Source organism: Diabrotica undecimpunctata, chromosome 8 (genome assembly GCF_040954645.1).
Source record: "Diabrotica undecimpunctata isolate CICGRU chromosome 8, icDiaUnde3, whole genome shotgun sequence".
Taxonomy (NCBI): Eukaryota; Metazoa; Arthropoda; class Insecta; order Coleoptera; family Chrysomelidae; genus Diabrotica; species Diabrotica undecimpunctata.
The window spans coordinates 134,083,460-134,227,638 of record NC_092810.1 but is presented as its reverse complement, the minus strand read 5'-3'; the positions used below and the strand labels follow the sequence as shown (position 1 = coordinate 134,227,638).

The 144,179-nt window shown below is 34.0% G+C and overlaps 2 protein-coding genes across 2 annotated transcripts; both read left to right on the top strand.

The window, feature by feature from the left end:
- Nucleotides 1-35,614: 35,614 nt before the first annotated feature.
- LOC140449130 (venom carboxylesterase-6-like) lies at nucleotides 35,615-61,514 on the top strand. The gene is made up of 10 exons (XM_072542275.1): nucleotides 35,615-35,623; nucleotides 35,809-35,931; nucleotides 45,816-45,944; nucleotides 46,120-46,450; nucleotides 48,794-48,990; nucleotides 50,475-50,658; nucleotides 50,807-50,973; nucleotides 52,281-52,413; nucleotides 56,268-56,388; nucleotides 61,206-61,514. Exons 1-10 carry the CDS (start codon nucleotides 35,615-35,617, stop codon nucleotides 61,390-61,392), a joined length of 1,581 nt encoding a protein of 526 aa, XP_072398376.1. The 3' UTR covers nucleotides 61,393-61,514.
- A 6,468-nt stretch (nucleotides 61,515-67,982) lies between these two features.
- LOC140449129 (venom carboxylesterase-6-like) lies at nucleotides 67,983-129,969 on the top strand. The gene is made up of 10 exons (XM_072542274.1): nucleotides 67,983-68,507; nucleotides 75,495-75,617; nucleotides 79,245-79,373; nucleotides 87,240-87,570; nucleotides 95,028-95,224; nucleotides 107,149-107,332; nucleotides 107,460-107,626; nucleotides 110,384-110,516; nucleotides 119,546-119,666; nucleotides 129,616-129,969. Exons 1-10 carry the CDS (start codon nucleotides 67,983-67,985, stop codon nucleotides 129,800-129,802), a joined length of 2,097 nt encoding a protein of 698 aa, XP_072398375.1. The 3' UTR covers nucleotides 129,803-129,969.
- The last annotated feature ends 14,210 nt before the right edge of the window (nucleotides 129,970-144,179 follow it).

The following is a 144,179-nucleotide window of genomic DNA, read 5'->3' as shown; positions in this document are numbered from 1 at the left end:
CGCAGCTGCCGGGAGTGCCGGTAATTGGCGACGCCAGCGGAGGAGTAGGAACAATGTTCTCGAGGGTGGGAGTATTGAAAGAGGATGGGCAAGAGGTGTGCACGGAAAAGTGCATATACAAGCTCATTGTTGGAAAGGGAGAGGAGCCTATGGCAGTGAAGTTCCTGTCGGTATGTAAGTTGCTGGGGGAGAAAATGGAAAAGTGTGGTAGAACGAGTGTTGGACTTGCCGCTCCGGCAGCTCTGGGAACTGAGGTGTCCAGAAAGCTTGCGGAGTGGGCGTTCAAAGACAGGAATTTCAAGGTCGTAGTGTTTGGAAAGAGTGGTAAAGAGGCGAGAGTGATTAAGCCCAAGGTGAAAAATGGAGTGGTAATTGTAGAGAAGACGAAGGACAGAACGTATGCCGAACTTCTACAGGGGCTCAGGACGGGCCTGTGTGACAGGAGTGATATTGTTATCAAGAGAGTGCGTAAAACAAAAGAGCAAGGGGTAGTCCTTGAGCTGGAGGGTGGTAGTGAGGCGGTAGAAAGAGTCAGAGAGGTCGTCGGCTCGATGCCCTCCTGCGTTGCGAAAGTAACGACTAGGGGTGGTACAGCGAGGAGAAAACTTCTCTTGATAGGTATGGATGCGGTAACGACAGCCAAGGACGTCGCTGACGCAATCCAGAGTGGTGCTGGTAGCAATGCGTCATGCGAAGTTCTAGGGATTAGGCCTTCACGAAATGGCTTAAACGCCACTGTGGAGGTCGATGAAAATGTTGCCAATGTGTTGTTGAAAAAGGATCGATTGAAGGTTGGCTTTGTAGCATGCCTTGTAAGGGAGAAAGTGCCTATCCTGCGATGCTATAGGTGTCAAGCCTATGGGCATACCAGGAACGAATGTAAGGAAGAAGAGCGCAAGGGATGCTGGGGATGTGGCCAAGAAGGGCACATTCTCAGGGAATGCACGGCTAAGATAAAGTGTTGCATGAACTGCAATGTAAAGGGTCACTTGAGTGGGTCGAGAGACTGCCCTAAGTTCAGATATCTGGTCGACGAAGCCAGACGTTGCTCCGGGAGTGGGGCCTAAAGAGGCGCGTATCCTCCTCTCGACATGGCAACTAACTGCAGTGCTGAGCTGAGGATTCTCCAGACTAATGTGGGCAGGGCGAGACTATCACACGATCTCGCCCTGGCTTCCGCCGCTGAGGGGAGATATGATCTGCTCGTGGCGGCGGAACCGAACCCCACGTTGGTCAGGAATCGGGGCTGGTTTGTGGATGATGCTGGTGTCGTCGGTGTGCATATCTGTAATCGCAAATTAAGGGTGTATGGGATTGACGCTCATATGGGCTATATATCAGTGAGAATGGAGAGATTGAATCTGGTCTGCTGCTATATTTCACCGAATATAGTGGTAGGTGAGTATGAAAATAGGTTAAATGCAATTATGGAAGAGGTGAGGCGACTGGGTAACGAGTGCGTGGTGCTCGGCGACTTCAACGCAAAATCTGCTGAATGGGGCTCGCCGATCACTGACACTCGGGGTCAAATGTTAATGGAATGGATCGGGGCACTAGATCTAGTGGTTTTAAACACAGGTTTGGAGCCAACTTTTGTAAGAGGCGATTCCAGATCGTACATCGACGTCACCCTCGCTACGCAGGGAACCGCCCGATGTGTCAAGGACTGGGCAGTACTGACGGAGTATACCGGCACGGATCACCAATTCATCGGCTTTTCGATTGGCAAGACGGGGGACGTTGGGGGTAGACCCAAACCTTGCCTGCCGAGATGCCGGAGATATCAGGTGGACTGGGGTGTATATGATGAGAGTATTAGATGGGAGGTACATGGGGCTCGACGTCTTACACCTTCGGTGGAAGGCCTCGAGCAGGTTATGAAAGCCGCGATGCATATGAGTGAAATTAGGACTGAGCGTACGGGTAGAATGCCTTACTGGTGGAGTGTCGAGATAGAGCAACTGAGAAAAGAGTGCGTGGCCCTTCGCCGGCACTTGACAAGGGCGAGAATACGTCGGAGCGCGGAAGAGGTGGAACGTGTGGATACGTCATACCGTGCGAGGAAGAAGGAGTTGAATAGGAGGATCCGAGCCGAGAAGAAAAGGCACTGGAGGGTACTGTGTGACAAGCTGGACGAGGACATCTGGGGTGAAGGGTATAAGATCGCAATGAAGCATCTCGACGCCTGTGCTCCGTATGACATGCCATTGGACCGGAAGCTGGAAATAGTCACCGAACTGTTTCCACAAGGACGGTGGCATGGTGTGCGGAGAGACGTCGAGGCTGAGTGTGGGATTCCCTTTACTTTGGATGAACTAGCTGTGGCGGTGAGTTCCCTTAAGTCTGGTAGGGCTCCCGGTCTAGATAGTGTCCCACCTGAGGCGGTTATACGTCTGGGGCGTTTGGAGCCCACGTGGCTTCTGGAGCACATGAATGCTCTTCTTGCCGCGCAGTCTTTTCCGGATCCCTGGAAAATCTCGAGGCTCGTGCTCCTGCCTAAATTCAAGGCAGGAAAATATCGTCCTATTTGCCTTCTTCCTTGTATCGGAAAGCTGTATGAGAGAATGCTACGTTCGCGTATCGAAGAGGTGATTGTGATGTCTGGAGGCCTGTCTCCGAGACAATATGGTTTCTGCCAGGGTAAAAGTACAGTGGATGCGGTGACCGATGTGCTCCGGGCGGCACGGGGAGTTGGGGCTGATCATCGATGGGTCGTCCTGATTCTCTTTGACGTCCGAAATGCTTTTAATACATTGCAGTGGGGTCACGTAATGGGCTCTTTGGAAGCAAGGAACTGTCCTGGGTATCTGAGGAATGTGGTCGCTGATTACCTTTCCGAGAGAAAGATTGTGGTGGAAAATGGTGTGATGGTGGATGTAACGGCTGGGGTCCCGCAGGGCTCCGTCCTGGGTCCGACGTTGTGGAACCTAGCATACGACGGGGTCTTAAACTGCGAATATGGGGAGGGTGTGACCCCCTTCGCATTCGCGGACGACCTTGCTATGCTGGTAGCGGCACGGGACAGGGAGGAACTCTTGCTTCGGATTACGCGTGCGTGTGTACTAGTTGAGGATTGGATGAGTGAGCATGGTCTTTCTCTCGCGGAGGATAAGACGGAGGCTGTAGTACTCAGAGGCTATAGAAAGAGAGATAGGGTGGAATTCGAGTGCGCAGGAGCGAGAGTGGCGCCCAAAAAGTACGTTAAGTATTTGGGAGTTACTCTCCACCAGTGTGGGAGTTGGGGGGAACATCTGAGGGGGGTGACCCGCAGAGCTATTCAGAGAATGGCTGCGCTGGGGAGGATAATGCCTAATATCGGTGGTCCCAAATCCGAAAGGAGAAGGGCGCTCCACGGTGTTGTACAGTCTGTCGTCCTCTACGCGGCCCCAGTCTGGAGTGAGGCGGTAGAAATACCAACTTACAGGAGGCTCATGGTACGCGTGGACAGAACTAGTCTGCTTCGGGTAGCATGTGCCTACAGAACTGTGTCAGCTGCCGCTCTGTGGGTTATCACCGGCTGTGTTCCTCTACATGTACTAGTAGGTGAAAGGGCAAGGATTCACAGCCGTAGGGGGCGGAACATTGGAGAGCGAGAAATGAATGAGATAAGACTGGCCGAGAGATTAGTCTCAATTGGTCAGTGGCAACAGGAGTGGGAGGCAACACGTGATGTGGCGGAGTGGACGAAGTCACTAATCCCGAACCTTCGAAGCTGGGTGGACTGTGGGCATAGGCATCTGGATTATTATCTAACGCAAATGCTCACAGGCCATGGCTGCTTCCGCAGCTACCTTTTCAGGTTTAGGAGGGCTCAGTCCGATCAGTGCCTTTACTGTGGTTTTTCGGATACTGTGACACACACGATGTTGGAATGTGAGCGTTGGGCGGATGAAAGAGATAAGTTTGTAAGAGAGTGTAACTGTAGAATGTTTGATTCCGTGAGAGAAATGGTAGAGAAAATGATGACGGATGAGTGGTGGTGGACACGGATCCACAAATTTATCAGGGAGCTGCTCTCTTCAAAAGAACGAGAGGAGAGGGAACTCGCAACAGACTTCTGAAACAAGCGAGAAGCACCTTGGTGGGGTTCGGACTGTCGCAGGCCGAAATAGGAGCAAATGGGACACAGACGACGCGAGAGAGATGGCAGCCTCGCTAAGGCAGGGGTTGAAAGTCCTTGGTGGTTCGTGTGAATGTAGTTTCCTAAATGAATGTGTCGGAGAAAGAATGGGAATCGGGTGATAGCAGGGCATCAGGAGAGATGTATGCCTTAACCGGCCCTTCCATCCTGATGTCTGGCGTGACAGAGGAGAGGTTTTTAGTTGGACGCCGACCGTCTCGGGGTGGTGACGGGGCGAGATGTCAAAGGTCTAAATTCCTGGGGCATCTCGCCCTGACACGGCTTCGCTAGGGTATTAGGAACCCAACACTACCTGTGTGAGGCACAGGTGTCTGTATGCAGATTTTTCCTTCTTCTCTTTAAAGATGTAAAAAAAAAAAAAAAAAGATATGCATAAGCTACGTACGCTCTAGGCGGCAATGCGTACTATCCTGTCATATATTTAGATTCTCTATTCACTTTTAAATCTTAATAGTAGTTGATGGTGGAATTCTTCGCTCTCTCTCCCCATTTAAAGAGTTTTAAGAACTAAGGGCCATTTTAAGTTAAGAAAAGAAAGTTAAGAAATCCAGAGAAATTACAAAGAATAATCTACAGTATTGCAGAAACAAAGAAGGCTTACTTCTAGGTAAGACAACAGGAAAATTAACCAGATGGGCGGAAGATTTCGAAGATTTATTAAATACAGACCAACAAAAGGAACTTGAGGGAAATGAGAATTAGCAAGAAGATGAAGAAGGTACGTGGTAGGAACTAACTTTAAATAAAGTCAAACAAATAATCTAAATATCTAAATAATCTATCTATCTATCAAATAATCTAAGTATTCTTATCTAATAATAAGAGATCTAAAAAATACCAAAAATGCAGGAGAAAGTGGTATCCCAGGTGAGATTATTAAGGAAGGTGGCGAAAGATTCAAGGAAAGGATATTTCACTTGACACTAATAATTTGGCAAAAGGAAGAAATGCCGAAACAATAGAATAGCGCTCTTATTTGTCCTATGTACAAAAAGGAGACAAAACGGAGTGCGAAAACTATAGAGGTTTAGCACTATTAGAAGTAGTCTATAAAATAATTGCAAAAATTATTAGAAAAAAATCATGAATGTGTTGCTTGTGTGAGTCCATTTCAAATAGGTAAAAGAAATAAATTAGACTTACTCACAATCAATTTAATTTTACTACCCAAAACGACCGGTTTCGCTTTCTAAAATTTGCAAAGCATCTTCAGGTCAAACGGTAAAAAGTAAATTAAATGCTGAAATTATAAAAAGCCCATATTAGGGTGCTGACTTATAAAGATATAGATCAAAAAAGTTATAGTAATTATGCCAATATTACATGTCTGTGTTTATTAATATGCATAAAATTGATTTAGCAGACAAAGTAACAACCCACAAATTGATAAGAAATAATCTATTGAATTGTAATAAATTAGAAATAAACAAAAATACTACTTACATGCCGGTACAAGAATTTTTATATAAAGATTGGTGATACATAGTTCAAACTATCCTATATTGCTGATAATGGGTGATCTCCCGTCAATGTTGTAACTATCTGACAATTAACGAGGAAGTTTCTTGAGGGAAGAGATGTTAACAGATGATATAGGAGTAAAAGAAAATGTCGGTGAAATGCAATTCGGATTCCGCAATTTTATGGGTACACGTGAAGCACTTTTCACCTTACAAGTCCTACTTCAGAGATGCTGCGATGTCAGTTGTGATGTCTATATTTGTTTTATTGACTACGCCAAGGCATTTGACCGTTGTCAGCACCAGAAGATGGTCACCGCACTACAAAGAGTAGGATTGGATGAGAAGGACATTCGAATCATCATGAATTTATACTGGAACCAGCGTGCTCAAGTCAAGGTCGAAGACCAACTGACCGACCAAGTGAAGATCATGCGAGGAGTAAGGCAAGGATGTGTGCTATCGCCGACTCTTTTCAATATATACTCTGAGGAGATTTTTAATGAAGCCCTCACAAACCTAGACATGGGAATCCGAGTGAACGGTGAATACATCAATAATATCTGCTACGCCGATGACACTGTGTTACTAGCAACCAGCCTAAACGATCTGCAGGCCTTACTAGACCGAGTGCGAACTGTGAGCGTATCATACGGACTGAACCTTAATATTAAGAAAACTAAATTCATGGTTGTCAGCCGTACAAATTTAGATCCCGGGGCACTAATGGCAGGTAGCGAAGATATCCAGAGAGTCGACAGATTCACTTACCTCGGAACTACCCTCAACGTACAATGGGACTACGCTCAAGAGATTAGATCCAGAATTGAAATGGCACGGTCTACATTTATTAAGTTGAGATCCTTGCTGTGCTGCAGTGATCTCAGTTTGGGAACCAAGATGCGGATAGTGAGGTGCTACGTTCTTCCAGTGTTACTATATGGAGTTCAAGCCTGGACACTGACGCAAGCCACTGAAAAACGAATCGAAGCCTTCGAGATGTGGATATACAGAAGGATACTAAAAATATCTTATGTGGACCATGTCACCAACGTTGAGGTCCTACAGCGCATGACAAAAGAAAAAGAAGTGCTTAATTTAATTAAACAACGTAAGCTTGAGTACCTCGGCCACGTGATGCGGAACGAAGAAAAATATCGAATTCTTCAACTTGTTATGCAGGGTAAAGTATTTGGCAGAAGAGGACCGGGACGCCGTCGTATCTCGTGGTTGAAAAATCTCCGACAATGGTTTGGGATGACCTCAGCGGAGCTGTTTCGCAGAGCAGTCAACAAAACCATGATAGCCTTGATGATCGCCAACATCCGGACCGGATAAGGCACTGAAGAAGAAAGAATAGGAGTAAGGTATATGTGATTGTTTGTTAAATGAAAGAGTGATGTTTTATATTATTTAAATTATTAAAGTTATTTATATTTATTCAAGAGATATATTTTTTAAGTGTGTGTTAAATTATTGAAATTCTTACAGAAAGAGGACAGTTATATTACAATGAATGAAAGTAGTTGTGCTATTTTGTAGGTGTGCAATTTCTTTTGACTCTATGACTGATAAAAGCATTTAATTTCTGTTAGGCAAAGAATTGTGATGTCAAATGTTAAAATTATAAAACTAAAACACAATTAAAAGGACAAAACAGACATAAAACTTTAAAAAAGGGGCTTATTGGCACTACATTACTTAGTAGGAGAGAAACTGCTAAAAATTGAGTTTTTTTGTTGTCTACTAGTATTTTAAGAGGTAAATTTGACAAGCTAATGTAGGTTAAAGTGTGACAGTTCTTCTTCTATTTTTAAAGTTAACTAATTTTTGAAGCCAACAGACCTTAGTAGTTAAACAATTAAATGAAAATGAAATTGTAAGCTAATATGTATAATATTAGCATACTTTTAACAATCACTAGATGAATTAAATTTAACGCGCGCCCGCATTCGCTGCAAGCTGACCGTCCGCCTCAGATCGCATTATTAAAAGTCCCATATCTTGTTCTATAACTTTCATTAGCCAGATTTTTAAAGTTTATAGCTTACTTTTGTTTAAATCTCTTATAAACAAATTATTTCGCAACTTTTTAGTGAATGAAATTTTTAAAGTTTAATAGTTATAACTTTTTTATTAACAAAGATAAAGTAATTTTGCAAAATTAATTAATTTTTTTTTTAAATCTGAAACAATTACTTTTAAGATGAGGGGATTTAAAAGTTCCTAGAACATAATTATGAAAGCTGAGTTATACTTTTGGAAAGGCCCTATCGAATGTCCATTTTGCAATTGTTTTTCACGGAATTTGTTAAAAAGCCCCCTGACCCCTAGAGTAAAAATAATTAAGAATTCAAAGAAATTTTATTTATTTTTAGAGTGCGATCAGTAATTTGTTATCCGGCATACAATTTGGAGTCGTGGAAGAAATACCCCATGCAGCTGCATTTTACACTGGAAGAGCAGATAAATTGTTTGCTAGTGGAAACTTCCAACAAGTTCCTATTTTAGCAGGCTTTACTTCAAACGAACTTGCAGGCGCTGCTGATCCTAACAATGCTGGTAAGTACAACGTGTTGCATCGATCTGATTAATTATATAATTATATCTATTTTTAAGACTTTATGAAGGCACGCTGTTTCTATACACGAACAGGTGTTCTAGATATCTTCAGCGAAGTCTAGAACGCCGAGTCAGCGCTTTCAACATGAAATTCCAGTAAAATATCGCGAATAAACCATTGATAGAACGCGAGGTAGAATTTTCAAGATATTACAGGATCGTAATTAGTCCTGTAATAAACCGAAAACTATATCAAGAATTAATATTAAACTCAATAGTCTTCCGGGTTAAACCTCGTCCATTATCGTTGCGCCGAGCTTTCGACATCCTATTTGATGTCTTTTTCAGGGCTTCCGAGGTCTCAGTATATTAATTCTTGTAATAGTATTAACCTTAACTCTAGGTTTAATTGTACTAACCGCGAAAATATTTTGGAACACACACACACACACACACACACACATATATATATAATATATATATATATATATATATATATATATATATATATATATATATATATATATATATATATATATACACAGGTGCAAAAAAATCGATCCATGGGTATTATTTGCTGAAAAAAGAAAACTTTTGAAGATATTAGTTTTAAATCAGGTATATATGTAAAAGTATATGTTAGATTAAAATAATTTTTACAGATTATCCCAAAAAATCATTTATTTATAGAGACATACGCCAAAACTCAAAAATACAAGAATATTCAAAACTTTCTGAAATTAAGAAAAACATTGATAATAAATCAATATCCAGTGTTTCTCCCTCGGCCCTTATAACAGCCTGTACACGTCTAGGCATTGAGGTAATTAACCTCTGGATATCAAATTGATCCAATTGGTCCCATATTTCTTGAAGAGCCGCTGTAAGTTCAGCCAAGTTGTTTGGACGGGGTACTCGTGCTCGAAGACGTCTTCCCATCATATCCCATAGATGTTCTATGGGATTGAGATCGGGATTGCAAGCTGGATAGTTCATACGAACAATTCCCACCTCCTCTATATATTGGTTGACGATTCTAGCACGGTGAGGACGCGCGTTTTCGTCCATAAAAATAAAATTAGGTCCAATGAAAGGAGCAAAATGTACCACATGCTGATCTAAAATACTTGTTATGTATCTTGCAGCAGTCATAGAACCTCTATCTACAATAACTAAATCAGTATGGGTTTCTGAACTGATACCAGCCCAAACCATAACGGAACCTCTCCGATAACTTATTCTTTCCGCAATATTACATTGAAAATATCGCTCTCTGTGTCTTCTCCAAACCCTTTCTCGGCCGTCTGGTGACCTTAGACAAAATCTAGACTCATCTGAGAACAATACATTGCTCCAATCTGCATCACTCCAGTTTTCATGTTCTCTTGCAAAAGCAAGGCGAGCTCTGCGATGTTCTATGGATAGTATTGGAGATAGGGCTGGTCTTCTGGATAATAAATTACCTTCTACAAGTCGTCGACGAACTGTCCATCTACTTACATCCACATTTCCCACTTCGCTCAGACGACTTACCAGTTCAACTGAAGTTAGATGCCGATTTCTCAAACATGATGAGACCAGAAATCGATCATGTCTTTCGGATGTTACCCTTCTACGACCTGATCCTGGTCTTCTTGTGAAGTTACCGGTGTCGCTAAAACGCCGAACTGCTCTTTGAACCGAAGATCGACTAACACCCAACATTTCAACTGCATAATATTGGCTACGACCATCTTCAACTAAAGTCACCGCCCTTGCAGTATCTTTCGGAGTTAGAGAAATTTAGGAAGGATAATTAAATAAAAATATAACACGTTTTGAAAATAAAATCACTACACTAGTATGGTTGTTGAATTAAAAACAACATTTAATAAATATCTACTTGCTTCAGACCCTTTTTGACAAAATCCTGAAATACCAATTTGTTGTATATATATATATATATATATATATATATATATATATATATATATATATATATATATATATATATATGTATATATATATAATACTTGAAGAAGTTTACATAATTTGACTTTGTTGTAGCATTCTTTACTGCTGTGGCTACCAATCTAGATCTGAAACCTTTGGATATAGTTCCTGCAAGTTTAAATTTGAGTCCGATAGACAAATTATCTGCAGCAGTAAGCATTCGACTCGAGTTTTATAAAAACCTCATACCATTGGTACTTCAAGTTAAACCTTCAATAGAGGTAATGATATTTAATATTACAATATTTTTTTTCTATTTGCATACATACGTATAAATACGTTATAATCTAAGTCATATTGTATTTGGAGCTGCCCTCCAACTGGAAATCTTTTATTTACCGTGTGTAATTAAGTATACACCATATGGAAAGCTGTTTGGAATCATAGATTTCTTATCGCGGGCTATGGACGGAGCGGTATATCGTGTACAGGTAACGATCGTACGACCATACACTACATGTAGTACATACTTAGGCTCACTCTTGACCAAAGATAACAACGTCAGCGAAGAAATTAAAAGAAAAATAGTGCTTGGCAATAAGTGTTGCTGTAACTTGACCGCCTATAAAACACTAATAAGAGCAATGTTAACTTATGGAGCACACACTTTTTCAATTACACAGAAGGACCAAGGACTGCTTATAGAAAAGAATATATGGTGGAATAGAAAAGCAAGTTTTGCGGTGCAGGCGTTGCAAATTTGAGTTTTATAGAAGTTTCCGGGAACCTGACGTTGTAAAATTCATTAATATATAGATAGGACATGTAACCAGGCGAGAGGAAAGTACAACAGTCAGAAAAGTTTTTAACCAAAGAAGGCTGATAAGACAACGAGCCAGAGAAAGATCAAGACTTAGGTATCAAGACAACCTAGGAGACGATTTAAAATCTATTGGAGTTAGAGCATGGAGAAGAGTTGCTAGAGACAGGGATGAATGGAGGATTGTTCTGAAGAAGATTTTGGTTTATAACGAGCTGTGATGCCACTGATGATGATGACAGAATTTAAGAGAAGTCGAAACTAGAAACTGGCGAACGAAAGTTAGCAATAGCAGTGAATGGAGAAAATTAATAAAATAGGCCAACGTCCAATCTGGGCTGTGCAGTCAATGATTATAATGATGATGATTTATTTTACTATTTATTAATTATTACTATATACTGAATTGTAATAATTTTATTAATTAATTTTATTAACTTTATTATATGATTTACTACATTATAAAAGAATGCAGCTCAAGTGTTAAAACCTAAATGACGTGACGACGGCACTGTCGTTTTCTAAATTACCACTGTCTTTATTCTCCTCCAAGAATCCAACATAAGGACCAACCAGAATATCTTGGACGAACTGGTCAACAGGTATGAAATGGATGTCGTAGCAATACAGGAAACGAAACTCACGAACAACAACATAAAGTTTCCTGGCTACGACATATATAGAAAAAACAATAGAGGAAGATCAGGAGGCGCAGTAATCCTAGTAAAGAAAAGAACCAGTCACATCAGAATCCTAACTTCACTTCTAGAATACAAATGGGGCAAAAAGAATTCAGGCTTACCTCCGCCTACGTAAGACAGCAGGATCCACTGATCGATGACGACCTGAACGCGTTCCTAAACATAGACGAACCCTCAATTTTAATAAGAGACCTAAATGCAATATCTCCAAATTGACACGTCAAAGCTACGAACAGAAACAGAAGATTATTAAAACATTATTTAGAGAACAATGACGAAACCATGGCAATGGCCACATCGACCCAACAAACTACACAGGAAATGGACTTATCACACACACATAGATATGGTACTTGCTAGGAACTTAGGACTCCAACCAGAAATCCAAACACTACATGAAGAAACAGCGGACCACAATCCCATATTACTAGAACTAAAAACATGGGAAGAAGAAGGTACCTTAAAAAGGATTAAAACGAAAACAAAATGGACCAACTTTAAGAGACTAGTGAGCCTTGGAATAAACAAGGTTCCAGAAAACCACAAGATATAGAGGATAGAGTCCTAGAGTTTGAGAACATTTTACAACAAGCACTCAGAAACAGCACTACAGAAGATGAGGTTGTTATACACAGGGAAAGGCTTAAAAACATACCCCAAGAGATAAAAGACATGATAAGGGAAAAGAACAGAGCTAGAACAGATAGCGAGAAGGACAAGGAACCAAGTAGACAAAAACAGGACAAACTGACTAAATAGAGAGGTCAAAACAGCACTACGACAACATTGTAGTCAAAACTAGGAAAACCACTTCCAAGATATAGAAGAACAAGACCCAAATATCCAAATTATTTGAAAGCTCCAAAGAATTCTAAGAAGGGATAGAAAACCAATTCCCCAATACATGGAGAAAATGGAATTGTCTACTCCACTGAGGAAAAAGTCGAGATTATGAGGACTACTCTAGAGAGAGAGTCTACACTAAATTATCACCCAGACGAAGACATCGACTTCATCGAAAAAGTTGAAGAACAAAGAGAAGTGTATCGAAACGAAATTATCCCTCCAACATCACCGGAGGAGATAAACGAACTAATTAAAAACAGTTCGCCGAAGAAAGCACCAGATCAATCACCTGCACCAGATCAAATAACAAACAGCGCTCTGAAATAATTACCGGCGAGAGCTTTAGTATTTTTGACGAACATGATAAAAGCGATGCTAAGATATAAGCAATTCCCTAATCGATGGAACGATGACCATCTCATCATAATCCCAAAAGCAGGAAAAGGCTATGGTATAATTGTGTACACTTACTTTTATTTTAACGTTAATTATATTTTATTTTTCAAATATTAATGTTCGAAATAGGCCACAATATATTTATTTACAAGTTTTTACTGACGTTTCAATCTCTATATCCAAAGACCGCTTTCAAAGATATACATGATAGTTATATTTATTTTATTTGTTTATTATTATATATTTTTATAATCTTATATTGTTTATTTTCTTTTTTTTTTTCTATCTTTAAAAACGGAATAGAGATCGAAACGTCAATGTATTAAACATGTAAATAGATATATTGTGGCTTATGTCCAACCTTCTCCCTAAAAATACAGAATGCCACAAACAAGCAGCTATAGAAAAATAAATATATCTGTCATTTGTATGTTTGAAAACGGTCTCTTTATAGAGATCGAAACGTCCGTAAATTAAACATTTGAATAAATATATTGTGGCTTATTCCCAACATTATTTCTAAAAATACAGAACGACAAGCGAAAAGCCATAGAAAATAAATAGTACTATCATTTGTATAATTGAAAACGGTCTCTGGATATAGAGATCGAAACGTCAATAAATAAACATTATGAATAAATATTTTGTGGCTCATTCCCTACATTCCCCTAAAAATACAGAATGCCACAAACAAAAAGCTATAAAAAAGAAGTAATTTTGCAGAGAGTTTACTGATACCAACCGGCTGTCGCGGAAGTTACGCTAAAACGTCTTTTGACGTGACCTGTCCTTAAAGAGTTACATAATGAAATTTTTTTAAAACAAATTTTAAGACAGTTTCCACACCACCCCAGAGGTATGTCTTGTGGCGCGATACTTTTTTTAAATGGGTGTTCGCCAAGAGCCATATTGTCTTATTAAATAAAATGAACAAAACACTTAAACAGTATAAAACAAAACAAAATAAAATCCTATAAAACAAAATAAAATTCTATAAAAACAAAATAAAAATAATGTTTGATGTGTTTAAACACAAACACTATACACACTTACTATGTTCTTTTCGTTTTTTTTTTGTTTTTGGTTTTTTTTATGCTGATGTTCTTATTAAACTATTAGAAAATATTATTCGCTGTCTAAACCTGAAGATGCAGTGCTGCTATCGCTGTCATTATCTTCACCACCTGGTGTAATTATAATTGGCTCTAGTAAAACTTTGATATGAGTGTCAAGTTCCCACATACGATGTATGTTCTTCTTTAATTATGTGGCCTATACATTTAGCCCATTTCTCTGGAGTTACATGGAGGATTGCTTGAATCAAAAGTTTCTTAATTTCGTTTAATTTGAACGTTTTGTTATTGCATGCTACTTCTCCTTTCACTTGCTCCCAGATAAGTTCAATGGGATTAAGTTCGCAATGATAAGGTGGTAGACGCAGAACTTTGACACCATAATCTTTTGCAGTTTCATCTACAGCATATTTAAGATATTCAATTTTCCTTAACCGTGCAATGTCAAGTAGCTAAATTTTGAGCATTGATTTTTCGTATGCAATCCCCTTTTCTATAAGCCATTCTTGAATCCTCCCTTTCAATTTCTTTAATAATCACCTGTTTTTTTCGACTCAAATTGAAGAAAACCATTATCAAGAAACCCTGTATCACTTCCTATATGGGTGGCGATTAAACGCCGTCCCTTTCCTGATGGAGCTTTTAATCCTGTATATCAGCCTTCTATAAATGCTTTGCGTTTACTTTTGACATTTAAATCTTGCCAAACTTTTTCAACTGTATGACCTTTTCCAACCTTGGTTAATCCAGGTTTCATCCAAATAACATATTTTGCGTCCAGTGCTGCGAATTTTGCGTATTTCTTCTAAATATTTTCTTCTCCGCACAATAATTTTATTTTTTTCTAATAGCATACTTTTTTTGTTGAGTTTTACATATCGAAAATTCATTTCACGCTGGTCCTGGTTAAGACTCTACGAGATAGCTTGGGTAAGGAGTCATCGTTTTCGAGCTCTTGAGAAATATTTTTTAGTGTTGGAATTTCATTCCGAAAATAAAATGAATGAATTTTTCGAGGTATAATATTCCTTGTCTCGTCATCCAAAAACAATGCTTTTCCTACCTCTAGTTTTACCTTTTTCTTGCTTTTTATTTTCCGATGTATTTTTAAGTACACGATAAATACAGCTAACGGATACTTTTGTTAAACTGCTACAAATGTCGACCGCTTAGCTAACATTTAATTCCATTTTTCTGCCGACAATTCCTTCATAAACGTTTCGTATTATTACCTTCTCTTCGAACGTTAACATTTTCCGTCTCTTTTGCGGCATTTCATTTTTGGAATCAACATCAGAATTTTGCAGTCTTCTCTTGGAACAACTCGGTTTTTCGTCCAACTGCAATAAAAGTCAAACCAAATAATCACAGAATATAACTAAAAATTTACTATAAAACGACAAACTATAACACTCGTATTATCAATAACACGTTTTATCAATAACACAAACTTATCGCATAAAATACCCTACCCTCAGAAACGCCAATGTAAATAAACTATTGTTGATGGGCACTCGCTCGATAAAAACTAGTTTTACGGCTTTCTGTGGATCTGAATTGAAACGGAGTTCCGTCGCTAATTCCAAAGTTGCCAAACGACTGAAAAATATTGTTTTAAAATATCGATTTTTATTTTATAAATTTAAATATGTAACGAAACGGAACATATAAATAAAATTTATTTCATTACAATTTTGTGCTTAATTTTTACTATTCAAAAAATCAGGTTTTTTTGTATTTTTATGACGGTAATAATCGCTGCGTGGAAGAATACAGGTTTTGTATGACCATAATTACTACTTGTGAACAAGAATTGGCTACACTGTACGACAACTTCTGGTCAAGTCTACTATAGAGAAGCACAAATAAATATACTACTTTATATATTCTGTAATTTCTTATGAGGAAACGCAAATTGCAATCGAGAAAACAGGCAGTTTTCGAGGGCCGCTGTGTACATTTAAATTTGAGGATATTCGGCGTTTAAACTATGATATCACTCTTCTAAATTGAGGGTTTCTACTATACATTCCTGCAAAATTACAGGCCAATAAGCTTACTCCCAGCAATCATTAAGATGGTGGAGAGAGTTTTTAACAAAATAGTTTGGACAGTTATCAAAAAAAAACTAAAATAAGAATAACAAGTATAAGTAATAAGTATAATAATTACCGGAGACAATTTTGGTAAATATCTTACCCACTTACTTCACTAGAAATATTTCATTTACAGCCAGACTGGACCGGTCTTTTATGTTTATTTTTTTAATGTATGATGTCTTGACAGGCTTGTGCACTTCCAGTTATCTATTGTGGAATTTACTACAACTAAATACCGGATATTTGGACAAAAAAATATGTAAATAAAATGTTTAACTTGTTCTCACCTAATAAAACTTGTGTACTTGGTTTTTTAAAGGACTGGTTTTATTTATGATATGAAATTAGGTAAAGCTGGTTTAGATTTTGATGACTGACGTGCAAAAAATAAGACAGGTACCTATAAAAACATTAAAAGAATGTTTTGTAGGAATTTATAACAGTATAGAGCTGGGATATTGGAAGGTTAAACTTAAGATATAATGAAGGGTATAGTAAACCGATAAGTATGAGGAATATTTTTCTTTGTTAATTAAAATTTTTAAAACATTTTGGGACATATTTTTTAATTCACGACTTTTTTAAGTAGGTACAACTTTGGGCTTCGTCCTGGGTCCGACGCTGTGGAACCTGGCATATGACGGTTTTTAATCTGCGAATATGGAGAGAGTGTTGCCCCTTCGTATTCACGGAGGATATTGCTTTGCCGGTGGCGGCACGAGACATGAGGAACTCTTGCTTCGGATTACGTGTAAATTGTACATGTGTCCTGCTGAGGATGGGATGAGCGAGCATGATCTTTCTCTCGCGGAGGATAAGACGGAGGCTGTAGTACTCAGAGGCTACACAAAGAGAGACAGTGTTGTATTTGAGTGCGCGGGAGCGAGAGTGACGCCCAAAAAGTACGTAAAGTATCTGGGAGTTACTCTCCACCAAGGCGGGAGATATTATTTGAGGGCGGTGACCTGCAGAGCTATTCAGAGAATGGCTGCGCTGGGGAGGATAATGCCCAATATCGGTAAAACCAAATCCGAAAGGAGAAGGTAAAATCTCAACTTATGACTTTTTGGACTTTTAGAAGTTTTAGAATAACGCTCTTCAATAATATAAGTGTAGGTGTAAATATTTTAAAAACAGGATTTTTTTTTAGTTTGTCAATGTAGATCAATTTGTTAGACCGATCAATCGATTTGTAGCGGTAGCTGGACAATATCAGAATCTGTATTACTATATGTTTAATTACACTGGCAATTTAGGAATTGTTGGAAATCGAGGTTCTCCTGGTAAGTCTCGATACTTCTATAAGATATTTGTGTATTATTTTTTTATAATAAAAAGTATCTCTCTAGTGTAGGTTGTAAGATAATACTAATTACTAACTCGAAGTAAAACAACAAAATTGTAAAAAATCTTTATTATTTAAAACATTGGACGCGTTTTGAGATCTCTGTTAGCTATAAATTTAGGAAAGGTAGCTAAATGGAATATAATTAAAAGAAATAGGCTAGGTTATCAGAGCCATAGGAGATAATTGTTAAAAAGAACTAAAATGGTTAAAATGGTACCCAAAAGAGAGCAATTGGACTTTTGGAGTCCTTTTTAACCATTATCTCCTATAGCGCTAATAACCTAGCATATTTCTCCCTAATTATACCTTTATTTATCTACTTTCTCCTTAATATGTAGCTAAGGATGACAGAGATGTCGAAACGCGTCTAATGTTTTGAATAATACAGATTTTTTACACTTTTGTGGTTTTACTTCGGGCTAGTAATTGTATTATTATTTTTCTTTTATTTTTAATATAGCTATCTTTGGATACACCAGTAAAATAAACATGTAACACCACATCTATAAAGCATTGAGCTGACTTATACCACAATGTACATGATTCTACTCTGTAAAGCAGAACTATGAACATTTAGCATTTCAGCAGACCGTTTTTTATAGATAAAAATAGGTCTCATCCTAAATATTGCCGTATTTACTTTCATCATTTATTATTTTAAATACCTAAATTATACGAAATTTTTTTTCTCTATTTTGTTAATTTGTTTTTATTTATTTGTAGTACCTCACGTTATTTTCAGCTTGCAAATGAAGCTATTTTCATAACGTTTAGTGTGTCACTAGGTTTATTTTTTTATACCATCTCACACTTTCTGCTGACTTTCTCAATCGGATCTCTTAATTTTTTTCTTACTCCTTTTATTTATTTTATTGTTGTATCTTACTTATTATTGGTTTATTTTACATTACTTTTATGTATCTACGTTGTTTATTTTGTTTTATTTGGAGGCACAAAAATTTGCCAAAAACGAAGGTATGTTCTTATTTAAGTTATTTTATCTATTTTTAGGAGCACAACACGGAGAAGATGTTGGATATTTGTTTCGAACATATAACAGGAATACATCAAACGAAGATAAAATAATAAGAAAACGAATGCTTTTAATGTGGTCAAACTTTTGCAAATTTGGGTAAGATGCTTAATAATTGATTCTACAAAAGAAATCTTTAAAATTTGAGTAAATATTGAGTTTTAAGAAAAGAATGATCTATGTATAATGAATATATATATATATATATATATATATATATATATATATATATATATTTATTTACGGTAACAATTGACTTCCCACATGTAAAGTTGTAGGTTCAATTGGCTTCCGCTGGTCAATTGGCATCCGGTATTCGGATGCCAATTGACCTCTTCAAAATAATATCAGAAACGCATAGTGGATGATATTATAAGGCTCTTTACGCGATATGAACCCGGAATCCAATTGGACCGTTTTTTGATTCGTAAATAAATCGTAGTTCGAGGCAAAAAATAAGCAGCGCCACCATCGATTTGTGTATATTGAGTTGAAGCGATATTCATGTCGTTCGTTACAGCTTAGCGGTTCAATTGGCATCTACAGGATGTGATACGATTTTGGAAGCCAGTTAGTCACTTAGATTGTCTTAGATTCCAGGTTTATAAAGGTTCGAGTAACATCTGGTCGATTCGCGTTTGAGTTTAATTCTTAGAATGGATATTTTTTGTTTAGTTTTTGGATTTACAATATATTATTGGTTTTATCTTACTTTCTTGTTATCTGCAGTCTTTTATTCTTTTTGAAAGGTTTTATAACCTTATTTCTCAGCGCCATGTGTATAATTTTTTGAAGCACATTGCTAAAACGTTGTGTATTAAAAAGCATTTAATGTTAGGGGTTTTAAATGCATTAAAAATGTTGTGAATTTTGAAAATGTGGTTTGGCGCTGTGTTAATAAGATTCTTTCGTTAAGATGCTTAGTTTTTATCTATCTCTGGTTATGCTTTGTCTTTTTTTCTGTGAAAATATTAACTAATATTATAAATGTGAGTGTAAGGTATTTGTCGGCTTGTTTTTTTTTCGCATTCCCTGTTTAACTTTTTAACCGATCATATTGATTATTTTTGCAATTTTGACAGGGACACAAATAAGCACAGATGATACATTTTATTAAAAAAAGTTGTATTTTCAAGGGATACTTCTCGGCAGAAGACGCCATCACAATCGAATCGAGGATAAAAGCTAGTATTTTATATGTAAATGAGAATGCAATCCACTCTTAACTGATCAACATTTAATATGTCATCACAGGTGTTCCATGTGCAATGCTGCCAGGTCACCCATGTACAGCTTGGAACAACAAGAGCCATTTGCTGATCGGTTTAGGTCACCGAAACCCAACCAATTATGATTGGATCAACAGAAACAACTACTCCGTGGGCTAATACTCCTACCGGCATTGAATTATACTATTGATCCAATGGTCGCAGAACAACACAACCCATCAAGTGTGAAACGCCAAACAGCTGTTTCGGTCCGCCAGACCTTATCAGTGACGCTTGGCTTCTCCATTGGAAAGTTGTCCGTTCTGCTTAAGGGGACAAGGTCCTCTGAATCTCAAATGTAAATGAGAATGCAATCCACTCTTAACTGATCAACATTTAATATGTCATCACAGGTGTTCCGTGTGCAATGCTGCCAGGTCACCCATGTACAGCTTGGAACAACAAGAGCCATTTGCTGATCGGTTTAGGCCGCCGAAACCCAATTAATTATGTTTAGATCCACAGAAACAACTACTCCGAGGGCTAATACCCCTACCGGCATTGAATTATACTATTGATCCAATGGTCGCAGCACAACACAACCCATCAAGTGTGAAACGCCAAACAGCTGTTTCGGTCCGCCAGACCTTATCAGTGACGCTTGGCTTCTCCATTGGAAAGTTGTCCGTTCTGCTTAAGGGGACAAGGTCCTCTGAATCTCAAATGTAAATGAGAATGCAATCCACTCTTAACTGATCAACATTTAATATGTCATCACAGGTGTTCCGTGTGCAATGCTGCCAGGTCACCCATGTACAGCTTGGAACAACAAAAGCCATTTGCTGATCGGTTTAGGCCGCCGAAACCCAATTAATTATGTTTAGATCAACAGAAACAACTACTCCGAGGGCTAATACCCCTACCGGCATTGAATTATACTATTGATCCAATGGTCGCAGCACAACACAACCCATCAAGTGTGAAACGCCAAACAGTTGTTGCGGTCCGCCAGACCTCATCAGTGACGCTTGGCTTCTCCATTGGAAAGTTGTCCGTTCTGCTTAAGGGGACAAGGTCCTCTGAATCTCAAATGTAAATGAGAATGCAATCCACTCTTAACTGATCAACATTTAATATGTCATCACAGGTGTTCCGTGTGCAATGCTGCCAGGTCACCCATGTACAGCTTGGAACAACAAGAGCCATTTGCTGATCGGTTTAGGCTGCCGAAACCCAATTAATTATGTTTAGATCCACAGAAACAACTACTCCGAGGGCTAATACCCCTACCGGCATTGAATTATACTATTGATCCAATGGTCGCAGCACAACACAACCCATCAAGTGTGAAACGCCAAACAGCTGTTTCGGTCCGCCAGAACTTATCAGTGACGCTTGGCTTCTCCATTGGAAAGTTGTCCGTTCTGCTTAAGGGGACAAGGTCCTCTGAATCTCAAATGTAAATGAGAATGCAATCCACTCTTAACTGATCAACATTTAATATGTCATCACAGGTGTTCCGTGTGCAATGCTGCCAGGTCACCCATGTACAGCTTGGAACAACAAAAGCCATTTGCTGATCGGTTTAGGCCGCCGAAACCCAATTAATTATGTTTAGATCAACAGAAACAACTACTCCGAGGGCTAATACCCCTACCGGCATTGAATTATACTATTGATCCAATGGTCGCAGCACAACACAACCCATCAAGTGTGAAACGCCAAACAGTTGTTGCGGTCCGCCAGACCTCATCAGTGACGCTTGGCTTCTCCATTGGAAAGTTGTCCGTTCTGCTTAAGGGGACAAGGTCCTCTGCATCTCAAATGTAAATGAGAATGCATTCCATTTTTAACTGATCAACATTTAATATGTCATCACCGGTGTTCCGTGTGCAATGCTGCCAGGTCACCCATGTACAACTTGGAACAACAAGAGCCCTTTGCTGATCGGTTTAGGTCACCGAAACCCAACCAATTATGTTTGGATCAACAAAAACCACTACTCCGAGGGGTAATACACCTACTGGCATTGAATTATACTATTGATCCAATGGTCGCAGATCAACACAACCCATCAAGTGTGAAACGCCAAACAGCAGTTTCGGTCTGCCAGACCTCATCAGTGACGCTTGGCTTCTCCATTGGAAAGTTGTCCGTTCTGCTTAAGGGGACAAGGTCCTCTAAATCTCAAATGTAAATGAGAATGCAATCCACTCTTAACTGATCACATAGGTGACCTAGCAGCATTGCACACGGAACACCTGTGATGACATATTAAATGTTGATCAGTTAAGAGTGGATTGCATTCTCATTTACATATAAAATACTAGCTTTTATCCTCGATTCGATTGTGATGGCGTCTTCTGCCGAGAAGTATCCCTTGAAAATACAACTTTTTTTAATAAAATGTATCATCTGTGCTTATTTGTGTCCCTGTCAAAATTGCAAAAATAATCAATATGATCGGTTAAAAAGTTAAACAGGGAATGCGAAAAAAAACAAGCCGACAAACACCTTACACTCACATTTATAATATTAGTTAATATTTTCACAGAAAAAAAGACAAAGCATAACCAGAGATAGATAAAAACTAAGCATCTTAACGAAAGAATCTTATTAACACAGCGCCAAACCACATTTTCAAAATTCACAACATTTTTAATGCATTTACAACCCCTAACATTAAATGCTTTTTAATACACAACGTTTTAGCAATGTGCTTCAAAAAATTATACACATGGCGCTGAGAAATAAGGTTATAAAACCTTTCAAAAAGAATAAAAGACTGCAGATAACAAGAAAGTAAGATAAAACCAATAATATATTGTAAATCCAAAAACTAAACAAAAAATATCCATTCTAAGAATTAAACTCAAACGCGAATCGACCAGATGTTACTCGAACCTTTATAAACCTGGAATCTAAGACAATCTAAGTGACTAACTGGCTTCCAAAATCGTATCACATCCTGTAGATGCCAATTGAACCGCTAAGCTGTAACGACATGAATATCGCTTCAACTCAATATACACAAATCAATGGTGGCGCTGCTTATTTTTTGCCTCGAACTACGATTTATTTACGAATCAAAAAACGGTCCAATTGGATTCCGGGTTCATATCGCGTAAAGAGCCTTATAATAATATATCATCCACTATGCGTTTCTGATATTATTTTGAAGAGGTCAATTGGCATCCGAATACCGGATGCCAATTGACCAGCGGAAGCCAATTGAACCTACAACTTTACATGTGGGAAGTCAATTGTTACCGTAAATAAATATATATATATATATATATATATATATATATATATATATATATATATATATATATATATATATATATATATATATATATATATATATATATATATATATATTGAGAAAAGGAGTACGACCGTCAATCCAATATAAATTAAGGAACACTCGAAGAGTGGTGGGTTTTTCGGTCAAAGTGGAGAAATAAAAGACAAAGAAGGTGGCTACTTCATCTATTTATTGAAGACGTTTCGCTTTCTAATCAGGATGCATCACCTGTTCATTTAAAAAGAACAGTATAAAAAACCAAGCATACATAGAAAAGTTATTACAAGTGTGTTACCTTAAAAAGACATGTAGCAGTCAATGATATTAAATGTGTGAAAAAGCTTACGACAATGGACATTTAGAAATCAAGTTGTATAAACAATTAATTGAAACTAGATACAGTTTACAAATTAACAAACTTAGCACAGCAAAAGAACATGAGGTAATTGTACATGTATATATAATAAAATTTTTGTAAAAAACTTAAGGACAAAACATTAATATTAATATGCAAAGAACTAAAAAGATCATAAGATGCACTCCTAACAGTATATTATTAGTTAAATTTAATTTTGACTTTAGGTAACATTATTGAATAGATTAATATTTAAAAGTAAAATTAAGTTACCAGTCTTTAGCTTATTAGGTACTGCAGGTAAATGAAAGCAACAGGTATAACACCCACGCCAACAATCCTATTTTAGATTCTACGATTTGTTTGGCTTATATAGGATCGGGAGCAGTCTGCACAAGGAATTTCATAAACTCCGTGTTGTTCATTTGGAATGTTGTCTTTGATTGATCGGACAAGAGATACAAGTTTTTATTGGGAGTAAATATTGTCATTATTCCTCTTGATTTTAGAATTTTGTCGATCTTATCAGTGACACCTTTGATATAAGGAAGAAAAGCTTTCGTTTAATAAGGAGCTGAGTCTTTAGATTGAGAATGAGTGGGAAATTGATGTTTGTGTATGCTCCTATTGAAGACAACTCTTTCTCAAATTAATTCAGTCATTAATACGCTTGTCTCCATATTAATATGCCTTTGCAATGATGCAAATAGATCCGCCGAGCACTCTAGTTTAAAACAAGCCCCCATCCAAAAGGTTACCGCGAAAATCACATCAGTGTAGTCCACCCTCAAAACCGAGTTCTTTTTGAATTGCTTAACATGATTGTATGATTTTATATCTTAACTATTTAAAATACTTTTAAATAATTACATTTAATAACATTTCATTATAATTAATTTAATTATATCTCCTTATTTTTAGTAAACCTATTCCTTTAGCAGACGCCGATCTAGACAACGTCAACTGGCTTGCTGCTTCTAGTAGCTCTCCGCCATTTTTAATGAATATTGACTTACAAATGGGACAAATCGCCAATCCATATCAAAGTCATCTAAATTTTTATGATACTCAAATATTTAGTAAGGCTATAACTGGCAGTACGTACAATACGTACTAATTTTGTAATAAATAAAGTACATTAAAATATTTCTTTTTTCTTTGATGTTTAATTATAAAGTAAACCCTTAATTTGTAATCTCACATTAATCCTCACTTCCTGCCGTACCATATTATAAATATTTAATGGTAATAGATATTTTATTTTTTTTTTTAAATTTCTTATTAGAATTAGAGATTAGAAATACAGAAATATAGAAAATACAGAAATTAGAAATTAGAAATTAAAAATGTACAAATTAGAAATACATACGGAACTCATAGAAGCTACAAAAGCTCTGTATAAAGAAAATAAAGTGTCCATTAAAATGGGAACAAGAATCATAGGAGATTTCGCCACAACAAAAGGGCTCCTGCAGGGTTGTTCCACATCTACATCCCTATTCAAAATATACTTAGAGAAAGCCTTGACTACATGAAAAAGAAAATGCGAAGGCATGGGAGTACCGGTACGGAACGAATGCCTATATACGTTAAGCTTTGCAGACGATCAAATAGTTATTGCACAAGACCAAGACGACCTCAGCTACATGATGAAAAAACTACAAAAAGAATATACCAAGGCTGGCCTAGATATTAACCTCACGAAAACAGAGTACCTATCTACAAGTGAAGAAGACATAGAAGATCTACAGATTGATGACAACGTAACAATCAAAGGAAAGGATTAATTTAAATACTTGGGGTTTATAATCACGAAAAAGGCAACAACAGATGAAGAAATTTCACAAAGATTAGGACAAACAAGAACAGCAATCCTAAAGCTTAACTCAGTATGGTGGGATAGACACCTAAATATGAAGACAAATACACAGATTTATAAAACATTAGTGCGAATTATTATGACATATGGAGCTGAAAATTGGATCATAAACAGGAAAAACAGCAGTAAGATAGTAGCAACAGAGATGGAATGCCTGCGAAGATGCTGCAGAGTAACAAGAATGGATAGGAGAAGTAATGACGAAATAAAGCAAAGAACATCAATAGAAACGGATATACTAATATATATAGAACAAAAAAGACTAAAGTGGTATGGACATGTAAGAAGAACTAGCAACAGCAGATGGATAAAGAGAATAACCGAATGGAGCCCCATAGAAAGGAGGAAAAGAGGACGACCCCGAAAATCCTGGAGGAACGAAGTAGACGACGCCATGAGTAAGAGAGGCCTAAACGATGGATAATGAGACAACAGAGAGAGATGGAAACGGTTGAGCGAAGAAAGGCAGTGAATACTGTTGAATCCCTAAATATATATATACAGGGTGTCACAGACTAATTTACCCACGCTATACCTCTTAAACGAATAGAGATTTTCGAATGGGACAAAAAGTGATCTATTCTACTTGTAATACACTTTAATAGTTATAGCAAAGAAAAAATCATCTCCTAAATATTCATCCCCTAGTTACAACCCCCAATCTTAGGGGTTGTAACTAAGAGATGAATATTTAGGGGATGATGTTTTCTTCGCCATATTAAAGTGTATTAATAGACCAGTTTTTGTCCCTTTAAAAAATCTCTATTTTGTTAAGAAATATAGTCTGGATAATTTAGTCTGGGACACTTAATTACCAAATATAAAAAATAAATTGATTTCGTGATTATTTACAAATCGATTTTATTTTTAATAAATCTGTTGAATAGACGATAGAAGACCACATCCAAAACTATAAAAAAATATACAGAGTGCTATTAAAAAAATTAAAGTTAGGGGTTGTAACTAAGGGATGAATATTTAGGGGATGATTTTTTTCTTCGCTGTATTAAAGTGTATTACAAGTAGAATAGATCACTTTTCGTCCCATTTGAAAATCTCTATTCGTTTAAGAGATATAGCGTGAGTAAATTAGTCTGGGACACCCTGTATATATATATATATATATATATATATATATATATATATATATTTTTTGTCATACTTTTTCTTTCCCAACCAAAGAAAAACAAATAAAAATATCCATCGGAATAAATTTTTAAGAAATCAATATAAACAAATTGTATATAGTAATTTAAGATAAGATTTAGTGTAGATAAGAATAGAAATTTGTTTGGCAAACGACCTGTTTCCGTTGCAAACAAAATTATCAAAAAACCTTTGTTTAGAATTAGAAGACATTTTACCTGTAAGTTAATCTCTTCATTGTTTGTAGAGTCGAGTATTAAATGACCATATTCTAATCTTTTGAAATATGTATAAATGATGTATTGAAAAAAACCAATTTTAAAGTAAGCTATTTAGTTTTCTCTGAAACCGAAATTAGGCTTTTCCAATATCATAGTAAACACAATTTAAGCTTTTTGATTGGACGGTCGTTTTTAAATGGGAATTTGGGAGTCGATGATGAGACAGGAGAAGTCAGTCATATTTTGGTCATCGAAAGAAAACAGTCGTTTGTCTCAAGATAGGGTGTGGTTCGTGAGTTTGGATACCGGCGTAACGAAAAGAAGTGAATAGTTTGAAGAAGGAGATAACAAGTAGATTAAAAGAGGTCCTTGTATCTATCGTGGGCATTTTATAAAGTATATGTGAAAGTATTCTTACGGCATCAAGTTGACAAAAGGAGGTCCTGGTGTCATAAATAAGTAGCGGAGTTTGGAGAAGTGAATCAGGTGTTTTTTGTGTAGTCTGAAGGAGGTTTGCAGAGACGTAAAGAAAGAGCCGAGGTGCCAAAGAGGAGAGATCACATCGTTGAGGAGACTGGACTTTTCTGGGTATGTTCCAACATACAACTCAAGAAGAAAATAAACTGTAAGTGTTTGTACAATTGAATTTTATATCTGTGAAGGATCGTTTCGACATCATGGTCATTAGCATTTAAATTTAAGAACTGAGGTTTTGTTAGGCTAATCAAAAGTTTAAAGTTTTGTGGTTTCTTTTTTCAAGTAAAGAAAATTTTAAGTAAAATTGGTTTTTCACGTAATATAAATGTATGTAGCTTTATAATCTTATTATCATAATAATTTGATTTATTTTCTTGTATGCTGATTGATAAGATAACGACAGAATTTACTAATTGTTTTATTCGTTCATATAAAATAAAGAAACGTAAATCTTTGTAATATAATATATTTGTATTATTATCCTTTCTTCTCTACCCCGATAAAAGACAACTAGAAAATCTTTTGAATCCATCGAACACAGGTAATATAAGGATTATTTTACTTTTGATAACAGATAAGTTATAATTTTTTTATTGGCTCAATAAACTAAGTTTGAACTCAAAATAAACAATCATAACAATATATATATATATATATATATATATATATATATATATATATATATATATATATATATATATATATAGATATTTTAATTACGAGGTTTTTTAGCTTCCGGTAGAATTAGATCAATTGTGAAATAGTTCGACAATAATTTCCTAGTTCGAATTATATTTATATAGCGTCTAGGTACAAAGGTGTAAAATATAAAGTGTTAGACAATGGCCTTCTTGATGAAATGTAGTTTTTAAACTGTTAGAGTTCGTAGTCTAATTAGAATATTTACCTCATCAAGTAGTACGTAAGTAACGTCGAGTGTATTTATTTTGAAGTTACCAATAAAATTTTACACCACAGCTTCGAGAAGTTTTTCACATCGTCAATCGAGAAGGTCGGACATAAGAGCATTCGAATTTATATTCGAATGCCTTATGAATACGTTGACATTCACTCACTTGGTGTTATTGTTACACTACAGTATGTATGTACTTCTCGAAAATCTGAGATGCTTAAGGTCGTGGCATATTATCGTGCACGTTGCGTTTCAAGCACATAGCGTTTCCGAAAAATATAATTTAAATGGTTTTAAATATGAACAACGTACACTGTCCGGAAAATAGCGTTTCAGACACTTAACGTTTCTGTTCAGTATATTCGAAAACAATATTTTACTGATGCCGACGGCTACGTAACGAGTCGTAACCGGTTTGTAAGGATAATGTTGATTAGATGTCCGTCGTTTTCCCCTAGTTGTTTATTTAGGTCTTTGTTTGATTTTGATACAGAGTATTTAAAAAAAATAATTTTCGAGGCTATTTTGTCATTTATGCATGTGTTTTTATTGCTTTGTGACAATTAATCACGGAAGTGATAAATAATTATAAATTTAATAATAATTAATAGGTTTAACAATTATTTTAGAATGAATAGGATTCAGTTTAAATATGTTTTAAATTTAATTTCACCTTCAGTTAAAAAACAAAATACTACATTTAACGAAGCCATACATATCAAACCAAAAAGTATTTTTTAGAAGAAGAGGTATCACTTCCGTACAAAAGTCCTAATTGTTTATCACTTCCGTGATTATTTGTCACAAAGCAATAAAAACACATGCATAAATGACAAAATAGCCTCGAAAATTATTTTTTTAAATACTCTGTATCAAAATCAACCAAATACCTAAATAAACAAGGGGAAAACGACGGACATCTAATTCACATTATCCTTACCAACCGGTTACGGCTCGTTACGTAGCCGTCGGCATCAGTAAAATATTGTTTTCAAATATACTGAACGGGAACGTTAAGTGTCTGAAACGCTATGTTCCGGACAGTGTGCGTTGTTCATATTTAAAACCATTTAAATTATATTTTTCCGAAACTCAACGCTATGTGCTGGAAACACAACGTGCACGATAATATACCACGACCTTTACAACAAAAAATTCAGCCATTTGAGCATTCTAGGCTTTTATTATTATGCTAGAATCTACCCTTGATCAAATTACTTCTAGAACTGTTAATTTTATAGGACCACTTACAAAAACCCTACTATTAAATTTAAACAAGAGTTTCGAAATTATAAAAGAAAAATTCACGCATAGTCTTTCAGTCTTCCACAGTCTCTTAGCGTATATATCAAATGTTGAAGCGACAATCAATGATTTAAAAATAGGAAAATTCCCAGAAATCGGTAATTACATACAACATATTCAATTAATGTGTTAAAGGCAAGTGTGTGATTACGAAAGTTGTATTTTACATTCTCTTTGTAGTGGCACTCCCAAAGAGTTGAATAAAGTATAGATAATAGGCATTTCAAAACTTGCAATACCAACAAAATTTGCAGTGATTCATCAGAGACATAAATGCAAGAATTGGCAATGACTGTTACTTTTACTTTCCTTTTTGGGGTTCTAGTACTGCTGCCCAAGCTGACGTTATTTTAAAATTACAAAAAATACCAATACGGTATCTTTTTGGCCTCAGTAAAGTAACACTGAGAAGCAGAAGCTACTTAAAAAATCACGGGATTATAACTTTTACCTCTTTATAAATTCTAAAATCTGTTTGCTTAATTCGTAAACACCTACGTGTTATTCCAGCAAGACCTAATCATGACTACTCCACCAGACATTTAAGCTTTGATGTGTATTTATCGATCCCGTCCACTGAGTTAGTAAGGAAATCTATATTACTACTACTACTAAGGATTTCCACAGTTTTCACTGTCTTCCTTCACTCAACCGTTTTCTCCAATTTTCCCTGTCATTCCAGTCTCCATCTCGCAGGGTTCTTTTCTCCATAGCCTCGTCGATTTCATCTCTGAATGACCTTCGGGGTCTTCCTTTCTTTCTTCTTCCAATCGGGCTCCATTCTGTGATTTTGTTTATCCAGCGTCCTCTGTCCACTCTTCTGACGTGGCCGTAGCAAGATAGTCTCTTCTCCTCTATATAGTCGATTATGTCTGATTGCACTCCCATTCTCCGCTTAATCTCTGCGTATTCAATTCTGTCTCTTTTTGTAAGTCTACAGCTTCTCCTCAGGAACTCCATTTCTACTGCTCTTATTCTACCTCTATTTCTCTTGTTTATTGTCCAGTTTTCGGACCCATTGGGCCCCACGTTTGGGCGCCAATGTGTAACGATAAGACTACCAAAGAGAATTAAAATACTATTGTAAACATAATACCTCAATCAACCATGGGAGCTTATCGTCTATACCTTGCCTAGCTCAGTATCTCAAGGGTGAGTTCGTCTTGTCTTAAACTAGGGATTGAACCTGAGTTCTCAGTTGATAGCAAATAAGACAAATTTTAACCCAACATATTTATTTAAATGAATAAAAAAACAATAATTAACCCTGCCAAAGCTTAACAGTTAATAAGTGTTACTTATTGCTTCGATGGGCTGCTTGTGTGTTCTAGCTGTTGGGTCCTCCAATTAGAAGTTGTGGCTTCTGGAGAGAGAGAGCTGCAGTCATACGTGGCTATATGTCCTGATTAGTAAAATTGAATGTGGCCAATCAATTCAATCTGGTCAATTCAGTTGTTGATAAACCAATATTTCCAATAAAAATAAACTGTCCAGTAATAAACTAAAAGATAAGAAACAACTGCATTAGAAACACATCAAAAAGAAAGGTTTAACTTCCTTGCCATCTTACAAAATTACACCTAAACAAATAGCGTATGGCAAGGATAAAATGAAATATGAATGTTATTACTTAGTTAAATTCTGTTAAAGAGTCCTAATGCATATATCAGGAAAAAAATGTGCTTTCGAAAGAAAGTAAGGTTACAAATATTGGAAATGTGGTCAGAATTATAGAATAAATATCACAATGAAAGTACTTACCCCACGAGAATTTGTAGACCATAAAAATGAGTCTTATAATAATTTTTGCCTTCTTTTATAAATTTCAAAAAGAGGCAAAAAATAATCCCACTACAGAAAAGTTGTTTTAACAGAAAGTGGGAGACTGAATGAAGTTAGCATAGATGTCATAGGATGTTGCTATAGATATCATGAAACTAGCTTGTCAGTCAACACGGAACAGAATAGTCTGCCGAACAAAAGTGAGAGGGCGAATATTTATTCTATGGGACAGAAGGAGAGAAAAAAAATAAAGACAGAGGAAGAAGAGAAAAAACATGGGGCGCCAACTATTTTTATAAATAAAAAATAGTAAAAATTAAACTGAAGATAAAGAAATTAATAAATTAATAAAGAAATTAAAATGAAATAATTATTAAAATATAAATTAATGGAGATGTGACGTTTATAACGTTACACACTCCTACCACCCATCAGAAAAATTTCGAAGAAAAACGAGAAAAAGAAAACAAGAACACAATGTTCTACCTAGGAATAAATATATGCAGTAGTAGTCCGTAGTAACAAATCAAAAATAAATACTTTATAACAAAGCAATCAAGTTAATGAATATAATAACAAAAGAATGATCATAAAAAAATTTAGAGTATTACTCAGGAAATTGAATACTTCCCAACGAATTGTATTATCCGTCAAACTAAAATTTGTTATGTTATTTAAATAAAATATATAACAAAATAATTATATTCTGCAAATCTATATTATATTCTGCAAAAAAATTATACAATCATCTCCCTTTGCAACTTAAATCTACAACTTTTTTCTAAAGTTTCGTAAATTGACAAAAGCCTATCTATGTGAAGACCATATTATTCAGTGGAAGAGTTTCAATAACTAAGAAATTACAGTACGTTTAGATACAAGCAACTAAAGTATTTTTTTAAATTTGGGTATCCTATGCAGCAACTTAAACTTATTCCTAAACTAGTTCATTAGGTTTTATTATGCAATTTGCAATTTAGTTAAATTTTGCAATGGCTTATATATTTTATTATCTTTTATTTTCTGATACTGATCTTCTTCTCATTGCGCCGTCTCCTTTCGAAGGTTGGCGATCCAAATGGCAATTGTAGTTTTGGAAACTGCTGCGCGAAAGATCTCTGCGGATGAGCGGTCGAACCGTCTCCTCAGGTCTTTCAGCCACGAGTTCTGGCGTCTTCCTACTGGTCTTTTGCCCTGTACTTTTCCTTCCAGTATGACTTGAAGTAATTCTGATACTGGTGATTTATGTAATTTTAGTAAATTTTAATTGTTATTGTTATTTTTTTGACTTTTTGTAAGCTTTGTCCATAAAATTGTACAATTTTCAGTGACAATAAAGCATATTTCTATTTTATTTTACTTTCTGTACATGCGATGGCCTCTATCTAACATATGAGGATATCGAGGAAGTTGTACAAAAGACTAAAATATCATTTTGTTTACGTCCTAGCCTTATATAGAAGGAAAAAATTGAGTGAAGTGACTTTAGATGGCAATTGGTGATGGGGAAAGTCACTAGTTATTCAATAAATTATTATGTTTGCTTCTAGCGCCATCTGCTAACGTATCAACGTTTACTTGTGATAGATCCGTCAAAGTCAAACTAAATATTAAATTAATAATAAAACATGAGTAAATATTATTTGATAGTAAATTTAATTATTATGTAAACTAGATAAGATGTTTGATTGTTTGAAAATTTGCGTATAGTTTGAAAGTTATTTATTAATATGATGACTAAAATCGAATTGATGGAGAGTAGTGAATCGATGTGAAGACCGCTATTTCGTGACGCTACCCGTGACGCCTTCTCATGGTGCTCGCCTTATCATAGAAAAAGCAATACAATACCAGTATAGGAACTTCGCTTCAAAAATTCATTCATGGAAAGCGTTTTTCATCAAATGATAAGCTAATAACATCTATGAAAGCGTATTTTGCACCACCTTCGGATTCTCACCTAAGGGATGGAATTCATAAATTGGAATCCCGTTGGAACAAGTGTATTGATATTTTGGGAGACTATACTAAATAATAAAGTGTGTTTCAAACTATAAAATTGTATTTTTCTTATTGAACCGCAATACTTATTGAATAGTCTATTAGATCATATATAGTTTTTGATATCTACTTTTGTAAATCTAGTTTATGTATTTTGTTAGTTGTTTATTATTGACTAAAATCTTTTAATTTTTAAATCTCTCCATTTGAATTTATTAAAAAACAAAATCTTAATTTTGTTTTCTAATATGCGATACTGACTTAATACTAAAATAAATAAACAAATCTATTTATATTACTGCACCATCAAACACGACATTTAAAGTAAAAAATACCTTATTTAGTTTATTCATTCCGGTTGTGATAAAAATTTATAAAAAAATATGCTCCTAAACAATAAAATATATTACTTAGGATTAGCTCTGAATGTTTTATTTCAAACGATAATTGTAAGTACTAATGTTTTAAACTTTTATCATTATCGTAATTATTGTCTTTGTCTTTATAATTTCCTAATTTAACTAAACATATATACCAAAACGCAACAGCCAGTGTTAGAGTGGGTGATCGTCAAACCCAGAAATTCCCGATACAACGTGGAGTACGCCAGGGGGACACCATATCGCCGAAACTGTTCACTACGCTTTTGGAATATATATGTAAAAGGGCAAAACTGACCGACAAGGGCATAAACATAAACGGAGAAAAGCTTAGCCACCTAAGGTTTGCAGATGATATTGTACTAATAGCTGATAGGATAGATGAGGCCAAAGAACTTTTAAATCAGCTCTACCTTTCCTCACTAGAAGGGGGATTGAAAATAAATATATCTAAAACCCAGATGATGACAAATCTTGTAGTCAGCGAAGATATATGCGTAGGAACAAGATCCATAGACCAGGTAATGGCCTAGAAATACCTAGGTCATGAGATTTGCATAGGAAAAGATAACCAAACCATTGAGCTTCTCCGTCGTATAAGACTGACTTGGGCAGCCTTCGGCAAGCTGAACCATATTTTCAAATCGTCTGATATACCAATATGCCTTAAAAGAAAAATGTTTAATCAGTGTGTTTTGCCAGTGTTAACTTACGGTGCCGAAACGTTGACCATGACAAGGAGAACAGTTCAAAAGATCCGTGTGTGTCAAAGGGCGATGGAGCGTGCTATGTTGGGCGTTTCACTACTAGACAAGATCCCAAATCGCCGGCTACGACAAAGAACAGGAGTGGCTGATGCAGTAGAGAGAGTAGCAAAACTAAAATGGAACTGGGCAGGTCACGTGGCTCGAATGACAGACAATAGATGGACAAAGCGGATACTGGAATGGAGACCAAGAGATGATGCCTACCGAAGTAGAGGTCGTCCACCAACACGTTGGACTGACGATCTAAAACGTTGTCATAGGAATTGGATGCAAGAGGCACAAGATCGAAATAGATGGAAAATTATGAGGGGGATCTATGTCCAGCAGTGGATAAGCGAAGATTGAATGATGATGATGATGATGAATTTAACTAATTTCATTTCTTCCTAAGTTCCTCTCTTGAACCATACCAATATCATTCACCATTACCGACATGTCACGTTAAGCGTCTCCGCCAGCTCTTCTTCTGTCTTTCTCTCTTACTCCTCCAAGGGAGCTTGCATTCCATATTTAACTTTAGGGAGTCTTCTACGGTTTTTCTAAGTCCTAAATCCTAAGATCTTGGAACCCTAAAAATTATCGTCGAATCTTGAAATCTAAATACATGATTAGTAACTATTATATTGTAGGTACTGCTTGACATGGCCATTACTCTTAAAATAACCCCTAAGGATTAGAAAAAGTGATTTTGCATTGTATATCTCCATGCCCTTAATCATTTATCGGCTCATTCATTTTGGGACAATAATTTATTCTAAAGATTCTAACTGACAATCGATCATATTTATTTAATGGCGCCTTCTTTTGAGATATTTTAGAGCTTTGTTAAGGTATGCTTTCGTAAGACATACATATTATGGTCTCCAGTATCAGTACTTTCTGATCTGGGACTACTTATTCAATACATTTGCTACTAAACTTTATACCGGAAGGCCATTCCCAATCCACCACTTAACTTGTGTTTCTTAACTCTTTTTTTCTTATTGTTCATGTACCATGTCCTTTCAGAACGTTGATTACCATCATAGCTATCTTAATTTTATTCACTGCCACCCTAATTAGCATGCTTGTATCAATACTATACTAAACTCGCAAGTTCTTTAACCATGAAGTCTTTCTTCGTCCTGGACTGCGTTTGCCTGCTATTTTCCTTGCATAATATTTTGTAGCAACCTGTATTTGGGACCTATCATTACATGTCCGAAGTACTCCAGCTTTCTCTTCTTGATTTTTGTAATCTCAGTAGTCTTGCTGATACGTTCTAGTATTCTGGACTTTTAAATCTTCTCTTTCCAAGAAACTTAAAATTCTTCTATAGCACCACATTTCGAAAGTATTAGGACGATTTAGATCATTTTTATTCATAGTCCAAGACTCGACACCATACAGTAAGATCGGGGACACGTAGCAGCAAAGTAGGCGGATCTCTTTTCTGCCATCACTAAATTTTTCGCCTTTCACTATGTACTCGGTGAATTCTTCATTTTGGACTCATAAACAAATTATCCACAAGACACGTTTTTGATATTACTGAAATCTAACCTTCCTATTTGTTTAAATCAATGGCAAGATTAGACTGCAAGTCCAAATAGCTAATCCTGCTATTCTTGTGCCTGTACCTATGTATACTTAAACTCAATTAACAAATTATTTTAGTGTATTGAAGTGGATACAGAAGAAGGAAGAATTTTAGGGCGCACATACTTAACCGCGTATGGAAATAATATATGCTATGCATTTCAAGGAATACCCTTTGCAGAATCACCTGAACGATTTGAGGTAAGAACAAATGTGAAACATCAAGGTTATTAACAACATATTTATAGTTATGTACTTAACGACATAATATATACTTTGAACAGTTACATTTACGTGTTTTACTGTTAAATTATTATCACATACATTGCAGACAGACATATTCATAAGCAAGATTTGTGTGATCCATTTGGAGTTTATTAATCTTTTCGTAATTTGAAATAAGGTCCTATTCCGAGTTTAATTGGACATAGTTTTAAATGTAATATTTCCACTCGTCTGTTATGAACTTACCACTTAAATTTTATGTAAACTTTAAAGCCATTATTCACCACCATTTACCATCATTTTACTCATATAAACTTTTCGAGACAAAAATCTGCTTCTTCATTACCCACACTGCTATGATAGGGTAATACAACCCACACGAACTAAATTTCTATATTATATTTAGTATTATTAAATAGGTAAAAGAAATAAAATAAGACTTACAATCAATTTAATTTTACTAGCAAAACGACCGGTTTCGCTTTCTATACTTTGCAAAGCATCTTCAGGTCAAACGGTACAAAATAAATTAAATGCTGAAATTATAAAAAGCCCATATTTATTAGCAAAAACGTTCTGTGATGTACCCGAAAGGGCATTTTTTAAATATATGTGCCTTTTATAAAAGATTTTTTTAAATGAAAGCTTTTATGATTCATGGTATGCAGCCAACTACAGGAATTGCACTTTCCTTGTAGTTTTTAAAGAGGAGAAATAAACATAAGTAGCAACATACAGAGAATAAAATAAACAAAACTTTGTAAGAAGATAAGGAACAGTATTAAAGAAGACATAAGAAAATACAATGAAAGACTGGTAGAAAATGCAATCGAGAACAGAAAAATCTATAAGAAAACAAGACAAGCAATAATCATTGGGAACAAGCCAATCGTTGCTCTAACAAACGAAAACACTTCATCACACACACATCATCATCATCATCACTGGCTCGACAAACCTTTTTGGGCGTTGGCCTGTTCCAGGATTCTTCTCCATTCTGATCTATTTCGTGCTTCTTTTCTCCAGATTTTATTTTTTAGGTTGTTATATCATTTTCTATTTGTTCTAAGTATCTCAGCTTCGGTCTTTCTCTTGTTCTTTTTCCTACTGGCATCTGTTTGAATATTTTGTTTGGTATTTCGGCTTCTTCCATTCTTTCTACATGTCCTATCCAACGCAGCAGTCCTATTTTAATGGATGTTATAATATCCGGATCCTGGTATATTTTGTATAGTTCAGAGTTGTATCTTCTTCGCTATATTCCGTTTTCTTTTGTGCCCTTATATATCTGTCGCAAGATTTTTCTTTCGAAGGTGGCTAACAACGTTTCCTCTCTTTTAGTGAGTGTCCAGGTTTCTGAGCCGTATGTGAGTACCGGTCTTTTTAGGGTTTTATACATTTGGCATTTTGTTTTTCTTGCGACGTTATCTGACCTTAGTTGCCGAATTAAGCCATGGTAACATTTATTTGTAATAAATATTCGCCTCTTCATATCCTCCGCAACGTTATTATTAGACGTGACTAGGGATCCCAAGTATATAAAGTTTTTTACCCCTCAATGTTGTATTCTCCTATTGTTATATTTTGTGGCTGCCTTATTTCTGCATATTTACTTACCTGCATTTATTTTGTTTTGGTCTGATTGATTTTAAGATCACTATTTTGTGCAGCTCGTTCTATTTGGTTGTATGCCTCTATCATTGCTCTTCTTGATCTTGCGATTATGTCAACGTCATCTGCAAATGCTAGTATTTGCACGCTTTTAATAATGATTGTTCCTCGTGTATTGACTGTTGTGTCCCTCAGTATTTTCTCGAGTACGATGTTGAATATCGAATTCAACATCGATAGCATAACAGTGGAATTGCTTAAATGCGATGGAAAAAACCTGGAAAACCTTAGCAGGCATATTTACGAACTGTCAGATTAATATGTATACCAGACCACTAAAATATAGCAAAGATAATTCTCATTCATAAGAAAGGTAGCAAAGAGGATATCAAAAACTAAGGACCTATAAGTCTACTACCAATCATATACAAGATATCCAAAAAGATCATCAACAAGCAACAATCATTAACAAGAGAGCAAGCTGGCTTCAGAAGTGAATTCAGTAACCTGGATCATATTTATAAGCTTTGATAACTAATAAGTGGAGCTAAAAATTATAAAATACCGCTAGCGTTAACATTCATAGATTTCGAGAAGTCTTTCGATTCTATCAGGCAGTAGAAGAAGCTTTGATCAACCAAACCATTGACAAACCGTACATAGAGACTGGCAAATATATACAGACAAGCAAAAGCTAGGGTAAAAATGTATAAAAACGGCTGCGCAACTTGGACATTAAAGAAAGAGACAATAGCCAAACTCAAAGTAACTCAAAGGTCAATGGAGAGATGTTAAGTATAACAAAGAGAGATCAAAGAAGAATATAATGGATCGGAAAAAATACCACAGTCACTGATGTAATCCACAGAATTTAACCTTTAAAATGGCAGTGGGCCGGAAGATTTACCGAGAAGAACTGACAATAGATGGTCCACAAGAATCACACTGTGGTTTCCAAGAGGCGTCAAGAGACCAAGAAGACGTTCAAATTTAAGATGGGACTATGACATAAGAAAACAAGCGGGTAAAACATGGCACAGAAAAGAGAATTTTAGACGATTATAGGCAGAAATAAAGAATGACTATGTAAGGGAGCCTGCACCATAATCGGTATAATATGCTGAGAATGATGATAGTAATAAAAATAAAAATAATGAAAAGGATTTATGAATTACCAAGAGTATAGTGTAATTAACTCAATCTGTAAAATGTACGGAAAGATAACTAAAAATCTACGTTTTTCTACATTAATTTAATAATAAAATTTTCCAATTGACGTGTTATTTTTTTAATATTGCCAAATAGATATGTTTACCATTGTCTTTGTGGTACACAACATTGTGTTACAAATATTTTTCTGTGCCTACTGTTTACAATTTACTGATTATTTAAATAATATAAACACATCAACAATGTGTAGGGAGAATTCTAAAAATTTTAAATAACAAAGTTGTTTATAGGAACGTCAAAAAACTGTCACAGTGTTTAGAAGTTTCTCTTAACAATTTAAATATTTAAACGATTATTTCTTCAGTTCTGAACATGTAAATAGTGAATAATATTAAAATCAAAATTCTGTTCGAGTCTAATCTAAAATAGCTCGCAAAGAAGTTAATTGTATAGTGGTTTAATAACTTAGTGAGAAAAGTAATTAAGTATAAAAGTGAAAGTGATTTGTATACTGAATATTGGAATCGTGAGTAGATAAAATATACTTTTTTCATCTATTTGGATTTATATATTTAAGTAAACAACTGCAATTAGTTATAAGTATTATCCAATTTACATGAACTGGTATCACAACGAAAGCTCTAAAACAGCACCAGTTTTAGTCGGATTTTAAAATCCATTTAAAAGATGTCATCTTCCAATCAGCTACCACAAAATGCATCATACTCAAAAGCAGTTAGTCAACCACGTAGTATATTAATTCCAAGCAGAGATCAAGCTATTTTATTTAACACTCTAGAGAATTGTACAATTAATGACTATCTTGAAGGATTGAGTCAGCATATAGAACCGAAAAATATAATTTTCACATCCCGTATATCAAACGGTAGAATATGCATATATCTATTATACAAAACCCTAGTAGATAAATTCATAGCAGAAACAAAGAAGATAATAGTAAATGGAAATATACTAGAAGCGAGAAGATTAATAACTCCATCAGTCCGCTTAATTATGTCCAATGTATGTCCAAGCATACCTTCTAACATAATAATGGACGAATTAATAAAACTAGGTTTAAATCCTCTCTCAGACATATCATATCTACGGATAGGAGCAACCAATCCTGCCTTTAGTCATATTCTAAGCTTCCGAAGACAAATTTCGTTTCACCTTTTCCAGACAACTTTGTACTACCTGAATCTTTTATTATCGAGTTGGAACAAACATCATACCGCATATTTATAGCCCAAAACGAAAATTGTTTCAAATGCAAATTAACTGGACACCAGGCAGCTAATTGTCCAAATATTTCACCTTCTAACCATCCTCACAATGATAGTGCAATGCAAACAGAAATAAGACAAAATTCATCAATAAATCATACTCAACCAGATAATCTACAAAATACTCCCGCAATCTCAAATAACACTCCCTCCACACTTACTACGTCTTTTCCAACCACATTACAAACAGTAGCAATCCCAAATTTGTCAATAAATCAAACCCAACAGTGCTCACTACAAAATACATCTATACATTTGACACCTTCTTCAGTTAACACTACAATCGCAACACCTACATCGTCTGAGTCATCCTCTAATACCCAAAAACATAAATCAACCTTACCCGAAACAAGTCAACACTTACCTCCAAATAAAAATACACATTTGAATTCTTACGAACCCCAAGTAACTTCGAATAAAGCAACCGGAAAAAGAACCCTAGAAGATGCAATCACGCCACCCTCCGAAGAAAACTTTGAAAAACCTAAGCTTCAATTAAAGAAAAAAACCAAAACTAATGACAAAAACTTCAGAAATGATATACCAAATCTCCAAACATTATTGGAACCAGTTAGAGAATATGTAGAAAGGGAAAAGCAATTGTTAAGCTTCGATCAAGTAGTGGATCTATTCCAAAATATACAAGGATCAAAAGACATAATCAGCGTAACAAAATTGTACTCAGAAGACTCTTATGCACTTATAAAGTTTCTATCGGAATTACATCCACACTACATCGACACATCGACAGAAGAATGAAAACCAAAAGCACCAAATTAATACGAAAACTTGGCAAACACATAGGTTTTCTCTCTGCAGTGAATACTTCATTGTCAGAAGAAGATTCCGACTCATCGATAATTCCTTTAAAGAATAATTACATTCACTTCTCTGCTTCAATGGAACTTAAATGGGTTTTACACCCATTTTGAAAAACTAAAACATATTATCTCTGAAACACACCCATCTATTATCTGTCTACAGGAAACAAATTTCAAAAATTCAAACCATGTATATAACTTTCGTAATTATTCATGTTTTTATAATAACAGATTAAACCAAAACATTGCCAGTGGAGGAGTAGCAATTTACGTGGATGAAAAATTCATGAGCACACAGTTACCAGTGACTTCAAATAACATTGAATTAATAACTATTGCAATAAATATACCTCAAAAGATTTATATATGTAATATGTATATCCCACCAAATCAAACCATATCCCAAGAAGATTTAACAGCTGTTTTGGAACAAATTCCTTCACCTAGAATTATCGTTGGAGATCTTAACTGCCACAATCCGATGTGGGGTTCCATAAAACTCAACCCAAAAGGACGAATTATAGAAGATATTATAACATCCCAAAATCTGAATCTACTTAACGACGGAAGACCAACCAGATTCAACATACATAATGGCACATCATCGGCAATTGATATTTCTCTGTGTGACCCTGTTCTGTCCACTATGTTACCATGGGACGTTCTACCCTACTTATATGGTAGTGACCACTACCCCATTATAATTTCTTTAACTCATCAAAAAACCACAAATATCGAATCGCCTATCTCAAAATGGAATATTAAAAATGCTGATTTTAACTAATTTTACCAAACAGATCGAACAGGATATTAACCAAACCAACTTTACATCATCAAATGACATTGACAAGTTTTTAAGTACATTTTTACAAACCATCACAGCAGCCGCAGAGACGTATGTAAGAAAAACAAACATTTTAAAGAAACATAAACCTCTTCCGTGGTGGACATCTGTATGCAGCCAAGCTACAAGAGCGTATAAGAAATCTTTCAATAAAGTAAAGCATCATAAAACAGACGAAAACATAACGGATTACAAAAAACGAAGAGCTGAGGCAAGATACATTCTAAAAAAGAATAGAAAAGAATCCTGGAGAAAATTCATCTCATCTTTAAATACCTCTTCAAGCACAAGTACAGTTTGTAGAAACTTAAGGAAAATCTCTGGCAAAAGCCAACCATATAAGATTCCTTTTCTAGCAAAAAATAACAAAATAATTAGTGATAGAAAAGAAATCGTCGATGTGTTAGCAGACCAATACGAATTAAATTCCAGTGACGAAAATTACACTGATAATTTTAAAATACATAAAAACAACGTGGAAAAAACGTATTGGGATTAGACGGACATGAGATTCACAACCTTAACGTTCCTTTTTCCCTCATAGAACTTACTGAAGCCTTAAACTCTTCCAAAGATTCAAGCCCAGGTCCAGACGGTATCCCCTTAGCATTTCTACTACATCTACCAGATAATGGAAAATATTTATTACTAGACCTTTATAATTTTATCTGGAGTAACCAGGTTTTCCCCTCAACTTGGTCCGAAGAAATAATACTACCACTTCTTAAACCTGAGAAATCCCGGACATCACCTGAGTCATATCGACCAATATCTTTAACCAATATTATATGTAAAGTGTTAAAGAAAATGGTAAATAAAAGGCTGAGATGGTATTTAGAACAACAAAAACTCCTTATTCCACAACAAAACGGATTTGGGCAAAATAGATCCACTATAGATAACCTAATAGACTTAGAGTCAGGAACACATGAAGCATTTGCAAATAAGCAAGATTGTATTGCAGTTTTTTTTGATATTAATAAAGCTTATGATACTGTCTGGCGATACAATATCATATAAAAATTGCATAATTGGAATATCAAAGGCAATATGTTATTTATTTCCAATTTTTTTCATTCTCGCAGCTTCATAGTTCGATCAGACAACGTTAACTCAGATAAAAAAGTTCAAAAGAACGGAGTACCACAAGGATCAGTTATAAGCTCAACCCTTTTTCTAATAGCCATAAACGACATACTTCAACAATTCTCACCGATTGTTAAAGGAAGATTATACGCTGATGACTTAGTTTTATTCGCCAAAGGAAAAAACTCTACATCTATTCAAAAACATTTACAACAAACAATTAATCAGTTAGAATCATGGTCTAGGACTATCGGATTACAATTTTCACCAACAAAACTAAATGTATTTTATTCACACGAAAAAATAACACTCTAACTCCACATCTCAAGCTATATAATCAAACCCTTAGTTTTACAAATAATATCAGATTTTTAGGTATGGTTTTCGACCAAAAGCTCACCTGGAAAAAACATACAGAAGAACTTAAAAATCATGCCAAGCAGGACTAAATTTTATGAAAACTATTTCCAGCAAAAACTGGGGAGCAGATCAAAATACACTATTACATGTATATAAATCTTTAATTAGATCCAAACTCGACTATGGTGCGATAGTTTATTCATCAAGTAAAATATCAGTATTGAAAACATTAGAAACTGTTCAAAACACAGCTCTAAGAATAGCTACAGGTGCGTTTCGAACGACACCAGTTGAAAGTTTACAATGCTTAACAGGAGAACCACCACTAAGTTTACGATGCAAATACCTTTCTCTCTTATATGCTTCTAAAATAGCTAGTAATAAAGAACACCCTACTTACACCAATACGTTCACAGATCGATTTCAAGACACTTTCTCTACAACAAGATTAGATCCACCATTTTACGAAAGAGTTAGAAGAAACCTTCATGACCTACATCTTAAATTTCCTGAAATTCTCCCAACAAATTTCCTGACTTCTCCACCTTGGTTAATACCAATTCCCAAAGTTAATACTAACCTTAGTATATATACAAAACGTGAGACTATAACAGACCTGATCAAACAATCATTCTTACAGAAATGGAAACTTATAAAAATCACTATAAGATATACACTAACGCATCCAAATCTTAAGACGGTGTTGGTGCAGCAATCCTTACACCCAATACTTCTTCCTAAAGTTCCATCTCCTATCGGAGGTTGGATATCATAACGGCTATGGTCACTTTGTTAGCTGCTGCTCTGAAAAGTTGTAGTGAACTACAGTTAAACCATTCTCTAAGGTACACCCAATACATCCTTAAAATTTAAATTCAAGCCCATTACTTCGTCATATACTGCGGAGTTGTTTGCAATATTACAAGCACTTATCCACATAAAAGAGTCGAAACAGTCCCCGTCTCTCATAATAACCGATTCAATAAGCTCACTTCACACTATCAAACGTTTATATACCAATAATCCAATTGGAAACAAGGAAATGAAGAAGCAGATGAACTAGCACGCTTAGCATCCTTCAGCCAGGACTCCATTCTTATTAATGAGGTTTCTTCAGATGACTTTAAGTCAGAAATAAAACATAAAGTGTTAAGTGCGTGGCAAAATAAGTGGAGTGCATCACAAAATAAACTCAAGGAAATCAAACAATTAGTGAAACCGTGGCTCCAACCAACAGCGAATAGACAGGACCAAGTGAGAATAACACGTTTGCGACTAGGACATAGTAACTTTACACATAAACACCTCTTTACGCGAACTGTGCCGCCAATGTGTGAAAATTGTCAAGTAACACTCTCCGTGAAGCATATACTAACTCAGTGCAAAACATATGAAGCAGCAAGAAAGAAGCACACTATACCATATAATATAAAGGAAGCCCTAGGAAAAAACATTAAAAACACAATAAGTTATCTTAAAGACTCAGGACTGTATCAATTATTGTAATTTTTTTAAAACTTTACCTGTATTATATATTTAGGTCGCTAATAACCCTGGTGGTTACAGCGTAAATAAATAAAAAAAAAAGTTGTTTAGAAAATTTTTATGATTAGGTAATCTTTTTTTTTAATTATCTAGTGATTTATATTTAAAAACAGCTCAAATAAAATAATTACATTAATAACAATGAAAAGAAATTAATTATACAATTTTAGAGATTGTAATAAAAAAAGACACTCAAATTTAACATAAACGTTTAATACATATATCATCCATTTCACTATTCATTACACGCCTGCGTGTTTTTGTACATACTTATATTTAACTAATTTTGCTTAATTGCTGTATGCATATATTATGTATACATTAAATCAAACTCATTACGATTTCTTCTTTTGCTTTCGCCAAACTACCTCTTTATTATTATTTTGGGATAAACTAGATATAACAATGCAATTGATAAAGAGATTTTAAGTCCAATAATTGGCAATGATGGTGAAGATAACTAATAGATGAGATAGACTCGTACAATTTCTAGAGAACAACCTTTTAATAGCCAATACCTTTTTTAAACAACATCCCAGAAGGTACATTCATAAAACTCATCTGAATATAGAGAATAAAAAAAGCCAGGAATCAAATTGACTTCACGTATGTAAAATCCATAAAAACTTACCCTGAAGCAGAAATGTATAGCGAACACAATCCAATTGTACCGAAGTTTAGGCTCAAAAGATCGAGAAAGAAATAAAAACGATAGTGAACTCAATACGAAATGGAAAAATTGAAAAAAAAAAAAAAATTAATTGCTTTAAAAATAAAAACATCAAAGATATCGCATTTATGAAGACCTAACGAATAGGAGAAAAGCAAAAAATTCCCACTGCTTAATTTCTGAGGGGCAATGGCCATTGTTGGTTATCAGGGAGCACAAGTCTGTCTACCACTTTGAAATTTGCCATTTAGTGTATGTGAAGTAGATTAGTATTTGCTCTGTCTACGATCATTATTTTTATTTTTCCGGTGTTGATGTAAACTCCGAATTTTTGCTTATCTGACTTAGTTGTTCAGTGATGGTAATCATTTCGACTTCATTCGCTGCTGGTATAAGTGGATCATCATGGATTTTTCGGCTTCCTTTAGTAACTAACACAAACTAATTATTTATTTTTCTATTTTTAGCCACCAGTTCCAAAAGCAATTTGGAGTGATACTTTAAATTGTACTTACGATAGATCTTCCTGTGTCCAAGGTACTACTTCAGTTACTGGTTCGGAAGATTGTTTGTATTTATCTGTTTTTTCTGGAGATGTAAGTATTGATTGCTATTATACTACTAAGTTATTGAGAAAAATTATAAGTAGAATACTTACAAAGTTGAAATAGTTACTATAGTACTATTTTTACTGGGAAATGAGGTAACGATGTTGTACCTAATATATGGTTTACAATTTAAACGACTAATATTAAACATTACTGTTTTTAGTTAACAGGCAATGCTCCAGTATTTTTTTGGATCCACGGTGGGGCATTTATTGCTGGAAGTATCTCTTTTGATTCGTCTAGACCAGATCATTTTATTAATCAAAATGTAGTTGTAGTAACAGCACAATACAGATTAGGAATTTTTGGCTTTATGAGCACTGGGGATCTAGCCTGCCCAGGAAATCTTGGACTAAAGGATCAAGTGATGGCACTAGATTGGACCAGACGAAATATCCAACATTTCGGAGGTAATCCAAACGACATTACAATAGGCGGCCTAAGTGCTGGTGCTGGATCCGTTGGTTATCATCTACTTTCTCCAAAATCAAAAGGTGAGTCTGTTGTTCTGTATAAGGCAGTACCCGCAAAACAAGACATAAACTTATCTTATTTATCTTATAATAATCTTATTTCCACAATTCTCAAATTTCCGTAAAACGAAACAAACATTTTATAACGGTAGAAATAATTATCCGTTGTGTAAAGTTGTCCGTTGTGTAGAGTTATCGATTAATTAATTAAAATAAAAAAGAGGTTTCTATAAATTAGGTTCTTAATTTAAGGTAAGCTTCAATTACTAACACAACTAGCTCAGTTTACTTTAGGATTTTTCGTCAAATTTTTCGTCAATAGGACTGCATCAATCTCTAGTTGGTTCAAAAAAATTTTAACTCCATGACTTTCGCAAAAGGTTGACAATGGCAAATTATCTTACAGGTCTTGTAGCTCCAGATTTTCCACAATTTCTTCTCTTTTTTATAAAACCGCACCGGATAATTGGAGTTTATTTCGAATGTCACCAAAATGCCGCTATTGCCTCACGTATGTATATATTCTGTAAGATATCCTGACAGGACACATTATGGCAAAGAAATATTTAAAAGAAAGGCAAGAAGATTAAGAGAAACTGGTAGTTTTCATCGTCCTTGTTTTAAACGACGTAGTAGAGGTATGACCGAAGATAATTCAATCAATGTTCTTGCTTTAATTCAACAGAATCCACATATAGTGTAGTCGGCAAATCTCTATAGAATTAATCATACCCAAAACTACTGTTCTAAGGATTTTAAAACATCACAGGTTGGTTTTTCATATATTATAAAGTAAACGTTTAGGTCAGAAACTTGGAATTCCCTTTAAACTTTAGATTTAACTGTTATTTTAATATTCCGATAAAAACGGCAACACGGCGCTTTTATTCTTTTATCCGTTTCTTAAAAATACTTATGCACGATTTATCTTGTGAAACAATTGTGGATTTTCACCAATATTTGTTGTTCTGTTTTTTAGACTGCATCCTTATCATGTAGTTCTCCACCAAGCTTTACATGAGAGAGATTTTGATGCAATTGGATGTTAGGTCTGCTAAAAGAACAACCGCATATTATGTCAAAGATTTTGTGGACAGACGAGGCTACGTTTAATAGTGCGGGTGGTGTTAATCTGCATAATATGCATTATTGGGCTGAAGAAAATCCGCACTGGATACATGAGGTGCAGGATCAAGGTAGACGGAGTTTTATGTTTGGTGTGGTATAGTTGATGTAAAGATCGTAGGTCCACATTTCTTTGATAGAACTTTAAATAGCAAAACATATTTGGATTTTCTGGAAAACCAGTTGCTTGTTTTATTTGAAGATATTTCCTTACAAACAAGAAGATATATGATATTACAACATGACGAGTGTCCTGCGCACTTTTCCAGACGAGTTCGAGATTATTTGTATGCAAGTTTTCCAAATAAATGGATTGGAAGGGGAAGTATATTTTCATGCCCAGCTAGATCTCCAAACTTGACATGTCTGGAATTTTATCTGTGGGGAAGATTGAAGGACTTAGTGTACCAAACTCGACCAACCACGCAAGACGACATGAAGCAGCGCATTATAAACGCAATAAATAGTATATCAACAGCTGAGATTGAAGCAGCTGTTATGTCTACGTGCGAAAGATTACATCTTTGTGTGGACAACGATGGAAAACAATTTAAACATTTAATTAGACATTAAGTTTTAATGATCGAGATATTTGTATGATCTTTCAAATATTAAATTTTAAGTTATAATAAAGGGTGAGTCAATACTATACTTACTTATGTTTATGCGTTTTTATTCATATCTCGAGTTCGACAAAAGCTATCAACATGCGGTTTGCGCCATTTTGTTACGAATTTAATCCAGTTAATTTACAATAAATAGATCTTTCCATTAAACATTTTAAAGAAAAACAAATTTTAATTTTTTCTATTCGAAAGTACCCTCTAGCCATGACAATTAAAACTAAATGCAATTGTTTTATAGTAGATGTAAATTAAATCATTCACACTCTTTCTAATGACACTAATTTCGTTAAAATCGGTTGATCCAAACCAAAGTTATAGGTATTTATTAACAAATAATTTTCCACTCTCCCCCACCCTTTGTTTGAAAAAATAAAAAAAAGTACTTGAACAACTTTATGCGGAATTTAGGCCTCTTTCTAGTTTACTTATTTACCACTTGGTATAATTGGTCATATTTCACAAAAAACTGGTTTTCAAATTTTTCTTCACAGGTTACGCCCCCAAGCGGTTAGTCCAGAAACTTGAAAGTTATAATATGAATAGTTTCTGATATATAGCCGAGAGATCGGCTTATTGGACCACCCGGTACATACTTTGCCTTTATGTTTTTTAGATAAATTTCAAAAAGCAATCATGAACAGTGGCAATTCTGAATGTCTATGGTCATACAATAGAAATGCAGTGCTAACAGCGTTTAAAACTGGTGAAACTTTTTTAATTTTTACTTCCGACTCTAAGCAACTTGTATCTGGTTTAAAGAATGTCGACTATAAAGATCTACAAATGAATTCAATTGCCGTGGCTTCTTTGGTAAGTAATTTTTATATATTTTTCTTTCAATATATTAGACGAGGGCGGATCTGTTTTGAGGTGGATGTGAAAGGTAGCATTCGGATTTTTGTAGAAAAAGTTGTGGGGTTGAAAGGCACCAAGGAGATGTAATGTCTATCAACATTATCTTAAAGCTGGATTCGGTTCCCAGATCGATATCTAGGCTGAAGAAGATTCTGAGGACCATCTTTCACTTTCTGAGTTATCTAAAATAAACAAAGACTTTCCGACAGATTTATTATCTTACGAAAATTAATAGAACCTTGTTGACACAAAATCCTGATATAAGTATTCAAGAGTGTGTACGAGAGTTTCATATGAACCAGGCTGTTGCAATATTATCAGATATGTACATATATATATATATATATATATATATATATATATATATATATATATATATATATATATATTTACTTATTTTTAAAATTTTTAAGTTTACACATTTATTTTTTCCCTTCAACGGACACTATTCGGAACGACTACTGTTCGTTCATGTTAGAGTTCACTGCATATTGTAATATTGTTGGAATCCATACCTCAATACGAGTTCAATCATATTTAATACTTGATATTTTTTATCTTGTAACGAAGGTCTTAACCAAATAAAACTTTTCAGTGCCAAGTAGTTTTGAAGTAATTCAATAAATACATAATGCTGTGAGTTTAAAAATAATTCATGAATGCAACAAAAGTTAGAAGTTTATTGAAAAGTTTTGAAAAATAAATTGTATTAATAACTAAATCTGACAGTTGTTTTATATGTTTTAAAAGGTCTACAATAAAGGTGGTTTTTGATCAAAAAGAGCGAATTACTGTTTTATTGATGAGGGGCTACGGAGATGGAAAAATATCTTATAGTGAAGTAGCCAACTTGTTCATGGTACTTTTCCAAACCATTCTTCTACCAATAAGGCGACAGTAAAAAAAATTTAAAGCGCTTTAAGGTAACTGGGCGAGTAAAGATAGCATTCGAACAGGAATACCAGTTGACCAAAAACTGGTCTACCTGTTGCGGCATGCAATGAAATGCCACGAAATATTGCGGCGACTAGCTCCAGTTGTATTTTTAAAATTGTTTTTAATTTTTAAGCTAAATTGAAAATAAATAAACACTTCTAATAATTGTCTAGTATAATCAGTATTTCAAGATTTAAAATAATATAATTTCCATTTTCAAATTACTAATAGGTTAAAATATATTAGAATCATACTGTGAATGTTAAAAGTTACTTTCTCTTGATGTATTTTTACTCGAATATGTGCACTTCGCCCTGTTGCCCTGGCATAACAGTTACTGAGAGTCTATAAAGTTACAGCCACTCTTTAGAATCACGTAGGCATATCTAACATCGTTGCCAAATATAATGCCTAGAAGAAAGAGCTACTGCGCCGACTTAGTCTTGCGGCAACAAGCCCCGGTCTTCCTTAATATAAAATTTATAAGTACGTTTATTTTATAGATTACGGTACAAAATATATTGGTTGGTATTCTATTTGGAGGAGTCCAAGAAGTTGACCATAAGGATGCCTTTTACACAGGAGAAGCGGATAAACAATTTCGTACCGGAGATTTTAATCAAGTTCCAATATTAACAGGAATGACAAATAATGAATTAGGAGCATACCAGAATCCTGAAAATATTGGTAACTATATATTGTTTGTATACTTTTCATCGTTCAACAAACACTATTTTTTATTTTTCTTGTCGTTGGAGATATCCATTTCTTAATAATTTAATTATTTAACCAAAAAAAAAAAATTTAAAATTTCACTTTAAGTTGTCTGTTTTAGCTGTTACTGAAGCCGTATTAGCCAATCTTGATTTAAAGCCTTGGAATTTAGCCCCCGCAAGTATATATCTTAGTGACTTTACAAGAGCTCTAGCATCAGCTAAAATTAAAGCTAAATTTTTTAATGTATTTTTGCCCATGTCTACGCAAGTACCACAAGCAGTAAAGGTAAAAGATAAATTGTCACGTTTTAATTATTTATTGAATAGTAATCTATGCAAATACGAATAACAGCAACATGAAGGAATGGAAATGAATAGACAGTTAAATAGTCGAGCATTTTCCAAATTGGTGTCAAACTTTGTGTCTGAACTCAGGAAAAATAATGATGAGAATTAATATTCAACGAGCAATAGCTGCTTCAAACATGTCCACAATATTTAAAAAATTTACTAAACATACATCAAGAGGAAGAACATGAAGATGATTATATATATATATATATATATATATATATATATATATATATATATATATATATATTATGGAAAAGATTAAATCTTTTAGCAAAAGCTGCTATCGCTTTGTTGAATTAAATGGCCAAATATATGGCCTAGGAGGACAAATTCGTTAAACTTCTTGTGTTCGAATCGGTATCAAAAAAGTGTTATGAATCATTTCGGCCTATCCCAGCCTCATCAGACACTTGGGCTGATACAAATTCAAACTCGAAAAGTACAATAGATGTCTCCTAAATCTTCTGCTTCAGGAAGTAGTCTAGTTTTCTGAACTTGCATTCCCACCATAGCCTTAAATCGGGAAAAAGCTTTGTCCACCTTGCCTTTTCGCCCATTCTCTCTGCCACCTCACTATCGTTCTCTCTCTCTCATTCTCATCTATATTTTCATCCATCCTCCTTGCATACACCCTCGCTAGCTCTTTGCACAACAAAACGATCGGTATCACCGCTCCAATGACATACAGAGCCTTATATCAAGGCCCGAGGATTAGAAGACCCAGATTAAAGCAAAAATCTGAATTTGGTTTTGAAAATTAGGTTACGGATTTTAATATCAGATGTCGCTATTTGCGTCCATACGAAGCCATGTTAGAGTTTCTTTTTAAAACAGAAGAGATTTATTTTCACGTTCAGAGCGACTGTGAATAGGCTTTCTGAAGAGCCCTTTTGGGGCGAAATACGTATAAGCGGATACACAGACGCACTGTAGGTGAAATCAAATCTTAACTGTCTTTTTCCTTTTATTCCGATATACTCTGTACGAGTATTAGAAACCAATTCGCTAAGTATATTTGCTTAGTTAAGGAGATATGTTGTGGAATGCAATTTTTAGATTCCCCATGTCTCTAATAAACTTTTTATCAACGTCTGTTTTGCTTTGCAATCCTTAGAAGGCACAGATTAATGGAAAAATCTGAATTTGGTTTCGAAAATTAGTTTACGGATTTTATTATATTATACTTACTATTATTTTATTGGTATGTATAATTTCTATTTCTTGTTTACATATTTTTAGTTTTTCAACGTCGATTTATTTGGTAAAGCCACTGATCGCCTAGTACGAAATGTAAATCCATTTGTAAATTGTTATTATTATTCATTTAATTACGAGGGGACTTTAGGAGGAGTAACAACGAGATATAGTAATGGTACGTATATCTTATAAATAAAAAAGCAAAAGAAATTTAAGCTTAATCTTTTTTGCTCGATTTGTCCTTTCAACAAAATCATATTGTCAATGAGAGTTAACCCTCAACTGGTGATGTGATATAATCTTAACATAAATGGTGACGTGCGGTTTAACAGTACCTCAACCTTTTAAAATCACAAAAAACCAATGAAAACGTTAGCTTTGTCATAAAAGAAATAAAAAAAAGTTTTAATAGGATTTTATTAAAAAAATTAAAATAGTATTTTAAAATCATTTTAATTTTAAAAATATAACAGTTTTTCTAGTTATAGGGGAAAAATGGTCAATAAATTTGCACTCAATAGATTATTTACAAAAATCGTTTTTCCACATTATCTTCTTTTATTATCTGCAACAGGAATCGTCACTACTGGGATTCGTTCTTGTAAAATTGAACTAATTATTGATCTTAACTCTCTCGGCAAATGATATTTGGTCAATCGTCTCTTGTCTGCGGCGTTATTAGATCAGAACCTAATTCTTTAATGAATAGAAATGTGGAACGGTTATTCTGGTTTATACCAGTGCATAACACACATTTTATGAGTTTCTTCTTCTCATTGCGCCGTCTCCTTTCTAAGGTTGGCGATCCAAATGGCAATTGTAGTTTTGGAAACTGCTGCGCGAAAGATTTCTGCGGATGAGCGGTCGAACCATCTCCACAGGTCTTTTGGCCACATCTGGCGTCTTCCTATTGATCTTTTGCCATGAACTTTTCCTTTCAGTATAACTTGAAGTAATTCGTATCTTTCGCCTCTCAAAACATGACCCAAGTATTGCATTTTCCTGCCTTTGATTGTTGTTTGTAATTCTTTTTGTTTACACATGCGACAAAGTACCTCGACATTAGTAACTCTTTGTACTCATGGAATTCTCAGCATTCCTCTGTATATATACATCTCAAAGGCATCTATTCTTTTTTCTATTTCAGAGTCCATTGTCCAACTTTCACAGTCATACAGTAAGACAGAAAAAACGTAACATCTGATCATTCGGATTCTAAGATGCAAACTAAGGTCTGATCTTGTCAAAAATGTTTTCATACTCATAAATGCTTTCGATGCTTGTTCGATTCTTGATAGAATTTCTTTTTCTGGATTACACTGACTATTGATATTTGCTCCCAAATATTTTATGGAATTTACTTGTTCTATTATTTGACCCTTGGCATACACATGTATGATCATGAGCATTAAAACATTTTTTAAAAGATCAGACCTTAGTCTACAGCTTAGAATCCGAATGATCAGATGTTACGTTTTTTCTGTCTTACTGTATGGCTGTGAAAGTTGGACAATGGACTCTGAAATAGAAAAAAGAATAGATGCCTTTGAGATGTATATATACAGACGAATGTTGAGGATTCCATGGGTACAAAGAGTTACTAATGTCGAGGTACTTTGTCGCATGTGTAAACAAAAAGAATTACAAACAACAATCAAAGGCAGGAAAATGCAATTTTCCCACAGATGAAACCTTAGAGTCTCAATAGCGTCTCGCGTGCTTTGAATACTTGCGCATTTATGAAACTTGCTGAGTGACACCTGGGCAGGTACCAGGTGAGAAAGGTAACTAAAAATAAGAGCTATTTAACTTAAATTTACATAACTGATTTTTATACATATTTTGTAGAATATTATTTTAAAAATACTGTAATAAGTGTCAGACACTTGTCATGGACCAGAACTTTTGTCAGACGCTTTAAAGCTGCACTAAAATTAAATGAACTTTACTTACTTTTACATGTCTGATTTTTAAATATGTTATTAATGGTACTATATTAAAGTTATATTTAATCAGTCAGACAAATTAAAATGACCAAACATCCCTCAAACACAAAAATTAGTTAACTAGAGGTATGAGCGCGAGAATGCTGTGCGCATGAGCCTCAGAGTAAACAATCAAATTCATTAAGAATACTTACTGTTTTCGATCCGATTAAATATTTTTGCATCTCTATTTTAATATGATGAACTCTATCATTAAGATAAATATTAAAGTAAATTAATGTATTGATATTTATGATAATTAATTAATCCGGAGCACTTTGGTTTCATAAGAAATTATATTTACTTTATTGTAAAAAAGATACTAGTTAGGATAATTAAAAAAAAAAATAATTTTTGTAAAAATTCTTCAACTGGAATTGATTGAAACAAACATTTTTCTATATTTTAATCATCATATTCATTGTCGCAATTATTACAATTTTCATCATTCAACCAATCATGATGCTGCTCATCCGAGTCATCATCTTCATCATTATCAGTTATGTTGTTGCTGGCTGGTTGTTCTGCAAAAAATAGTTCAAAGAATTAAAAAGCAGAAAATCACAAACATAACAAATTCTAAACCTGAAATCAAAGTATAATACCTGAAGTTTGAAGGAATTCACTGTTTGCTGGTAATTGGTCACCATCAAACAAATGAAAGTGATATTAGTTTTCTTCTAATCTCTACCCATTGTGTTCAGGAGTTAAAATGGTCGGTTGTTTTGCATTTGCATTATTCCATATGCTAAAAATGTAATTAGCACGGCGGAATTGTTGGAATAACTCACTTTAGCATGGTGGTAAACTGCTAGCATCAAAATTTTTAAAATTTTTGCGATCGAATTCTTCGTTAATATTAGATACGCTGTAATTATTTAAAAACAATTGAAGCCGGGCAGCATTAATGTTGCACGTATCAGGAAAACTATAAATTTCGCAGATAAATTTTTGGATTATTTTGAAAATATCTTTTTGGGTAGCTTCATCGGTAAACAACTCTGATTCTCCAAACTGCATGAAAGCTCGCTGATATTCATGTTTCTTCATTAATATATTGAATGGTCTTTGTTTACCCTTTTTAAAAAAAGGCGGGATTAAAGTCACATCCAGTTAGAGCGTGAAATCCTGGCAAACTTCTACATAAAGATGGTCCCAAGTACTCGTAAACTTTTGTCAAATTAATGTATCTCTGGTTATTTCCGGTGCCTGCGTTTAACCATACATTCGAATCATCATTTTTTAAATTATGCATATATCGTTACATAATTATCGCAATGTCTCACTCACTCTGAAATGCAAGAACAGCACTCTCGCGCTCATACTTCTGGTTAACTATTTTTTGTGTTTGAGGGATATTTGGTCATTCTAATTGGTCTGACTGATTAAATATAACTTTATTATAGTTCCATTAATAACATATTTAAAAATCAGACATGTAAAAGTAAGTAAAGTTTATTTAATTTTAGTGGAGCTTTAAGCGTCTGACAAAAGTTCTGGTCCATGACAAGTGTCTGACACTTATTACAGTATTTTCAAAATAATATTCTACAAAATATGTATAAAAATCAGTTATGTAAATTTAAGTTAAATAGCTTTTATTTTTAGTTACCTTTCTCATCTGGTACCTGCCCAGGTGTCACTCAGCAAGTTTCATAAATGCGCAAGTATTCAAAGCACGCGAGACGCTATTGAGACTCTAAGATTTCATCTGTGTGAAAATAAGTTATGTCTGATCGCTCTGGGATCTTACTCTATCTGGTTAAACACTCCACCTACTTTGACCCTAACTTCATGTTCTTTACGGTGGTTTTAGATTAGGCTTATTTTTTAAGGAAGACATTATCCGCCTTACAGTTTCAACTATGTAGGTTACTATGAATCAATCAGAATTGATTTTTTCAACAGGATATCTACACAGTGTAAACAATGTGACACGTGTTTTAAAATTATGGAACGATTTTTCAATATTTATTTGTTGGGATATTACACAATATAGGTAATAGTACAACATATTTTTATAGTACATCATTATTTTTTTTAGGAGCCCAGCATGGAGAAGATTTGCCATATCTGTTTATCACGAATAATATAACTCCTACTTATAACGACCTGATAATAGTTCAACGTATGACCACAATGTGGTCAAATTTTATTAAAAGTGGGTAAGTTGTTATTTTAAAAAATAAATCTCCCATTTGGGACTATTTTTCGAATTTCTTATTAAGATTAATATACAGTAAAGGGCAATCCATGATTTTTTAATAAGAATAGAGCGCTGAGTGCAGTTTTGACGGAATGCAAGATTTATGTAATCAAAATCCACATTTCATTAGTAAATCGGCAAAACTGCAGGTATAGGAGTGAAGAGAATCCCCTTAAAAAGGGGATATATATATATATATATATATATATATATATATATTATATATATATATATACATATATGTATATATATATATATATTATATATATATATATATATATATATATATATATATATATATATATATATATATATATATATATATATATATATATAAAACACAGTTTATTAGGGCTGCAGTCAGTAGGTTTGGCCGGGATGTTATAGAAACACTCTTTTGACTTTTGGTCGAGCTTTCGGAATTCTTTTATTCCTTCTTCAAGACACTGTAATTAGAAGAAAGTGTAAATATTTACAACATATCTCAAATTGTCATTACAACTTACTAGTCGTTGAGATTATTTTTCTAAAGCTACGACACTCAACATTAAAAACACACATATAAAATATAACATTTAAAATAATGGACAGTATACATTTTAAAATTTAGTTGGAAAGTTAAAATTTTGTTAGTGAAATTTTTTCATGGTGTGTTTTGACTGGTCCATAGAGAACAGAAAAAAAAACAAAAATAGTGTAATTAAAAAGTAATTAGTGTAATTAATTTTTAGTAACCGTTTCATTAACTTTTATTCTCAACATCCATCTAAGATGAAAACAAATTTGGTTTTGGCCCTTAAAACTAGGGTTATCAACTTATCACACATCGAGTTCAGGGACAAGGGACTAAAAAAGTTGAGATCTATACTACAAGAGAACTCCTATCCTACAGGGCTTTTGAGTAAACTCATTTTTGGTTCCCCTTTTCCATTGCAATTTTCTGACAACCAAAATTTTCATAATAATGAGGTGAATGAGGTCCGACAACTGACACAGACATTGACACAGAACACATCAGAGCTACCACAATCTAAAATAACGTATGGTTGCCTACCCTATATTCCAGTTCTCACACCTAAGCTATTGAACATTTTCAAAAATGTTAGTGGCTTAAAAATTGCAACTAAGAATGTGAAAACGGTATCGAAGTTGTACACAAAGACAAAGGATCCTTTCACAATACAGGAGTCATCGAATGTTGTTTATTCTATACCGTGTGTCAACTGTAAAAACGTGTATATCGGAGAATCATCTCGTAATTTTCACAATAGAGTAATATCACATCGCAGCGACATAAAAACCAAAAAGATAAACGCATGTGCGCTCACAGAACATGCATTAACTTTAAAACGTGAATTTAATTTCGAGGATTCCTGTATTCTAGCTAAAGAAAAAAAACCATTCAAAACGTGTTTTCTTGGAAATGTGTTTCATAAAATCTAATACGTCTTGTATAAATAAAAAGTCAGACATACATAAATTGAGCAACATTTATTGTTACTTACTGACAAAACATCAAAAATAAAATAAAGATTTACTTTTACATATACACACCGTAATACACCAGCATACAAAACATGTTGCATACTATCAAGACAGGTTTAAGATACTACTTCCAGATACTGCTTACTAATAGCAGGAACTCCTAATTACTTTTTTAATCACACTATTTTTGTTTTTTTTTCTGTTCTCTATGGATCAGTCAAAACACACCATGAAAAGATGTCACTAACAAAATTTTAACTTTCCAACTAAATTTTAAAATGTATATTGTACATTATTTTAAATGTTATATTTTATATGTGTGTTTTTAATGTTGAGTGTCGTAGCTTTGCAAAAATAATCTCAACGACTAGTAAGTTGTACTTCCACTTCCACTCGAACATCGACAAGAAGCAGACCATCCAGAGAGACTTGAAAATGGCAAGTGAGATCTTGCCGAAACGTCGTCAAAATGGTTTTTATCAAAACCAACAACATTTAACGCGGAGTCAAACCCGGAATACCATTGATATAACATACAGCTCCCGCGGAAATATCAAAACTAACATATATATATATATATATATATATATATATATATATATATATATATATATATATATATATATGGCGTCTCGCAAAACAGAAAACAAAATAGGTATATCCTACGGAAGGCAACCGTATATACGTATTTCTGACTATTGGTTGTCTTCAATACGGTATAGCCAAGTTCGAAAAGTAGCACTTAACTTGTGGACGGATCACTACAGGAGCAAAGCAACCAATTTGTGACATTAGAGTCAGAAGACCCTGATGGTTTCCAGGGCAACAACTAACAATAACTACGGAGGAAGCTACAACTACTCGAGGAAAGGAATACCAAGCGTTAAAACGTTTAAAACAAAATAGAAAAGGTTAATGGTCCTAAAACTAAGATTATTCTTTATATATACAAATCTTATTTTTATCTTATTTTTAATAAAGTAAAGAAAAGAGATCTTATTTTTAATAAATAAATTATCGGTAATTTAAAAAAAATTGCAAAATTCCAATACAATTTTTAATTCCCAACAACTTTTCATATTACAATTTTCGATATTATAAAATATAAAGGTACTTTACTTTTGAGTGATACTTATATTTTTTGACACACCTTGTAGAGGATAGATAAAATGTAAGATCTGATGGTTTCTTCTTAGGTTTTAGATTATGCAGAACTTTTTATGAAGTATAACTTTTTTTCGTAAAATTAAGAATAAAAAAGTGTCCCATATGCGGCCAACTTAAGTAGACACGCTGTATATATAGCATCATTATCATCTTTGATTAATTAAGATTAATTTATTATAAAAATTAATAATAAACTAAACAGGTTTGAACGTCGATTATCATTGCGCCAAGCTTTGGAAAAATGGGAGATGTTTTTAAAAATATCCCAATCCATTTAAAAAGAAAAGCTTTTAACCAATATGTTTTACCAGTCCTCACATACGAAGCAAAAACGTCAACAGAAACCTTAACTTAACTCTTATAGAAACATCAGCGGAAAGATTGAGACCACCAACATGAAGTGAAGATATCAATTCTAAGAATAAGATTGAGAAATAAACTAGGGGAAGTTCGCTAGTCATACTCAACAAAAGAAACAACAACAATATATCTTGGTTCAGATAATAAATAAAAGAGAAATGTAAAGGGAAACGAAAGGCCTACACGAAGTACCAAATATTAAATACTCCAGAATCCCGAGAGACCTATAGAAGAATACGAAATGAAATAAAGCAGTTGGTAAGAAGAACAAAAAATGAACACTGGGAACAGTTTAAAAAAAGGATGAAAAGCGACTTTTAAGGCACACAAAAACAAATATAGAGATTTATAAGAAACCAATAGAAAGTAAATGGTAATCGAAAACATCTACTTATATAATCGAATACAGGCAAAGATAAATGGAAAACTAACACAGTGTATACCAGTACAAAGCGGAGTCAGACAGGATCACTCGGTAAGCCCACTTCTCTTTAATATAATAATGGACGAAATAATACAAGCAGTACGTAAAGGTCATGGTTACAGAATGGGGAACAAATAAATCCAAATATTATGTTATGTAGACGACACCGCATTAATCGTCGAGACACAAGACGAGCTCCAAAGATTAACACATATCTTCAAAACAACAGCCAAGAAATACAATATGATAATATCAGCAGAAAAAAACCAAATGTATGACAACATCTAAATACCCACTACGATGTAAAATCGAAATTAATGGGAAAATAATAAAGCAGAAAGCAAGGTTTAGATATCTGTGAATAGATATAACTAGTTACGCAGATGTTGAAGAAGAAGTACGACAACAAAGCTTAAAAGCAAGTAAAGTGACGAGATCTCTTACTGACATAATCTGGAAGAACAAACACCTACGACAAGACACAAAAACAAGAATCTATAAAGCAGCAATTAGACCTATATTAACTTACACGACGGAGACAAGACCTGACACCGACGAATACCAGGGAAAAGTCTGTTGGATAGGGAGAGAAGCGAAAAAATAAGAAAAACATGCAATGTAGAAGACATAAATAGATGGCTGACAAAACGGAAACAGAAGTGGAACAAACACATTATTAGAATAGCAGAGGATAGAATAGTACGAATAGCACGAGATAAGTCACCAAATGGACGAAGAAGTATTGGCAAACCAAGAAAAAGATGGTGTGATAATTTAAACAATTTATGAGGCTAATATTGAAGAGAAACGGGCTTTAAAGCATACATACAAGAAGGAAGAAGAAGAAGAAGAAGAAAAAGTTCACTAGACGAACAATAGTGGAAGACATCATCAAATGTATTATAAGGCAGAAATGAAGATGGGCAGAATATGAAGCAATACATAAAAATTGCTCGACTTGAGACTACGTGTAGACAAGCAAAACAGAAGAAGATCCCCCAATGCGATGAATCAACGACCTCAAAATAATTAAGACCAATTAGATAGCAATAGACTAATTGAAGGTGCAGAACAAAAATAGATAGAAATATCTAGAGGAGTACTATGTTCAATAATGGACAAATCAGATGCTTATCGATGACGATATGATATAGGTATCCGTATGCTATTGGTAATTTTTTATTGGACTCAATTTGTTTTGATTTTTGGTTTTCTCTACTTCTATTTTGTCTTATTTTCTATGTTCTGTTGAATATGGACGCATTTCACAACTTTCTTTTAATACATAGATAAGCTTTATGAGTGTTGTTCATGATATTTATAAATATGTTTTTTTTCAGAGATCCTACACCTGACCCAGTTTCTGACCTTTTGCCAGTCAAATGGTTGCCTTCATCCCTTTGTGATCCTCCGCTTTTAATGAAGATCGATTTAGACATGGGATACATTGCACAGCCATATTTCAACTATTATTCGTTTTATAGAAGCCAAATATTTTCACTTGGACCATATTATACTACCTACTGAATTAACCACTGTGTAAAACTAAAAAATAATTTTTAACAAATTTACAAAAAGAAAATATATTTAAAGTTGCTTATGTTTTTTTATATGATAGCCAAATAAAATTGAATAAATCATTTTTTAAGTTTTTAACAGCTTCCCCTAATTCTGTATTTGTGTGTTTTTTTAATGTCTCTCATAATTTAGGAAGATAAACACTTTTATAAGCTTTAATAAAATAAAAGGTAGATATCGAGCACAGTTTTTTATTAAATCTTGTCCAAGTACTTTCGCTCTCGGAGCATCTTCAGGGGTATTTCGTAAAAATTCTAGGGTATTTAGCACTTTTATGAATGTCCTTAATAATAAATAATACATTTACATAACAATATACAATGGACAAATAGTTTAAAAAAATTTTAAACTTGAAGAAGCTACATAGTGGGTAACATCAGGAGAGAGCATTCTATCTCCATTTAACAGCTAATGATAGTTGGAATGTAAACGAGACAGGGACTGAGACTGTCCAGAAACCGATAAAAATCATAGCGAAGAAAGGCGAGAAAAGAGTTGTGTGATGTTACTTCAGCTGAGAGGGGGACCAATGTTACTATGGTTTTTGCTATTAATGCAGATGGTAACTCAGTTCCTTCCATGTTCGTTTTTCCACTTAAGCTTCACAAGAAGCAATTTGTACGTGATGGGCCAGTAGGTTATTGCGGCTACTAGAACGGCCATACTCTAATCTTTACAAATTACTAGAATTTATTTCCTTCATTATTGAATGTTTACTTTACTAAGGAAAAACTCACTGGATATATGCTCTCTACATAACCATTATGTAATAGACATTTTTCTTCTTAGAGTGCCGTCTCCCTACGGAATCATAATGGCTATTTTTATTTTTAAACTTGCTGCTCTAAACAAATCAATCGATTTGCATTGATACCAATCACGTAGATTCTTCAACCATGAGTTCTGCCTTCGGCCAACAGATCTTCCTTGAATCTTTCCCTGTATGATGAGTCTCAAAATTTCATATTTTGGTCCCCTCATCACGTGGCCTAGGTATTCCAGTTTTCTGGTTTGTATAGTGATGATTAGTTCTGTTTCTTTACCAACCCTCTCCAGTACTTCTTTATTTGTAATTCTATCAGTCCATGATATTTTTAATACTCTGCGGTATAACCAGAGTTCGAAAGCCTCGATTCTTTTTAAATTGCAGTTTTTTAATGTCCAAGTCTCAGCTCCATATAATAATATTAAAAATATATAACAGCGAATGGCACGTAGTCTGTTCTCCAAATTTAGATTTTTGCACGTTAGGAGTTTCTTCATTCGTATAAATGCTGATCTGGCAATCTCTATTCGCCTGTTTATTTCTGCCAGTATGATCATTGATAAAAGTTCCCAAGTACTGTTTTTTGTACCCATGTACTTCGTTTTTTTAAGGTTTATAGTAATTCCCATCTCAGCACTATTCATACTTAAGCTTTCGATAAGATGTTGTAGATCTTATATACTGGTTGCTATGATCACAGTGTCGTCTGCACATGGTAAGTTGTTAATTAATTTTCTAACGGTGACTCCCGCTTTGATATTATTAAGCGTGTTTTGGAAAATTTTTTCAGAATATAAGTTAAACAAAAGTGGCGATATAACACATCCCTGTCTAATTCCTCTACAGATCTTCATTTCTTCTGAGGAGGATATTAGCGAGACGCAGTTCGGGTTTCAAAATGGAAGTGGTACTCGAGAAGGACTATTTGCCATCAACATATTGATTCAGCGATGTCGGGAGGTAAACGTTGATCTACACTTGTGCTTTGTTGATTACGAAAAAGCTTTCGATAAAGTGAGGCATGAAAAACTAATATCAATACTTATGAACAAGCGCATTGACAGTAAAATTATAAATATAGTGCAAACACTATATTGTAACCAAAGTGCCATAGAATCAGAAATGACGAAATAAAAGAAAGACTCAAAATCAAACCGATACTCGAGTCAATCAAAGAGAAAAAATTGGCATGGTTCGGACATCTAACCCGGATGGACAATAATAGACAAGTTAAAAGAGTGTGGGACGCCAAACCAATAGGGAAGAACAGAAGAGGAAGACCCATTAAAGAATGGAACAGTGACATCTCGCAGATACTACAAAGTAAGGGTAAGACTTGGCAGGAAGCAACACAGATGGCATCCAATAGGAAGGAATGGAGAAAGTTCGTTAAGAGCTAGGACACCTCAGAAGACCGTCAAATAGTGTAATGTAATGAATTGTATTTTAAACGGCCCAACACCGAAAGGTACAAATGGGTCTACTGATTAAGTAAGTAAGTAAGTAAGTGCCATAGTTCAAATCGATGGGCAACACTCAGAAGAAATGAAGTAATAGACATACTGTTACGATAAATATATGATTCATATTTAACTGAAAACATTATATTCCTAATTCTATTCCATTCAAGTCTTTTCTAGATCATACACCAGCCGGCAGAAACCCCAGGTAATACCTAACGGGTCTCCTACGATTCGAAGTTTCCAGAAGCAGGTCGAATGAAAACCAGTCCGGGCGACCTTCTCGTCTGTTCGAAGGGAATCGCCGGAATTCTAGTCTAACGGTTGTTTAGTATAAATATAGAGGAACCTTTTATTTAAGTTACAGTTAGTTTTGAATATGAAGTCGAGTTTTTAGTCCGAAATAAATATTGTAAATAAATGATATAAATTAAAGTACTTGTGTTCTAGTTCTTAGTGATAAGTGTTAAATTGTAATAAATATATAAAGATTGTAATAAACTTGTAAGTGTTATAAATGTAGAACCTTTGATAATAAATAAAGACAATAAATTAGATTAATAAAAATACTACAATACATTTGACTTATTGCTCCAATGGAAGAAACAGATTGTTAAAATAACTGGGGTTAAGTTAATAAAAAAATTACAAAGCACGTGGTGTTCGTGTGTATTAAGGTATAAAAAAATTGCTTATTACAAGCTTAAATTTTTATTTTAAGAAGATCTTTTGGAATTAATACATTCCATCATCAGTTAACTAGAAGAGAGAGTAAAAATACCAATATTAAAAAAACACAAGTTAAAATTTAAATATATAGAAATAACACGTTGATTTTTTACTACTTACATAAAAAGTTGTTAAAAAACATTGTATGGCCACTTAAAAAACTTTCGAAGGACATCCGTATTAAAATATAATCCTCATGGTATTTATCAAGGTAAATGCAATAGACTTAACTTGATTGATTGATTGATTATTAAAAAAACTGAAAATGGGGGCATCTTACAGGACCCCCTGTAGCTGGTGAAGTTTTTTCAACTTACATTACCTCTGATCTGTTCTGGAGTCTTGGGCTAACTGATATAAAGATGGTATGAAAAATCAGTTAGTACCCATCAATGTCAAGTGGAATGATGTAGTAGGAGCAAAAGTCATTGTGCTTAAGTTTGTGAATAGGCAGTTTTTAGTGAAGAATTGTGTTTTGTGTGTAGTAAGATCAATAGCAATTTTTGGTATTTTAAAAAGGTGGTAGAATGTAAAACAATGAGTGACTGTGATGTAAAATTAAATTGGTATACCAGGGTAAGGCAAAATTTAAGTTAGGTAGTTGAAATTAATAAATCATTTTGAAGGCGGTAAAAAGAATGTTATTACCTAATTGTTTCCTTGTATGAAGTAGATATAGATAAAAGTTGGTTTGAAATTTGTGGAAGATGAATCGAGGAAAAAGAAATAAAAGAAAGAGAAAGAAAAGGAAGTAGGAGATGAATGTAAAGATGTAAGCTGGGGATACTGAAACTGATTGTGATAAGAGATTGATAGATGTAGCGTGAGTATTTATAAGAAAACCTGTGTGATTAGTCAGATGGTAGTTATTGGAGAGGATGGGAAATGGGATATTGGAAAAGGGATGTTAGTGTATTAATGGTGACAAGAATAGAGTTAAGTATGGCGGATTATATAAGGTGATATTAAGCTATGGGAAAATAGAAAGAAATGTAGAAGTAAGTAAAACTGGATGTGTAGTTAACAGACAGAAAGTTAATTCAGGAAAATAATTGTCGATGAAGTGGAACAAAGTCTCTGTTGATGCTGGTGTGACGATTAACACAATTGTGTTAATCGTCACCGTATTTAAAAACGGTGACAGAGACAATATAAAAAATTATAGGCCTGTTGTTATGTTATCTGCCATCCCTAAACTTTTTGAACTAATTCTAAACAAATATCTTACTTGGCATTGTAGGGATCTTTTGATTAATGAGCAACATGGATTTAGGCAGGGTAAATCTACATCTACAAATCTTGTTTTGTATCATGATTACATTATCAGGGCTTTCGAGGATGGGTACCAAGTGGACTCCATCTATACTGATTTCTCGGAGGCATTTGACACAGTAATCCATTCTCTACTCATCTTTAAATTAAGATGTATTGGCTTTCCTGAGTGGTTTCTTTCATGGTTAAGTAGTTATCTTAATGAAAGAGTTCAGTTTTTATAAAGGGTTCACTTTCAATTCCTATCTTTGTCAGTTTAGGAGTCCCACAAGGTTCACATGTGGGTCCTCTTCTCTTTAATTTGTTTATTAATGATATTTCTGAGTTAATAAAGGTTTGTCAGTTTTTGCTATTTGCTGATGACCTTAAGTTATATTTTAAAGTTTCAAATCTATGTGATTGTCTAAGGATCCAGTAAGACCTTATGTAATTGGTATCTTTCCAATGGTCTCTAGTTAAATAAAGATAAGTGTTTTGTTATATCCTTTAGCAAATCTAAAAATAATGTTGTGTTTGACTATCACATTAATAAAAGCCTTTTATCAAGAGTGACTGAAATAAAAAGATTTGGCAGTGTTATTTGACAGTTCCTTGTCATTTATCCCCCACATCACGAGATCTTTCAGTACCCACATATAGAATTTAATATCTTACTTTCGTCCGTAGCATCTTGTCTAATGCTTTTATAGTATGGTCACCATACTATTTTAACCATAATATTCACACCCTTGAAAAAATTCAAAATAAGTTTCTCCGAATTTGTGCTTATAGATTGTCTTCAGTAGAACTAAGGTCAAGGCTAAATATCAGTTCCTTAGAAGGCTACAGAAATAAATAAACTTTGGTCAACCCTACAGCAAACCAACATTAAGCATGGTCTTATCAAAGCAGTCCAAAGTCTGTATAATGGAACGACTGCAAAAATTAAAACTGGATCAAGGATATCTGAGGGATTTAAGGTTACGAAAGGACTAAAGCAGGGTTGCTGTATTTCTCCTACCCTTTTCAAAATTTATCTGGAACAAGCACTCAAGCTGTGGAAAAGAAAATGCAATGGCATGGGAATCCCTCTCAATGACGAAACTACACTGTACACCTTATGTTTCACTGATGACCAAATACTGATTGCTCAGGATCATGACGACTTGAGTTACATGATTCGGAAGCTAATAGAAGAATATAACAAATGGGGTCTCGAAGTCAACAATAAAAAAACTGAAACCATGTGTATTGGAGGGACAAAGCAGTCCATTATATTAGACGATGGGGTAGAAATTAGACACTATGATGAATACAAGTACCTGGGTATGAAGATAACTCAAGATGGAACACTCGATGCTGCTATAAAAGACAGAAACATATAGGGTAGAAAAGTCATATCCATGATGAACGGCATTCTGCAGGACCAAAAAATATCTAAAGCGAACAAACAACTCATATACAACACCATACTTAAAAGAGTAATCACATATGGCAGTGAAGTTTGGCCAATGAAACAAAGAACAGAAAAACTGTTAGTAGCAACAGAAATGAACTTGTGGAGAAGAGCAGCAGGCAAATCAAGAAGAGATCGGATACTAAATGAGAGAATACGAGAAATGATAGGAGTCAAGCATACAATAGTTGATGACATAAAAACAAAACAGGTAATATGGTACGGCCATGTACAGATAATGCCAGATGACAGGATTCCGAAACAGATTTTGACGTGGACACCACAAGGAAGAAGAAAAAGAGGAAGGCCGAGATGAAGCTGGAGAGAGGGAATTGAAAAAGAACTAGAGGAAAGAGAAATCCCTCCAGACCTATGGTTAAATAGAGAAGAATGGCGGTTAGGAGGCGGAAGGCGTCGGAAAACGCTGTAAACCGATAGTAGTAGTAGCTAGAAATCTAAGAAGGTCGTAAATTAGTAACCACCCAAGTCATTAGCAAGCCCGGTCGACCCTATTGAAATATTTTAATCCGCTTATCTGTAATTCGAAAAATAGGTAATGAAAACAGTAATAACTAAACCACAATAATCCCCTCATTACGGATTTTTGGAAAGTTTGTATTTGCCTCATTATAAAGGTTGGGGGGAGAATTACCGAATACTAAATATAAAAACAAATGCATAATATTTGTATATTGTTAGTTTGAGAGATTGTTTAGTCCAGAACGTAAGAACTTTTAATAATGGAAAATTTTGAAGTGATTAAAACCACCAAGGGAAAACCTTCTGCTCTTCACGCTGGATATCAGTATCGAAAATATAGGAAGATGTTGTAACTTGGGTATGTGTAAAAGAACGTTACCACAACTGTAAAGGGAGGATGAAGACAAAACTGACGGAATTACTCGAAGTCAACCAACACACCTGTGTCCCCGATGTAGCTCTCTTAGAAGTAAAAAAGGCTACGTACATTTCAAAAAAGAGAGCTCGAGAAGAAGACACTCTAACCTCGGATATTTACAGGAAAGAGTTTGAAAAACTATTTACAAAAGGACTCGATTTTGCGAGTAAAGTTCCTTTGTATGCCTCACGTAAGTCTACATTTTGTCGTTCAAGACATTTACAAACTGGTGTCGGACCAGAACCAGCGTCGTCTATTGAACTAGATATCCCACTGGAAATGTTGACAATATTAGACGATGGTCAGAGTTTTTTGTGTTTTGACGACACTGAAGAAGGAGCAAGAATTTTATGTTTTTTGACTTCGAAAGCAAAGGAAACGTTAGCAACAAAAACAGATTTTTTTGTCGACGGCACATTTAAGAGCTCCTCCAAACAGTTTACACAAATATATACCATGCATGTTGATATGGGCAGCACTGACGACGAAACAAGACTTGTTCCTGTGTTGTATGCACTTCTACCAAACAAACAAAAATGAAAACGTATAGAAGGCTGTTTACAATACTGACAAAAAAACTAGGCAGGTGGAAACCAACAAAAGGGACGCTTGATTTTAAAGATGTTGTTATTCAAGCTCCCAAAACTGTTTTCCCAGATGTTAGACTGCATGGATGCAACTACCATTTTAATCAGTCAATAAATTTAATTTTCAACATAAATTGTGGCTTATTTCCCATTAAAATAGTAAATTGCATAAGATGCCACAAAGAAATAGCTTCAGAACAATATTTTATTTATGTGACACTAAGGTTTATTAAATCAACTATCTTCATTTTTTTTTAAATTAGTGCACATAATTCCAGTAAACTCTCAAAAGAAGCAAGATTTTTTATATCAAAATAATTTTTGCCGTAATAAAATTATTAGTAAACATTTTCTTCTCTTATCAACGTCTATGGTAAATATTATTTAAATCTTACAAAAATTTGGTTATAGAATTATTCATGTGATAGTAGTAGACAAAGGTATAAATATTATTTGTTTACTAGGCAAATACCGCACATGCAACGGTAAAATCAACATATTTTGCAAATGCAACGATAATAGCGTTTTTGGTCATGCGTGTTATAATTTACAGAGAGATTTGCAAAAAAGCAGTTTTTTTTGCACTAATTCATAAATTTTATTAATTTTTTTATTAACAAATTAAAATAATAAAAAAAATAAAATAAAATAAAACTTGCCCTATGAATGATGCTAGACAGATTTAGAAAATTTCGTAGGATTCTTTAAGACTTAAACTATCTCAGAAGTTAAATGCATATTGCGTTTTCATCGAAATTATTTACAAAATAAACGTTTGAAAAAGGGGTATGTTTTTTACTTATAAATAATTGTAATAACTTTTATATTTTTTAAGCTACAGACTTATACGTGCAACCATTGGATAGCTGGTAAAAAAACTCACATTAAAAAAAACCTATGACCAATAGGAATAAAGTTAGCGACTATTTTTTTAAAAATCATATCTCCATTGTTTATAAACATTAAGAAGTAAAATTTGTACAAATTTTGAATGAAAATCTAAACTTTATATTGAAACATATCTATAAAATTCATCAAATTTTTCGAAACTTACAGCTTTTCGAAACGAAGTTACTTTCGAAAAATCGACATAGGAAAGTGGAGGGGAAACTGTTTCAGCTCCACGCTCCAAAATTTCGTCGTGTGTAGTGGCTTTAGAAAGCAATATACTGATACTTCTTTGAGTAAAATATTTTGTGTATTTTGAACAAAAAAGTTTCAAGTAAACGTATTTAATTACTTTTTGATTGAAAATTGTACGTAATATTTAAAACTATCGAATAAATAATTAATTATAATAAATAATTATAAAAAAACACAACGATACACTTTCTTTAAATGATTTAAGATACTTACAATTCAGCAGAAATATCTACCAGCCACCAACTAAAGGTGCAGCCAAACAGCATGTTCTTCGGGTTTACTATCAATTACAAATGTGGTTAGGTAATAAGTTAGATGCTTTTGTCTTTAATTTATACTCTAGATAATTTAATTCCCGAAGAGACATTAAAGCACATTACATGCAAATGCGCCAGTACAGGTTGCAAAACTACTAGATGTGGGTGCAGAAAACGTGGTTTGAATTGTACGAACTTGTGCATAAATTGTACTGAGAAAGAAGTAGAGGAGAAAATATGCTGCAACCTCGGTACAGTTACGTTTGACGACGACAGTGATTCTAAATATGTATATTTAGAGACTAATTTAATAAATGAAGACAAACAACCTGCAACAAAAAGGTTCAGAGCTGACAGTGAAGTCGAATGAATGGACCAATTTTTAACTTTTAAACCAATGTATGTAAATAAAATAAAAAAGTAAAGTTTAATAAACATTGCAAAATTTAATAAGACAGGTGATGAAAAAATCGACTTATTTTATCAAAACAGTAACGCAGATTAGATTAATATTGTATGTCATATTTGTACGAAAAATAGAATAAAAATCAATATTGTGAATTATAAATAATATAAGGATAATAATATTCCTTCTATTCATAATAACGAATATAAGGAATATAATATTATAATGTGTAAAAAATTACCTGAAATTTAATTTATAAAATATATAAGTATTATTACATCATTTATATAAAATGAAAAAAAAAAATATGTTGATTTTCCGGGATTTTCCGAGATTTCCGAGAGGTGGTGGGGTGAAAATTATGTCATCCTTATTATTACTGCGATATTGGACTCAATTTTTCCGAGGTTTCCCATATATTCCGGCCAGTGAAAACTATGTAGTTATTCATATTTCGACGAGCTATCCCAGAATAAAAAAAGAGGCTTCTAGCTGCAATGGAAGCCGAGATAATGTAAATTTTTCCTACGTGTTTCAATTTGAAGTTCCGATGTCGAAAAAAAAAACGAAGCTGAAACAGTTATGCTCTTTACTTTTCTATGACGATCTTCCGAAAGTACCTTCGTTTCGAAAGGCTGTAAGTTTCGAAAAATTGGATGAATTTTATAGCTATAAGTTTCAATATAAAGTTTAGATTTTCATTTAAAATTTGTGCAAATTTTACTTCTTAATGTTTATAAACAATAGAGATACGATTTTTTAAAAAATAGTCGCTAACTTCGTTCCTGTTGGTCATAGGTTTTTTTAATGTGAGTTTTTTTACCAGCTATCCAATGTTTGTACGTGTACAACTCTGTAGCTTGAAAAATATAAAAGGTATTACAATTGTTTATAAGTAAAAAACATACACCCTTTTCAAACGTTTATTTTGTAAATAATTTCGATGAAAACGCAATATGCATTTAACTTCTGAGATGGTTTAAGTCTTAAAGAATCCTATGAAATTTGCTAAACGTGTCATCGCATCATTCATACGGCAAGTTCAATAGTTTAAATAATTAGCCTCATGGATAAATAAATTAAATAACTTTTAAACTATTTGACCGATCGCGGGAAATTTCGCACAAATTTAAAAAACGGTAATTTTAAAAATTACCGTAAAATTTTATTTTGTTAATAAAAAGATTAATAAAATTTATAAATTAGTGCAAAAAACTGCTTTTTTGCAAATATCTCTGTAAATTATTTATAAATTTTAATTGAAAAGCGGGAAAATAAAGATATTCTTGATATAAAAAAATAATATAAATATTGTTTATTTAAAATATAAGGGAAAAAACTTATAGACAAAAAATTAAATTGTGAGCATAAATTATTGTTTAAAAAAAAACGCAAGGTAAAAATACAAGTACCTTTTCATCTATTCGTCATCTAGTAACCCCCACCTATGTCTTAAAACTTTCAGATATCTGCGAAACATTTTTCGACCTTTTTTTAACCAGACTGGGCTATTGGTTTTCCGTCTAATCCATTCTATTCTTTTTCGATCTCTCTTTGTTATACCTAGTATGCATCGCTCCATTGAAATTTAAGTGACTTTGATTTTCGATATTAACTGTTTCTTTAGTGTCCAAGTTTTGCAGCCGTATGTCATGATTGGTAGTATACACTGATCGAATGCTTTGTTCTTTAAGTGGATTGGCATCTTCGATTTGAATATAACTAAATTTGTACCAAAATATGTCCAAGCTAATTTCATTCTTCTGTTGATTTCTGGAAGTAAGGAGCCAGATTTATGTATTAATTGTCCCAAGTATACATACTAATCTACTGTCTCAAGTGCAGTGTTGTTTCTTATTACATCTTGGACTTTCACTAACTCGTTGTACATGGTTTTTATTTTTGTCAAGTTCATTTTTAAGCCAACTTCATTGCTAGCTGCATTTAGGTCGCTTATAAGGGCTTGTAGTTCTGCAGGATTATTACCAACCAGAACGATGTCGACTGCAAATCTTAGATGGCTGAGGTATTCTCCATCAATGGATATTCCTTTGTTCTGCCAGTTTATTTTTCTGAATATATTTTCTAGAGTTGTTGTGAAGAGCTTTGGTGATATTGCGTCTCCTTGTCGGAAGCCTCTGTTAGTGGGAAATTCTGAAGTGTTCTCATAAATTTTTACCTTAGCTTTTGCTTGTCTGTATATATTTGCTAAAATTTTTATATACGGTTTGTCAATGCTTTGGTTGCCCAAATCTTCTATTACTGCCTTGGGATATATAAAATTGAAAGCCTTCTCGAAATCTATGAAGGTTAATGTTAGCGGTATTTCATATTCTTTAGCTCAACTCATTAGTTCTCGAAGTGTATGAGCACTTCTGAAGCCAGCTTGTTCTCTTGGCTGTGCAGCATCTAATGCGTTTGTTAATCTGTTGATGATCTTTGTGAGTATCTTGTATACGATTGGTAGTAGACTTATAGGTCTGTAGTTTTTGATATCCTCTTTGCTACCTTTCTTATGAATGAGAATTATGTTTGCTGTATTCCAGTACTCTGGTATGCATCTCGATCTTAGGCATTCCGTAAATATGCCTGCTAAGATTTTCCTGGTTTCATTGCCAGCGTATTTAAGCAGTTCCACTGTTTTACAATCTATTCCAGCTGCTTTACCGCTTTTCATTTTTGTAATTGTTGATTCTACTTCTTCCGGAAGGACTTCTGATACATCTTCTTGGTTACTGATTATTTCTTTAAGTGTGTTAGGGGCTTTGTATAGTTCGCTGTAGAATTTAGTCACGAGTTGTATTATTTCATTTCTGTCTGTAATTCTGGTGTTCTCGTTTGTTAGAGCAACGATTTGCTTCTTCCAAATAATAAACAAATAGTTTCTCTATTATAACAGCTATGGAAGCGTATTTTGCAGTACTTCCAGATTCTCACCTAACGGATGGAATTCATAAGATATAGTATTTATATATATATAAATATATATATATATATATATATATATATATATATATATATAAATATATATTATATACTATATACCTATTAATACTGTTGATTATTACGTCCTAGCCTTATATAGGAGGAAAAAATTGAGTGGAGTGACTCTAGATGGCAATTGGTGAAGGGCAAAATCACTAGTTATTCAATATATTATTATTTTTATTTCTAGCGGCACCTATTAACGTATCAACAAAGTAATTACTTGTAACAGATCCGTCAAAGTCAAACTAAATATTCAAATTAATAATAAAATATAAGTAAATCACTTAATAGTAAATTTAATTATTATTATTATTATTATTCGTCAAATGATAAGATTAGAACAGCTATAGAAGCGTATTTTGCATTCTCACCTAAAGCCGCGTTTACACGATGACAATTTGGCGAGACAATTGTCTTAAGACAACTGACTGGCATGAAATTATTGTCTTCGTCTAAACACTTCAGGCCAATTGCCTTGCCAACTGCCCTCACAATTGGCCCAAAATTCAGTTGTCTCCGGGAGTAGACTGAGGACAATGAGCTGCGCCTAGTGAGGCCCCCACCACTAGAAATCTCAATTGTCGCGACAATTGGCGCCGTGTAAAAGGTGTAGGCCAGTAGTGCTGTCTTGTTTTTTGCCAGTTCCCTCACCGGACACAACAGATGACGAGCAGTCGGCCATCTTTTAGCTGTCTACTGCCATGGCAATAACTAGTTGGCCCCGTATAAACATCTTCTCGTTCAATTGGACTGGCCTCCGACAATCCGCAAGTACGTGATGACAATTGTAGAATGACAATTGTCTCGCCAATTGTCATCGTGTAAACGCGGCTTAAGGGATGGAATTCATAAATTGAAAGTGTATTGATATTCTGGGAGACTATACTGAATAATAAACTGTATTTCAAACTATAAAATTGTATTTTTCTCATCGAAACGCAACATTTATTGAATAGCCTATTAGATTATAGATAGGTTTTGATATCTATGTTTTTTATCTAGTTGATCTCTTTTGTTAGTTGTTTGTTATTGACTTAAATCTTTTGCTTTTTAAATCTCGGCATTTGAATCATATAATCTTAAATAATAAAATAAAATCTTATTTTTGTTTTCTAATACAGGATACTTACTTAATACTAAAATAAATATACAAGCCTATTTATACTACCGCACCATCAAACAGGACGTTTAAATTAAAAAATACCTTACTTAGTTTATTCATTCCGGTTGCGATAAAAATTTATAAAAAAATATGCTCTCAAACAATAGAATATATTACTTAGGATTAGGTCTGAATATTTTATTTCAAACGATAATTGTAAGTATTAATATTTTAAATTATTATCATTATTATCTTTGTCTTTATAATTTCTTCATTTAACTAATTTCATTTCTTCTTAAGTTCCTCTTTTGGGTCATACCAATATCAACCACCATTACCGACATGTTACGCTAAGCGTCTCCCTGAGTTTTTCTTCTGTCTTTCTTTCTTACTCCTTCATGGGGGAAAACATTCCATATTTAACTTCAGGGAGTGCTTTACGGTTTTTCTAAGTCCTAAACCCTAAAATCTTTCGTTGTTGTCGAATCTTGGAATCTAAATCCATGATTAGTAACTATTATATTGTAGCTTACCTTTATGCCCTTGGTCATTATTCGGCTCATCATTTTGGCTCAATTATTTATCCTAAAGACAAAAGGGTGCTTCTAATTATCGGTTCTTTTACCCGAAATTTGGTTTCTTTTAACATGGCGACTTTCTTTGCGACATTTTTGGAACTGGTGAATTGCCTCTCAAAAAACTTTTAATATACATTTTATTAGATTTCCGAGAATATTTTGGATGTAGTTCTGAACATTTATGTTTGTTAACTCTGTCTGCTAGCATTAAATTTTTCGTCTTTTACTATGTACTCGGTGAATTCTGTTTCATTAATTTTAGAATTATAAATAAAATGTCCACTAGATATATTATTGATATTACTGAAATCAAACCTTCCTATTTGTTTGAATCAATGGCAAGATTAGACTGTAACTCCAAATAGTAATCCTGCTATTCCTGTGCCTCTACTTGTATATATACTTCTACTCAATTAACAAATTATTTTAGTGTATTGAAGTGGACACAGAAGAGGGAAGAATTTTAGGACGCACATATTCAACTGCGTATGGAGGTAATATATGCTATGCATTTCAAGGAATACCCTTTGCAGAACCACCTGAACGATTTGAGGTAAGGACCAATCTGAGACATTAAGGTTATTAACAACATAATCATTGTTATTTAATTAACGAGATATTAATTTCTTTTAAATTTTACATATAAGTACTTAACCGTTAAATTAGTATCATACACATTGCGGATAGAAATATTTATGAGTAAGATTTGTGTATTCCGTCCTGAGTTTATTAAGTCTTGTTCCTGATTTGAAATAAGGTTCGATTCCAGGTTTAACTTTACGTAGTTATAAATTGGATAGTCTCACTCTTAGTAAACTTAGTCATCACTTTTGATACATGCACCATAATTTTACTTATAAAAGCTGTCAGAGCCAAAAAACTGCTTCTTCATCATCATACTGCTAAGATAGAATAAAGGGATACTCAAAGGAACTACATTTCTAAATTTTATTTGTTAATATTAATAAATTATTCGTTTAATACATACCAAGCAATATCTTAAAGCGTAGAATACCTAGCCAGCAAATATTATTTCATAAAGAGAAGAATGAAGGCGAGTCTCAAGCACCCAAAAACTGGAGCCACCCAGGTAAGTATAGAAGGCCTCTGCAGTAATTTACTCGATCTACCAGGATTGAAGATTATGGCGATGTACCTCCCGCGCGTCATATGAAAAAAATTATTGCAAAAAATCCTAGAAAAAAAATACCAGACATTAAAACCAATGGAAGACAACCTAGCTTATAGAAAAAGATAATGAGTTTTAAAACCTAGAATATGCATGGTATGTATTCGGACTAAGCTAGATAAGGTGCTAAAAGAAATTAAGGGATTTAAATTAAATTAGATAAAATTTTGTTCAATTTTGTAGGGGAGCAGAAAAAAAAACAGAAAATTAACCTAGGTATACTGATAAAGAAAATCCTATCACAAAATATTAAAACATGTATAACTTTAGGCATGCCCTTTTAGACACATCGCATCGTATTGGACACAACTGCACCTTTTAAGGATGAGGTAAAGGATAATTTTACGACGGATTAACTGACTTAAAAGAGAATATTGTAACCAGGAAGGAAGTACTTCTACTAGTTGTCTTAAATTCTGAAAGCAAATAGCAAAGAGGTCGGTCCATTTTGAGAATAAAAGCGATAAATTAAAGTATAAGTTTTGGAATCATATGAACCTAAAGGTAATGAATCGACATCAGTACAAGAAAATCCATCTCAACTAACTAGAAATTTGAACTTAATAACCGATTAGTTTATATGCAAGGTAAACTCCAAATTGAAGCCTAATTACTTTAGGGTTTATCTAGGAGCAGAGTGTGAATCTGATAACCATTTACTTAAAGCGTTATTAATATTTACATTTAAAGGAAACCAACGACGAAATTAATATGAAAGTTCAATAATACTGCAAGACATTTCAACGAAAAGTACTAGAATACCAGGTTTTGAAAAAAGTCTACCCATTTTCTGTATTGAATGAATTTGAATTTAAAATTAAACAATATTTGTTAATCTATTTGAGAAGCGCATAGTAAAAAGAACAGACATGGATGTAGAATAAAGAAATTAAAGCTCCTGGGGGGAAGAAGAAAAATATATATGTATAAATAGCTAACACTACAGCACATTTAGGAAAGATAACATTACAACAGCTTAAATAACGAAGTAATAAAGGAGTGAATAAAGCTAAAAATTAGATGTGAAGCAAAGCCTGAGATAACGCAGAGAATTTTTGGGTAACGCAAGAAGTAAAGAAGCGTAGAAAATAAATAATTGTAGAATAACACATAGTAAAGAACGCTAGTATATTACTACAATATTTACTACAATAATTAATTTCAGATTATAATGTAGCATTGTTTGTTATCAATGTATTTTTTTTTTTGGAAACAGCAAAAAACAATATTTTGTTTTATTCCCAGTGGCGTTCCTTAGTGTATTTTAGTTCAGTGAATAAATATTTATTGTAATTCCATGTTACTTGACAAAGTTCATAATTTTAGTGAACCCTGTAGAAATAAATATTCAAGTGATTACATCGTTGCAATGACGATAAGGAGACCTTTCAAATGAGCTGTCGCGTGCCCTCGGTTTGTATTAAAAAAATCGTCGATTACGTCATTACGCCGAAACTGATGACGTAATGTCCAACACATATATTATGTCAGTTGCTGGTCATTCAAAAATTAAAATTGACGTGTTTTAAGATTTTGTTTTAAAGTCATCTGTTTCTGAAAGAATGAATTTATTCCATACATTTGCATCATACTGTATATTGTGTAGACATTAAATCAAACTCATTACGTTTTTCCCTTTCATTTTCACCAAACTAATTATATTATTATTTTGGAATAAAGCCGATATAACAATGCTATTGATATAGAGAGTTTCAGTACAATAATTGGCAGTGATGCTGAAGAGAACTAATAGAAGAGATAGACTCGTACTTTCTAGCGAACAACCTTTTAATAGCCAATATCTTTTTTGAACAACAACCCAGAGGGTACATTCATAAAACTCACCTGAATATAGAGGAGAAAAAAAAGCCAGGAATCAAATTGACTTCACGTATATAAAATCCATAAAAACCTATCCTGAAGAAGCAATCTATATACAATTCAATTGTACCGAAGTTTAGACTCAAAAGATTGAGAATAAATAAAAACGATAGTGAACCCAATACGACATGGAAAAATAGGGAAGGAAAAATGGAGAAATAAAAAAAAATTAATTCCTTTAAAAATAAAAACATCAAAGATTTAAGAAGAAGATATTTGCATTTATGAAAAACGACAGGAAGGGGTATTGGATATTAAAAACAATCATGGACCTAACGAATAGGAGAAAAACAAAAAAATGCAACTCATTGATTTCTGAGGAGCAATCGCCATTGTTGGTTCTCAGGGGGACCAACTATAGAAATCTGTCTATCACTTTATTTTATTATTTTTGTTTTCCTGGTGTTGATCTGAAGTCCGAATTCTTTGCTTATCCGGCTTTGCCGTTCAGTAATGGTAATCATTTCGACTTAATTCGCTTCTTCTTAACGTACCCTATCAAGTCCCCTTGACGTTGGCGATTAACATGGCGAAACTGTCTCTGTCTTGAGTTATTCTAAAGAGTTGTTCAGCTTTCCTCATTCCTGTCCACTCCCTGATATTCTTCAACCAAGAGGCCTGCTTTCTACCAATTCCTCTGCGTCCTTCGATTTTACCCATCATAATAAGTTGAAGAATATTATATCGGTCTCTGCCGACATGCCGGACTGCCACATTTGTCAGCATAGCCGTCCATAGAATTTTTAGTATACGTCTGTGCAGCCACATTTCAAAGGCCTCCAGACGATTAATGGTGGATATTTTTAATGTCCATGCTTCGACATCGTATAAGAGGACTGACCAAATGTAGCATTTAACCATGCGCTTTCGAAGTTGAAGTTGCAAGTTATCATTACAGAAGAATGACTTTATTTTTAAAAATGTCGTGCTGGCTATCTCGATTCTACGTTTTATCTCTTGATTTGGATCTAGTTGTTCAGTAATATGGCAACCAAGATAATTAAAACATCATTCGCTACTAGTATAAATGTATCATCTGCGTATCGCAGGCTGCTGATTTTTCTGCTTCCCACACTAACACAAACTAATTATTTATTTTTCTATTTTTAGCCACCAGTTCCAAAAGCAGTTTGGAGTGATACTTTAAATTGTACTTACGATAGATCTTCCTGCGTCCAAGGTACTACTGAAGTTACTGGTTCAGAAGATTGTTTATATTTATCTGTGTTTTCTCCAAATGTAAGTATTGATTGCAACTCGATTTATCCAGCGAAGACTGTACTAACTCATTTTTTTAAGTTTTCGAATAAAGCAAGATAAAGTTTTGATTAATGCAAAAAATCGGGGGTTCTTATTTACTAAATTGTTTTTATATTTATCCATTGTTTTTACTGTATTGCTCCATTTGTGCTTTTAAATATGTCAATTTTGTTTGTTTATCTGATTTCTGAATGAGTAGTAAAATATTCGCTGGAAAAAAATCGGGAATATAAATAATACATACCATCGTTCTGTGAAACTGTATTTATAATTAAAATCAACATAAAAGTTAAATTACATAATATTATAAACAAACATTATAAGTCTTCGTCGTCATATACAGTGATGAGTGTCTTACCATCCGGCAAAATAGCGGAAAGGATAGAAGACAGATTAAGTTGTGAGATAGTACGAGATAAAGCTAGTTCTTGACGTGGCTGTTTCACTTCAGTCATAATTATACGGATGACCTCAAAAATATTTTATTTTAATAATTTCTGATGTTAGAATAAATGATTGAATAAATTAAGATATATTATAGTAAAAAACATTATTTATTAGCGATTTTAAATTATAAATCTTTAAGTTTATTTAATAATAAAAATAACTTAACTGAAATATTTGATTAAACTAAAGGTAGGTATGTTCAATCCGAAAACAATTATTGTATGTGCAATTGGTGTAATAGTTAGAGACGTGGTCTAGTGACAAGAAGATTGAGGTTCAATTCACACCAAGAATAAAATTTTTGTTTTACTTAATCAAAAAATAATAGAAAATATGATACATATTAGGTAGAAAGTTTTCGAAAAACTCATTATTTACAATTTATTCTTATTCCAATGTTAAAAAATAAAAATACAAAATAATTCAAATTCAATTTCAGTTTTACAGTCTTCAGTTGTGATTGCCAAATAATCCGGTTAAGACTGTTTAATGCCAAATCCATCACTAAATTCTCAGTGTTAATATCAATTCCTCTGTACAGGTAATGATTTTCAAAAACAATTAACAACATTGTAATGGATGCGCGGGAACAGCTGCCTGCTTTACAGCTAACCAAATCATCAAATTATCAAATAATAACATACCGAGAAGTGTTTTGAAACTTTTTATTGAAAAAACAATTCGTGAAAATGGTTTTAACGGTCGAGGAAAAAGTGCAAATTGTTGTCTGGCATGTGAATGGATTATCAGAGAACATAATTAGACAACAATTTGTAAATATGTTTTCAAATAGGCCAACTCCAGCACGATCAACAATTCAGTCTATAATACGTAATTTTTTTACTTATGGATCCGTGTTCGCTCCAAGAGGAGTTCGTAGACGAAGGGAGGTAAATCCAGATTTGGAACTAAGGGACACTTTGATTTGTGCAAGTATTGAGTAAAATCCTACCCAATCAACATCTCGTCTCGGAGAACAATATGGAATTTCAAGATTTAGAGTAGGTAAAATTTTGAAAAGACATGGATACAATCCTCAGGGAACAATTCCCTGGGGATCAATATAGACGTTGAAAATTTTGTCAAACTGCAATGGAAATGTCACATCAAGATGAACATTTTTTAGAGAACGTTTTGTTCACCGTTGAATGTACATTTTCATTGCAGGGCCGTCACAATTTAATGAATGCTCGGTATTGGTCTCGAGGAAATCCTCGTCAGATTTATTTCGCTCGTACCCAGCGTCCTCGAAAAGTAAATCTTTGGGGAGGCATAATAGGGAATCATGTCATTGGTCCATTTTTTATAGACGGTATGTTGACTGGGCGGAAATACTTGGAACTTCTGCAAAATCAAATTGTCCCAGCCCTTCGTAATTTACCAATACCTTTCGATTCCATATGGTTTCAACACGATGGTTGTCCCGCACATAATTCTCGCATCGTCATTGAATATCTCAGTGCGACTTTTCCTAATCGATTGATTAGTGGCCACGGAGATATTTTTTGGCCTGCAAGATCACCTGATCTTGCACCTTGTGATTTTTTTATGTGGGGATATATCAAGTCCAAGCTATATGGAATTGAAGACGATAGGCCTAATTCTGTCCAAGAATTAAGAGAAAAGATCTCTGATTCAATGAGAGGTATTAGTCCAGAAACATTAACTAATGTTAGAGGAAACTTTTATAATAGAGTGGGTTATTGTTCTGCTGCTAATGGAGGCTTATTCGAACATTTATTGTAAATACATTTCATTAGAATAATTTTTTTTATTTTTATAAAATTTCTACCTATTTAAATATTTTTGGAAGTACATTTATTTAGAACGTTCTTTTATGTTTGAAGAATTTTTACTTTATTTTCGAAAGTACGACATTGTTTTTTCAATAAGATTTTCATATTTTACTATAAACACTTCTAATAAAGACTGAAATAAATGTTTAGTGATTTAAAGCAAAACGATATAATATCTGCATAATTTCCAATTTTTAAAAAAGTAAAACCTTCATGTGGGATTTGAACCCTGAGCGCCTGCATGAGAACATCGTGACTTGAACTCTGATCCATCAAACTTTTATATTTCTTTAGTGACAGTTTGGGTTATTGTTCTGCTGCTAATGAAGGCGTATTTGAACATATTGTAAATACGTTTATTTACAATATTTTTTTTTTATTTTTGTAAAATTTTTACTTATTTAAACATTCTTTAAACGTTCTTTTAATTTTCAAGAATGTTTACTTTATTTTCGAAAGTACGACAATACTTTAACTTTAAACACTTCTAATACTAGTAAGGACTGACATAAATGTTTAGCGATTCAAAGCAAAACGATCTCTGCATAATTTCAAATTATTAAAAAAAAAAAAGAAAGAAAACCACATGTGGGTTTTGAACTCTAATCGTCTGCGACGTCTGTGTCGAAGTGTCGAATTCTTACCACTAATCCACGAAGGATTGTGATTATTCCGTGACAAGAGTGTATGCAACTCCTCAAATTATAGTAGAAATTATTCTTGGTTAATAATTTAAAACTTTAGATTAAATAATTACTATTAATTAAATTATTTTATTCACATTTTTGCTTTATTGTGGTCAATCAGTTTTTACTTTATGCGAAATTAAAAAATGGAAATACGTCACACATACGTTACACATAATAATTATGACCGAGGTGATTTAGCTCGAAGCTAACGTGTAAAGGTGTGAGACTATCGATAGTGGTAATGTAAATTATAGGTTTCTACCGATTATTTCCCACCTCTACGAGTTTAATTTTTTTTTATTTCACAAGGTAACTGTGTTTTCTATCTCTTACGTTAAAAAGCCGGGTGGTGAGACACTCATCACTGTATATTTCATATTTTTATAATGTATCAGAATATCAGAATGTAGAGTTCTATAGAAGCCAAAGTACATAGTAGGAATTTTCCAGTATATCGAAAAGCCATAATAACCTGGTTAACTTCTTATCTATTGGCAAAAGATTTGTGTATACTTTAGATGGACATTTGTCAATACGAGATAGACGTCCCCGTTTTGCTTTTATTCTATCACACCTGTTAGAATCGGAACTTGAATCATACTTAAAAAAATATTTGGTGTGTTATGCGAAGTACTGATTTCCTTTATTTGACTGTTTTTGATCATTTCTTTTCCATTGTCAGTTTTCCAATTTTTGTTGCCAATAAGGCTTTTGTGTCTTCATTTCTGTTACAATATATACTTTTTCGATATTTTTGGCCATTCTTATCAAAGCAATCCATTGTTCAGGAACATGCAAGACCGACTGACGTTTTTTCGCGTTTTCAATTACAGCATGCATGCTGTCTGCCTCATTTTGGATGTATTCTTTTTCTAAAATCTATGAGTAACACTAACTTGGAAATAGATAGCTGCATCAGCAAAAATGTAAAATATGGTTTGGTTTGTGTTTTGCCTACCACAGTTATCCGAATGGAATATAAGTGATTTAATTCCCTTCTTTTTTTTGGGTTTCTATAAACTTACGTTTGATTGGGGAGTCGCTATAACTTTTTGGAGATCAAAATATGCAACACAGATGGTCTTATCAGTCAAGGTGAGTTCTTTGTCACTGTTTTTTATTTTTCTAGCCACTATTTTATTGGCTAAGTGACGTTCATAGTTCTCCTGTCAGTCCCTCTTCCCAGTTTTATCAGCTAGTTTAAAGACTGAGCTAACATCGCACTAATCTTTTTTTTATCTAAAGAAACTGATATTAAATTCAATGTTAAAAATGTCTCTATACTGGTGATGCGTAGCAAGTTGTCCAATACTGTTTTCATCGCCATAAAATTCGGTATATATTTTTTGAATGCTTAAACCCTCCTCAAGATACGTTCGCTTAGAATCCTTCCGTATATAATGTGAAGGTACTGACGGAAATAATTTTATGTGATTTCTCATAGTTTCTGCAATATTTGGAGTTAAGTCTATGTGGTCGTACTTGTTTTTCACGATTATCTGATTGTAAAACTAGTTTCCTTTCTTTTAGCTAATGCTGTATTTACCCAAGTTTGTGAAATACCAAGAGTTTTTAAAAACATATTTTTACAAATTTGGTTTTGTTCACCGTCAAGCTGAAAATGATATTGTCGGGAAAAATTTTTACGACAGTGTCCACCAGCAGAAACAGTACTTTGTTTTTTCTTTATCTGTTTCACATGCTGCACAATAAAGTCCCATTGCCTTGTATGATCTTGCAAGTTCCAAAAGTCTTTAGATATCCACTGTCTCATTTCTTTATTTATTTTTGTGGTATACTTAAACCTGCATGTTTGTTGGCAAGGTTCGCCTATTGTTCTTTCCTTAACTAGTTTTCCCCCCACCAACCCACGATTTAGACCAGTTTTAGATTTTACATATTCTTCTTCTTTTCTTTCTTGTTTTCTACCCACTTTAACTCTAGTAATACTTTTCTTGTTCTTCTTACTTTTACTTCCTCCTCATTTTCCTTCAGCTTATCATATGGAATTTTCTTATTATCATCTTTTAAAGGTAAATAATCTATGTCACTATCTGAGCTTGCATGAAAAGGGTCCTCAGTATGAACTTCAAAATTTTCGTTAACTGTATTCATTCGTTCGTTTTCTGAAAACGAAAGACGATGTATCTTACATTATGAAACTTTACTTATTTATATTAAAACAAACCTATAGACGCTTCGATATAAGCATTAAGCAACTATAACTTCTCTGGTCGTATTTAGGTCCGGGTTATCACTAATTGTTTTTAAAATGACATACAAACAAAATTAATTCATGTTTCTATACATATTCAAAATATACTAACCTCTTGAACAATGCCCTTGTTGAGAATCTGTTTCTTGCTTGTTAGCTGTCCCTAATAAAACTATGAATTGTCCTCGAGTACATCCTGGATACTTATTTAAATTTATACAAATCCATCATCTATTCACACGTATTATTTCTGATAGCTGTACAACTTTTATACATAAACACTGTTGTTAATGTACGCGTACTTTACTTAACCTCAAAATGCTAAAACTGTATTAACTCACGAGACAACGACGTTTCCATTCGGAATGCCGAGGAAGACTTTACTAACTTAAGATAGGATAGTTTTCGTTGGAAAATGTAAAGATATACAAGTTAGTACAATATCGAAGCGCAAAATTGGTTGCCTAAACATGGCGATATTAACTTAGAACTTTGTTCGTTGGAAGATATCGCGGTAATCTAATTCTTCAGGTGTGTAACTCAAAAACGCCAAAAATTGAGATAGTAGTCTTCGCTCGACTAGTCGAACTAGTCTACTAAGTTATTGAGAAAAATTATAAGTAGAGTGCTTAAAAAGTTGTAATAGTTACTACAGTACTATTTTTACTGAAAAATGAAGTAACGATGTAATGACTAATATACAGTATGATGCAAATGTATGGAATAAATTCATTATTTCAGGAACAGACGACTTTTAAAAAAAATCTTAAAACACGTCAATTTTAATTTTTGAATGACCATCAACTATTATATATGTGTTGGCTATTACATCATCAGTGTTGGCGTAATCGACGATTTTTTTAAATACAAACCGAGGTCACGCGACAGCTCATTTGAAAGGTCTCCTATTGTCTTTGCAACGATGTAATCACTTGAATATTTATTTCTACAGGGTTGACCAAAATTATGAACTTTGTTATTTAACATGGAATTACAATAAATATTCATTCACTGAACTAAAATATACTAAGAAACTCCACTGGGAATACAACAAAATAGTGTTTTTAGCTGGTTCCGAAAAAAAAAATAATACATTGATAACAAACAATGCTACATTATAATCTGAAATTAATTATTGTAGTAAGTATTTCAAGTTATTTTTCAAAAATATTTAAATTAATATTGTCATTGACTCGTCTTTATTTGCCAATGATCTGTCAGTCTGTAAAATAATAAAGGTCAAATTTTTACTCTTAAGCATTAATAACAGTATTTACAAAACTGAAACTAAGAGAAACAGAACGAATCCAGATTTTAATCATGATTGGTTATGGAGATAGAGTGAGGACTCAAGCAGAAATTCGTAATTTATTTAATGCTAAATACCCCAATCGCGAAATAAATACTCAGTCAATAGTAAGTAAAATTGAAAAAAAAAAAAAATAGAGAAATGGGCCGTATTAAACACCCAGAAGTGGTAGAAAATCAATATCCGTAGCCAAGAAACTGGACGTTGTACTGGCTTTTCAAGAAAATCCCCATACCAGTTCTAGTCAGGTCGCACTATATAATAATATCCACCAATCAACTATTGTAAGAGTGCTAAAATAGGAGAAGTGGCATCCATACAAAGTACATCTGGTCCAAAAGCTATTAGAAAATTACTTTAATAGAAGAATCGAGTTCTGCAAAACCGTTATGGGAAAATATAACAGAGATAAGGGCTTCATACAAAAGGTACTTTTTTCTGATGAAGCGTCTTTTATGCTGAACGTTCACGTAAATCGCCAGACATATCGATACTGGGCAAATGAAAATCCACATTGGATGGAAAAGTATAGGACACAATATTCCGAGAAGGTAAATGTTTAGGCCGGCATTATAAACAATCAAATTGTAGGGTCATATTTTTTTGAGGAAAACTTAACTGCTTCTCGTTATCTAGAATTTCTTCAGGATTATTTGTTGAAACAGCTGAATCAGCTATTTCCAAATAGAAATGATTTGTGGTACCAACATGATGGGGCTCCCCCACACTAGGACGTTGAGGTACGAAATTACCTTAATAACAATTTCCCAGGTAGGTGGATAGGTATAAGGGGGCCTATCGAATAACCACCAAGGTCTCCAGATTTAACTCCTTTTTTTGGTGGGGACATTTAAAGAGCAGAGTGTATCAAAATCGACAGAATAATGTAGAAGAGTTGAAAGAGCGCATCAGAACAGAAATTGCACAAATAACACCTGAAGTCATCTAAAACGTTAGGAAAGAATTTATTGCCCACCTTACACATTGTATTATTACTGAAGATCGTCAATTTGAACATTTGTTGTAATTTAATTATATTTAAGTAAACATTTATTGTAAGTTAATTGTATTAATAAACCAACAGTTTTGGTTAACCCTGTAGAAATAAATATTCAAATGATTATATCGTTGGAAAGGCAATGAGCTGTCGCGTGACCTCGGTTTGTATTTAAAAAAATCGTCGATTACGTCATTACGCCGACACTGATGACGTAATGTCCAACACACTATATCAGTTGATGGTCATTCAATAATTAAAAGTGACGTGTTTTAAGACTTTTTTTAAAAAGTAGTCTGTTTTTGAAATAATGAATTTATTCCATACATTTGCATCATACTGTATATGGTTTACAATTTAAACGACTAATATTAAACATTACTTTTTTTTAGTTAACAGGCAATGCTTCAGTTCTTTTTTGGATCCACGGTGGAGAATTTATTGCTGGAAGTATCTCTTTTGATTTGCGTAAACCAGATCATTTTATTAATCAAAATGTAGTTCTAGTAACACCACAATTCAGATTAGGAATTTTTGGCTTTATGAGCACTGGGGATCTAGTCTGCCCAGGAAATCTTGGACTAAAGGATCAACTGATGGCACTAGATTGGACCAGACGAAATATTCAACATTTCGGAGGTAATCCAAATGACATTACAATAGGTGGCCTTAGTTCTGGTGCTGCATCCGTTGGTTATCATCTACTTTCTCCAAAATCAAAAGGTAAGTTTGTTATCATGTATAATGCAGGGTCCGCAACACAAGACATAAGCCTTAATCCTATAATTATTCTGTCCTTGCTTACTTTATAACCAGGAGCTTTTTTCTCGACGAGATGCGAGGGATTTGCTTGGGAGCGCATGCCAATTTATACCTGTTTCGTCTGCGTCATAAACGTCATCCCTTGAATAATTTTGAGATATTACGAGCTAGCTGAATTTTATTTTAAATGCTTTTGCTGCAACAGTGTCACCCGACAGAATTTCTCCTTCAATTTGAAGTTCTCTAATGCCGTGCCGCATTTTAAAAATTTTTAACCATCCGGTACTTGCTTTGAAGTCAGTGGGACCGTTCAGCTTTTTATTTAATTACATAGCTTTTTCACAGAGAAGTGGGCCAGATATTGGTTCGCCCAAACTACGCCTCTGAGTAAACCATAAATAAACAGAATCTTCCAACTTTGTGTTTTGTGAAGTTTTTAGCGTTTTCCTACATTTTGGACCATCATTCGAATCGAGTTTTGTCGTATAATGTAGTATACATTCCCGTTTGTTTTTAATATCGGTAATTGTCTCCTTCCCTACTCCATAAAACCTGGCCAGGTTTGCTCCAGATTCTACCTTTTGGAGTCGATTTAAAATCTCATGTTTTTTTTAATCGTTAGGGTTGTATGTTTTCTTTTCCTGCTCACTGAATTAGCCAATATGTATGTAGTACTTTTGCAATAACAAATCACATACACACTCTCACACACAACAAATGAAGCTTTTACAAATTTAACACACGTGAACTTCTCTAAGCAGGAATCACCAACGCACTCACAATACAGCGAACAACGAGCGACTAACACAACACATAACACATGTTTATTGCGATATTGCGGTCTCCGACGGAGTGCGAGGCATTACGCGCGGTTGCCAACTTTCAATATCGCAACGAGGTGCGTTTGCACTCAAGAATTTATTTGATTTAATTTCGATCCGCGATCACATTTTTTAATTTTATAATTTTTTGGACGTCTCTCCGTCCAGTTTCTAACTGCCAGCCAATTGGAACTCTTTTTAATTACGCTTTTGATTCGATAATGGACCTTAAGAGGGCTTTCAAATTTGTGGGAATTTATTTAATTACAACGCAAATAGGCTCTACGCAGTTATTATTTTCTTTAGATGCCTCGCATAAGGGATGCAAGGGATAGTGATGCGAAACGTATAGCCTCCCCTATTCAAATGTCAACCTCACCTGCCCGCGTGATGATCTTGATTATGGTCACCTGGTGCATCCTGCTATAAGACAAATGAGACGTCCGAGTGATTGCCGGTATAAGCAATCCCCCACTTACTGATCAACGGCTTAGGGCGGATGAGTTGGTGAGTGGTACGGCATTCTTTTGTCCTGGGGTTGAGAAATCGGCCCCGAAGGCGGATGAATCAACAAATAATGGTCAACGGCATAAGAATGTAGAAGGCAAAGGGGAACCACTGCATTAACGGCTCATAGAGCACCCCCAGAAAAATCACCATAGAATTTACACTGCAATTGCAAACCGTTACTAATCATGGAAAGCGGAGGCCAAGATTCGGCAGGAGAGGAGAAACATATTTATACCACGGGGCCTCTCAGGTCGTAAAAATGCGAAAACCTCGTGAAGAAATCCTAAAAATAAAGAAATCTAATTTTAGAATGTGCACATGGAATGTTAGAAGTCTATTTGCGGCTGGGAAACTTGACAACGCAATTCAAGAAATGAAAAGAATGAAAATAGACCTACTGGGAATCAGCGAAATGAGATGACCAGAGTCAGGATTATGTAAAAAGGACGAAAGTGTATTATATTATTCCGGTAACAGCACGGAAGACCCGCATTACAAAAATGGTTTAGGTATATTAGTAACATCAAAACTGAGTAAATATGTGACCAATATCGTACCAGTCTCGGATAGAATAATATTACTCCAAATAAATACTCAACCATTTAAAACTAACATACTTCAAATCTATGCCCCGACTGTAGATAGAAAATATGACGATGAAGTCGAGAAGTTATATGATCAGATCCAAGACATCTTACAGAAACTTTTTACGAAATTTTATATATTATAGGCGACTTCAATGCAAAAATTAGGGAAGGTCGACGAGGTCAGACAATAGGTCCTTATGGTCTAGGGCAACCTAACGATCGAGGACAGAGATTGTATCAATTTTGTAAAGAAAACGATATGATCATTGCAAACACCTGGTATAAACTACCCCAGCGACAACTATACACTTGGAAAGCCCCATTTGATGATGACAATAACCCTGAGTCCTCAAGAAATCAAATAGACTATATACTTGTAAATGAGCGTTTTCGAAATGTACTTAACTTTGACGATATAAACATAAAACATAACATAAAAAAAGAATTTAACAATATAATAAAAACATAGGAGAACAACTAGAAGATCCAGAAGAACTATGGAGTGAATTTAAAAAACAAGTTAATGAAATCTCCACAAACAATGATTATAGAAAAAACGTAATCAAGAAAAATAAATGGATCACTGACTACATCTTGAAATTAATGGAACAACGACGACTGATAAAATCTAATAAAACAGAATATAGACACCTGCAGAGAAGAATAAAAAAGGAGATCAAATTAGCCAAAGAAAAATGGATGAGGAAAAGGTGCGACGAAATGGAGGATGTAATGTCTAAACACGACTTATTTAATATGCACAAAAAAATAAAAGAAATGAGCAACATATTTAAAAAACGAGTTCCCTCTGTACTCGTTGACAATAATAACAAAATTATTGTAAATGCGAAACACGTAATTTGTAAACACGAAATAAGAAAAGAATGACAGCTGTATAATATATCAGAGTTGTTTGAAGATGACAGGAAAAATATTGCCGAATTCTACCAAAACTGTACTGACGGCCCAGAAATTATAAAATGCGAGGTAGAACACGCTATAAATAATGCTAAAATTAGAAAAGCTTGTGGTCCATATGATACACCAATTGAGTTGCTGAAACTAATAGAGGATGATAACATAAAAGTAGTAGTAAGACTTTTTAATTCAATATATAACACCGGAGTGATTCCCACAGATTGGCCCAAATCCATCTTTGTCGCAATACCTAAAAAACACAATGCGAGAAAATGCTCAGAATATCGATTAATTAGCCTAATGAGCCACACTCTTAAAATTTTCCTAAGAATACTTCACAACAGAATTAGACGCAAATTCGAAGAAGATCTCGAAGATACCAATTTGGTTTTAGAAATGCTATGAGAACCAGTGAGACACTCTTTGCGCTTAACATCCTATTAAAAAAATGCCGTGACCAAAGAAAAGATGTATTTGCATGTTTCGTGGACTTTGAAAAGGCATTCGATAAAGTACAGCATGTAAAATTAATGCAAATACTGAAAAATATCGGAATAGATGACAAGGATATTCGTGTCATTAAAAATGTGTACTGGAATCAAACTGTTATCGTAAAAATTGGAGATAACTACACCGATGAAATCTCCATACAACGAGGAGTCAGACAAGGTTGCATTTTGTCGCCAACATTGTTCAATGTTTACTCGGACCATTTATTTAAAAAGGCACTTGAGAGACAACCATATGGAATAAAAATCAACAGGGAACTACTTAATGTGATTAGATATGCAGACGATACAGTAATTCTGACAGATAATATTGAAGGTCTCCAAATTCTGCTTGATCGTATTCAAGAGGTAGGGGAGGAAATGGGCATTAAAATAAAGTCAAACAAAACCAAATTTTTAGTGTTTAGTCGTGACCCACATCCCGATGTAAAGCTACAATTAAACGAAGTCCTAGTTGAGAAAGTTATCAAAATGACATATTTGAGAACTGTGATAACGGACCAACTAGATCCAGACATAGTAATAAAACGTAGAATAGCAATGACTAAAACTACTTTTATGAAAATGAAGTAATTTCTTTGCAATAATCATCTCAGTTTAGATCTAAGACAAATAATGGTTAAGTGCTATGTTTAGTCCGTACTTTTGTATAGTACAGAAGTGTGGACGCTAAAAGTATCGATCATAAACAAAATTGAAGCATTGGAAATGTGGGTTCATAGACGAATGCTAAAAATACCTTGGAAAGCAAGGACAACTAACAAAGAAGTACTAAGGACCGTCAACAAAGATAGAGAACTGCTAAAGACTGTTAAACATCGAAAAATGTCTTATCTAGGACATATAGTAAGGGGAAGTCGACAGAAAATATTACAACTCATCCTTAAAGGCAAAATAGAGGGCCGTAGAGGTGTGAGAAGAAAACAAGTTTCTTGGTTAGAAAACATTAGTGAATGGACATAGATATCAAATGCAGAACAATTACTCCATATTGAAGAAGATCGAGAAGCCTTCGCAATGGTGATCGCCAACGTCGGATAATTCTGATATGGCACGCGAAGAAGAAGAAGTCTCTCATAAACCATTGGTTAAAAAAACTTCAGATTATTATTATGTATTAGTCAGAGGCGTATCAAATAAATTTTTATACATTAAATATTCGATAGTTATAAGGAACTTTTTATGCTACAACACTATAGTATCGATGAAAACACATTCAGTTTTAACCTATTTTTTGTAAAACATTTCCGCTTTTACTATAAAACTTTTTTAAATGGGCCGTTTTCTTTAAAATGTCACAAATTTGAGTTTTTCATATTTGAAACTTTACAAAAATTTCTGAAACATAATTTCATTTCAAGTGCGATAAAAGAGTTATTAGTAAAACATTTTTATATTTATACGGTCACAGCGGAAGAGTCCTTTTCTATAACTAACTAGGGGGTTGTTGTAACTAATTTGTTATTTTTATTTTTGAAATGTTTCATAATTTTTTTTTACAGGAAACCTAAAAAAGATCTTACTAACGAATGCGATAAAGCATGTAAAACGTTTAACACGTTAAGCTCCAAAGCATGAACGCGCTTCTTTTGTCTCGGATCAAAGGATTTTTTTTACTTCTGACATCAAAATTATATTAGTTTTTATGTGTACATGAAAATTTGACATTCTGACAATTTAAACAAGGAAAAACATTATGGTCACTTTTGGTGCACACGATCTGTGGATAAAACTCTTTGTTCTTGGTTTTAGTCCAGACCATGTGCACCAGGTTGTCCCACACAGTTTTTAATGCATGAACAAAATATATTGCAACAAATATACATATTATGATATTCTATTACATTAACTTCTTAACAGTACTTCCATGGATATCAAAAAAACACTTAATGCACATAAAAGTAGTTGAGGGGCAGCCTGGACATCATGTATGTACTTTTTAGCATGTTTCATTGAGGATTGCCTTCTATCGCGTTCTGAAAAAGATTTATACCAAAGTGTGTATGTTCCTCTATTCTCTGTTTCTATAATGCAATATCGCACTGGACGGATTGTTCTTGTTGTGGTTCGGGAGCACCCCTAGTGTGTAGCAATGATAAAACTATTTTTTCTCGTAAAGAAGTAATAGGTATTATGTTACCCGTAACATATTTGTAAAGCACATGCGCATTGACAACTGCCGTATTAGTCAAAAGTTCGATAGCGACTTTCCGGTACCACTTAATAATTCTACGAATGGGAGAACTGGATGCCGCTTTTTGGTCCGAGACATCAATAAAGACTTTTGTTGCATTGTATTCGACAACAGTCGATGGCTTAGTAACAGGTCTGCGTTTAGTCGCTACTTCAATCATTGAAGGAGCATCCTTAGTGGTTATAAAGAGAACGTCTCTCTTATCTTTCCACTTGCTGACAATAACTTTTGTGTTGCTCTGTAAAGATTTAATTTCTCCTCGTTTGAGCTTGACATTTACGACAGCTTTTGGATTGGGTTTCCTGTTGGCGCGTAATGTACGAACTAAGTGTGTGCTTTATCTGTTTAACTCGTGTGCTAGTTCAACGCTTGTATAGAAACTATCCGTGAATAATATTCTTCTGGTACATAAAAGAGGTTGCATGAGTTCCATAACTACCCTAGAAGCTAAGGATTTCTCTGATAGCCCTCATATTTAAGCCCTTTTCTAGGTATATATTAAAGAAGGCTTAACCTTCCACGAAAAAGCTCCATTGTCTCATCAATACACAGAGAATTGTTAGGCGTACAAATTTTCTGAAATTTACTATTCAATACTGTTATAAGAGGTAAGATTTTGTACAGTCAGTTATTTAGTGGAATATTTTCATTATCGGAAATGTGAAAACAACGTAAAAGGACATCGAATCGGTTAATCTCATCCATATTATAGCTGTTAAAAAACGAAGTAATTTATCTCTATCTGTGTCTTGCCATTTGCACAAAAGCGAATAATTTTTAATGGTTTCATTTAAAATCCCCTTAACTACTTTGTCTTGAGCATATCTATTTGTTTCTGTTACCAATAAATCATGAATTTCATTACCAACAAATATTAAGTAAAAATTAATCGGTTGATGACCACGTAGCTGCTCTTCGTCAATGTTGAATACTGGACTATCAGTGAATTTAAATTGATGTAGTTCTTCTGGGCCATCTATTTCTTTCCACATTATTTTTTCTGCTCTTAAATTAACATCGTCTATATTGACGATTCCTTCAGTTTCTCTGAGTCCTAAATAATTAACAAATTAATACAAAATAAAATAATGGCAAATCAGACACCTTACCAATTACTAAACCCTCGACTAAATTAGAAGGACCTGCTTCGTTATACAACTTTTGTTTTTTTCTTGGTCTACTAACATCGTCACCCCTTTCTATAAAGTAAGAAAACAATTAAGACACCAATCTGTACTGTGAGCGAAATTAGTTACCTATTACCACTTTATCAATAGAACTACTGGGTCCAGTTTCTTTGTCACTACTCAATTAAAGTTGATCACTTGTCATTCTCTCGATAAGCAGGATCAGCATCATAATCTGATATATTAACTGAAATCAGATTCTTCTAGTATTCGACAAAATTCATCTTCTGATAATCATTTTTGTTCATTATACGAAGATATGAATACTTTTCTACTACAGAAAATGAATAAAATTGTAGCACACGATGATACCACAGTGAAATACAAATGTCAACTAAAAACCTAACCTACAAAAACTGGAGGCAGGTTTTACCGGACCAAGACAGATTTCCGTTTTCTATAGATCAGATCTTTTAAATTTATCATATACCAACACAAAAACTGTGTCTCTCACGTGGCCACAGTCTCTTAAACACGATAACATACTGAGGCCAAATTGGTACACATGGTCTGTGGTAAAAAACGTGCTGTGCACTAGTGTGGTGAACATGAGGCTTAACGTGTTAAAAAAGATACACCAACAAAAACTACTGCTGAATAGCAAAACAGCAATTTTGTTGATTAATATAAAGCTTCGCGCAGTATTTTTCTTTTAAATTTGCATGTAAATATTTTGATTTTATGTTTTTTAGATAAATTTCAAAAAGCAATCATGAACAGTGGCAATTCTGAATGTCTATGGTCATACAATAGAAATGCAGTGCAAATAGCGTTTAAAACTGGTGAAAGCTTTTTAATTTTTACTTCCAAATCTGAGGAACTCGTATCTGGTTTAAAGGATGTCGACTACAAAGATCTACAAAGGAATTCAATTGCCGTGGCATCGTCGGTAAGTATTTTTGATATATTTTTCTTTTAACATATTAGACTAGGGCGGATCTATTTTGAGGTAGATGTGAAAGCTAACATTCGGATTTTTGCAGAAAAAGTTGTGTGGTAACTTCAATAATAATTGACTTATCTTCCCTGTTAAATAGGTCGGGAATTTAGAAATTACTAAAAACATCGATTTTTTTCTACTTTCTTTCTCTATTGTCTTTTTGCCAAAAGTCAAAAAACGTTTTAAAAGTGAAGAGTGCAGCTTTCTTATGTAATTTTTGCATTTTGCCGTAATTGAAGTCAGTTTTTTAAAACGTGTTAAATAAATAAACGTTGCGCGTTATTTGCCATTTTTTTGAACTCTCATGAGATCAAAATTTTTATATAAAAATTTTTTTTATAAAAGGTACATTAATAAAAAAACCCTATCGGACTGCATCACAGAACGTTTTTGGAATAATTATCCTATCATCAGTGCTATCCTAAAATAAGTATAACCCCGTTCAAACGTTAAAGTTAAAATTGTGTTTATTGGTAAAAACCATTTAAATGTAGTTAGATTGACTTTTACATAATTACATCTTTGATATTTAAAAACTATGACGTTTAAGTTATAAAAGGAATTGATCACAAGGCAACGTAGAACAACGTAGGCAACGTTATTAAATATTTTTAATGACATTTAAAATGATACGTCACAAATTCCAGACAGCTGGAAGGAATATATTCTAATACCTATCAAAAAACCTGGGAAACCAAAAAATTCCAGTAGATCATACAGACCAACATCCTTAGCCTCTTGCTTCCTAAAGACGTTAGAAAGATTGATTAAAAACATAATTGAACATTGTTTAGAGCAAGAACATATTCTCCCAAAATCTCAGTATGAATTACGAAAATCAAAATCAACTCAAGATGCCATAACTGCCTTAGTCTCATCCATACTAATAAACTTTACTGATAATATGTATATTATGGCTGCTTTTCTTGATGTCTCCTCTGCATTCGATACCGTTAACTTGGACATTATGCATAAAAAGCTATTATACATCGGGTTCCCCATCACCATAGCTAGCTTTCTGAGGACACTGTACACTAATAGATCAACTTTTTTAAAAATCAACCATTCCATCTCTCCACCACATCACAAATATAGGACTTCCACAAGGTAGCATATTAAGCCCAATACTATTTATTTTATATAATATGGATTTAGAAAGTTGTATTAATAGCACAACAAAAATTATTCAATATGTTGATGATAAACCCACAAATCATTGGATATATGTAAAAATAATTTTGATCTCTCAATTAAAGCTTTTCTTAATCACTATGAAAATATTGGTTTAGAAATATCAGAATTTAAAACAGAAATTTGTATTTTCTCTATAAAACATCAAATTCCACAAGGTCATCTGGAAGTAGGTCAAATTCAATTCTCTATTAAACTTATTTAGACATAGAAAACTTCTATGGAGGGATCAAATCCATCAAGTCATAAAGAAGTCTGAAAATACAATGAATATTCTAAGAGCCTTTTGTAAAACTAACTGGGGCGCTGATCCAAATGTAGCACTTTTATTTTACCGTACTATGATACGTCCCATTTTCGATTACAGTTATCATTTGTATGGAACTGCCGCAAACACACATTTAAATAAATTAGAAATACAAAAAAATAAATGCCTTCAGCTTTGTCTTGAATATTTGAATTCTACACCCGTTAATATAATATAATGGGAGTTGAGGCGATAGAATCACCTCTGAAATTTCAACGGGAGTTTTTAAGTGATAAATTCATTACTAGAGCCATAGGGAAAAATACTATGTAAATGATATTCATATTTTATCAATTTTAGATCTAACTCATAAAGAAAAATGTTTTCTTCTGGTAAATAGTTACTTGAGGATATCTTAATACCGACGTACTTTCTATACGTATGAAAATCAAGTTTCACCTATGTATTCCCATGTATTAGAAGAGCTTTTCTCAAAACATATTAATACCTTTTTTATGGACAGTAATTTAGATCCAGTCGCTTTTCAATCATTTATACGACATAAATGGCCACATTATCAGTACGGATCTAAAGTACAAAACAAAGTAGGAAGTGCACTAATTAATATTCAAAGTGGATTTAAAAAATTATTGAAATTGCCAGCCGAATCATCGATATACACTGCTGAAATGACAGCGATTCTTCTTGCATTAAGGCATATACTTAGTAACGAACCCTACAGCTGCATAATATTTACAGACAGTAAGAGTGTCGTCGACAGACTAACAAACGTACATAGCTTCAAACAACTAAATCATATAGAACTAGAAATTATGACTATTTACAATAAAATTACAAATTTAGGTAAAAACATTATTATATCATGGATAAAGGAACACGCGGGCATTAAGGGCAATGAAATAGCAGATAGCCTAGCCAAATCTGCCCTAGAGATAGGCGGAGAAGCTCCCTTGAACTTACTCCCCTTTTTAGACAATGATATAATTAGTAAACGGCATCAAAAAGAAAAATGGCAAACATATTATCGAAACACGAGAACTGGAAATAATTACAAACAAATGCAGCCTGAAATACCCATAAAAAGATGGTTTCAGACTCTATCAAATCGCCATTTCATAAGGGTTATAAACAGATTAAGATCTAATCATGCTCTTACCCCCCTTCATATGTATAAGTTGGGTCTCACGGAGTCACCTAATTGCAAGTGTGGAAACGAAGGTAACCTTTTACATATTTTCCTTGAATGTTCCCACGAATCAGTAAACATAAACAAATTTTATGATAATCTTATTATATTAAAAATTCCACTTCCCGTCTACCTAAACAATTTGATTTTCTCTGGAGATTTCAATATATTAAAAACGATAAGATATACAGAAAAATTCCTCTGATTGTAAAAATTGTTTGTCTTTAAATTTGTCTGGATAATTGGCTCGGCCAAGGCCATCAAACTAAAATAAAATAAAACAGTAGCAACCATCAATATGTTGGAATTTAGAATATGATTTACCCTGAAAGTTTGTTAGAAAAAACTAAATTAAAAAAATGTAAATTAGGCGTCATTGTAAGGGGATTGAAGATTGATAAAAGTTATGAATGTGGGTAGGCAACCAACTATACAGATATCTCAATTTAATGGTGAAGAACTAAAGATTTTAAAAGGCCCCGTACCTGGAATATGGAAAGTAGATATGTGTAGGACGTTGGGTTATTTAAATTTATTATTACAGAGTGAAATGTTAATTGAATTATGTGAGTGTGTATTTGATATAGAAGGCGAACAGAATAATTGGTGAAATGTACTGGTATATTACTTAACTTATAACTTAAGTAGAAAAAGGTCCTACATGTAAAAAACAATATTGGAGAGTGAATTAAATACTAATGTATGTTAACAAAATATGGAAAACCAACAAAATTAATTAGTAAAAGGTGACTCTGTTTTGGATAAAGTTATAATTTGTAATATTTTATTGTTATTGTGAGATGAAAAATAACTGGATAAGAGATCTTCAGAGGTCCGAAACCGTAACCTAAAGAAAGTACGTGTAGATGAGGGAAATGAAGTATACTATAAAGGAAAATTGTGGGGAGGGATGATTTTAGTTAAAACAGTTCTGTAAAAAATGGAGTGGGCGTTACTGTTAATAATAAGAAAGATTCTGATGTGTGTCTTGGTTTAAGATTGATGATGGAATTATCTAAGTAAGTTAGTGAAGAGGATAGACATATGTATAAGTTCATACAAGGTTTATACAAGTGTGAATGTAGGTAGGCAACCGACTATACAGATATCTGATTGAATGGTGGGGAACTAAGGATTTTTATAAAAGGCAGTATATTTTTCCAACATTTGGTAGGTAGATTGAGATACACTTTGTACAGTAAACTCTATTTTAACGGACACCTATCTTCGCCGTACAACTCGTCTATAAGGACGATTTTTAAACCAAACATCATTCTGAGACATTTGAAAGAATACCCTTTAACTCCTTTCAACGGGCACTTTTAACAACGGACAGTAAATGATATCATTTTTTTTTGCAAATATTTCCTTAACCCTGCAGTTTAAATAATCATCAATCATATCAATTACCGAAATAATTGTTTTCTCATTGAGATACTAATAACTGCTTGATAAAAAAGATACAAATATAAAATATATGATATAACTGTTTACGTTATCACCACTAAGTAATAAAAATCTGTTGTAAGTTTGATGTTTCTACTTCACATTTAACTGTTTGGCAAATCCAGCAAAATAATAAATTTTGTCTGATGAAGCATATTCAAAAACTCAACTAGAGTGGAACAGAAGTTAAGAGTAGACATCGTTGTAGATTTGTCGTAGACAAATTTTATATCTATCTCAACATCTACCTATATAATAAAAGTAACTGAAATAATTTTAGTTCTGAACGTTTAGCTACGTGGCGTCCACCAAAAGGAAGTTTTTAAGTTTGAAAGAAAAAGTCGATTTGATTCATTATGCGAAGACGCATAAGTTAAGTATAGACAGTTAGAAGGAAAATTTGGAATTGGTAAAACTCAAGCCAGTGAAATTTTGAAGTACGAGAGTGATTTAATTAATCAGTTTTCTGAGGGCGCAAACCTGGAAGCGAAAACAAAATTTTTGAAAACCGATGATGTTTCATTAGACCAAATTGTTTTTGATTGGTTCTGAAAGTGCGGTCTAAAAATATTCGTGTTTGTAGTAAAATTATTCAAGAAAATGCATTGGAAAAGTTGCAAGGGAACTAAGTGTTGAAATGAAAGCTTCTGGTGGATGGCTCAAGAAATTTTGTAAGCGATACAATATTTCTTTCACACCTATATGTGGCGAAGCAGCTGCTGTAGATTTATGAGTGATTTCTGACTGGAAGGAAAAGCTGCTCACTTTACTGAAAGGATACTCTCTACGAGACATTTTTAACGCAGATAAGAGGGGATTATTTTTTAGAGCATTACTTAACAGAACGTACCCTAAAAGGAGAAAGGTAGGACTTCCAAAGATAGAATCAAAATTCTATTTTGCAAAAACATTATAGAAGACAAAGAAAAAAGGCCACTGGTAATCGGAAAAAGTAAAAACCCTCCTTTTTACAAGGGTTCCCAAGTAGAAAAATTACCTATCTAATGGTATAGCAATAAGAAGTCGTGGATAACAAGGCAAATCATGACAGACTTTCTTCTTAAGGTGTTCTCTCCCTTACTAAAGGTTGGCTATAACTACAGCAAATTGCTCTCTATCTTGAGCTGTTCTTAGTATCGAATGTGTGTCCATGCCTTTCCAGTCTCTCACATTTTTCAGCCAGGAGCATTTTCTTCTTCCTGGACCTCTTCTACCTTCCACTTTCCCTTCCAATATATGTCGTAGGAAGTTGTATTTTTCTCCTCTGTAAATATGTCCTAGATTACTCGTTTTTCTGGTTTTTACAACATTAAGGTGTTATCTAGTTAGGTCAATGATATTAAAGGAACGATTCTGGCAGTAAACAGGGAAGTTAAAACACAGATCAGAAAGAGAAAGCATAACGAATGGATGATGGACGAAATTATGGATCTAACGGAAAAGCGAAGGCAACATAAACAACAACCTAATCAAGACAAATACAAACAAATACACAAGGAAATTCACCAGAAAATTAAGAAAGCAAAAAAACGTTGGATGGTGGAAAGGTGCAACGAAATAGAACAATTGCAGGAAAAAGGAGATAGTTTTGGACTACATAAGAAGATCAAAGAAATATCGAATATACACAAAAGCCACCACAGAACAAGAATACGCAACGACAGAAACGAATACATAGAGTCAGAAGAGGAGATAGCAATGGCGTGGAAAGAACACGCAGAAAGACTTTTTAATGACGAAAGACCTACACAACCAACGCGCAAACTTTCTTCCAAAAACTTATCAGGGCCATCAATAACGCGAAGTGAAATAGAATATACAGTTAGAACCACAAAGATGCATAAAGCAACAGGTCCAGATGAAATTATTATAGAAGCAATAAAACTACTAGATGAGGAGAATATCGAAATCTTGGTAAAGCTGTTCAATAGAATTTATGATACTGGTTACATTCCGCGAGAATGGCTGCAGTCATCCTTTGTGATGATCCCAAAAACAGCTAATGCCACAAAATGCAATGAACACCGCTTAATCAGTTTAATGAGTCACTTGCTGAAACTCTTCCTTAGGATATTACACTCAAGAATGTACAAGATACTAGAAGAACTTAGCGGGTCAACACAATTCGGTTTTAAGGGAGGACTAGGAACAAGAGAGGCAATTTTATGTTTGAATACCTTAATACAAAACTGTTTAGATCAACGAAAAGATGTCTACCTCACCTTCATCGACTACGAGAAGGCATTTGACAATGTTAAACATGATATCATGATGGAACTACTACATAGGGCCAACATTGACCAGAAGGAGATCAGAAGTATTCAGAATCTATACTGGAACCAAATGGCAAAGGTGAGGATTGATCAAGACCAATATACGGATGAATTTGAAATCCGGAAAGGTGTCCGCCAAGGCTGCATACTCTCTCCGATGCTTTTTAATTTATATGTTGAAAATATATTTGCGGAAGCATTAGAAGACACGGAATTAGGCATTAAGGTGAACGGCATACCAATTAGCAACCTACGCTATGCGGACGACACAGTGATTATTACTGATAATTTGGAAGATCAGCAGTTATTACTTGATAGGGTGAATAGCATAGGTAAAAAATATGACCTCAAAATCAACATTTTAAAAACGAAATATATGGTCATTAGCAGAAACCCTCCAGAAAACCCGATAATATGCATAGGTGACGATCGCATAAAACGCGTGAAAACTTTTAAATACCTTGGCACCACAATCAATGACCAATCGGATCCACAACAAGAAATAAAAACCCGAATGTAAATGACAAGACAAGCTTTTGTGAAATTCAGACCGCTTCTATGTAATCAAAACCTAAATTTCAAAATACGCTACAGAATGGTCAAGTGCTACATATGGTCCATCTTGCTTTATGGCATGGAAACGTGGACTTTGAAAAAAACTTTCAACAAACTTGAAGCATTTGAAATGTGGTCATTGAGAAGAATGATGCGCATACCTTGGGTGGATAGAGTTCGAAACGATGACGTCCTTAAGAGAAACGGCGTGGAAAGAGAACTCTTTGAATTATTTAAAAAACGCAAGATTGGTTACCTTGGGCACATATTGAGAGGAGCAAAATATGAAATACCACAGTTAATCTTACAAGGGAAGATCGAAGGTAGGAGAGGAGCCGGCCGCAAACAATTATCCTGGTTAAGGAATATTAAAGAGTGGACAGGAATACACAATACAGACGAGCTGTGTCACGCCGCCAAGAACAGAATTCTAGTAATGAGATAGTCGCCTACGCACTTTGGTGTATGGCATGTTAAGAAGAAGAAGGAGTTATCTCTTAGTTCCTATTCTTCTCAGCACCTCGTTGTTGGTCACGTGCTCTCTTTAAAATATCTTCAGCATCCTTCGAAAAACCCACATCTCAAAGGATTCTACACGTCTTATACTTGTGATTCCGAGAGTCCATGTTCCATGATGAGGTAGAGTGTATTAGGAATTTTTTCATTATTTGAAAAGCGGACCTAGCATACTCTATACGAGCACGTATTTCATCTTCGTAATCAAGATTGTTTGTTATCCAGCAACCAATCTGTTTGTTGTAGATACGAATATTAATGTCGGCATTTGGTGAACGTGTAACGGCCATTACTTTTGTTTTATTTGTGTTTATATTCAGCCTCCAATCTATCTCCCTCTCCGGCTATGGTATTTAAAAGTCGTTGCAAACCCTCAGCACTGTCCGCAATAATGACAATGTCGCATGCGCATCTTAAGTTGTTTATATATTCTCTGTTGATTTTTATTCCTTCTTCAATATTTTCCAGGGCATTTTGGAAGATCTTTTTGGAATATATATTAAACAATAGTGGAGAAAGTACACAGCCCTGGCGAACTCTTCTTTTTATTGACATTTATGCTATACGGTTGTCTATTTTAATCGACACCATTTGATCCCAATATGAGTTTTTAATAAGGGCCACCGTGTTATGGTCTATACCATGTTGTGTTAGGGTTTCTATGAGTTCTGTGTTTTACTCGATCAAACGCTTTTTCGTAGTCGATAAAACAGGGAAACGCGTCTTTTCGTTGATCTCGGCATTTTTTTTAGTAATATCTGGAGGCCAAATAATCCCTCTCTCGTACTAAGCCCCATACGAAATCCAAATTGATTGTCGCTAAGATTTCTTTCGCATTCTCTGTTTATACGTTGATGTACAATTTTGAGTAAAATTTTTAGAAAATGGCTTATCAGGCTAAATAATCTGAACTGTGAGCATCTATTTGTTTTATTTTCTTGGGTATAGGTATTAATGTTGATCTAAGCCAGTCTTTTGGAAAGATTCTAGTGGTATATATTTTGTTAAATAGTAGTGTTAAGGACTGAAGATTTTCTTCATTAATAAGTTTTATCATTACATATATCTCATGTGGACCTGAGACCTTTCGTGGCTTTGCCGTATTGATTGTTTTTGTAACTTCCGATGTTAATATATCAAGTATTGTGACTTGTGCTATATTCATTTGTGGTTCTGTTCTCTCGTCATCAAACAGATCTTCGATGTATTTTTCGCATATATTTCCTACATTTTCTGGGTTAGATACTATTTGTTTGTTATCATCTACTAGAGTTGTTGTAGTCAATTTTTTCTTCATATTTGTAACTTCCTTAATCTTTTTGTATGCATTAAAGTAGTCATGTTTTTTTAGTAATTCTTTCAGTTCCTCACATCTGCTGTTCATCCGATCTTCTTTGACTTTCCTGATTTTGTTTCGGATGGTTCTCTGGGTTTCTTTATATTTCATTTCATTGCGGTTTTTGTAAGATCTTCTTACGTCCATCAGTTCTAGGATTTCTTCTGTCATCCATGTATTTTTTTGTTTTTCTTGTGTTGTCTTGTAGTTATTATGTTTGTATAGATGTGATTGTTGTTTTGAAGGTGTGCCAAATAGTTTCTACTGATTTTTCTGCTACCGCGGGGGCTTCACTGAATTTTTCTTTGAGTGTATCATTAAGTATTTTCTCTATCTCTGCCTGTACTGCTGGATCTTTAAGTTTTTCAAAGCTGGGTTTTATCTTCTCTCTGCGTTTGATTTTCTTTAGTTGCAGTTCATGACAGACTATCTAAATAAATTTAATAAAAGAATGCAAAGAGAAAATAGAAAAGTTCTTTTATTTCTAGACAATGCTGGGTCTAATCCACAACTTGTAATGTTAAACTAATATTTCTACCGCCAAACATTACATCAGAGTGCCAACCTCTGGATCAAGGGATTATAAAATGTTTTAAAACATAGTACAGACAGTTTTTGTTTCATAACCTAATGTGGTCGATGAACGAATATGATTCTACCAAAGAGATGAAATGTCTATCAACATTACCAACGCCTTAATCTGGACTGTAAATGTATGAAAGAAAGTGCAACTGAAAACAATCAACAAGTACTTTCTTAAAGCTGGATTCGGTTCCCAGATCGATATCGAGCTTGAAGAAGAAGATTCTGAGGACCATCTTTCACTTTTTGAGTTGTCTAAAATAAACAAAGACTTTCCGATAGATTTAATGTCTTACGAAAATTAATAGAACCTTGTTCTATTTTTAAAATTTTTCTCTTGTACTTATTTTTAAAATTTTTAAGTTTACACATTTATTTTTTCCTTTCAACGGACACTATTCGGAACGACTACTGTCCGTTCAAGGGAGAGTTCACTACATATTGTAATAATGTTGGAATCCATACCTCAATACGAGTTAAACCATATTTAATACTTGATATTTTGTCTTGCCACGAAGGTCTTAACCAAATAAAACTTTTCAGTGCCAAATAGTTTTGAAGAAATTCAATAAATACATAATGCTGTGAGTTTAAAAATAATTCATGAATGCAACAAAAGTTAGAAGTTTATTGAAAAGTTTTGTAAAATTAATTGTATTAATAACTAAATCTGAGAGTTGGTTTATATGTTTTAAAAGGTCTACAATAAAGATGGTTTTTGATGAAAAATAGCGAATGACTGTTTTATTGATGAGGGGCTACGGAGATAAAAAAAGATCTTATAGTGAAGCAGCCAACTTGTTCAACGGTACTTTTCCAAACCATTCTTCTACCAATAAGGCGGCAGTACAAAAAATTTAAAGCGCTTTAAGGTAACTGGACAAGTAAAGATGGCATTTGAACAGGAAGACCAGTTGACCAAAAACTGGTCTACCAGTTGCCGCATGCAATGACATGCCTCGAAATATTGCGGCGACTAGCCCCAGTCGTATTTTTTTTAAAACTGTTTTTAATTTTTAAGCTAAATTGTAAATAAATAAACACTTCTAATAATTGTCTAGTATAATAAGTAGTTCAAGATTTAAAATAATATAATTTCCATTTTCAAATTACTAATAGGTTAAAATATATTACAATCATACTGTGAATGTTAAAAGTTACTTTCTCTTGATGTATTTTTACTCGACTATGTGCACTTCGCCCTGTTGCCCTGGCATAACTGAGAGTCTATAAAGTTGCAGCCACTCTTTAGAATCACATAGGCATATCCATGATACTATAACAAACAAGGTATGCTCACTTGCCGTTCTAATTTTAATCAACTTTGCGCATGACGTCATATTGAGACAAAGCCAGGGGACTTGTGTGGATCTTATTTTAACGATGCATCACATGGCAACGTTGTTCCATTACTGTAATGGACAACTTCTAAACTTAAACAATTAACGGTAAGTATACGTCGATATATATAATAATGCCATATCTTGCACTAAGCAGTCATAACTAGTTACTTTCTGTGAAAACGTGGTTTGAAAATTAATTAGTAATTTGTAAAATTAATTAAAGAAATATATGAATCTTCGATTTGATTGTGTGTATTACAAACAAAATAGATATTGCTACAAAACATAAATTAAATATAAAAGACCGGTAAAATGTAAAGAATTTGAACGGATGGATTTTCCAATCCATCCCATTCCAGGTATTTTATATTCGAATTAATAAAATCTTGATGACTGTCAATTAAATCTTCAGGGTTAATTTCTGTATCACCACTAGGAAGGTTTAGCGAGGAACAGATCTCTTCGGTGACAATTTCATAATTAATTATACTATTAGTAGTAATATTCCACTATAGTTTTTCTTTTAAACAATAGTCAGCTTCTGTAAAATGTTTTGATCATATTCTCGCGGTTTCTACATTAAATTTGTCTCGCTGAAAACACTTGAATACCCATACTTTACGCATTTGTTTGTTTCTAGGAAACACAAAAAAAAGACACTACGAAAAAGAGTTACTTTTTTTATTATTATTGTTTAAACAACCCACCACTGTACCATACATTATGGCAACCAAATAAATAGTCTTCTTTATAAAGTAGCTACACGTAGTCGAGAGGAAGTTGCGTACGATATATAAATTAGGTGATATTAACACAGTAAACTGAATGTTTTCACCACAAAATTTATATAACAATATTTATAATATACAAAGTCCTTACTACATCAATGAATAAATAAAAATCTCATTCACTACGTTTTGAAGGTCACAGGATAGCAACAGATAGAGCATTTAACTTGGCATCATTAAAGTTGTCTCGGGCTTACGTCACAGGTGTGCGAGACAGATGCAAGAACATGCGCGTTGACTTATCTTGTTAGTTATAGTATCATGAGGCATATCTAACATCGTTGCCAAATATAATGATTAGAAGAAAGAGCTACTGCACCGACTTAGTCTTGCGGTAACAAGCCTCGGTCTTCCTTAATATAAAATTTATAAGTACGTTTATTTTATAGATTACGGTACAAAATATATTGGTTGGTCTTCTATTTGGAGGAGTCCAAGAAGTTGACCATGAGGATGCCTTTTACACAGGAGAAGCGGATAAACAATTTCGTACCGGAGTTTTTAATCAAGTTCCAATATTAACAGGGATGACAAATAATGAATTAGGATCATACCAAAATCCTGAAAATATTGGTAACTACATATATATCGTTTGTATACTTTTCATCGTTATTAATTTCATCGTTATCCATTTCTTAATAATTAATTTAATTATTTAACCAAAAAAAATTAAAATTTCACTTTAAGTTGTCTGTTTTAGCTGTTACTGTGACCGCATTAGGTAATCTTGATTTAAAGCCTAAGAATTTAGTCCCCGCAAGTATAAGTCTTAATGATTCCACAAGATTTCAAGCATCAAGAAAAATTAAAGCTGAATTTTTTAATGTATTTTTCCCCATGTCTACGCAAGTACCACAAGCGATACAGGTAAAAGATAAATTGTCACGTTTTAATTATTTATTAAATAGCAATCTATGCAAATACGAATAACAGCAACATGAAAAAATGGAAATGAATAGACAAGAGTCAAATAGTCGAGCATTTTACAAATTGGTAAATAATACAATATTTAAAAAAATTACTAAACATACATCAAGAGGAAGAACATGGAGATGAGATATATATATATATATATATATATATATATATATATATATATATATATATATATAAAAGATTAAATCTTCTAGCAGAAGCTGCTATCGCTTTGTTGAATTCAATGGCCAAATATATGGCGTAGGAGGACAAATTCGTTAAACTTCCCGTATTCAAATCGATATCAATAAAGTGGTTATGAATCATTTCGACCTATCCCAGCTTCATCAGACACTTGGGCTAATACAAATTCAAACTCGAAAAATACAATGAATGTCTCCTTAATCTTCACCACCGCCGTGGTTGGCGTACAAAGGCGCCACCTGCTTTGGAGCCATGATTACACATTTATAGCCCAAAGGACAGGAAACGATATTATTATATCGTTTTCGTTCATGGCGGCCAAAGCAGGTGGCGCTTCTGTACGCTAACCACTGCGGTGGTGAAGATTTAGGAAACATTCGTTGTACTTTCCGAGTTTGAATTTGTATCACCTCAAGTGTCTGATGAGGCTGGGATAGGCCGAAATGATTCGTAATACTTTATTGATACCGATTCTAGCAGGGGAAGTTTAACGAATTTGTCCTCCTAGGCCATATATTTTGCCATTTAATTCAACAAAGCGATAGCAGCTTTTGCTAGAAGAATTAATCTTTTACACATTTCGCATAACCCAGAGGACAGAAGCGTCCGGTGCCCCACAAACAGTACAGTCTGCAGAGGCAGATTTACCTATTCTATTTTGTGAAGGTGCCAAAACTATGATGTTCGGTCAGAAACTGCTTCAAGAAGTAGTCTAGTTTCCTGAACTTACATTCCCACCACGGCCTCAAATCGGGAAAAAGCTCCTTTGTTTACCTTGCCTTTTCGCCCATCCTATCTGCCACTTCACTATCGTTCTCTCTCTCTCTCATTCTCATCTATATGTTCATCCATCCTCCTTGCATACACCCTCGCTAGCTCTTTACACAACAAAGCTATTGGTATCACCGCGCCAATGACATACAGAGCCTTATGTGAAACCATCCTGTATGTGCTAGATACCCTGAGGAGCATTCGTCTTTGCGAAGTCTCCATCAGCTTGGCGTATTAAGCAGTGCGCTACCGTGTTTTGGATGTATACTCCGAACCTTAGTCCTTCCAACAACCAGACTCCCAGATACTTAATCGATTTAACCGGTGCAACCTCCACACCTTCCACTATAAAGCGAAGAGAGGATTTTTCCTGACTCCCTTTGAGAACTAACACCTCAGTTTTCTGAGGCGCTAGCTGTAGATCGTTCTCTCCCATCCACCTACTAATACGACCCAGGGCTATGTTAGCCACATTAGCCATGTCCGTTTTCTGACTGGTCTTCGCAACCAGTGCGAGATCATCGGCATAAGCTACAAGACTACATCCCCTTGGCATGTGTAGGCTTAACTTCGCAACAAACTAATGCTGGTTTTTTTCTCTTATAGACCTGTCAGTAAAGTATCTGTCAATTACGTTGACCAGGTACTCACTAACGCCCAATTCTCTCAGCCTAGACATGATTTTTTCTATGATGCCATCTTAAAGCTATTCTTGACGTCAAGCAGGATGAGAGCCACCCATCTATTTGTATCCTGCGTGACTAAAGAGGTTACTTCTGTGACCGCATCTACGGTGGACCTTTTGGTCCTAAAACCATATTGGCGGTTGCTCAGCACATGCTTTTCTTCCAGCTCTCGCTCAAGGCTGTCTTTCACAAGCTGCGCGTACAAATTAGCTAGCGAACTAAGAAGGCAAATTTCCCGAAATCGTACCTCTTCCTCTTCACCTCTACTTTTCGGGATAAGGACAACCTTAGCGTCTTTCATAGAGAATGTAGTAAGAACGGCACAAATTAGAACAGAACTACTGACAGTTAATGGTCCAAAATTACTATTAGCATTCGTGGATGGCATTGACCTTGTTGGAAACACAATCAACAATGAGTTTTAAGTATCTCGGAGCGACAAACACCGAAGAAAACGATCGTTTTCTGACTAATAATTCTATCATCAGTGCAGTTACTTAAATTAAGTATCACCACTTGAATGAAAACAAACATAAGTTTTAAATTTTGACAAAGATTAAAGCACATGTGGTTGAACACTTACCAGGTAAACATGAGCAAATCCACTAAATATGTGGGTAAAAACACTAAATTATATTAAATGTGTTAATTATTACATATTTGTTGGTAAATTCAAATGAAGTTTTAAACAGATTTACTGCATGATAACCCAGGACTTTCAAAGTTGGCTGACCCTGACTAATTGATGATTGACTTATTAGTCCGAAAACGTTCTGGGATGTAGCCCAAAAGGGTCATTTTGAAATATATCTTTTATAAAGGATTTTTTTTTAAATAAATATTTTTGTGATTCATGGTACACAGCCAACTACAGAAATTTCTGAATCTGAAATAAGAATGAGATTCTCTATTAAGGATTTCAAAATTGCTCGCCGCCACATCCCCAAAGGGGCTATTGGCATTAGTTAGTATAATATAATTATTATATTATACTAACTATTATTTTATTGGTATGTATAATTTCTATTTCTTGTTAACATATTTTTAGTTTTTGAACGTCGATTTATTTGGTAAAGCCACCGATCGCCTAGTACGAAATGTAAATCAATTTGTAAATTGTTATTATTATTCATTTAATTACGAGGGGACTTTAGGAGGAGTAACACAGAGATATAGTGATGGTACGTATATTTTATAGATAAAAACAAAAGTAATTTAAGCTTAATTTTTTTGCTCGATTCGCCGTGTCAACAAAATCATATTGTCAATGAGATTTAACCAGTGGCGGCTTTTGGGGGTAGGCAGGATAGGCCGGGCCTACCCAATAATTTTAAGAGCTTTAAAATTGAAAAACATATATTTAAAAATTATGTTAATGCTTGTAAATAACTTTTAAATGTACTAAATTACTCAATACATTAGCGTCCGTTAAAACAACTATGTTATTATATTACCACAGAAAGCATCGAATCGTATTCAGACATTTTAAATATCATTAATAGGTCCGATCGGAATTGGCCGATCCAGCTCACATAAGATCCCCGTACAAAAAGCGTTTGAAGTTAAGCAGCTTGCCGGACAACGATTTATATTGTCGTGTTTATGCTTGCTGTTTAGGCACCAGACGATCGGGCCTACACCGACCATCATTGTTGTAACGTAATTATCGAATTGTAATATAAATTTTCTTTTAAATTATGATAAAAAAATATGTAACATAATCTGTAATTGTAACATATTTTTAAACAAACAACACAATTGCAAACAAGTGCACGGTTGCCCAAATAAATTTAAAAAAATTGGTAAAATTTGAAGAAAAAAAATCACATTTGCGTGATTTCCATATCGCCTGATTGTATGCAAGTTATATATGTGAGATTGTTTTATAACTGATACATAAAAATGAGTTTTTATGACGCTTTACTGGGTTGCAGTAATAGGAATGTTAATAGTAAGTGTTTAAATATTGTTGTTTCACTATTGGAATCGCCATTATCTAGAACTGAAATTGATAGAAAAAAAATTATTATGAATGAAAGGCCTACTCCAATATTGCGTATATTGACTATATTGTTGGCCGTGTTTGTTATTTTCTAATAAGAAATGTGTATGGAATTGTGAAGGATACTTTGATCTAAAAAATATGTCTGCCTCCTTAAAAAATCATTCCAGTTGCAAGGAACAAGTAATTTCCTGTCCTTTAAGGATGTACAGAAGAGTGCGTTTTGTGTTCGCGATTTGCTAGATGAAAAATAAAAAATCGCAAAAATTAGATACAACGCAGAAGTTAAAATGAACAGAGAAATAATTAAAAAATTAGTTAGGGGGGGGGTCATGACCCCGTGACCCCTCCCTCTGGATCCGTCACTGATTACACATAGCTATATGTAATTTGCTGGCTTGGCCTACCCAAAATTTTACCACACCAGCCGCCACTGGATTTAACCCTCAACTGTTGACGTGATATAACCTTGACATAAATGTTGACGTGGGGTCTAACCGTACCCCAACCTTTTAAAATCGTAAAAAACTAATGAAAACGTTAGCTTTGTCATACAAAAAATAAAAAAAAAATAATAGGATGTTATTAAAAAAAATTAAAACAGTAGTTTGAAATAATTTTAACTTTAACCAAAAATAAGAGTATTTTTGTTATAGGTGAAAAATGATCAATAAATTTTCACTCAATAGATTAGTTATAAAAAATTAGACAAACAAACAAAAATTTGAACAATATTGGTTTAGAAATTAACTAAGATATGTACGCCGTAAGGCTTGTACACATTTGGCGAACGCGTGTGACCGAAGCCTTCCGACCAAACGCGTATGTTTGCCTTCGCTAGAGTTCGCTCACTGGGCGATATATCAAAAGAAAATTGAAGAAGGAATTCATTTGGCTTTTTGTGTAAACTTCCGAGTGAAAGTGACTATGTTTAAAGCTTGTTGGTTTATATCGAGAGCGGGAAGATTTATGAAATAAAGTGCTTAAAACTTGTAGATAGGTCGCCAGTAGCTAAAGATCGTAGGGTAAGCATCAACCTTACTGTTGCCGGTATCGCTTCTCTAAATTTGTATCTTTTTTCGAGATTTTTGGAGCAATTTCATTTAATAACCATTCAAAATTAGTAGATTTCTACAAAAATTTTGAAGAAGCCCGTATTTTATTTCAGCTTCTAGATCATTAAATAAGTCTATCCCTCTACTGACTTCAGTTTTTAAACAATAATGCTGTCCACCAGCGCAGGTTTCGTCGCTTTTTGGGGAAGTGTTCTACTTCTTTGGTCTTCGCTTCGGTCACTAATAATAATATACAACACACTCGCAATAACTATATCCTCATCCGATGTCATTTTTACAATTTACATAATTGCCGCGCCGTGAATCCCCAAAAATACCCGCGAAACTGATCGAATGACTGCAAACGAATTCGTTTGCTGTAATGTGGACAAAAGACCGAACGAATTCGGTCAAAGGTCTTCAGTCACATGTTCGCCAGATGTGTAAGCGGCTTTAGTGATGTGTGCATTATTAAAATAAAAAATATAACGTTTAACAAAAAATTTCACAGTTACTCAATTGTACAGTCCTTACACATTTTTTCTGTACATTCTAAACAACTATGTACCATAGAAAACTTGCAATTTGCAGAAGTTCTTCGCAATTCTTGGTTCTAGGACATTTTCTACATCGTCTTCTTTTATTATCTGCAACAGGAATCGTCACTAATGGGATTCGTTATTGTAAAATTGAACTAATTATTGATCTCAACTCTCTCGGCAAATGACAGTTGGTAAATCGTCGTCTTACATGTAGCGTTATTAGATCAGTACCTAATTATTTAATGAATTGAAATTTTGAACGGTCGTTCTTGTTTATACAAGTGTATAAAACATATGAGTTTACGAGAGAAGTAGAAAAGTCTCACATTTTTAATCCAAACTATCCACTTCCCCTTTGTGTTGTTATAGAATTGGATCATCTCGTTTTCCAGTTTAACTATCAATTGATTAAATCTATGCATAGATGAAATCGTAATCACAGCTTTATTTAGTTTAGGCACGTATGAAAGAAGTGGCATGGTTCTGTAAAATCCATAGATCGATTGTTCTACACGAGTTTTATTTGGCAAAAATTGGTTAGGAATTTCTCGTTTATTCTTTTCGAGTGTTCTTAAATATGTAATTTTTCTAGCAATAACTCTTCAACAACCTGGATATAGCTAAACCAATTGTCCGCAGTGATATTTCTACCGCTTCCAAAAATTGGCTTTGAGTGTCAAAGTCCTGATTGGGTAGGAACTGAAATTTTTTTTCTTGATCTGATAATCCTACTTCATTACTAACACTATCAGTGTATATACATATACCCATTATATAAATATATATAATTGGACATATATAGTTTAAATTTGCACCTTAAACATTTCGTCAATACATCTAAGATCATTAACGCAGTAATTTGTTTGCGAGTTCTCAATGATTCTATTAAAAACCCAAGAGGCAGCATTAATATTTTCGCTCTCCATTGTGAATTGTGGGTCTGAAATCTTCGATAAGTTAATAGAGTGAGTATACGTTTTAGAGACATTGTGCACTTAAAAATTGGTCTGTCCGTTCCATCTGTTGCATACATTAATTTTAAGTCTTCGTTATTTGATTTAAAAATTGCTGTTAGAAAAAATAGACCAAATAATGCTTAATGTTCTGTTTTGTCAATAAATTGTAATTCTCTCTTATCTTTATTTTCATATTGTCGCCTTACTAAAACCAATCTTTCATTTGTCCTCTTTATTATTTCTTTTTTTTTACATCATCAGTGAATATACATTGCCAAACACTCGTTGGATTTTGATCTGCCAACAATTTTATACTACCTAGTCTACAGCCTAGTTAGCACCCTACTGATAGACTTTAAAACCATACAGCTCATAGAAACAGGATTATGCCTCGGAACAGGAATGATTTCATTACGACGACTAACGCGAGAAAGAGGACAACGAATTTATGGAAAGCGAGAAATATACTTCGCATCGGTACATGATAGACTATATTCTGTCGAATAGAGAGTTACCACCCTTGCAAATCTTGGATGTAAGAGCACTAACATCAGCAGAAATAGGAAGCGATCATAAATTGGTATTGTACAAAATCCGAATAAAAACACATATTCTATGGGATAACAAAACACCAGAATACACCACAAAGATAAAAGTCAAAAGCTTACAGGATGACTCCAAGATACCTATTCCAAAAAAAAATAACTGAACAAAGCAAAAATACATATCACAGAAATTGATGAAGTCGACGAAAGCTGGACAAAAATTAAGTCTAATATCTTAGCCTCGGCCAAGGAAGTTCTTGGTGAAAGAAATATAAATAAACATAAATCGTTCGCAAGGTGAAGAACTCCACGGTTTTGTACAGAAGTGAAGAAAAAATGTAAAAAAAAAGCTTACCTGAAATACAACCTGAAAGTCAACCAAAACACAAGAAGCATACCATAATTACAAAATAATTAGAAACGAAACACATGCGGTTGTAAAAAAAAAAATAAAAAATGATCACTGGGAATATTTTTCGAAAGAAATGGAATACAATTTTTACGGTCTGCAAAAGGAAATATGGCGCTTCATAAGAGGTCAAAGAACGGAGGTAAAGGAACTAATAGAACCAAGACACATAGAAAATGATACGTGGATTGACTACCTAAAAAAGCTATAAGCCGAGGAAGAATAAACGACGCTAGAACTGGAAACACCAGAAATTACCACAAATATAAATGTAGAGGAAGTTTGAAATATACTTGAAAACCAACAGAAAAGCAGCAGATAAAGACAGGATACCAAACGAGTTACTCAAATATTGTGGAGCAGAAATGATAAAACAATTAACAACAATTATTAAAATTATAAAACGCAATGAAATACCGGAAAAATGAAGAACGAGCGAACTAATTCTACTATTTAAAAAAGAAGATAAAATCAGCCAGAAAACTACAGAGGTATAAACTTGTTAAATACTACGCTAAAACTTACAACTAAAATTTTACAACGTCTAATAAATCAGAGGAAAAGTTTAGCAGATGAACAACAGGGTTTTCGTAGTGAAAGATCGTGTACAAATGCAATATTCGTTATAAAACAAATTACTGAGAAATCACTAGAATATAATAGGGCAGCATTTCTGTGTATGATTCATCTAAAGAAAGCGTTTGATAGAGACCGACTCAAATATGTAATCCATCTTCTATATAATAGAGAAGCTCCCCTAAATGTTATAAAAACTATCAAAAACGTCTACCAAAACAACCAGAATGGAAGTCAGAATAGATGGACAACTTACAGAACCTACAGAAATAGGTAGCGGAATAAGAAAAGGGGATTCATTGAGACCCATGCTCTTTAATGGCGTTAACAAAGGAAGAGGATACAGAATGGAAAACAAAGAAATCAAAATACTCTGTTACGCAGACGACGCAATATTGATAGCCCAAGATAAAGATAGTCTGCAAAGACTGGTCCACAGATTTAATATAAGAGCAAAAGAATTTAATATGACAATCTCATCTCAGAAAACTTAAACAATAGTAGTCAGCAAAGAACCAATTAGATGTAAAATGGAAATTTATGGCATCAGTATTGAACAAGTAATGGAAATAAAATACCTGAGAATTATACTGTCTAGCTATGGAGACCTGGACAAAGAAGTGAGAGATCAAGTACAAAAAGCAAATAAACTGGATGCCTTAATAACACTATATGGCGAAACAGACACATTAACCACTGAGATGAAATCAAGAATTTATAAAGCCAGTGTAAAACCAATAATGACATATGCCTCAGAAACAAGACCCGACACAGCCAAAACGCAAGGGCTATTGGAAACGGCAGAGATGAGAGTACTGAGAAGAATTACAGGACATACGCTGAGAGATCGAAAGATAAGTGAAGACGTTAGAAGGAAATGTAACGTACAGTGTATAAATGAATGGACACAAAGTAGAAAAAAGGAATGGAATAACTACAGTATCAGAATGGAGGAGACCCTTGTCGTCAAAATAGCAAGAGATAAGTTACCAATCAGCAGAAGAAGTATCGGACAACCGTGCAAAGGATGGAGTGCAAACGCGCAAACTTTCCATAGAGGTATTAATCCGCAAATGAACAATTAATAACATTGAGGGTTAATCTTCTTCTTCTTCAAGTGCCCTGTCCGTTGCGAACGTTGGCTATTAACATGGCAATTCTGATCTTATTTGCGGCGCTTCTGAATAGTTCGACCGATGTGAGCCCGAACCACTTCCTCAGATTTTGGAGCCACGAGTGTCTTCTCCTGCCTGGCCCTCGCTTACTGTCTATTTTTCCCTGGACAATCAATTGCAGTAGACGGTACTTATCGTGTCTCAATATGTGGCCTAGATATTCAAGCTTTCTTTGTTTAATTGTATTCACGATTTCTTTCTCCTTTCCGATTCTTTGGATTACCTCTGTGTTGGTGACATGTTCGGTCCAGGATATACGAAGAATGCGTCGGTACACCCACATTTCGAATGCTTCTAGTTTTCTCGTGAGCGTCTCCGTCAGCGTCCAGGCCTCCACACCATACAGTAAGATCGGAAAAATGTAGCATTTAACTAGTCGTAGTTTTAGGGGAAGAGACAAATCCCTGCTTATGAGGAGCTTTTTCATATTGCTAAATGCTGCTCTAGCTCGTTCTATTCTCGCCTTAATTTCTGTGGCCTGTTCCCATTTTGCATTTACGTTGGTGCCAAGGTACACATAAGATTCTACATGGTCAATTAGTATGTTACTTATCCGTAACTGTCGAGCAGGCTGTTGCTTCCTGCTTATCAGCATCCACTTTGTCTTCTTGAAGTTGAGGCTCAGGCCGTATTCCTCACTAACTAAATAAACTCTTTCCATTACCTGCTGTAATTCGTCTATGGTACTGGCAAGGATCACCGTGTCGTCGGCATATCTTATATTGTTTGTTAACTCGCCGTTTATTTTTATGCCCTCATTTGCATTTTCCATACATTTATTAAATATTTCTTCGGAATAAATATTGAATAGGAGTGGGGATAATATACAACCCTGACGGACACCTCTTTTGATCTGCACACTTTTAGTGAGTTCGTTGCCAATTTTTGCTCTTGCTGTTTGACCCCAGTATAGGTTTGCCACAATTCGAATGTCCTTGTCGTCAATACCTGTCTTTCGCAGAATATCTATCAATTGTTCATGATTGACATTGTCAAATGCTTTTCTAAAATCCACAAAGCACAAATACACGTCCTTATCAACGTCTCTACACCGCTGTATAAGCACCTGGAGAGCGAAAATTGCTTCTCTAGTTCCAAGTGCTTTCCGAAAGCCAAACTGCGATCTATCAATATTTGACTCACATTTATCATATATTCTTCTATGAATGATCTTAGTGAACGCTTTAGTGACATGATTAATCAAGCTTATAAGCCGGTAGTCATCACAGATCTGGGCCTTTGGTTTCTTCGGGATTGTAATAAATGTTGACTGCAGCCAGTTCTCCGGGATTTTACCGCTATTATATATGTTGTTAAAAAGTTCAACTAGATTATCAAGGAACTGTTTGTCCGATTTACATAGGATCTTTAATATTTCGCAGGGTACATTGTCCGGACCTGCTGACTTATTGTTTTTTAGTGCTGCAATGGCATCTTCTATCTCCGATTTAAGGATTGAAGGTCCTGTTTCTCCTTCTCCATATAGGTGATCATCAGTCCTGTCAGATGCAAATAATTTTTCTATGTATGATTTCCATGTTTCTAAGATCGTTGATGGCTCCGAGATAAGATTTCCATCGCCATCTTTTATGCTGTTGGGTGACTTATTGAATTTCCTCTTGTTTGTCATTGATTTTATTTTTTTGTGCATATTGTAACTGTCGTATTTTCGTTCGTATTGTTCTATTTCCCTGCATTCGTTGGAAAACCATTTTTCTTTGGCTTCTCGAATTTTCGTTCTTATGATTTTGTGGATCTGCTGGTATTTTTCTTCATTTTTATTCTTGAATTTACGTCTTTCATCCATCATATCCATTATCTCATCAGACATCCATTCGTTCTTCTTCTGAGGGTTAATACATAATGCAATTGGAGGCTTGCATAGTTGACCAGAGAGATTAGCAAATAAAAAGGATTTTTCGTGACACTCTGTAATACAGGTATCTAACAACTGTCTTTGATAAATTTGGTGATAACAATATATAAAACAAATTATGCAAAAGATTAAATGCTAGTTTTTATTTACTTATAAACAATATATAAACAATGCAAGATCGTTACTTGATTTTGAATACTAAAGGTGAAGACCGGTGAATTATATGGAAAAGTAATACAATTCTCTAAAAAATTGTAGAAAATCCTTTAAAATGAGAGTTTGTAACGTTATTTTTGCTAATTTATTACTTAATTATTACAAAAGTAGCTTCAGAAGTCAATTTTTTAAAAATTGTTAATAACAAAATATGTCTAAAAATAAACAAAAAACTTTAATTTCGCGTGATAATAGCGACCATATCACATGTATACAAGAGTTTTTGAACTTAAAATTTAACAGTTTTTTGAACAAAATGAATTCGTGTGCGAAGTAATTCAATAGAGAAAAAAAGAAGGAAAATTCTGAATGTTTTAAACAAATATTGGCAAACATAAGTTTTAGAATACTATCTATTCGTAGAGTAAGCTAAATGAAACTGGAGATTTCCACAGCCAGAGAATTACCAAAAAGTCCCTCACATTTTACGTAATTTGCTTGTTGCTTTCTGACAAGCGTACGTTGTGTTCTTACACAGTTACAGGCACATTTGACACACTGTGTGATCCGCTGTTTGTATGTTAAAAAGATTAACAATTATAGCACTGCATCTACTTTGACCTTAACTTCATGTTATTCACGGTGGCTTTGGATTAGGCTTATTTTTTAAGGAAGATATTATCCGCCTTACACTTTTAGCTTGGTTACTACCGTATGTTACTTTTAATCCTTCTCTGCATGTTTTCGTTAAACAGCATAATAAACAGAATTGATTTTTCATCAGGTTATCCACAGATTGTATAAACAATGTGACACGTGTCTTAGGGAACGATTTTTCAATATTCATTTTTTTGGATATTATACAATATAGGTAATAATACAACATATTTTTATAGTACATCATTATTATTCTTTTAGGAGCCCAGCATGGAGAAGATGCGCCATATCTCTTTATCAGGAATAATATAACTCCTACTTATAACGACCTGATAATAGTTAAACGTATGACCACAATGTGGTCAAATTTTATTAAAAGTGGGTAAGTTTTGACTTTTAGAGATAAATCTCAAATGTGGGACTATATTTCGAATTTCTTATAAGAAGATTTATATACAGTGAAGGGCCATGATTTTTTTTTTAATGAGAATAGAGCACCGAATGCGGTTTTTCAAAAGAATGCAAGAATTATGTAATCAAAATCCAAGCTTCATTCGTCATATTATTTTTGTTATGATGAAGCAATATTCTGTTTACATGAAACAGTAAATCGGCAAAACTGCAGATATTAGAGTGAAGAGAATCCTAATTGGATGAGTGAGCAACCTCAAAAAGTAGGAGATAAATTGGTATACAAGTGAATTATTGACAATATATATTTATATATAAAGGGTTTTTTTATTAAAATTCCAACAGGAATCTTATATTTATTGCTATCTGATCATTCACTATGATCAATAAGCAAGTTAGTTCTATATACAAAATATTACAAAAACCTTATCTAAGGTTACATTCAGCAACATTCCTTATTCTCTAATACATTATAGTACTACTAGCTAACGTGTACACTTTAACCGCACTTTGCTCTGCTTTTTCACCTTCACTCACTTATAGCACTAACTCAAACTGCTTCGTTCTCTTAAGTCTTCTTATTTGGTTGGCGTTGTCTAGGAGTTTGATGGCCTCGAAATTCACGTGGTTGGAGAGCCTTTGTTCATGAATCTCGGCAAACTTACTTATTGTCTGGATAACCGTATCCATCTGGAGGTCTCGATGAAGATCACAGTTTCTAAAGTAGCTAGGAGCGTCAACGATGTTCCTTAATAATTTATTCTGATATCGTTGTATAATTTGGATGTTACTTTATTTTGTACAGCTCCATAGCTGTATCCCATATATCCATATCAGTTTAAAAAGTTGCTTATACAATAAAAATTTGTTATAAGTAGACAGAGTGGATTTTTTTCTTATCAACCAGTACATCTTTCTGAACTTAATTTCTAATTCCTCCTTTTTTTTTCTTAATATGTGCTTTCCAACGTAGCTTGGAATCTAATGTAATACCCAAATATTTTGCCGTATTTGCATAAGGTATTTGGTTTCTATTTATACTAACTGGGATATGTTGTTCTCTTTTGCTAGTAAAATTGACATGAACAGATTTTGTTTCATTCAATTTTATACGCCATCGCCTGGTCGAGATATTAATTTGTTCAACAGAGTTCTGTAGCATGGTTGCTGCATCCTCGTGGTTTTGTCCGACTGCTAGAATGTATGTGTCGTCTGCAAATGTCTCAATTGTGCTAGGCTCTAATGATGGAATATCGCTGGTATAGATCAGGTATAGCACTAGCCCCAGGACACTTCCTTGTGAAAGTCTGGATATATATGATTCTAGTAGTTCAGAATATTGTTTTGGTAAGTACCATCTCATTTTTTGGTATAATCCGTCATGCCACATTTTGTCAAAAGTCTGCGCTACATCCAGGAAAATTGCGGAACATACTTTTCCTTCTTCTAGAGCTTTTTCTACTATATCTGTTATGGTATGCACCTGATCCATCGTTGAGTGGCTTGCTCTAAACCCAAACTAATGATTAGGAATTAGATTTTTTCCCTCTATAATCGGTTTTAGTCTCTTCAAGAGTAATTTTTCGTAGACATGACAGGTAACAGTGAAATATGAAGAAGCTTCTTGTGAAGGTTTTCCTGGTTTTAGTGTCATTATAATTTCTGCCACCTTCCATATCTTTGGTACGTACCTCAGCCTAAAGAAAGCGTTTATAACATGTGTTAATTTTATTCTAGCTTTCCTTAAAAGTTGCTTTAACACTACCCAGTAATTAAATCCAGGAGCTTTCTTTGGATTTATATTTTATTTTTTCCAAATATACTTCTTTTGGAGTTACAGGGCTAATCTCCATTTCATCTTGATCAGGGAGCTCCCAGTTAATCATTTCTTGTTCTTCATTTGGTTTATTTGGTTGAAAAGTATTTTCTAGGTGGCCAGCAAACCTGCTGGCCTTTTGTATATTGCTTCTTGCTCAGCTACCATTAGTATTTCTAATTGGTGGATTCTGTAAGATTGACCTTTTTAATTGTTTGGTAGCCTTCCACAATGAGTAATTAGTAGCGCTATCATTTGATAGTTCACTTAGGTAGATGCTTTTTAATTTTTGTGTGGCATTATTTAATCTAGTTTTATCAACTGGTGCTCTAGAATGATGCCACTTGCGTCTCAGTTTTCTTTTTTCGGTTATCATTTCTTTGATTTCTTTCGGGTAGTTATTTCCTTTTATTCCTTCGACACTGTTCGTGTTGTTGTTCCAAGCAGCTTGTTGTACATTTTTATTGAGTAATTCTACTTCTGCCTCTAGTTAATCAACGGTTCTTAATGGAACTGAGAAGTTAATCTTCTCTTCAAGGTCTATCTGGAAACTTTTCCAGTATTTTTGTTAACAAATCTAGGGGGCTTTCTTTATTGATAACAGTGTCACTGAGTGTGAGAATAATTGGAGAATGGTCCGAGTTCATATCCAATGCCTCTTCTATTTCTATGTAATTTGTTAAAATATTCCTGACTGCAAAGAAGTCGATAAGGTCTGGGATTTTATTTGTGTCAGTGGGCCAGTATGTGCCCGTTGATATTGCGTCGCATTTTATATATTTCATTGCTTCTAAAAATTATTTCTCTTTGGTGGTAGTCAGTCGTGACCCCCAATGCATAAGTTTTGCATTGAAGTCTCCTCCAAGGATAAATCTATGTCCTTAACTGGCCAGGAAATCTACATATTGATTTTTCTTGATGGCATGTCTTGGCGGACTGTAAACCGCTGTGACGATTACCTCATAGTTTTTACATAATTTTTACTGATGTGGCCTGAAATTCTTTAGTTCTGTATCCCATTTTATGATATTGCATAACATTTTCTTTGATTATTATTACACTACCTCCTATATATAAAGGGTAAAGGAAAAAAAACAAACGATGTCACAAAAGTAACTTACAAAGAAAAGTTAATTAGCATTACCAAATCGCTTGTTACGATCTTAGAAATAAATAAAACTACATGCCAATATTTTTAAGTCATTTATTACTATTTTGTTAATATCTAAACAAAAGAATTTGAACTTAAGGTTATTATATTCTAGTTAATAAAAAATAAAGCGATTTTTTATTTGTATAGCAATGTTTCATAAAATTCTTTAGCATTTGGCAGACAAAATCATTTTAACACTTGTAAATCGTTATAATTATCTTGGGAAATTGGTAATGATCCATGGTATGCTTGACTTGGTAGCTAAAATTCGCCATCTTTTATTTTTCTAGGAACAACAGATTTTATTGATCGACTTGTTAGTTGTTTGCTTTCCCAAATGCCAATCTTAGTTTTCTTTCATCATTTGAAGTTCTCTTACTTGCTGCAGAGCTATTGGACACTTACAAACAAATTTTTCTTGCAGAAAAGTAGTCCACTGTTTCCTTAATTTCTGCTCCATGTCTATAACTTTAAACGGTTTCGACTTTTTTCTTGCATCTTGTAACACATCAAATTTATCAAGCCCATGTTTTTATATTCCCCTTTGATGGGGAATGTTATTTGAATAGTATCTAGGCGGTTTATATCGTGGACAATGTAATGTAGTAGCCGAACAATCGTGAAATTTTTATTTTGTCTGCCAGCTGAGTCGCAGAAAATGTGAACATGGCGGACTGTTGGTAGTTAATTGAAAATAAAGAAGAAAAGAAAAGATGATACCTCGTCGGATCCTATTGTTGACACATATTCAGGATATGTAAAAAACCGGATTTTCTTAAAGACAGTACGTGAATGTTAACCGAAAACATAGAAAGTAGTTTCCTATAATAAACATCGTTAGTGCTGATGTTGGGTAGTGAAATGTTTTTCTGGTAGTACATGACGATTGATTTATACTAAAAAGTTCTCATAGCTTTTATTCGGACAGCTCGTTTTCTATCATAGAAAACTTGGACACGAGTTTTGTGCAATTTATTTTCCATAGATAGAGCTTTTATCTGTGCTGCATCGTCAACAAAATGAAGAGTCTTGATTTTTGCATTAAACTCATTGCACTTGCTACAGGTGCTATTATAAATATAAATGCAGCACGATACTCTTCTTGAAACATTTTAAGTGAAGAGTTGAATATTATGATAATGTACATTATCATAATTTTCAACTCTTCACTTAAATACACCTTTTTGAAGCCATGAATGCTATAATGACTCAACCTGTCCCGAAATGAAGCAATATGTTGCTGAATCTCAGATCCCAAATCAAAGTTAATTGAAGATGTTTCGACAAACGCTTTTCTATTTTATCGAGGATAGTATACTATTCATATACGTATGTTAATCAACCCAACATCTTCCTATAGGTGTTTCTGTTATTAGCTTTTAAGCAATCGTACTGTCTGATATTCGTATTATATGTCCAGCCCATCTAAGTCGCTGTGTTTTAATAAAGTTTACGACATCTGGTTCATTAAAGAGTTGGTATAATTCGAAATTATATCTTTTACGCCTCTGCCCTTGGTCCTAAAACTAAGATTAATATTATTATAAAAATTAATATTAAACTAACCAGGTTTGAGCGTCGATAATCACTGCGCCGAACTTCGGAAAATGAGAGATGCTTTTAAAAATGTCCCAATCTATTTAAAAAGAAAAGCTTTTAACCACTATGTTTTACCAGTCGTCACATAAGGAGCAGAAACGTCAACAGAAACCATAACTTAACTCTTGTAGAAACATCAGCGGAAAGATTGAGACCCCCAACATGAAGTTTCTATCAATCAGAAGAACAGGCAGGATTTCGAGCGGGACACGGAACAAACGACCATTTGCAATGCCTTAAAACTCTAGTTGAAAAGTCTATCGAATATAACAGACCCCTTGCTCTTATCTTCCACAAAGCATTTGACACAATCGAAACAGTTGCTATCTTAAAAGCACTATCAGAATGCAGAATAGATCACAGGTATGCAAATATTATTCGAAATATATACGAAAATGCGACAACAACCGTTAACCTCTATTGCATGACTGAGAAGATAAAAATTGGCAGAAGGGTGCGGCAGGGAGATACCTGGTCGCCAAAACTATTTATAACAGTTATGGAGTACGCATTTACACGGCTAGAGTGGGAATCAAAGGGTATTAGCATCGATGGAAAGATATTCAATCATCTCAGATATGCCGATGATATTGTTCTCATAACAGACAACTTAGGAGAAGCCAGTGTTATGCTACAACAACTACAGCAAGTAACCCAGAAAGTCAGTTTAAAAATAAACTATGGGAAAACAAAACTGATGACCAATCTCGTCCCCAATGAGCTAATAGAAATCGAAAAGTCGCCCATAGAACTTGTGGAAAAATATGTGTATTTTGGTCACGAAATAACCGAAGGTTAACGCAAAATAACCAAACATGCGAGCTACTCAGAAGAATAAGACTGGATTGGGCTGCATTCGGAAAAATGAGAGACGTATTTAAAACAAATATACCGATCCATTTAAAAAGAAAAGCTTTTAACCAGTGCGTTTTACCAGTCCTCACATACGGAGCAGTAACTCTCACAAAAATATCTGCCAAAAAATTGAGAAGGACACAACGAAAGATGGAGAGATCAATGCTTGGAATAAGCTTAAGAAATAGAATAAGAAACGAGGAAGTTCGTAGACGAACCGGAGTGGAAGACATTATCGAACATATTACAAGGCAAAAATGGAGATGGGCAGGACATGTTGCAAGAATGAAAGACGACAGTTGGACAAAAAAATTGCTTGAGTGGAGACCACGGGCTGACAAGCGAAGCCGAGGAAGACCCCCAACACGATGGACCGACGACCTCAAAACAATCGTGACCAATTGGATAGCAGAGGCGAAGAACAGAAGCAGATGAAAAAATCTAGAGGAGGCCTATGTTCAACAATGGACAACTCAGGGCTGATTGATGTTGATGATGAACATGAAGTGAAGATATCAATTCTTGAAATAAGATTGAGAAATAGACTATAGGAAGTTCGCTAGTCATACTAAACAAAAGAAACACCAACAAGACACCATGGTTCAGAAAAGAAATAACAGAGAAATGTAAAGAGAAACGAGAGGCCTATACGAATTACAAAACATCAAATACTCCAGAATTCCGAGACACCTATAGAAGAATACGAAATGAAACAAAGCAGTTAGTAAGAAGAACAAAAATGAACACTGGGAACAGTTTACAAAAAGGATAGCAAGTGACTTCTACGGCACACAATAACACATATGGAGATTTATAAGAAACCAACGGAAAGAAATGGCAGAATTGAAGAAATACAATAACATACCAGCAAACGAATGGGAAAGGTACCCGAAGGAATTGTTAATAGAAAAAGAACAATAATAATCAACACAATAACGCACTTGAATTAAGACACGAAATAGAAATCAGTTTTCAGGAAGTAGGGAGCCATAAATTTACTCAAAAATAGAAAATCACCAGGACCAGACGGAATAACCAACCATCTTCTAAAACACGGAAGAGAAAGTATAACCCTAGAGATGACAAAACTTATACAAAAACTAATATTGCACTGCAAGACACCAGACGAATAAAAAAACGGCATATTGATACCAATGTTCAAGAAAGGACAATTATAGAGGTATAAATTTACTGAACACCTCACTTCTTACCACAAAAGTCCTAACCAACAAAATCAATAAACTAACAACTTTCAGATGAAATCAGATGAAAAACAAGGTTTCAGTTCCGGAAGATCCTGCGTAGACGACGTATTTGTACTACGCAACAGCAATTAGACCTATATTAACATACACGGCGGAGACAAGATCTGACATATCTAAAACGTGACGACTACTACAAACAACAGAGATGAAAATACTTCGACGAATATCAGGGAAAAGTCTGTTGGATAGGAAGAGAAGCGAAAACATAAGAAGAGCATGCAATATAATAGAAGACACAAATGGATGGATGACAAAACGAAAACAGGAGTGAAACAAACACATTAGTGGAATGGCGTAGGACAGGATAGTACGAATAGCACGAGATAAGTCAGCAAATAGACGAAGAGTATTGGCAGACCAAGAAAAAGATGGTGTGAAAATTTAAACAATTTACTAGGCTAATATTAAAGAGAAACAGGCTTTAAAGCGTACATACAAGAAGATTCTAGAGAGATTCTTCTATTCCAAGATTCTAGCAAGTAGCATGGAGGAACTGAGTTGCCTAATGAGTAAGATACCAAAAACAAGTGCACAATACGGACTCAGACTAAATATCGCAAAAACCAAATGGATGTTAGTAAGCAAAACCCAACAACCACCACAGCAACTGATATTAGACAATGAAAGAATTGAACACGTGGATTCGTACATCTACTTGGGAACAACAGTTAACTCAAATTGGGATCAAGCGAAGGAAATACGTATAAGAGTAGAAAAGGCAAGAGCATCGTTCACTAGTATGAAGAAAATTTTCACCCACCCCTCAAAATTCGACTTCTGAAATGTTATGTATTCCCGGTTTTGTTATATGGAATGGAGGCGTGGACAATGATCGCAACATTGATGAAAAAAGTAGAGGCCTTCGAAATGTGGACTTACCGACGTATATTACGTATATCCTGGACTGAGCACGTAACCAACGAAGATGTACTACGCCGGATAGGTAAAGAGAGAGAGGTAGGAATAAGTATAAAGAAAAGAAAGTTGGAATACTTGGGTTACGTTATGAGACATAATAAATATAGAGTACTACAGCTGATCGTTCAAGGGAAAATAGACAGCAGAAGGAGTCCAGGGAGGAGAAGACACTCGTGGCTCCAAAACTTGCGGCAATGGTTCGGATTGTCATCTGCTGAACTATTCAGATCTGCCGTAAACAAAGTCAGAGTGGCCATGTTGATTGCCAATGTTCGGAACGGACAAGGCACATGAAGAAGAAGATACAAGAAGAAAGAAGAAGAAGAAGAAGAAAAAGTTCGCTAGACGAACAGGAGTGAAAGACATCATCAAATGTATTATAAGCCAGAAATGAAGATGGGCAGAATATGTCGCAAGAATGAAAGGGGACAGGTGCACAAAAAATTGCTCGAGTGGAGACTACGTGTAGAAAAGCAAAGCAGGGGAAGCAAATCCGATGGACCAACGACCTCAAAATAATTAAGACTAATTGGATAGCAATTCAATTGCTATCCAATTGCAAAACCTGCGGAACTACTGAAATGTCTAGACGATGAAACTCTACCTGTACTTCTGGACCTATTTAATGAAGTATATAAAACTGGAAAAATCTCACAGGAATGGTTGTTGTCCACCTTTGTAGCAATACCAAAAACAGTATATGCCAAAGATTGTTCAGACTATAGGACAATATCACTAATAAGCCATACCCTCAAAATATTTCTAAAGGTGATTCATGGAAGATTATATAGAAAACTAGAAGATGATATAGATGATACTCAGTTTGGGTTCCGCAAGGGACTGGGAACGAGAGAGGCATTGTTTGCTTTTAATGTCCTCTCTCAAAGATGCTTAGATATGAACCTAGATATTTATTCCTGTTTCATCGACTTCGAGAAGGCATTCGACAGGGTCCGACTATGAAAAACTAATAGAAATACTGAGAAACAAAGATATAGACAGACGAGACTTACGAATCATTATCAATCTGTATTCGAATCAAAAGGCCAATATAAAGATAGAAGAACAAAAGTCCGAAAATATAGATATAAAGAGAGGAGTAAGACAGAGCTGTGGTCTGTCACCATTACTGTTTAACGTGTACAGTGAAGCCATATTCCAGGAAGCGATAGCGGATCTGGGTGATGGAATCTCTGTAAACGGAAGAATAGTAAATAACATAAGATTCGCTGATGACACCGTTATAATGGCAGACACCCTGGAATCGCTACAAGAATTGGTAAATAGAATTAACGATTATTGCATTAGATACGGACTAAAAATAAATAAGAGAAAAACTAAATTCATGATTGTCTCAAAAACGCAACATGGAAATGAAAGATTAATGATAGAGCAAACCCAAATAGAAAAGTAGAGACATATAAATATCTGGGAACCTGGGTTGATGACAAAAATGACCAAAGCAGAGAAATCAAAGTCCGAATTGAAACTGTAAGGCAAGCATTTGTGAAAATGAAGACAATGCTTACCAACAGAGACTTTCAGTTGCATCTCAGATTGAGGACTCAAGGATGTTACATATTTTCTATCTTACTATACGGAATGGAAGCTTGGACATTGAAGAAACAACACATAAGGAAAATAGAAGCGTTCGAAATGTGGTGTTACAGAAGAATATTAAAAATTCAGTGGGTTCAAAGGATTACCAATGCTGAGGTACTACGACGTCTAAATAAGGAGTTAGAAATTATGAACAGCATAAAAAGAAGAAAACTAGAATATTTGGGTCACATAACCAGAGGAGAAAAATATGAGCTGCTGAGAATTATTATGCAAGGAAGGATCCAAGGAAGAAGAAGCATAGGAAGAAGACGCATCTCCTGGCTGAAGAACCTTAGAGAATGGTTTAACTGTAGTTCACTACAACTTTTCAGAGCAGCAGCTAACAAAGTGACCATAGCCATTATGATATCCAACCTCCGATAGGAGATGGAACTTTAAGAAGAAGAAGAAGGATAGCAATAGACTAATTGAAGGCGCCGAACAAAAATAAATGGAAATATCTAGAGGAGGTCTACGTTCAACAATGGACAAATCAGATGCTTATCGATGACGATATGATATATCCCTATGTTATTGATATTGTAATTTTTTATTGCACTCAATTTGTTTTGATTTTTGGTTTTCTCTGCTTCTATTTTGTCTTATTTTCTATTTTCTGTTGAATAGGGACGCATTTCACAACTTTCTTTTATACATAGATAAACTTTATGAATGTTGTTCGTGATATTTATAAATATGTTTTTTTTTTCAGAGATCCTACACCCGACCCAGTTTCTGAGCTTTTGCCAGTCAAATGGTTGCCTTCATCCCTTAGTGATCCTCCGCTTTTAATGAAAATCGATTTAGACATGGGATACATTGACCACCCATACTTAAACTATTATTCGTTTTATAGAAGCCAAATATTTTCACTTGGACCATATAGTACTACCTACTGAATTAACCACTGTGTAAAACTAAAAAATAATTTTTAACAAATTTACAAAAAGAAAAATTAGTTAAAGTTGCTTATATATCTTTTATATGATAGCCAAATAAAATCGAATAAATCATTTTTTAAGTTTTTAACAGCTTCCACTAATTCTGTATTTGTGTGTTTTTTTAATGTCTCATAATTTAGGAAGATAAATACTTTTATAAGCTTTAATAAAATAAAAGGCAGATATCGATAACAGTTTTTTATTAAATCTTGTCCAAGTACTTTCGCTCTCAGAGCATCTTCAGGGATATTTCGTAAAAATTCTAGGGTATCCAGCACTTTTATAAATGTCCTTAACACTTAATAATACATTTACATAACAATATACAACGGACAAACAGTTTAAAAAAATTTTAAATTTGAAGAAGCTACATAGTGGATAACAGCAGGAGAGAGCATTCTCTCTCCATTTAACAGCTAATGATAGTTGGAATGTAAACGAGATAGGGACTGAGACTGTCCAGAAACCGATAAAAATCATAGCGAAGAAAGGCGAGAAAAGAGTTGTGTGATGTTACTTCAGCTGAGAGGGGGACCAATATTACTATGGTTCTTGCTATTAATGCAGATGGTAACTCAGTTCCTTCCATGTTCGTTTTTCCACTTAAGCTTCACAAGAAGCAATTTGTACGTGATGGGCCAGTAGGTTATTGCGGCTACTAGAACGGCCATACTCTAATCTTTACAAATTACTAGAATTTATTTCCTTCATTATTAAATGTTTACTTTACTAAGGAAAAACTCACTGGATATATGCTCTCTACATAACTATTATGTAATAGACATTTTTCTTCTTAGAGTGCCGTCTCCCTACGGAATCATAATGGCTATTTTTATTTTTAAACTTGCTGCTCTAAACAAATCAATCGATTTGCATTGATACCAATCACGTAGATTCTTCAACCATGAGTTCTGCCTTCGGCCAACAGATCTTCCTTGAATCTTTCCCTGTATGATGAGTCTCAAAATGTCATATTTTGGTCCCCTCATCACGTGGCCTAGGTATTCCAGTTTTCTGGTTTGTATAGTGGTGATTAGTTCTGTTTCTTTACCAACCCTCTCCAGTACTTCTTTATTGGCAATTCTATCAGTCCATGATATTTTTAATACTCTGCGGTATAACCAGAGTTCGAAAGCCTCGATTCTTTTTAAAATGCATTTTTTTAATATCCGAGTCTCAGCTCCATATAATATTATTGAATACGTAGTCTGATCTCCAAATTTAGATTTTTGCACGTTAGGAGTTTCTTCATTCGTATAAATGCTGATCTGGCAATCTCTATTCGCCTGTTTATTTCTGCCAGTATGATCATTGGTTTCATTGATCAAAGTTCCCAAGTACTGTTTCTTGTACCCATGTACTTACTTAAGCTTTCGATAAGATGTTGTAGATCTTATATACTCGTTGCTATGATCACAGTGTCGTCTGCACATGGTAAGTTGTTAATTATTTTCCGTTAACGGTGACTCACGCTTTGATATTATTAAGCGTGTTTTGTAAAATTTCTTCAGAATATAAGTTAAACAAAAGTGGCGATAAAACACATCCCTGTCTAACTCCTCTACAGATCTTCATTTCTTCTGAGGAGGATATTAACGAGACGCAGTTCGGGTTTCAAAATGGAATGGGTACTCGAGAAGGACTATTTGCCATCAACATATTGATTCAGCGATGTCGGGATGTAAACGTTGATCTACACTTGTGCTTTGTTGATTACGAAAAAGCTTTTGATAAAGTGAGACATGAAAAACTAATATCAATACTTATGAACAAGCGCATTGACAGTAAAATTATAAATATAGTGCAAACCTTATATTGGAACCAAAGTGCCATAGTTCAAATTGATGGGCAACACTCACAGAAGAAATGAAGTAATAGACATACTGTTACGATAAATATATGATTCATATTTAACTGTAAACATTATATTTCTAATTCTATTCCATTCAAGTCTTTTCTAGATCATACACCAGCCGGCAGAAACCCCAGGTAATACCTGACGGGTCTCCTACGATTCGAAGTTTCCAGAAGCAGGTCGAATGAAAACCAGTCCGGGTGACCTTCTCGTTTGTTCGAAGGGAATCGCCGGAATTCTAGTCTAACGGTTGTTTAGTATAAATAAAGAGGAACCTTTTATTTAAGTTAGAGTTAGTTTTGAATATGAAGTCGAGATTTTAGTCCGAAATAAATATTGTAAATAAATGATATAAATTAAAGTACTTGTCGGTAAGATAGTTTCGAAACAAATTCAGATTTCTGCTTTAATCTGGAGCCTTCTAAAAATTGCAAGGCATAGCCAGACATTGATAAAGATGTTAATATGGGGAATCTAAAATTTGCATTCCACGACATGTCTCCTCAACTAAGCAGAAATCCTTAACGAATTTGTTTCTTGTACTTATACAGAGTAGATCCGAATAAAATGAAAAAGACAGAAAAGATTTTATTTCATGTTCAAAGCGTCTATGTATCTGTTGATACGTATTTCGACTTAATAAGTCTCATCAGAACAGTTATTCATAGCCGTTCTTAACGTGAAAAATAATCTTCTCTGTCTTATTAGGAAGCAACAATAAAATGGCTTCGTTATGGACGCAATAGCGACATCTGATAGAAAAATCGGTAAGATTTCTGCTTAGTTGAGGAGACATGTCGTGGAATGCAAATTTTAGATCCCCATGTCTCTATTAACATCTTTATCAACGTCTGGCTACGCCTTGCAATTTTTAGAAGGCTCCAGATTAAAGCAGAAATCTGAATTTGTTTCGAAACTATCTTACCGATTTTTCTATCAGATGTCGCTATTGCGTCCATAACGAAGCCATTTTATTGTTGCTTCCTAATAAGACAGAGGAGATTATTTTTCACGTTAAGAACGGCTATGAATAACTGTTCTGATGAGACTTATTAAGTCGAAATACGTATCAACAGATACATAGACCCTTTGAACGTGAAATCAAATCTTTTCTGTCTTTTTCATAAAGTACTTGTGTTCTAGTTCTTAGTGATAAGTGTAAAACTGTAATAAATATATAAAGATTTTAATAAACTTGTAAGTATTATAAATGTAGAACCTTTGATAATAAATAAAGACAATAAATTAGATTAATAAAAATACTACAATACATTTGACTTATTGCTCCAATGGAGAAACAGATTGTTAAAATTACTGGGGTTAAGTTAATAAAAAATTACATGTATATTTCCAATGATTGTGGAGTCAGAAATAATTAAATTATGACAAAATTTAGAAAACAGTGTTTTATTTATAAAATCCAAAATTATTAAATTAAAAGTTTAATTTAAAACATAAGACGAGTTTATTTCGCTTCGTAGCTATCAACAATATGCTAATGTAATATTTGCATCAAGAGATACAAAAATGGAATTTATCATCGTACCTACGTTTGTAGTTGTTAGGTATACATCCAGTGAAAAGAGCGAAACGTGGATTCTCATTCAATCATATTCTCTCTTTTGGAGGCGTTTTGTGTTTTGTGAAATTTTTCAATCAGTGTTGTCGTCCATTAGTTATATTATACACTGCCTGTTTGGCTAATGCATCCCCAGTGACATGTCAGAAAAAATTTAAAAAGTCTGTTTAAGAAAGTATAAACAGTATTTTCTTAATAATTAAAAAAAAACAGAATTCTTTTAAGTTGAATTAAGAAGTTGTTAAATTGTTTCTATTAAACTGTATAAGGATTATGCTATAATATTTGCTTTTATATTAATTGCTGAATCTCTTTTACTTTCTTCTTTTTATGCAGAAATAACTCTGTCTATTTTTCAATATGCCTCCAGTGTCTTGTTTTTCTTCATTCTTTATGTAAGCCTTCATCGTTGTAGTGGTGTTCCCACTGATCTTCTACGTATTGAAGAACCATCTATCGCCGTCTTTACTACTCTATTTGTTATAATTCGGCTTATATGATCTTTCCATTCTACTCTTCTATTTCTTACCCAGCTTGTGATGTCCTCCACCTTACGTCTACGTCGTATATCTGTACTTCTAGCTCTGTCCCACAGTATCTTATTATCAATTTTTTTAGTGTTTTCATTTCTGCTGTTTTTAACATCCTTTTTGTTCTCTCTGTGTCAGGTTCTGTTTCTGCCGCGTATGTCATTATTGGTCTGATGACTGTTTAGTAAATTCTGCCTTTTATTTCTTTTCTGATGTTTTTATTTCTCCATATTGCTTCATTTAGGCATCCTGCGGCTCTGTTTGCTTTATTTACTTGATATTCCACTACTGTTTTGAGCTTTCATGAACAAGGTAGTGTAATGCCTAGATATTTAAACTCCATCACCTGTTCAATAGTTAACCTCAAAGTTGATCACATGTGTTTGTTATGCTTGTGATTAATTTCCCTAATTAAACTAAAATAAGTGATTAAAAATAACTATTTTCATACTAGTGAAGATTGATAAAGATCTTTGGGTGAAAGTTGTTAGTTTTATATATATTATTGCTGGGACTTCATTTTTCTGAATCAAAATTTTTGAGGTTATTTTGTTAAAATGAAATCTTGTAATAAATGCTCAAAACCCATCTATGGCGAACAAATAGAGAAAACTCCTAGATGTAACAGCTGCCGTGTGGTTTTCCATTTCGAGGAGAAATGCTCAGGTCTTTGTGCAAGTGAGCCGAGAGCCATTGTCGTTCAAAAACGGATAATTTTGTTCTTCTGCTTAGTGTGCTTTCCTTCAAAAAAATACCTGTTTTAGCTAACAAATTCATTTAGCTGTAGGAGCAAATCAAGTCTTTAAAGGAAGAGCTAGATGCAGTTAAGCAACAGCAGCAGCAGTGCGTTGGTGGTACAACTAATTTGGAAACAATATTGCACGAATTTGAGGATCGTGCTGAACGTGCTAATAATCTGATGGTTTATGGCATCCCTGAATCAACAAGTAATAATATTCAAGAAAGAATAAATGCTGATAACAGCGCACTTACTTCCATTCTCAACAACATTGGTCTTGCCCAGAACGATGTGGTGAAGATAGTACGAGTGGGGCAGACAGCTGATGGCAAAAACAGGCCAATAAAGGAGGTAACCAAATACCGACAGTTAGTCATAAACGCAATTAATAAGCGCAATCGCATTGGGGATGGCATAAAAATAGGCTACCATAAAACGAAACTTTAACAGGAACAGTTTAAAACTGTTTTGACAGAGTTGCGTGCTCGAGAACAGAAGGGAGAATCTGACTTGATTATTAAATTTACAAAGGGGCTTTCGACAGTTGCTAAAAAAACTTCAAAAAACCAGTCGCAATAGACACTATGTCTGTATATTATCAGAATCTTGGAGGAATACGTACTCGACTCAATGAACTTCGAAACTCCATCTTCCAAGGCAACTATGATGTCATCATTCTGGTAGAAACTTGGCTTAATCTTATATAACTCCTGTATTTAAAAACAGTGACAGAGACAATATAAAAAATTATAGGCCTGTTGTTATGTTATCTGCCATCCCTAAACTTTTTGAACTAATTCTAAACAAATATCTTACTTGGCATGGTAGGGATCTTTTGATTAATGAGCAACATGGATTTAGGCAGGGTAAATCTACATCTACAAATCTTGTTTTGTATCATGATTACATTATCAGGGCTTTCGAGGATGGGTACCAAGTGGACTCCATCTATAGTGATTTCTCGAAGGCATTTGACACAGTAATCCATTATTTTCTCATCTTTATATTAAGATGTATTGGCTTTCCTGAGTGGTTTCTTTCATGGTTAAGTAGTTATCTCAATGAAAGAATTTAGTTTGTTTATTCTACTCTTTATAAGACCAAATTTATGATAGTATCAAGGAGTCCAATAAATAATGAACAACTAACTCTTGGTGGACAGCAAATAGAGAGAGTGACAAAATATAAATATCTGGGAGCTTACATCAACACAGAATTAGATCCAGACCAAGAGATCCGGGTACGAATAGAAATGGCAAGGGCAGCGTTCTTAAAATTCAAACAATTGTTTTGTGACAAAAATCTGAATACTGCGCTGAGACTGAGGTTTGTTGAATGTTACGTCTGATCGCAACTATTGTACGGGGTAGAAACATGGACATTAAAAGCGCAAATAGTTAAAAAGATCGAAGCCTTTGAACTTTGGATATACCGGAGAATGTTAAGAATTCCATGGACTGCCAGGGTCACCAATGAGGAAGTGCTGAGAAGGATGGGTCGAGACAAAAAATTGTTGAGAACGATAAAAGTACGCAAGACTGCATACCTTGGACACATACTAAGAAATGATAAATATAGTCTTCTGCAGGTCATCATGCAGGGTAGAGTCGATGGCAAAAAGGGAATAGGTAGAAAGAGGAAGTCATGGCTGCGAAATATTCGAGACTGGACAAACATGACTGTAGACGAATTATTCCACGTTGCAAAAGACAGAGAAGCTTTTAAAAATGTGGTCGCCAACCTCCGTTAATGGGGACGGCATAGGAAGAAGAAGAATTCTACTCTTCTTATACTCTACTTATACTCTTCGCTTTAATTTGTTTATTAATGATATTTCTGAGGTAATAAAGGTTTGTCAGTTTTTGCTATTTGCTGATGACCTGAAGTTATATTTTAAAGTTTCAAATATATCTGATTGTCTAAGGATCCAGGAAGACCTTATATAATTGGTCTCTTTCCAGTGGTCTCCAGTTAAATAAAGATAAGTGTTTTGTTATATCCTTTAGCAAATCTAAAAATAATGTTGTGTTTGACTATCGCATTAATAAAAGCCTTCTATCAAGAGTGACTGAAATAAAAGATTTGGCAGTGTTATTTGACGGTTCCTTGTCATTTATCCCCCACATCACGAGATCTTTCAGTACCCACATATAGAATTTGATATCTTACTTTCGTCCGTAGCATCTTGTCTTATGCTTTTATAGTATGGTCACCATACTATTTTAACCATAATATTCACACCCTTGAAAAAATTCAAAATAAGTTTCTCCGAATTTGTGCTTATAGATTGTCTTCAGTAGAACTAAGGTCAAGGCTAAATATCAGTTCCTTAGAAGACTACAGATATAAATGTGATCTAGTTTTTCTCCATAAATTGTAACACTAGAATTCTTAGAGACATGCCTTTGTTGTCTAGTAAACACTATCACACTAACTATGGCAAATTCTCTCCTATTAACAGGATTCAGATCCTGGGAAATGACTTTAGATAAAATCTGTGAGATTTAAGCACTATTTGACTGAGTATGTTAGGAATCAAAGATGAGTGACATTTAACTTGAAGTATTTATTTTATTTTATTAAGATCATTTCATTTCATTTTATTAAGATAATTTCATTTTATTTTATTTTATTAAGATCATTTCATTTTATCAAGATCAGGAAATTTAATTTAATTTACTTAATTTAATAATTTGTTTAATAATAATTATTTAATCATTATTTAATACTTAGTTTTAGTATGTACTTGTATTATGGTTAGCATATTTTATTTTTGTTAAATTTTGTAAAATGAGGACATCCCGTAAATAAATAAATAAATAAATTATGCATTTTGTCCTCGTCTTTTTTGGGGAAATTAACATGTTAAATTTTCTGGCGGTTATATTAAATTGATCTTCCCGACCTAACACCTTGTTGTTCTTCTGCTAGTGTCCGACCCGCTTTTTCTGGTCCGACTTGTCTTCCTTTTTGAAGAGAGGTATTAGAATGCTTGATCTCCATTCTTGAGGAATTCTATTTTGTTCTATTATTTTTTGGATTAGTTTTAAAGTTGTTTGGTCAAACCTGGTCCTCCGTACTTTAGGAGTTCGTTCGGTATTCTGTCCTCTCCTGGTTATTTTCTATATTTTAATTTCCTTAATTCTTACTTTACCTGTTCCCCGTCAATACTTATTTCTTCGTTTAACGTTACTTCTGGTGTTGGTGGTTCATTATCGTCACCTTTAGCAAATAGGAATCAAAAGTAGTCAACCCATGTTTCCTTCTGAATGTGTTTCGTTTGTATAAGTTCTTTCATCTCTTTTCGTTGTCCTCTAATCATTCTCCATATTTCTTTTTGTGTTTCTTAGAAGTTATGCTCCATCTGTTTTGAGAAGCTCTGCCAGTGTTTCCTTTTTATTTCTTTGACTATTCGTCTATTCGTTTTTCTTCATTTCTGATTCGTTTATAGTGGTTGTATGCCTGTTGTGTTTGTTGTGTTCTGTCTTGTAAAAAGGCATTCTTCTTTTTTTCACATTTTGTCTTTATTTTCTCTCTAAACCATGGAGTTTTCTTTTTTGATATATTAGTGTTCGTTACTTCCCTCTCTCCAAGTGATTCTGTTGCTCAGGTAATGTTGTTATTTTTGAGTTTTTTCCAGTTTTTCTCGATGTTATTCCGTGGATTCCGTATTTAGTCCTTCGACTCTGATTTTTATTTAATCTAATTGTAAAAGGTGTAATATTAATGTTTGTCATATAGTTTTTGTGAACAATCCCACCTCTGAAATACATATTCATGTAATTTTATTCCTAAGTTGCTTAACTCTTTGTTTAATAAATTTAGAGCACTTCTGATAAAGACAATAAATTTGTACAGAAACTTTTTAATTCCTGGATTTGTCGGTCTGTTATAAATAAAACACTTAATTATTGCTCAAAAGTTTCGGCTTTTTGTCATTTTCAATAATCACTTTAAATATATATAAAGATTACATAATACACTTTATATTTACGTCTGCACTTTTTGTTAGTTTGCGATGGAGTGCAAAAGTGATATTTGACCCTAAAGCCACATGGCAGGTACTTCCAACTTTCCAACTACGACTGGTTCAGGTTCGTATTTAAAATATCTGCTAATGCTGCACTTACGAAACAAACTCTATTTATTAAGTTATAATAGATATATATTAGAGAGATATTTTACATCGGTCTCATTATTATTAGATTCTTAATCTTTTAGCTCTAATGATAAACTGATAAAATTTTCATTTCTAAATCTTAGATAAAATGCTTAGCTAAGGCTGTAGTGTTTATTTTTGTTGGTTTGTATACTATGTTTGTGTGCAACAACTCTTCATTGTAGATGTTGGCGTGTTTGCCCAATATATGTTGAGTTGCAATCTTTACAATTTATTTTATAAAGAATTTTCGACTCATGCTCTTTAGTAACATTAGAGCTCAAATTTTAAAAATTATTTTTCAGATATTTTTGACGATTTATGTCCAACATTGATGTCATATTTTGCCATTTTCCAACATTTTCGACATTTGTTCAGAGAATCTATTAATATATGCTAAGGATGTATAGTATTTGTTAGAGTAAGTGACATTACTATTATTATTGCTAGGTATAGTTTGGGTATTTTGGATTGCTATAGGAATTAGATCGATTTTTGATAATGCGATTTTTTTAAATTTAGACAGTTGTAAAATCTTCTGTCAGTAAGACTGAATGAAACACTTTTGATGAGTTATAGATGTGTTGGTATTAACTCATCGCAAACTAGCTGGTATATACATTAGTATATATATATATATATATATATATATATATATATATATATATATATATATATATATATATATATATATATATATATATATATTTATATGTTAATGTGATATTAAAAGTCTGAGGTGCGCCAAGCAATTAATTAGCTAATTAATTAATTAATTAAATTTATTTAAATGATGCAATTATGATTCTATCACACTATTTAATTTTCTTATCTCAGGGTTTTACTCGTGCTTCAATATCTATGCTTTACATATGATAGGTAAGGTCCAAAGAATACCGGAATAATAAAAAAATATATGATACAACATTATATATTAAAATAAAATGCACACTCAAATATCTTCAATAAACAATATCTCATATAATGATTATCAAAATTTTTTTCTACGTACGTGAACCTTCAAAAATTAATGGTATATACAATATAAATTAAATTTTCAAATCAAAATTGTTGTTCTAAATCTCCTGATCAAAATATTCTTATCCTTTCTAAAGCAATTGTTAAAAAATGTGTTGTTAATAAAGAAAAACTGACGAATGGTAAAATTATCTCTCTGATGATGAGTTGTCCAAATTATTGTTCCTTGTAGCCTACACTATTTATTCTTAGCAGTCCCCTAGGTAATCAGCAATCTTACAACAAATTATTGCGAGCCTCTCGTCTTTAATGATTTCCTTCAAATACACGTATCGTTCAAATGATGCTAGCCTCTTCTCCTCTCGATATACTGAATCTCTCGTTCCGGCCTGAACAGTGACTCTTGGAATATAAGTAGAAAAATATAACTTACAATATTTTACTGGATCAGCTTCCATCAGATACACTTACTCCAAGAAAACTCACAAACATTCACTTCTACTGCTTACTACCTATGGTGAACCACCAGAGAACAACGACTGTTCGCCTTGAACCCTTGGAAAAACAACTGATTATCTTTTCTCTCTCAAAAATCTAGCTAAACTCTTATTCCTACATACCTATCCCACTTTTTTCAATCTCCTCCAATCAGAGTTCGTCACACTTATCCCCATCTACCATTTAGATAACAAACATCAATTTTACCTACAATTATAAATTTCCTAAAAACTATTAACATGCTAATCGATTCCTACAAATTCTTAAGAACTAACGCTGAATTATATTTTTTAAATATTTCTATGTTCACGATTTCACTAAGCTCACTCACGTCACTCGAATATATTTTACAAAGAAAATAATTTATGCATATCTTTAAATTTTGTTTACTACAGGTAATCCAGGATAATGGACTTTCATTTCTTCGAAATATCTTTTCTTCTGTACTTCGAAATATATTAAAAGCAAACCAATATTATTTTCAATTTTACATAGCACAATAATATAAATATATATATATATATATATATATATATATATATATATATATATATATATATATTATATTTTATTTGTGTGTTTATTTAGTTTCATATATAACCCACATAAATTTCCCGTTAGTTTAATTTCGTAAGCCTCTGACCGCCGCGGATGAATGAGACAACAAGAAATTTTACATAACGCTATTTAGGCTCTACTCAAATAAGGGTGCGTTTCGCTTGTCTTAATCAGACTAGTTTATAAAGCTCCGTGAAAAGCTTTTGTCGTATTTTGACGACTCCGAACAATGGCAAATATGGGGTAATTTGCTTCTGTGCTTTGTATTACCTTTCTTACGATTTTATCAGATAAAAGTTTTAATCTACATTTATTTTCTATATACCGAAATGAAAACATTTTAAATTTTAAACATTATATTAATTATTAAGTGACACAGAAGAGATAAGGGGGTTCAAAGTATATTATTGTATATTGAAAATTTGTTACCAATGTTCTCCATAAATGCACAACGAATGTAAATGAAACGAATTAGATTTCAAGATAACCAAAATAAAAATTTGAAACGTAATCCACAAAAATTGTACAAAATAACAAATACGAAGAGGTTATTGTATTAGAGGATCTCTCATAAGAATTGAATAAATTTTATTTCAGTGTCAAGTAAAAAGTAAGACAACATGGTATTTTAACATTTATACCGAGTGGACGTGCATTTACAGATATTTAAATAGCAATTACGATGTGTTATTGTGACAATTAATAATAATAATAAACTACTCGTAATTTACTCGAGACAAAATTAACGAAAAACTAATTGAAGTGTTTATTATTGTTTTGATCTTGCTTATGTGGCAGTAGTTAAAAACATGGATGCAAACTTAGCCGCTGGCCAAAGGAGAATCCAAAGGACGAAGTAATAAAAAAAAATAAGCGACAAGAATTGCGAATTGCGCTGTTTAATTTACAGAAAAGTCTTCTATATATACTCAATGAAGATTGTTTATATCTAAGTAAAACTTCAAAGTAGGGGTTAAAAATACTAAAGATACAAATATTCTAGTAAAAATGAAAATTTAAAAGACGAGAAAATAAAAGATTATATATAATATATATATATATATATATATATATATATATATATATATATATATATATATATATATATATATATATATATAGCAAAGAGAAGGCATAATATTGTCTATGTGACTTGGTACGTCGGTGTATCTCCCAAAAATTTTTGCACGCATCTGGACGTCGAAAGTAGCACAGCTTTCTGCATGATCTTATATAGATCTTCATTTAGACACAGTTTCTTTATGTTTTCTATTAGGTTTTTCGAAATAACTCCAGTGGTAGAAAGAATCAAAGGTATCGTCTGGGTACTTACTTTCCATTCTTTTTGTCGTACTTAACACGCAGATTATTGTTGTTAGGTACCGCCACATCGATTACCGTTGTTTATCTTGTTAATTTATTAACTAGCACGAGATCTGGTCTATTATGTGCTACAGTTTGGTCTGTGAGCACAGTGCGATCCCAGTATAGCTTGTAGTTGTCATTCTCAAGAATACTCTCAGGAACGTATCGATAATATGGGAGATGGTTTGTTTGTAACAGTCCCAGTTTAAAAGCTATCTCTTGATGGAGGATCTTCCCTACTGTGTCATGTCGTTCCTTATATTCAGTTGCAGCAAATGCCTGGCAGCCCACGGTAAGATGTTGGATAGTTTCTTGGGCTTGACATCCATATCGGCATTTGTCGTTTTGGGCCTGAGGGTCTTTGATGATATATTTCAGGTAATTTTTGGTGGGTATAACCTGATCTTGAATGGCGAGTAATGAACCTTCTGTTTCAGGGAACATCTTTCCTGATGTCAGCCAATAGTTCGACGCTATATTGTCGACATAGTCTTGACTGACTTCATTCGGATGTCGCCCGTGCAGAGGTTTACCCATCCAGATGCGCATTTTTTCGTTCTTAGTAAGATGGGTTATGCGCATTTCTTGTTCCCTCAGTTCTATCGGTGTTGTGTCATCTACTGCACAAACCGCGCAATGAAGAGTAGATGTCTCCGCCTGCACCTGAAAATAAGTTCGTAGGATGATGTTTTTGTGCCTTTGTGAGGTGTGTTCGTACTTTTCGCTGAAGAGTTTCTATATCCGTTTTAGTCCACTTAATAATCCCAAATGAGTAGCTAAGTGCGGAAAATGCGTAGGTGTTTAATGCCTTAAACAAATTTTTACTATTAAGATGTGAGCGGGGTAGCTGTTTTATTCTTTGTATGAACTCTGATGTTAATTCGATTTTCATTTGTTTATGGTCAATTTTCCGCGCTTGCTTTACTTCTAGATATTTATGCATGTCATTTTCGCCCATAGTACCGATGTTTTGGCCATTTTGCATATCGAATCCTCCGGGCTGAACCTTACCCTTGACTATATTTAGTACACGACATTTGTCTAACCCAAAGTGCATACTGATATCATTTGAAAAAGTTTCTACAGTTTTTAGCATTTGATCTAAGTGATTTCGAGTAGAAGCCATTAGTTTCAAATCATCCATATACAACAGATGATTAAGCTTCGCCACTACAGTATTGTTGTTTTTAATGCTAAAACCTGAGTCAGTGGAGTTTAATAGCTGGGATAGTGAGTTCATCGCTAGACAGAACCACAATGGACTCAGCGAGTCTCCTTGGAATAGATCGCGGTTAATTGCCATATTTTCCGTTTCGATATTGCTTTCGCCAGTTATTTGGAGGTGAATTTTTGTCTTCCAATCTGTCATTATATGTCTTAAAAAGGTCACTATATTATCATCGACTTTATATATTCTTAATATATCTACCAGCCATTCATGCGGCACGGAGTCAAAGGCTTTCTTATAGTCAATAAAGGCAGTGAAGAGGTTTCTTTTTTTGGTGTATTCCTGGTCAGAAATGACTGAGTCGATAATAAGTTGTTCTTTGCAACCCAAGGAACCCTTAGCGCATCCTTTCTGTTGATGTTGTATGATATTGTTTGGGGCGCAGTGTTGGTAGATACGCTGGGCTACACAGGATGTGACCGATTTATACAGAATTGGAAGACACGTAATTGGCCGGTACTTGGCTGGATCTTGGGTATTATTTTGATCCTTCGGTATTAAATAAGTTATTCCCTGAGTTAGGAATGATGGTATTTCCTGCGGATTAGAAATAATACGATTAATTAGTGTTGACAAGCACTCGTGAGCATTCCAGAACTTCTTAAACCAGAAGTTTTGAACTCCATCTGGTCCAGGAGATTTCCAGTTATGAAGCTCTTTGATGATATTAGAGACTTCTTCTGTGGTGAAGGGTTCGAAGATAGCTGTACGGTAGTGTTGACAGCTGTGCGTCGTATCTTCTATCCATCCAGTATTGGTGTTAAGAGCAGCTGGTGTGGAAAGTTGATTTCCCCAAAACTCCTAAATTTCTTCTTGGCTTGGGTATCTATGATTTATTGGCACTTT

Excerpts from the sequence above, each read along its gene's own strand:
- LOC140449130 (XM_072542275.1), top strand. Across the intron at positions 46,451-48,793 it reads ACTTTCTCCAAAATCAAAAG|ATAAATTTCAAAAAGCAATC; the intron begins GTGAGTCTGTTG and ends TATGTTTTTTAG. Across the intron at positions 52,414-56,267 it reads AACAACGAGATATAGTAATG|GAGCCCAGCATGGAGAAGAT; the intron begins GTACGTATATCT and ends TATTTTTTTTAG.
- LOC140449129 (XM_072542274.1), top strand. The coding sequence starts at position 67,983 with ATGAAGACAAAACTGACGGAATTACTCGAAGTCAACCAACACACCTGT. Across the intron at positions 87,571-95,027 it reads ACTTTCTCCAAAATCAAAAG|ATAAATTTCAAAAAGCAATC; the intron begins GTAAGTTTGTTA and ends TATGTTTTTTAG. Across the intron at positions 107,333-107,459 it reads CCAAAATCCTGAAAATATTG|CTGTTACTGTGACCGCATTA; the intron begins GTAACTACATAT and ends TGTCTGTTTTAG.